The sequence below is a fragment of the Haemaphysalis longicornis genome, unplaced genomic scaffold (genome assembly GCF_048455015.1).
Source record: "Haemaphysalis longicornis isolate Haplotype H1 unplaced genomic scaffold, Haemaphysalis longicornis Haplotype H1 scaffold_1, whole genome shotgun sequence".
In the NCBI taxonomy this organism is placed as follows: domain Eukaryota; kingdom Metazoa; phylum Arthropoda; class Arachnida; order Ixodida; family Ixodidae; genus Haemaphysalis; species Haemaphysalis longicornis.
This window is the reverse complement of record NW_027526203.1, coordinates 397119486-397241381: the sequence shown is the minus strand read 5'-3', so window position 1 is coordinate 397241381 and position 121896 is coordinate 397119486. Positions and strand designations below refer to the sequence as shown.

Sequence of the window (121896 nt, the reverse complement as noted above, 5' to 3'; positions counted from 1 at the left end):
ACGTCGGAAATGCGGCTCCCACTAAATCAGCGCCTGTGAAGTCAACCTTTCGCAGGCAAGTGCACGGGGTGCCAAGCACTGCTCACCTTCCGCTAGCGGTTTCACGAGTACAGGGGGCATCGGGCTGGCGGGACCGTGGCAGTGGTGGCTGGCCCCTGTGGTTCTGAGCTCCCGGAATGGCGGCTCCTCGCGCCGCGTGCCCTGGCAGAAGTCGCGCTCCTCGCGACAGCATGCACTGGAAGCCCTGCGTACAACGTCGTCTTCCTCTCCTCACGAATTTCGTGATTTCTAGTTTTTTTGCACTTCCGCCGTAATCGTTTTTCAAGCCCCTTCAGTCTGTCTCCAGGGGTTTCACTCGATCTGACTACCGATGCAGGTAGTACAGAACGAACAGCTTAGTCCTGCTTCTGCACACTGCACCAGGACTATTTGCTTGCACTGTAACTGCCAACACGGAGGTAATGCTTCACTAACGCGGCCACAGCACTGAAGCGACGGAAATGCTCTTGCAGGTCTGCGCTGAAAGTCCTTCCATGGCTACTCGAACTTGCATCTATTAGGCGCTGTTGTTTAGCATGAACTTCTGCCCTTTCGACACTACACGAGCGATGCTGTGGCGAAGAGAATAGCACTAGAAATTAAACACGAAGGGCTATTGTTCCGAAAAATAACACATACTTTTTTTAAAAAGTGAAGCAGCTGAGTATCTGATGCGGTGCTATTGCAGAACCACCTCGTCTTACGAATCCCACAAACCTGATTTTTCAACAGCATATTCCATTGGGCTATTTCGTGCTACAAAAAGTCCGGACTCGTCTAAGATTTCTTATAACAGGGCTGAGTTTGTCATCAGCTAGGTATCTGAACGTCCGCTTTTTGTTGTGCTGGTGTCGTCTTCTGAAGAACAAAATTAAAACGTTAATGAGTAGTTGCAAGTTAATTGAGCTGGCTTTGACAGAATACAAGAACGAACTGAGTGATGTACAAAATTATATCGGCGGGATTGAGAATCTCTATGGTCTTGACATCTTCGAGCTAGTTGGGTAGACGGATAGTTTTGAACTGAGCGGGTATCGTGGTGGTGGCGCGGCCCTTAAAAGAAGGGATGGCTATAAGGCCAACAAAAGGCACAAAAATAAACACGCTGAACAAATAAATACAAAAACAAACAAAATTTAGGCAGAAAGTTGGGCTTTTTTCCGTCTTTGGCGGCTTCGGTCCCTAGCACGGTGTAGGCTTCGGGGAGCTGCTTGCCACTTAGCGCCATCTCGGCGCAATTTATGAAAATGTACCCGCTTTTTCTTTTTTTTGCTGAGAATCTTCTTTATGGTAATAAAAATTGAAATAAAAATAGTACAATGTTATTAAATGTCAATAATTTGCGTTGTAAAATATCAAACTAAAACTGGGTTTTTTATTGATTTTTTTGTCATTTTTTAGCATTTCGTCAAAAACTTCGTTGTTTAATTGCCTGGTCCTACTTCTACCTTGGCAATAACATAAGCGGTACGGCTATACATAAGCAGCACAACGTAAAGGGCGAACGAACTGTTGCAGAAGGTAAATTCAGTAAACGCTGCATTACTGCCAAACAAGGGCCAAGGCTCTACGCGCGCCAAACGTAGCGGCACCGAAGCAGTCAGTCCCAAAACGCTGAGCTATCGTCATCGGTGCGAGCTTCCTGAAACCAAACACGTTGTCGGCCGAACGTCGCTGTCCGCCGGTGTCTTTATTTGAACATGCCGCCTAAGAAAAAGGAAGATGAGTCCGAGCGACCTGTTTTGATCGGTCGCGTCGGCACAAACCTCAAAGTGGGCATTGTTGGCCTGCCGAACGTGGGTAAATCGACCTTCTTCAACGTGTTGACAGCCAACCAGGTGCCCGCCGAGAACTTTCCTTTCTGCACGATTGATCCGAATGAGAGCAGGGTGGCCGTTCCTGACGCTCGCTTCGACTACCTCTGCGAGTACTTCAAGCCGCTCAGCAAGGTCCCAGCGTGCCTCAACGTCATGGACATAGCCGGGCTCGTGAAAGGCGCTAGCGACGGCCAGGGTCTGGGCAACGCGTTCCTGTCGCACATCCGAGCCTGCGACGCGCTCTTCCACTTGTGCCGCACTTTCGAAGATGAAGATGTCACGCACGTTGAAGGCGACGTCAACCCCGTTCGAGACATCGACATAATCAACGAGGAGCTCCGGAAGAAAGACGAGGAGTACCTGCTAGGCGTCATCGACAAGATGGAACGCACCGTGCTGAGAGGTGGCGACAAGAAGATGAAGCCAGAGTACGACATCCTGGTCAAGATCCGAGGCATCCTGTGCGACGAGCAGAAGCACTTGCGCTTCTGCGACTGGAACGCGAACGAAATCGAGGTGCTGAACAAGCATCTGTTCATTACTGCCAAGCCCATGATCTACCTGGTCAACCTGGCTGAGAAGGACTTCATTCGCAAGAAGAACAAGTGGCTGCCCAAGGTCAAGGAGTGGGTAGACAAGAACGACCCCGGCGCTGCTGTCATTCCCTTCAGCGGCGCCTTCGAGCATAAGCTCATCGAAATGGATGCCGAGCAGAAGAAAGCCTACGAAGAGGAGCACAAGGTGAGCGCCCGGCACGTGCGCATGCCAATCGGCCTTTCGGTGGTCTGCAAGTCAATACGACGGGCGCACGGCTGTTGTTAGGATCGAAGCGTCTTTTAGGATACGCAGGCGCTGGATAAGCAAACCGGAAGGGCCATCCCGTCCTTCCACTGCAACTGCCCTACAAGCCGAGCCCCTTTTACCGGTGTCACTGAAATTACTATTCAGGGAACTAGTTTTGCCACCCCTTGTACTGGAACCTGCAGCAACCGAAATGCAGGTGCTCAAAGTATAAATAAAATTACAGGTAATTTGTTGCATACGCGAGAGAGAGAGAGAGAGAGAAAAAAAAAAAAGAAAACTGGTCCCAAATGTGCATAAACACAACTTCACAAAAATTGCTTTGAGTTTTCTCGGTAAAATGTGGCCGATAAATAATTTGTGTGTCAAGGTACAGTAAACAACTTAGTTTCCCAGATAACTGCATTTATGCGAATTTTGCGGGCCGCTTCTGGTTCGTAAAGAATTGTCTCGCAGTCAAGTTTTGTAGACTGTTAGTATTTAGATATTTGCCATATGGATGCTCTCCATTCCCTTGAGCACCATTTTAGTGAGAGAAGACATCTCAAAGGGCCCCTGGACGGTGAGAACAAAATGTCTCCTTTGTGTGACAAACAGGCACAGCTTTGTAGCTGCTTGTACGACTACATTAAGGTGGCTCAAAAGTACAGTGATGCCATGCGTGAATGCTGCCAGGACTGCTGGAGTGTTCAGCTTAATTTTCTCCATGCACGTGTCAGTGTGAGCAGTGTTGCACAGGCCCTTGCAGCTGACGATGTCTCGTGAATGAGCATTCAAAATGGTTGTTGACTAATGATTGTTTTTTTATCCCGCAAAGGTGACCTCAGTTCTGGAGAAGATCATAGTGACTGGCTACAAGGCACTGCAGTTGATGTACTTCTTCACCGCTGGAAAAGACGAAGTCAAGGCGTGGACCATTCAGAGGCACACCAAGGCTCCGCAGGCTGCGGGGAAGATTCACACCGATTTTGAGAAGGGCTTCATCATGGCCGAGGTGATGAAGTTTGAAGACTTCAAAGAGGAAGGCTCCGAGGCAGCTGTCAAGGCTGCAGGCAAGTACCGACAGCAGGGTCGGAATTACATTGTGGAAGATGGGGATATCATCTTCTTCAAGTACAACGCAGGAGCTGGGTTGCAGGCCAAGAAAAAGTAGTCATGTAAACTGTGCAAACTTCATAAAGACTCCTGGCTGTTCCTATATTGTGTCCTTTTTTTCTTTTTTAGTGTTGTCATCTTCCCCTTTTTCCAGTTGCTCTTGACCTTTGTGTTAGCATTGCCCATATAACTGCAGCTTGAAAATAATTTTTCAAGCCCTTGCCAGCAAGCCAGTACAGCAAGGTCAGACCTTTTCTGATGGCCTTTAACCTGAATTGTGAGGGCCAAGTTTCCGTACGTGAAAAGAGTTCAGTCATTGCTGAAATGATAGTCCTATTGGTGCCTTCTTGCTATTGGAGTCTTTTAGTGGAAAACAGGCATAGCCAAGAACTGCAGCTGTACTCGGGAACAAGCTAAGAATGGCAATAGCTCATGTACGGTATCACTCCGCCCAAGTGACTGACCCAGATGTCAACGGGTGTGCAAGTTTTGAAAGGAGACTGCTATGAATGCATGATGTCGTTTGCCTTTTCTCACGTAGTTTGTCGTCACTGCAGTAGTTTATAAGCATATTAAGTCTGAAAAATCACGAAAACGGCTTGTGCCATGTTCCAAATATTCCCAGCAACGCACTACTTGTGCCGTGTGGAGTGACATCTGGATGCGGTGACGAGGAACATAGCGGCAACTTGCGCTGCCGTTCTGAAGTTGTACCCGAGTATACAAGGCGTACGTGCACTGTTTGCTGGGCAGCTCTGGGAGCAGATTTTCTGCCCTTATTTGCTCGTTGGAGGTTATCAATAGAAAGCTCTTGCATAAAAAAAATTTGTATGTAAATGCCATAAACGTGCTAGGAAAATATAAATTGAAAGCATTAATATGTCAATCTTAGCTTTACTGTCATACTGACTTGGCTTCTGTGTTGTGCTAGTCCGTTCCAATTGTAGAGATTGCACAGCAAAATACCGTAATGTTCTGGCATAACACAGCATGAAAACAAGAATGAAAAAAAAGGCTTTTCTTCATTCTCCTTTTCGCGCTGTTTTGAGCAATGTTGCGGCAAAATCTACTAGCCCAAGTTCAAACCTTTAAACTAAGAATTTTGATGTGGGTATTAACGACACTTGCATACTTTACGCACTTATGCCCATGGTATGCAGGTAATTTCAAAGTCTGTTGAGGTTTCAAGTGTGTGAAGGGAAATATGACATCCACCTCAATGCAGCCATATGGCTGCAAAGAGAAGCTGTACAGCTTCCTCAGAAACTTTGCAGTTGAAGAAAAATTCGTCCTGGTCCAGGATTCGAATCCAGGACCACCGCCTTTAACTGCACCGCCTACAACTAGGTGGTTCTCCTTGATTCAAATCTTGGAGCAGGACGAATTTTTCTTCAACTGCAAAGTTTCTGAGGAAGCTGCACAGCTCCTCTTTGTAGGCATATGGCTGCATTGAGGTTGATTTCAAATTTTCCTTTGCAGAAACTTACTCCATTTTGGGGATTTCCCTTAAATCTGGTTGGTTAACACCTGTCTCACACTTCGAGTTATTTATTTATTTATTTAGCAATATTGCTAGCCCCAACGTGGGGCCATAGCAGAGTGGGTGCACATGGTACAACAAAATGAACAGCACAATACTGAAGTCGGAACACAGAACAATGCACTTCAAACAACATAGAAAAGGTTTCACATGCAAAAAAAAAAAAAATTGTTGATCAATTCGCTCTCGCCCTACAAATGGCTAGCCTCCTGGTTAGCTCAGTTGGTAGAGCGACTGCCCTGGTTAGGTGGTGGTCCCGGGTTCAAATCGTGAACCGGGATGAATTTTTCTTCAACTGCGAAGTTTCTAAGAAAGCTGTACAGCTTTCCTTTGTAGCTGTACGGCTGCATTGAGGTGGATGTCAAATTTCCTTCGCAGAAACTTCCTCCACTTTGGGGAATTCCTCCTAAATCTGGTCGGTTAACACAAGTTTCGTGTTTTAATCGATTCAAATGGCAAGGCGGGCTTTTTGCTAGTAGCAGCTTTTCATCAATTAAAAAAAACTACGGAAACACCTAAGCTTTCTCTTCTGATGTGAAAATGCACGAGCTTCACTTCTCATACAGTTACGTTGCCGAGTTTTTCTACCTTTTCATTATGATAATTTGCCCTCTTGCATTGCATCTTTTCCTTCCTGTCTCCGTTGCCATGACTAACAGCCTTGACCAATCACCCTTGTTAGGCCTGTATGCAGGGTGCTTAAAGTTAATGTTGAGCATAATGCCGTGCCAAGCATGTACAGTCTTTGTCAAAATTTTCTAGGCCATGCCAAAAGTGCACAGGCCGCAAAAGATTCAATGTACAAGCTTACGTCCTGAGCAAGGCTGAGACATTGCGGGAAATCTAGAGAAAACACCTTTCTTTCTTACTGTCATACAATAATTTTGTCACATTTAAAGGTTAAGCTAATTCTTTTGATTCTTCGTGGTCCAGAAGGCTTCGAATTGGCCTAGAAAATTTCAACAAAGGGTGTACATCAAGCTGCAGCTACCAGATAATAATGTTGGACCTAACAGCGTGACGCTGAGCCAAACGTCGTGGCACCACATACCAGCATCTCCCATCCCTTTGCTACACATCAGCAGTTGGGCTGGTTATATTTCGACCTTTTTGTCACCACCCCTCTTCAACATGTTGCAGCCTATCAAGTGGGTGCACACCTACATTCGCAGTTGGTTGGCATTTTGCAGACAGGTTCAGGCTTCGCTTTTTGGTTGCGCTGAACCAATAAAAATGTTGCCAATAGATTTGGTTGCATGAATCTCTTAAAACAAGCTAAGTAAGGCCATTGAAACTAGACTCGCGACAATTCAAACTTGAAGGGACCCCAGGATTTTGTTTGAATTATCAGAAGTTCCAATAAATATGACTGCGGGCAGCATACCATGTTGTAATGAAACATTCACATATATTTAATAAAATAACATTCACATACCATACTGAAGTGCTATTCACCCTTAAATCACAAAGGGATCATTCATCCGCCCTGCCTGACATCTTTTTTTTTTTTTTTTAAAGCGAAGCTTTTTACCTCTGCCCCCCAAGGGTTCTTAGCGACTGTTGGTGCCAACAGAAAACTCCCGAAAACAAATAAAAAGTTAGTGGCACCGCCATGAATCGAACCTAGAACAAATAGAGAAACAGAGCGAGAGCCTGTTGTCTTAACGATTGAGCTTCGAGCCCACGTGGAGACGGGGGAGACATATGGTGCACTCACCAAGCACACTTGCGGGTTTACTCCCTGCGTTCTCACTGAATGACAGTGATAGCGTCACGCGACCTATTGTGCCACTGTGCGCTCTGCCCACGGCACGTGTAGTGGCCATGTGCGCGCCTTGCGCATGCACTAGGAGTTATAAAAATTAAAGGAAGCTCACATCAATGCATGGCATCTCACTTCTCCTCTGCCTCTGCCGCGATCTCATCGCCTCCGTCGGCGGCAGCAGAGACGGAGGAGAAGTGAGATCGTCTAACACCGGATTTGCGCTTCCTTTAATTTTATAAAAAAAAAAAGTGTGTCCTCTCATGTGCTTCGCCAATACAACTCAACCAACCACTGTCCATGAATCATGCATTGATTTAACCTTAGCAAAGGATATCTCTTTAAAGTAATAAAGGGTGTGGTTAAGTGCACTTCACTTGTCTCTGGCTCACTCTTTGTAGAGCACGTGTGTGGATTCAAGTGACATCGTGTGGGTAATCGATGTCGGTGTCGCTTACAGCTTCCGTTTCCGACCACCTTCACAGGGTGGATTGGCGCGCATTTTTTTCTTCTTTCTTCCTCAATCCACACATCGTCACTGACACGCGCTGTTTCACTTTGACGCGAGTGTGCAGGTAATCGGCTTCATCGTGACCGCTAGTGATACAAGGATGCTTCTAGCCACATATTTTCCGGCAAGGACAAGCAAGAAGTACCAACTAATCCCATTTATGCAATGAAGCAGTTTGAATTAGGCGGCTTTAAAATACATTAGACATAACGGGGGCAACCAAAATATTTAAATTTGTTTGAAATAATCTAAAAATTGAATTTTTGTGAGTGTACTGTATGTCAGATGGGCGATCGTCACACGGAGGTTATGCAAGAGTCGCAATTTCTTAGCGTGGATGCGTAGGAATGACAGCAAATCCATCCTGCATTCAGGCATGCTTTACTGCAGCTCTCAGGCGGCTGTGTTGTGGTGTACGGTCATGAACACATGAAACACGAACACGAAATTATGAACCAGAACACGCAAAATAAAAAAAAATATCGATTGTGGAGATCAAATAACGGGCTGCTAGTGGTATATTTGGAAATACACATTTACAAACTTTGTTATCGTAATACTAAAGCCAAGCGGCAAGTTTACCTGTATGGAAAGAAATCTTGCTATTTGTGTGTTCTGGTTCATATTTTGCATATTTTCCTGTTCGCATTTCATTTGTCCATGGCTGTACATGAAGATAAATTTGAGAACACACTGCACTTGGCGAATAGCTCTTTTAATCACTTAGTATGTATGATACACAGTATACGACAAGCTCATTATTTACATGACTCTCTAATGGCCTCGCAGGCAAGGCTAGAGAATGAAAAATATTATTTAGAAGTATATTTCTTTAGCAGAAAGAAAAATAAGGTGACTAGATCCTGTACAGGTGACCCAGATGCTGCTTGGGTATGACACAGAAACACGCCCAGTGCAATGCAATTGACAAGCAGCAGCCACAGATCGAAGCACAACTTGTTTCTTGTGTCTCTTGGCAAGAGAGCAAGCATTACTCGTGACACTATTTTGGCTACCACATCCTGACCATGAAGGTTTTTCACGTTTGCTGGAGAGTAACTAGCATTCACACAAATGGTCCAGGTCTCATCAGAACAGGCAGCGAAGACCATACAAAAACAATTTAGATTAGGTAAAAGTGCTTACAAGGTGCCCTCCTAAGACACTGCTTTACACTGGCCTGGTAAGTTAAGCACAGGGTTGTCACTTCAGCTCTAATGTCCTGCGTCAGCGGTGATGACAGCCAGTGTTCACTACACTTTTCCGGCGCTCGGTACTCAAGGGAAACTTGGCAAAGCTAGCACCAAGTGACAAGTTGTACACACAAGGGACTCTCAAGTATGGTTACCACACAGGTAAAGAAAGCACTTCATAACTTGGAACTTCTTGGAGTGCTGTCACAAGATGTGTCTGTCTGTCAGCTATCATCAGAAATGCAAGCTGCCTGCCTCGAATGTTGCAACAAAGAAACTAAAAATACCGGAGTTCTACACAAAAATCAGCGTGACACTACACACTCCATGCACAGGCAAAGTTTCATTGGAAACTTCCTTTAGGGAACTGCTGGGTAAAGAAAAATGCATAGCAGGCATGTGCAATTCATGGTTGGATAAACTTTCCATTGCTCAAATTCCTACTATGGTTTGCAAGTTCATTGCAAACCATAGCAAGTTATGCAAACTTGCAAACATTTGCAAGTTATTGGCCTTGGGTGAAAGCAGGCTAAGTTTCAAGATGTACCACCACTCTTTTTCCTTTACCATTGCAGTCACAGTCTTTATACACAGGTTCAGCACCTCCTTTACAATTGAAATGTGCGTTTTATATTGGCAGGTAGAATGGTCGGAGTGCAAAAGCAACTTCGTGACACGAGTTCAGCACTTCCTTCACAACTGAAATGTGCGCTCTTGTAGGGCCAGGTAAAATGGTTGGAGTGCAGAAACAAAGCTTACATCATTGAGGGCTACGAAACTGGAGATCATGGGTGAAGAGCTGTGCATAATCACCTCGCCCCGCAGAAATAAAAATGGCAGATCAACCAGCTGTTCTTTCAGCTCTTGTGCCAACAGGGCCAAGTGGTATATACTATACCTTCGCTAATCACAACTCGACAAACAAGATTACAAAAATGTAAGAGCATAATGCCCCCAATTCCTGCTCGTGCACAAAGCTCAGCTACTTCATAAAACCCTCAACTGCTTTTCTTGGCAGCTGGTTGCATTCCTTCAGTAAATGGTACTCAAAATGCCTGCAGTCCTCGCGCCACATAATAAATGGCTAAAACACAGCTTGGCTTGGCTTGTTCCATGCAGTCACAGAGATGTGTCCCCCTCCCGTTTGCTCTGTTTTAGGCGAGGCACAGCCACGGCCCAGTTTATTCGCCATTTGGCTGTCTCTTCGGGAGGAGGCTTTGGTTCCTCATTCTATGCCTCCCATAGAGAATGCTATGCACAGCAGAAACTACTGAACTGATTTGAATAAAATGGGTTGCGGTAAAAACAAATTCATATAATAAGATTTTAGGAGTAGTTTTAAGTCTGGCTGTCGCATTGTAACTATACAAACTGACATCAGAGCTTTAAAAAATATGAAATGCTAATGTAACAGGCATTTAAGGAGAACCTGAAGCACTCTTCAACACAATTTAGTTAAGAGGCAGGTTTTATGCTAACACTCGATAGCAGAGTAGGACATAACTAGACCTAAACTGCAGTCAAGTTGAGGCACAATCGGCGTTGGTATCTTATACCCTCACTGCTTGTGCCACAGTGATAATGGAAAACACTACATACAGCCCTCAATGGGCCAACTTAGCCTGTTCACAACTGGGTGACCAGTGCTGTAGATTGCTTTTGCTCGGGGCACAACATTTCCTAGGGACAGGTTGGTACCTTATGTCCCACAACATTCAGCTGCCAACAGCCAATATAATGGAATTTTTTTTCTTTTGAATGGAATCAGTTTAACAATCACTATAGGCAGTTGTTTTGTGCACTGCAAAGTATTCACAATGGGAGGCAGAGAATCTTGAAAAAATGGTGCCAAATGAACTATTTAATTGTATTGAAATAAACACGTCACTGCTAAGGCAGTGGGTCTTAACCGGCGAACTACGTTCATATTTTTTTCCACTGCGCGTGCGCCTGGTTTGTGAAGCACGAGAATGTGGGGCTAATGCTCTTGCCAGAATGTTTGAAGCAAAGCTCCTGAACTGACCAGTGGCAGTACTTTGCCTTTAGTCAAACCTCTACCCTGCCCTCCTTACTATACGATTGATTGCTTTCCTACATTGTACGCTAAGTGTGGCCGTCGTGCTCCTCTGCAGAGCGTCTGCATTGCTTGTGATGTGTCCCTTTCAGACAAAGACATGCTGACAGTGCCATGCAACTTTCTGTTCCTTGTTTTCTTTGGAATTGAAAGGTGCAATCTCAGTTACTAGTACATGCATTCTGCCTTGTGCACGCCTTGTCCAGGTCATTTGGTTTGGGAGGGAGAGAGAGAGAGATGAGAGGAGTGGTCAGAGAAAGATAGTGAGGAGAGAGTGATCCACCACGCCTGGAGATTGCTTAACAAATCAACATTTTAGGACGAACTAGGACGATGGGTGCCAAGCATAGGCACGTAGTTACAGAGGAAAAGTGGGCACAAACGGAAGCACACCATCATGGACACAGTGTGCAAATATCACGCTCAGGAGAGAAGTCCGCCAAGCCTAAACACCAAAAGTTCAACACTCCTAAGGAGATTGGCAACAGGCTTCGGAAGGTGCACGGAAGCCGCTTGCGCAAAAAGGGCTTGGTTGCCTTTGCACAGCATGACAGGCACGTGCTGTCCTTTTGATGCGATTTAATAGGGCCCGGACATAAAAGAAATGTAGACAACAAAGAGGTGATTCTCAACTACTGCTGACGCGGCCATAACAGCAAGGAGGAGGGGCTGTTTCCATGTGGCCTCCCTTACTATTGCACACTTCTCGCGTGTTGCAGGCTCATAAGCGTGCAAGTGCGGTGTCGCCGCTCAGGACCTGAAACTGCCTCCACAGGGCTTGCATCATCAACGCTTTAGCCTCAATGTGAAAACTGGGGTCTAAAAAGTACAAGCTAAGACAGTACACTCTTGCCCACTCAACCAAGCCATTCTATGCTGGCAAAGGGGGACTTGTTTGTACCCTTCATGATGCACTGCGGAATTTCAGCTACCGGCTAGCAATACATGATGTGGTAGTGCTTTACAAATAACCCTTAGTGACGATGGACATGCCCAGCTCACAAAAGGTACTGCATACTTTCCTTTTGATTGTGTGTGTACTTTGTCGCATTGTCTGGCACCACTGCTTAGGGTTATGCAGCCAAAATAAGCTTCCTGCTTTAGACCTTCTACCACTCTCAAAACGTTAACGTTTAAACAATTGCTGTTGTCGGATCAGTGGTAATACCATTACAGTATAAAGAAAATTCTACAATTTTTTCTTTTCTTGAAGTCCTAGAGCCCCGCCCTCATAAAAAGGGAATAGTGCAGAAGCCTCACAGACAACAATGCACTGGGCAACACCCCCTAGCACATCAAATGTCTTGGTGCACAAAATATTTCCAGTTATCGCCATCTTTCCAACGGCACGGCCTTTATGCTTGCATAACGAAATTTCCCAGAAATAAAAATGTGAGTAAATGTGAAAATTTTTTGTGTAGCATGCTTCTAGTTAGAAAAAAAAATATTTGTGGCTACATTACGGCAGCCTAAAGAAGAGTGTTGATGCTTTTCATGGTATGTACTGAGGTCTGCCTGTAGATGCTTTTCAGAGCACAATGCTGACCTGGGATACCTGGTTAAGGGGGGTGGAAGGTAAAACCAACTAGAACTTGGAATTTTTTATTATAGTGCCAAAATACGCTATCATTCCTCGAAAATGTACCCACGAAGTGCCATCCTGATATGCGCAGCAGAAGACATTTAAAAATGATGCCAAACACGTTCTCATGTGACCCCGCCTTGTCACTGCAAGTTTCGTGTGGTGCAAAGTGGCATTTCCTTTGTTACTTTTTATATACAAATGAGTTATACCATTTACCTTTATCATTACTTAGAAATATAGCACTTGATTAAATTTTTCTGCAGTTCAGTATATGCGCAATGGCGCTGCATTAGTTCTAATAACATTGCACATGCATTGCAAAATGTTTGTTTACATGTGGTAGGCCAACTAGAATTCTGTTTGTGCACATGCAATTTGTTTCTTTTTTTGACAGATTAAAGTTATCTTTCATGGCTGAAGTGCACTGTGCTAGTAGCCTTGTCTCATTTTTTTTTCCGAATCCATGCAAGCAGCGACAGTTTAAAAAAAAAATGAAATGAAAACTGCACTGGGATTTCTCATAACATCATTTTAGCTGACAAAAGGAACATTTTTTTTTCAACCATTCAAGTTTCCAAAGACATATTTTTTAGAGTTGTTTCTCAATGCTAGTTACACACTCTGAACCAAAATAAATTTGTTGTCACAACAATTTGTTTTTTCTATTCAGACTTTGTTCTGCTGATAATTAGTAAAATTTGAGCTTGAGCTATGTAACTATCTTTTACAGCTTTTGCATTATTTGTTAATATGAACAGAAACTGAGACCCCAACAAAGTAGTATTATGAGCTACCACGCATGTCTTTGAGGTAGCAAAATACCTTTTTGTTAAGCGTCATTCTGCAGCAAAAGCTACTTTGTTGCGGATACTTTTCATGTGATTCAGCAGTGCTATGTGAGAAGAGATGTTGCTTTAGGTTGACTGGAGGTCTTACTTGGGTGTATGCTCTACATGACAGATGCTGGCTGCAACCATTATTTAGAGTAAGTAAGAGCTTTGGCCCCTGCAGAACAGCTAAAAATTGGTTTGTGACCAATCTTCAAATGGAAATGCTAGATTGAAAGCTAAGTTGAATTCGAAAACTGTAAAACTAAATTGGAGTCAGTGAAGTGTAACAATTGAATTTTACTTGCTCTGCCTTTTTAAACAATCTAAACCTACCCAAGTTATAAAAAATATTTAAGTTTGTGCTAATGCTACATTTCTGCTATGATTATGGCCAGAGTGGCTGGATGTCCTGCGCCAGACAACATTTTTGACTTGCACCTGGCTATTTAATTAAGTAGGCAGGCAATTTCTTCCTCCATTGCTGCACATGCTGTAAAAAGTACTGCTTGAAATGTTCTTTGATAAACAGTTGTACTAAAAACTACCACTGCTGTTAGAAAGTGACAATGCGTTCAGGTAAATAATGATTCTACACAGGAACAAACAAGCAGTGTTTTACTTCGCTACATTACCATGCTGCCGGCTGAATAAGAATTAAGCAAGGGGAACTGGAACACGTTTAAAAAATGGTCAATAAACTCGTGCAACCACAATGTTACAGCTCAACGACAGAGCCAAATATCACTTTTTCACAAACAGCAGAAAGGTCACAATTATGATGCGAAGTTTGCCACCGCTTTCTGGAGCATATTTCAAATGCCCACTATTTTTTGTGCCACTTTTACGTGTTGCTGCTACCTTTTTCATTTACATACCTCCAGTAACACACAAGTATCATCTTCAAACATCTGCTCTCTGTAGTTGCCAACATTCTTCATCGATTAGTGTTTCCTGCTGAATGTGCTGAATGATTACACCCTATCGTGTTCACCAACGTTTCACTCTATTTACTTTTTAACCTGCTCATCATACACCTTATGGGGAAGAATTGTGTAGGCTGTTTGAAGTAAGGTGCTTAGCGAAACCGCCTTTCCACCAGCTTTTAATTGTGCTTCCCTTTGAGTGCGGAAGGACTGAATTGTGCACAGATTTACAAAAGCTGAACTGCTACTGGCAGCCGCCTTCCATTTCCCTATGTGCGCCCACAACACATTTCACAAGCGTTCTCTCTGCTGATGGATGCTTCAACTGGTGCAGCCACACCGAACGGCACTGAAGCGAAGCACACGATCACTAAAACTGAACCCTAATGCTCAGCACAGCATGCACTGGGTTTGATCACAATAAAAAGTTCTGCCGAAATTGCTAAAGACTGCACAATCGTCACTCACAAGCACCCAGCCCCAATAATTCTTCATTTGCTACACAAAAAGGAAAGTTTATGTCTGGGGGAAAAATAAAAAAGGGGACACTATTCACACCACAAAAATGTAGCTCCTCTTTCTCTGCAGCTAGAACAAGCTGGCTGCTAATTGCAGTTAACAGAAGCAAAAGGTCATTTCGACAGACAAGAAAGTGGCAGCAGGTTTTCTGAACATTTCGAGACTGTTTTGGAACACATGGGATCCCCCCCCCCCCCCCCCCCCCAAAAGGAGAAACTGTAATCAATTGATACGTAATTTAAGCTGTGCGTATAAAGTTGATCATACATCCACCTCAACAAATTATTTACAAAAGTATCACTAACGAGAGCCTTAAGAAACCCAAATTGTTAAAAACCTATAAAGTAACACAAAATTTTACACAGGTGCCTCTGTGGCTTTCAGTAACCGCTAGTCCTGGCCACTTTATTGCTTTCAACCAATGTCACAAATAAATAAAATGGTCCGACACCAACAGACCGTATTTTCATCAGCAATTTTGCCACATCAAAGTGTTGCCCCACTGTTCTCCAACAAAGCTAAGAAAATTTGTCTTTTTTTTTTTTTGATACAGTGGTGGTTACAATGCATGCACGACCATCTTCAGCGCTGATCACGAGGCAAGGGTGCCGTCAATCGTGCACGTAAGGTAACTAAGGTAAAGGCGAAGGAGGGGGGGAAAGATAAGGGCTTCCCCAGCATCCGCAGCCCGCGTTCAATTTTTGCCCCACTAGCACCAACTCCCAATGGAATGCCAGACGGTTGTGCGCAGTGGCCGGCCGCCCGTGTAGACATCTCTGGTTACAGCGACGCCTCTATCCGCTCCCGGATCTCGCTTCGGCACATGGGGCACACCTCCAGCTGCAGGGCACACTCGCTGCAGAATCCCCTGCGACAGACAAGTCAATGCACTGACGAACAGCGACACTCCTCCATCGGCCGCAGTGCATTAGCCTGCTGGACACCAAAGAGGCCAGCACCTTTGTTATGGGCAGAGCATGTACTATTGCGCTTATTGCTGCACATAAGCACTAGAAAGCTACTGAACACCATCCCTAGATATAAATAATTACTTGAAGAATCAGCACATTGCCACAAAATATTGTGCACCTGCTACTGCACTTGTGCTTCAGAGGATCGTTTATAAAGCCACCTTCAGCTTAAATAACAAACTCAGTGCATCTTTTAAATGATACACGCATGCTTCGATCATGGGATTTCGTACACTCTGGCCACAGAATTAACGATGGTTTCCTTTCACAGGTCTGTAATGTTGCTGGACAAGAGGTTAATGTCCCTTTCAAATTCGTGCTATCAGCAGTAATTGATGGTGTTTGAATCAGGAGAGCTAGGAAGCCAAATGTTAAGAGCTTGCGGAATTACGGAGACACTTAGCCAGCCACTGTTCAGTCGCATAATACCTCTGTCACACAGGCACTTTCAATCCGGATTGAAGCGAAGCGCGATTACATTTCGAGCGCGTTCGACGCACCGCCGCTGCTACACGGCACGTTTCGATCCTGATTGAGAAGTTGCACCGGTTGCAGTCACATACGCCAGATGGCGCTAAAAATGTACTTCGCGGACGGCGTTTGGTAACTGTACGGTCGTAGTTATACGGAACTATATAAATGTTACAGCACGCTTATTTGGGTAAACTTATTTGATACAATTTGTGGCATTAGTTGAAGTTGTCACCTTCTGTGCCACTACTCAGCGGGGACGACAGTATCACCGTTTTCATCCGATCGCACTTGGAAACCTCAGTCGCGCTTGAGAAACCAGGATTGAGTTCGAGCTCGTTTGAGCTCAATCGCGATTGACACTGCCATGTATCAGCGCCTGATCTAGAATGAGCTCGATCCGGATCGACTCAATCGTGACTGAAAGTGCCCATGTGACAGGGGTATAACGTTGCTTTGACAAGCTCAGCTATTCTAGCCGCCTTTGAGCAGGCTTCTTTCTTTTGACCCGAAATGGTGATGATGATGATAGTTTTTTTTTTGCGCAAGGGCATCAAGGCCAAAGAGCGCCAGTACAATGATGAGGATTAGTTCAGGAGAAAAATGAAGTAGAGACTATATAATAGTAGGTTATAAAATTTATGTACAAATAAAAACTACATAGTTAAAATTGGTGTAAAGGACCAAATAAAAACAAATGTCACTATGACATGAATTTGCTACACCTTATGCCACCGTCCTTGCATAAGCAAGGACGGTGGCTGAAGGGTGAGATGGTGACTAGGCTCATGGTTGATATGACAATGGATGTTGAGGTATCATGAGTTTATACAATTCAGGAAAGTGGCGTTCTCTTTGTGGTTTAAGTATTTTGCATTCCACTAGTACATGAATGACGGATAACAACCCTCCACATATCGAGCAGCATGGCTGTTCTGCACCTCTCAGTAGGTATGCATACGTAGTATGGGTATGGCCTATCCGCAGTCTACAGAGAGTTACCTCAATACCCTTTCTCCTTTATCAGTGACTGATTTACCTATTTTTGGTTTTATCATATACAACTTATTTGTTTTCTGCCTGTTCCATTCTTCCTACCAATGGTCATGCAGACTCTTCCAAACACGATTTAAGATTCTCATAAGGCCCGTATCGAACATCTAAGTTACTTCAAAGAGCAGCTGCTACTGCATTCCTGTCTGCTTCTTCATTTCCAGCTATGCCGCAGTGGCTTGGAACCCAACAGACTGTGACTTCTAGGTTTTGCTTGTGTGGTAAGCAGAGCTGTTTTAGAAGCCTATTAAAAGCTGGATTCTCTGTAATTTGCCTGAGGACAAGGCCCGTACTGCACTTTGAGAGTCAGTGAATATCACTGACATCTGAACTTTGCCATGAATTATATGCTCTACAGCCAAAAGAAGACCATACGTTTCAGCAGTGAATATGGATGTGGTTTTAGGCATATTCTTTATCATTAAAAGGGCAGGACAATGTGCAGCACATGCAACAGCGTCTATGGACTTGGATGCATCTGTGTAGAGCTCAGATGCTCTGTATTTATTTTGTAGGTACAAAAAGGGCTGCATTATTAAAGGGGTCCTGAAATACCTTCCGCCGATGCATGGATGTACATGTAACCAAATAAAGCAATGTATTAGCAATCTCCTCCCGCAAGAATTTTGTTAAAGCGATGAGTATTAGCTGAGAAATCGTAAATTGAAAACCGCGCATTATCGTCGCGCCGCGTTTCCTCCTCCTTTCAACTTACTCTCCGCTGTTGACGACGCGTGAGCCTTCCCTCCCATGATGCTGTGCTCCTCACCGGTGACGTACTTCCACTACTGCGCTGCTCAGACTGAACGTCTGCTACGGGCAAGCTTTGTTGACGCCATGAATCCCGCACTCCGCTTAAGGCTGGAAAAGTGAACGAAAAATCTGGCCGCATGTGTGCGGCGGCCTGGCTTTGCCCTTTCGCGGTGTACGTTGCTGCTGTTGAATCGGCGGCGAACTCGCAGTCGCGCGGGGAGGATCGTGTGCTCGTTCTCTTTGATGCACCGCGCACGGTTTATCCAAAAAGCGCCGTATCAGATGTGGCCCCGCTGGTGCCGGGTCTTATTTTGCGGCGGTGGTAATTCCTGCCGGCGGCATGTGAAAAAGGCATTTTAAACCGATACAGAACCCGTGCACAAAACGCTTCAATCATGTGACCAGTTCAGCTTGGGGCGACGCGTGGTGGAGAGCGGCAACGTTGGCAAAATATTCTCCGCCGCGGCTCTGAGCTTTCTAGCGCTGGAGCGAGCGCCATTTCTTTGACAATCTCAAACATCGGTTGCCTTGGCAACAAGGCACAAACCGCTCTAAAAGTCAGTTACGGTTCCGTGATCCCGGTTCAGCTCGGGGCTCCACCTAGCGACATGTGGGAGATGCATTTGGCATTACAGGAGGCGATGGTGTGTGTGTTGTGGACGCCTTTGTTTCACGATGAAATGCAACGCTGTGCTTCTGCGGGTGCATAGTGCTTCCCATGGTCTGGATTATCTGTCTCGAGCGACGTACGACTCAACCTCGCATGGGGTATGTGCATGTGCGTGGCTAAAAGCCATCTCGGCTTGTGCGCCAGAGTTGACTTGCTGTTCGTCCCCGCAAACCGCGCGCGAGGTGAGTGCCGGATTTACGACGGGCAGGAGGAGGAAACCCATCGTCTGTTAATCGCTGTTCAGACTTGCAACGCATGTTGTCACGTTGTGTTCATTCGAAATGCATCTCTGGATTGTTTTGAAGTTGAATAAAAAGGTGTGCGTCAAATCCGGGCATTCGACTGAGGGCGTTCTCTGCGATTGCACGAAAGAAGTGCCACGGGGCTTCAACGCTTTCTTTATGGAACGTACTCAGGTAAGAGAATATCCATATCGTGTTATGGCCGTGTTGCATTCAATACAAACGGTTAAGCGTTTGCTTACACTTGTTTCGTTTGTCGTAAAATGTCCAAGCACTCTGGCACTACGCTTGGCAGATCAGCCGGCGAGCCGACGCTGAGCAGACGACTCATCTCTTTGCCGGAAGTGCGTGAAAAAGTCGCCCAATTGCAGGATGTTTAGCTCATGACGAACTTCTGGGAATCGATGACGTAGACATGTGAAGATGGCGGCGTCCAAAAACACGAAGGGAAGGGCGACAGAAAAGCGACAAACTTTGCAACAAAAGTGTGAGCTTTCCGCTGCGCGTAAAAGAGTAATACTTGGCACAGATAACGTTGACGACCCAATCTAACGATTGCGCTAGTTCATTTAGTGTGCTCAAAACGCCTTTCAGGGCCCCTTTAATTCCCTTGGAGCTGCTTTCTTGTCGATCTCCATAAAAGACAAATCGACAGACACGGTACATAGGTCCAAAGGAGGCATCAAGTCAGCAATGCTAGTTTTCTCAACATCAGCCAAAGATATTCCGAGATGTGTGGCTAGTGAGCGAACTGACAGAAGAAGTGGTTTGGCCATTGCAGGTCGCTTTTCAAAAAGCCTTATTGCCTGGTCGCTTGTGGTGCTGTTGGGATGTTCAGTCAAGGATGTCACTTTGAGAGCAGAAGTTTAGCCCAGTGTATATGCGCTGTTTCTCTAAAGACCACTGGTTGGCCTCCACATGAAGGCTTAAAGTAGGACTAGCCTTGAACGCTCCAGTAGCCAGTCGTACGCCTCGGCGGTACACTGGGTCTAGCAGACTGATACACGATGCATCCGTAATCCATTTGTGATCTCACAAGACTCATAAATAAGGCCAGTAAACACTTAGTGTCAGTAACCCATGACTGGTGTGAGAGGACATTCAGAATGTTGACAGCGTCGAGGCGTTTCATTCGGAGGCGCTTGATGTGCGGGATGAACGAGAGTTTGTCGTCAAGTACAACACCTAGGAACTTGTGCTCCTTTTATACAGTTTTGGGTGTCTCAAGTGTAATCACGGGGTCTAGGCAAATCCCACGCTGTCTATAGTCCATTCCAGAAGCTAGGTGCAGCACTGTGGAGGCTACATTGTTGTCAACAGCCCGCCCCCTCAGGGCACCTAACTCATCACCATGGAGGAAGAAAAAGTTAGGAGACGGCGCCACCGGAGAAACGTGAAGCCTATACATAAAAAGTAAAATCGAAGTCGGCCCAGGCGTCACTGCACCACGTGACCCCACCGCACCACCGCTGTATGGGCCGCCGCGCAGTCTTCAATTTCGTCTGCTCGAAACTACTCTGCGGCCCGTTGTCACGAAGCCTGCTATATGTTGTTTTTTTTCCCACAGCTTTTGTCTTCCGCACGTACGCGGCACTCCTGCCCGCACGCGGGCATGAGATCGCCAAGCAGACAAATGCAGGAAGGACGGGGAAAAGCTACCGCCAACGAAACACGAGAGATGCGCCGGAGTCGGAGACCGCCGCCGCCGCCGGCCCACCTGACCATGGAGGTCACGTGCTGGGCCGACTGCGGCGGCTTGAGAAAGGGAAACGGCGGAGGCAGCGGCTTCAACGGAGCTGGGCTTGCGAAGGCTAGCTGTGTGACGTCATGCTGTCTCCTAACTTTTTCTTCCTCCATGCTCATCGCGAAGGAAGCGACAAAAGGTGCCGGGGCCTTGTGGTTCCACTTGCCGAGAGGGGAGAAGGGAATGTCCTTACAGGACCCCCTTCACGGCGAGTTAGGCGCCCTCAGTGGATGCTCTATTGACAACAATGTAGGCTCCACAGTGCTGCACCTAGCGTGTGGTATGAACTATAGAGAAAACCACGCACGTTCTTTTGTCCGGAGTTAAACAGAAACCATTTTCATCTGCCCATTTTGTAAGTTTGTTTGTAGCTAGCTGGATCTGCCTCTCACAGATGGGCATATTACATGAGTGTAGTTTCTTAAGAGTTCATCTTCACAATAAACAGAGTGCAGCTCAGCACCCCACCCTGTGGCACTCCGTTTTCTTGAATAAACTTCTTGGATAGGACATTTCCAACTTTAACCTGAAAGGTCCGCTCCGAGGGGTAGTCTTTCAGACTGTTAAGCATGTTACCACAAACCCCAAGACGTTGCAGATCACACAGAATACCGTAACACCAGGCTGTGTGTCATAACCTTTTTGGAGGTCAAAGAAATGCCTGCCTGATGTAGGACTCGAGAGCCACTAGGTGGTCTGTTGTGGATCTTCTAGAGCGAAAATCTTTTTGGCACATGTCTATAACACCATGGTATTCAAGAAAATACATTTGGTGAAGGTGATCATTTTTTCCAGCAATTTACATAAGCAACTGGCCAAACAAAAAACCGGCGTGAAGCTTGCTGCAAGTGCTGGGTCTTTCCCCTCCTTTAGAATCAGCCCCACAATAGCTTCTTTCCACACTTTTGGAAACTGTCTTGTATTCCAAATTTTGTTAAACAGCTGTAAAAGTGCTTCAAGCGTGTCGTCATGTAGGTGCTTAATCATGCTGTCTGCACCTGGTGCTGATTTTCCGCAAGTAGTAAGGGCGACTTTCAGCTACTGCATGGTAAAGGGGCAATCATACCCTATTTGACACTGCCCTTTGTCACATATACCATTTTTTCTTCCGACTCCTTGCGCTTCATAAAATTGCTTGAGTAATGAGCGGAACTTGACACATACTCAAAATGCTCGCCTAGCGCATCCATTCGGTCTTCTAAGCTGTCTCCAACTGTGCTAACAAGAGGATGTGTAACATTGTTACTTCCACGAAGGGATTTAATCCTTCTCCATACTATCCGCATATCCGTGCATGATGTTACTGACGATACAAACCTATTCCAACTTTCTCTTTTTGCAGTATGACAAATCTGCAGGCCATTGGCCTTTGCGCACTTTAAAATTAACAGGTCTTCGGCTGTCAGGCGCCTACGCAAGATACCCCACGCCTTATTCTGTTCCTTGCGAGCAAGCCTACAATCATCATTCCACCAAGGTTTGGGCTTGGTAACCTGACCATGAGAACTTTGGGGTGACGTCTAGTGCCATGTCGATTATATGTGTGGTCAGAGTCTCTGCGGCTTCATCAATTCTGAGGTGGCTTATGACTGTATACTGAAGGAGTAGTGACATGAAATTTCAAAGCTGAGACAACTATGTAAAATGCTTCCTTTTTATTGGGAGATATCTCCCAGCAAGTTTCAACAGTAGCCGTTCAGTATAACATATTTGAAATCCATTTTAATCTCTGCCCGCACGCCGTGATCGGGACAGCGTTACATCTGCTACTTGCCCCAAACTGCTGCCGCCGGGGCTCCTGTGATGTAGCCGACGTGCTGGCTGCAGTTAGTGCGCGCTGCGACACCGTGTGTACATGTCATGGTTTTGGGACTGACGTCACGCTGCCCGGGCGCGCGGGGATGGTGAAGACCTCGGCCGGTCTGGGCAAGCGCGTGCGCTCCCTTGTGCACGCGTCCAGACTTGCAGCGGCGCGACAAGAATGGTGGTGTCACGTGCTACCTCCTGTCATGGCGGCTGCTTGGCGTTCGTTTTGTCCAAACCCAAAATGACAGAATAAATGACGCCGTAAATGATTGTTTATGCTGCGATTGACCGTCTATGATTAGTGGGCTAATAAGCACGCATAGCAGCGAAAAACGTAACACGAAAATTTCGTGTCAGTGCTCCTTTAAACTTTTCCCAGTTTGCAGCATCCGCCTTGAATTCCTGTACAAGTGGTGTGTTGTGATTTCTTTAGTATAGAAATTTAAGACTCCCTGGAAAGTGGTCACTCCCATACAAGTTGTTAATGACTTTCCATCCAATGACTGGCAAGAGGACTGGTGAAGCAATGGCCAAATTTATGCAGGAGTATGTGCTATGTTATGTTATAGTAATACGTTGGATCATCCCTGATCAGTAGGCAGGCTTCTGATGAAAGCATAAACTTTTGTAGAAGGCGCCCTTGGACATTGGTGTGTGGAGACCCCCAAAGTGGGAGTTGAGCATTAAATTCTCCAACCAACAGATAGGGTACTGGAAGCTGATCAACTAATGTTTCGAACTCTGTACTCGATAGACCGTGTTCTGGAGGTGGGTATATTGAACATATTATTGCCAATTCATTAAAGATTATGGCTCGTATGGCAACAGCTTTTAGGTTGGTCTGGAGGAGTAAGTACTGGCATGCAACTGACTTTTGGGCAATTACTATTGCAACCCCCCCAGAGGGGTGTGTGCAACTGTTTGTTTTTCTAAATACAGAAGTACCTAGTTCTTACAAAAGTTGGTTTGGTTCACATTCAGGTGTTTCCTGGAGACACATAATAGTTATTTGGTGTTGTGACAGCAATTCATAGATATTGTCCAATTTCTTCAAAAGGCCTCGGCAGTTACATTGGACAACATTATCAGTTACCATCAGCTTATGATATAACAAGAATTGGGAAAGTTTCACATTGTCAGCCTCGCAGGCTCATGACACCTTCCCAGAAGCCGTGACCCTAGGTGGCTTAACTTTTGTGCGGTCAAGAGAAGTGCCACGCCCTCTCGGCATACCACGCAACGGAGAGCTTGGCGTTGTGTCCATGGCTTCTTGCGAAGCCTCGACAGCAGGACTACGCTGGCTGGTTGAGGCAGCCTGCTTATCGGCCGAAACCGGCACTGCAGAGCCAGCAAGGGGCCCAGCATTAGCATCAAGGGCTGCTGGGGCAGCCTGTGATGCTTCTTTTGTGGCATGTGCAAGAAGGGGGCATGTGGTGTCTCTTGAGGCCTCGCTGGGAGGGTCCCAAAGGGAACTGTAACCGAGTGTAGCGCCGCCCCCCCCGTCGCGATACATCGGCAAAGCTAGTGCGTGTTAGAAACAGTCTCTGTCGTGCTTCCCGAAAAGTAATGTTTTCCTTATACTTCAGAGCAATTGTTTAGTTTTCTTTCTTCCATTGAGGGCACGACTGCGAGTACGCGGTGAGCTCTTTTTTGCAGTTTACACAGTGAAGTGGAGCTTCACAGGTGTCAGACGAGTGGTCGGGAAGGCTACACTTTGGACACGCCGCCTTACCTCGGCAGCTTAATGAACCATGGCCAAATCTTCAACAGTTAGTTATAACATCGTCGGGGGTTTAGAATATACAAAGGAACAGGAATCTTAGCATAGCCTGCCTTGACAGACTCGGGCAGTACACTGGTCGAGCATGTGAGGATTACATGCTTGGTTGGAATTTTTTTTCCCATCTCTACGTATTTTGATTCACTGAACATTCAAAACACTCTCTGCCCTCGAACTCTTCCAGGAGTTTTTTCTCAGACAAGTTCACGAAGTCTTCATCAGAGATAACACCTCTGGTAGTGTTCATAGATCAATGGGGAGTGATGCTCACAGGGTTGTCACCAACAGAGGTTATTTTGGTCAACTTGGCACACTGATCTGCGTCTTTGACTTCTAAGAGAAGGTCACTCCTTCCCAACTTGCTTACTCTATAGCCACTTCCTATCTCATTCGTAAGAACTTCGGCTACCAAGAATGGTGACAGACGTCTCATTGGTGAAGCAATGCCTTCTTTTTCACTGTGCATGACCATTGGATGTAGAAGGTCTTGCTGCCATAACAAGTGAAATCAGTTCAGCAGCTGTGCTGGCCGCCCACCACCGAGCCCAACCTGGGAACGTACTAGATGCACGTTAGCCATACACGGCTGCTATAACCCTCTTGAAGTACTCAAGGCTGATTCCTTACCCAGGGTTAACCCTTGCCACCTAGAAATGTGTGGAAATGAGGAAGAGAAAAGATGACAGCACAGGGCTAGCAAAGAAGATAGGAAGGTGTAAGAGCTGAGAGGGAGGTAGGAAACAGCGACTTGCTGATTCCCCCAGGGCGGGTCAGACCGGGGGCACCGTCTGCGAGAAGCAGGGGCAAAAGTGGCGTGTTGCCGCTACCGGGGGACCGTGAAGTTCCACAACAACCCTGGCTTGGGCTAAGCCACCAGGATGCCCTTTTCCCCGTACATGGATAAGCCACGCACAGTCAAGGCGTGGGAGGGTCCAACTCACAGGGGCTCATTGTTTGCAGTGTCGCCACTACCATCACCTTGATTACACAAGGTGCCCCTGCGGGCTGATCCGAAATGGTTACTGACACCTGCCCAAGGTCAGGACCACCTTTCTGCCCTTGAAAATGATGGGCCTGGTGAGATTCAGGAAGGTCATGGCCACCATGGAGCTGTCATCAGCACAGAAGATGATGAATATGCACTGGCTTTCGTTGAAAATGCCAGGTTTTAGGGCTAAATGTGCAGACCTAACTGAAGCGAACAGTACAGATTCAGAGAGATGCAGGTCACTTGCAGCTCATTCAAGCTATGCTCTCAAATACCTCGCGCACCCTGTATAGGCTGCATAGTCTGTCTATATTCTAGCTTGACCTAAGCTACATATGCAAAAAAGAAATCTCAGGTACCTTTTTTCTGGGTGCATAGTCATCATATTATACATTATACAGGCGACAGCCGATATAATGAAGTCATATTTAATGGCAAAAAAGAAATTGTTACATAGAGGTTTCTATAACCACAATGACCTGCCTGGGTTCTGCGTTGCTTCTTATATTTCCATCAAGTAAAACATTTTTTTCATATTTGTTTTAGCATGATGTAATGGGCATGCGTACATTCTACAAGAACATGCCTTTGACAAAAGATTTTGCTATTACATGGATCTCATAAAATAGCTTAACTGCAATGGTTTACTGCGAGCAGACAATGACAAACATTCAGAGTTGCTATAAGCCTTCAAGCTGCCACTGTATGCTTTTGGCTCCCCTGTTATGTGTGGACAGTACTTCGAGTCACAAACTTGACTCGCGCAAAACGTGACCGAGCACGCAAAGTGAGCACATGAATACGCATTCTGCACTGATATGCCAAGCACCCTCTGCCATCCATACCCTTCCCGACAATGAACGTGTGCAAACGGTGGTGTGGCTACTCACTTGTGTTGGCAGGGCTCAAGCCGAACAGCAGCACTGCGGTCGAAGCACAGGGTGCAGGAGTCCTCGCGGACAGTGCTGTGCCTCAGCTTCTCCATACGAATGTGCCTGGCAAGAAAACAGTAAGCAACAATTGACTGCTGCTGGAAGCTGAAGAACAAGGCCCCCTGTCATACGAGGCCCCAAATGTGGTGTCACGGACTTGCAGGGAATGTCACGTGCCAAAGTTCATTCAGTGCCTCCTTGCCACTTCACAAGCATTATGTGCAGTCAGCAGTGACCATACACAGTTACACTGAAAAAGAGAATGCACTGACAGATACAGACAGCTGCAAGTTTGGATGGTGTGGCTAACACTTTTATCACAGTAGTATTCGTTGCTTTAATCATAACATTGAACTGTCCTTTTCTCTGGAGGAAACTGAATTTATTGTGAACAATTTAATTTTCAATAAGTTTTCAGCACTGGCAGTAATTGATGAAAAGTAAGTTTCACGAATAATTTGGGCAACATTTCAACGTTTCAGAAACAATGATACAGTTTTGCCCATCTCGCTAATATAAAGTGCACTAATGTAGGTTTTTGGCCATCTCTTGCGCACACCAACATCCACAGAATCAGATGGTCCCTCATCACGCCATACTACTCCCCACACCTCCCCCGACAGCCACCCTAACACATGGAAAACAGCAGATGAGGAAGTGTCCTAAACATGCACATATGTATATGCGTGAACGAAAATGACAAGCAGAGTGATGGACACAAGTATTCTTCCTGGCCAGCCAAATTTGGAGGAAGAAATAAGAACTTGTCTATAGCATATCATTTCCATCAAACTTGTAACAAAGTGCTGTTTTTGTTCTTTGTAGACGAGATACCCTCAAAAGTCCTATTTCTGTTTTCTTGTGTAGAAATGGTTCCACCTATCATATAGATACTGGAATTGAGTGCTTCACAAGCTCAGTTCACAAGTCCCGAACATCCTTCCTGTGCCATTCGACCATGCCTTCAGCCTTCTGTGTGGTGTACTCAAAGGTATCTGGACCACTTCCCTTCATTAGTAGACACAAGCTAAGGACAAATAAAAGCCTTTTTTGATATATGTACCTCACCACTGATCCATTTACAAAATAGTACACAGACCAAGCAGTGTTTTTGCAGCAGGCTGCTGGTTACTCAGATCATGGTAAGTGAACATGGACCTAATTTTTAATGTATTTTCATCGCACTGCGTTCAACCAATGTAAGGCGATGTCCCTGGTTTCAAAACAACAGGTTTTGCAACTTTGTTAATATACCAAATAAAATCCTCACCTAGGTAGGATGACCTTGTCCTCTTCAGTGAGGTGGGCAAAGGAATTAAAACAAGAGAACTGGACTCCGCTGGGCGGGAACTTGAATGGAGAGCGGCCGAAGTTAAACTCGCACTGCTGAAAAGTCATGAAGCTGGCAGCAGCAAAAAAGCCAGACCTGCAGGGGAAACACAACAGATTCAAGCATATCAGGCATCAACTTCACTTTCCTTTTTAAAATAAGTTGAAAATTAAGCACCTCTCTGTACAAGAAAACAACGTAAACTAGCGAAAAAATGAAGAGCTCTACATAACACGATATCAAACACATATTAAAGAGACACTGGAAAGTAAAAATGAGTTGGCCTGCGTCAGTAGATTACAGCGCTGTGAAAACAAATATACCACTTGCAGCAGCAGCAGTTGTTTATTAGTCTAAAAAATGCCAAGAGCGGCAAAATTGGTATCAGCGCAAAGTGAAGTCAGAACTTGTGAATTATGAAACAAGATTGGCAGAGCTTCATTTCTTCAAGAAAAAAAAGTATGGCATAGACAAGTGAACGTTAAAAAAAAAAAAAAAGCATTCGAGGAATTTTTGCTGAGAACGTTTTTAAAAGTCACCAATTTCAGCTGGCAACTGTCTCAATACCACAAGCAGTAAGGTTTGCTTGTTTCGATAAAAATTGTACCAGTGCCCTCAAACGATTCATGCTCACAAACATGAGATGTATCATTACTTTTTGCTGCCAGCATCCGTATAACGCGTAAACCGGAATATACCTAAGTGCAGTTTTTTCGCCAAGGAATGCGTACGAAATTCGCTCCTCGTCTCACATAGTGGTCACTGACAGATGGTAAATTTTAGTCCAGCAACCATGAGAGTAAAAGCGTCCCATTATCGCTATCACATCAACCCCACTAGCGTGACATAACTATCTTCTAGATGCTGTTTTTTTTCATTCATTTTTTATTATTTCTTGATTCTTGCTTGTGTGTGCAATCTTGCTTTGTGTTTTCTATTGTGTCAATGATGAGTGCTGGAACTCGGTGGCAGTTTACTGACTGCCATATTCAAAATGCAAAAAATAGAAGCGATAAGTGCTTGCCAAAGCGAACCAGTGACAGTTTGCATAGAGCTTTGATGTGTGGGCCCTTGAGTCGTGCAAGCTATTCGTTGCTGCTGGTTCTTTTGTATGTGCCGATTTGCACACTATTGCCAACGAGCAAGCATGAGACTGTGTTATACCTTGCTATGGTTGAGGCTCGGATAAGTTGGTACATGGTTAACAAAGAGGGGAACAGCACAAAACAAACAATAAGTTGTAAGTCAGCGGTTATAGTTGTCCTTTTTCTTCATCTTGTGCATCGTCCATTTTGCGCTGTTCCCCTCTTTGTGCTATACCACTGCATTTGCCACCAGACTGAGGGAAAGGGGTGCAATTTTTGTTTGCACTTTAAGTTGCTTGAAAAACAAAACAAACTAAAACTCTCCCCATTCGGATGAAAGCAAACTGACAACTTACTTGGCATTCTGAAAGACTTGCGTGTTCGGTGGCAGCGGCTCACCATTAAGGTAAAATGTTATCTCAAAGGACTTCATGTCAAGCAAGGTTCCCAGTATGTCACCTGTAAAGAGGCACAATTCCTGACAGGTTAACTACCACACATCGAAATTAGGTATGGGTGTCTATGTCCTGAACACATGAAGTTGAGCAGGTAGCCCCCTATACTATGTAAAATAAAACAGTTGGCTTGTCATTAATCTTCCAGATCACTAAATGTTGAACGGCAATACTGCCAACAGTAGAAACACAGACAGAATGATGACCATAGCTCCAAGTTTGTTTTACACGCAACTATTTCACCTTTATTTTCAAACGAGTTGATGTCGTTAAGGGGATGCTGAAGTGTAAAAACAAGTTCGGTAGGTTGCGGTGTCGAGAAGACAAATACAGTGGAACCTTGGTTATACGTCTTCGGGTTTTACCACAACCTGGGCTTTACGAAGGACCAGTCGAATCCCGGCGAAGTCCCCGTAGAAACAATGCATGAAAAACCTCGGTTATCCTATGCGATTTCATGCCTGACCCATGTTGTCTGACAACCCATGCGAAGCGCGCGACCAACCGGCAGACGAAATGAAAGTTCCACGGGCCTGTTCTGCAGTCCTTGAGCCTGCTCAATCGATTCTCTCCTGCATAGCTTTCTTCTCCGTCTCATCTTTTGCATCTCTGCCCTCCAGCAGCTGCCCGCTCCTCTGGACGACCACTTTTCCCCTCTCCTTATTGGCGTCTATCATTGCGCAGCAGTCGCAGGGGCAGTGCGCCGCAGGCGTTCATTTTTACCACTCAGAAGAAAATCGCCAACAAGGTAATGCCGAATTCCACATGTTTTCCACATGTTTTAGGCTTCCACATGCTTTTGCCATGATCGTGTGTGCGACAAATCGCACTGGCTGGTAGGAATCGCGGCAGTGGACTGTGGTACAAGGTTTGTTTTAATACAGTATGATTGGCGCCTGTACTGCATTATTTTTTCCCAATTACCTTTTAGTGATTTGGATTTCCCAGCCCTGCAAAGCATTAGTTTGTGGTTTCCATAGAAGTTTTTTGCATATCTGTCGCGCGAAACTGTACTTATAGGCGTAATTGTTGTTAGGATTTTACGATGCTTTTTCACGGTCCCGAGAAAGTCGTATAACCAGGGTTCTACTGCATGTCATTTGCGGTAGCAGCGGTTGTTTAATAACACTTTTCCACACTAGGATCTGTTACATCACAGATCATGTCGGGGCGGGTTTAGGGGAGCTTGTTTTGGCATTCTCCTCAGATGAACAGTAAGGTACGACCATATGTATAGTATAATATCGATGTATCGGGCATCTTTAGCTAAAACACACGTTTTGCCTTGATGAACAAGTGCAGTCAAAAGATCTACTGAAGTGGACGCGAGAGCAACTGTCCGTTTTTATTGCTGGCATACACATTTATGGCATAGCCGCACAAACTGGGGATTATTAGCAGAAGCGGTGAGGAACCATGGATGCTGCCTTAATGTTTAAATTTTCTACGCCTTCTACTAGGTGCCAGCAGATCATGGCTTGGTTGGCCCGTGAGGCACTTGGTCTTCTCAGTTTGTGACGTGCTCTTTTACGTTTAGAAATCAAAACAAACAGGAAATGGCAGAAAAGAATGCCAGCTTTAATTACGTATTTTTTAACAAATGGAGCAACCTTTACCATAAGAGTTGCTTGAATATACCGTCGAGGGTACAATAGCTGGGATCTTTCAGTTAAAACGGCGTTTGTTCAGCCCTTAGTGTTCTTTTAAATTAACACAGCATTTTACAGCTTTTCAGTATTCTTTTCTTAACAAACGCAGGAGCCAAAATAAACTTTTAGCATAAAATGCCATAGGGGTGATCGTACAGATTTTGCGGGCTAACATGAGACATCACCTGAAATTCAAATGCACAAAAAACTGTCACCAGCAATGCAAAAACTATGAGATGATAAGTTCTAAGCTAAAAGAGCACAATACCCTCCTCTTACAAAACTTTACTGCTTCAATATTAGAAAATGCACTGAAAAAAAAAAAAAAAAGAAAATATAGAAATTTTAGCCCATGCAAAGGTTCTCATAATTAACAGTGGGAGATTTTACAGCTAATATTGGAGATATCAAGATTGTTACTTCAGCTCAAGAGACAAAGAACTAGGTAACTTACTCTTGCAGCTTCAAGTAAAAAAATCACCCAACAGCAAACTGATACAAGCTCACCTGGTTTCCAGCACGGGTGGCTATGGCTTTGGCTCAAGGCATTGTACCAAAGCAGCTGCCGGCAGCCATCATAAGCTATTGAGAACTCGTCGTCACCAATTCCATAGCCTTCCTGCACAGACCATTCAAAAGGCATGCCATCTCTGAGTGAACAAGAATTGCAGTCAAATTACACAGATGTACAATTGTTACACACCGAAATTTGCATGTCGCCTATTATCTGGCGTGTCTCTGCACAAGGGAAGGACGAAGTTACACGCCAATATCTATTTGCTCCCAATTTAAAATACCGTGATCGGTTCTCCCCACTCATTTTGTACAGTGTTTCATCAAAAAGATATCCAAATTCAAATTGGGGTTAAACCCCTGCACGAAAAGGTGGGCATGGACCACTCAAACCACCTAAATCTTCGCTGCGTGCCGAAATCTTCCCCTTCACTTACATTGAGAGAGAGGGAGAGAATGCACATTTCTGTGCATTTATATGCATGCTCTTTCTGCCAATAAAACCCCAGTTGATGAGTAGCGCTCGTCCTGTGTGAGTGTGTAAGGGCTAGAATCACAGTGATAAAATCTGTAAAACTGGTACGATCTTTGAGTACTGTGTGGTAAGTACACGTTTTTTTGTTTCCAAAACAAGGTTGTCAGCACAGTGAGCCGGCCTAGTTGTAAGCGATCCATGGTTACGGTTGCCCAAAAAAGGACAGGGACAAGGAAGAAAACACAAGGACGAGCGCGCTCATCCTTGTGTTTTCCTCCCAGTCCCCGTTCTTTTTTGCGCAATCGTAACCATACAAGGTTGTCAAGGTTTTTGAAAAGCTTGTTTCAAAGCCATTTTGACACAACAGTGGGCAGGCAATACTAGCAACAGGCAGAAACCGAGGGAAGCTTCAAATCAAGTGTCTCGGTGACAGAGCGCGACTCAAAGGTGTCATGTGCCCCGAGAAAGAAGCAAAAATTCTCCTAATTGAAACTCCCGTGATGTCTCCCTGTAATCGACATGCAACAATAACAAGCAAACAAGGTCACTACTGTCACCCGTGTCGGCAGGAGGCCGGCAATGGCTGTGGAGAGGATGCTCTTCATACCGGCCGTATGAAGTGTGTCCTCTCCGGTACCACAGCACCACCGCGACTTTCGTCCGCTTAATATAAAACTACAGCTAATTTTCCCTAATAGAAGCACAAATTCCCCGAGTTTCCCCAGACTATTCAAAATGTCTGAGAATTCCCAGCTTTCCTGGTTTGCCTGGTTGGTAGACACCCTGAATTAAATTTTTAGGTTTAGAGTGCCAGATGAGGTAAATAAATGCCAAGACAAGATAAGTACTGCAAAGTGTAGCTGCACTTACATGGTTGAGGAACTTGCTTTCTCGAGTGGCCCATCCGATTTGCATTACGCCTGAAGTGACAATTAAGGCCTCATAGTACCAGATGCCAGAGTCCACTTGAAAAGTGCAGCGCACACTTTCAAAAGATGATGCGTCACATCGTGCCTGGAGAGAAGAGAGGGGTGTTGAGAAGAGAGCTAGGATTTATTTTAAATTTTTTTCTGGCCAAGAGAGCACATGCAGAGCATAGTTGCAGACTAAACAAATTTCCCCACATCTCTGCTCGCTTTGCTGTTCGTTGAAGCATAAAAACAGCTCACTGTTTTTACGCGACGGTAATCTGTGTCTCAAGATATCACAAAAGCCTTTTTTCAACCTAGTTTGTGCTTGTCAGAAATTTGGAGCAGCCAACTGTACCGAACTGCTGTTCTACACACGACAGCAGATATCTGTCACTGCTGCGCCTGCAGTAAATTGATTCTGTACAGGTGCCGTCAGAAGTAATTGGAGCACGGGAGCTGTGGCCGAACCGCATAGGAGCGCCGTGTAGCTACACTGGTGGTAAACGAAAGGAGCAGAACACGCATGCGGGACTGCCGATGGCGATAGCCCATATATACTTCTCGACCCACTTCTTTTAACGCGGCTCCGAGCATACTGGTCCCTGCGATGGTGCTGATAGCAGAGGCGCTAACTGGCAGCGTCGCTCACCCACCTTCAGCACACGCGAGCTGCTGGAGAAACGTAACAATCACAGGGATCTGAAGTGACAATTTTTCTTTTCTAAAATTTTTAGGTGGGCCTGCTCTGCTATCAGTGCCATCACCGAGACCAGTATGCTGCGAACAACGCATTAAAATGTTTTCTCCCGATCTCAACCTTTTGTCTTCTGTACACTTCCTCACCCCTGCTGGCGCGTCCCGTTTTCTACTCCCAGGAATCAGGTCATCCTAATCACAGGTCTTGGCTGAACTCAATTGCAACTAATTCTTACTCTGTCCACAGTATGATCTTGCTTGAAAAGTGACTGAGAAGCTTGAGAAGTGCGACTGAGAATGAGGCAACTGGGAACAGATGCCCACACACCGTTAGAACAGCCTACTTACTTTGTTAACTGCTCATTCAGAGAAGCACTGTCAAGCTAGTGAAAATTTTCAAGTTTAGAAGATCATACAAATTCTGAACATACAAAACAGCGCAAAAAAATGAGGACCAAGAGTGAAGGGCACAGAAGAGCGCACAGCGCTCGTTGTGCTCTTCACTCTTAGTCCCCGTATTTAGCACTGTTTTGTATGTTCCGAATGAACCAACTGGATCCACTCGAGACGCTAATTCAGTTCATACAAATTCTGGAGGGATTGCTGGTTGTTCTGACAAAAACTGCCATGTCAATGGGAGCACTGATGCCTTACGATTAGCTATGCATGGGTTAAAAAGAAAAAGAGCTTTTATATCCCTCTGAAAACTGTTTTCCTTTACTTTGCTCACATATACATATCAGAATAAAACATTTTAATTTTTTTCTGATACCACTTAAAGGAGTACTGACACAAAATGTTCGCGTTACGTTTTTTACGCTGCTATGGGTGCCTACCAGCCCATTAATCATAGAATGGCACATTAGAAGGTCGACTGCAGCGTAAATAATTACAGCTCCATTTATTCGCGTCAGTTTCGGTTTTGATGCAACGAACAGCGAGGCGGCTGCCATGGCAGAAGGGCACTCTTGACGTCACTCTTTCCGTTGCACCACAGCATGTCTGGACATGCACACACGCTTCCAGACTGGCCGCGGTCGCACGCGCCTTGGCAGCATGACGGCAGCCCCCAAAACGGTGACATGCTGCACAAGGTGGAACAGCACACACCAACAGCACGCGCCAACAGCAGCCAGCGCCTTGGCCCCTTCACGGGAGCCCTCACGTCGGCAGTTTGGGGCGCGCAACAATGCTGATGCCGAATGGGCGTCCCCGTTCTGAGCTTTCTCGCACATGCAGAGATTAAAATTGATTTAAAATATGTTCTACTGAATGATTACAGTTGGATCTTCCAGGGGGGTATCTCCATAAACAAAGGAAGCTTTTTACATAGTTACCTCAGCTTTGAAATTTCGTGACAGTACTCCTTCAAGGGGGCAGTTGGGTCTTTGGGGCCGAAAAACGGTCAAAAAAAGCGTTTTCTCAAAAACGTCATTTTTGGCCTCCACGGCCATTTTTTATCAGTCTGTAAATTTCCTCATCAAAAGGCACCACATTTTGTTGTTATTATATTATAATAGCATTTTAAAGTGCACTCTACAGCTCAGTAAGCGCAGAATTCGATGGTGAAACGGCACTTTTCTAGCAATACAAAGCTAGCATTTCATCCTCAGATATCTTGGCACCCAGAGCAGGTACAACTTTAATTCCTTTTGCTTCTGATACCGAAATGTGTGGAGAATACAATGTTGGAAACAAATTTTTCAAATGGAGGCTTTGGAAAATTATTATTGTGTTCAATTGGCACCACCTGCGAGCGATTTCTGGCAGAGCACGGGAGAAGTGAAGTTCCCTGTGTTGTAAAACGACCAAAAATAGCTGAATCAAAAAAAGTACTTCCTATGTACTTCTGCCTAGCCACGTGGTAATTGCCATTCTGTATGGAGTGGTTATTTTGTAACTGTGACCCAAAATAATGGTAATTAATCATTAATTAACTCAAAATATAATCAACTTACAAAAGATTTAATGGCAGATTTGAAATCAGCACAAAAAACTCTATAATGTAGTGCAGTTTCATTAAAATTGGTTTCATTAAACTAGGAAAAAAAATACTGTACAATTGTTTACATGACAAGAAAATTAACTCAAATGACCTAGATCAGCACGTACAGTCAGCAGCCTGAACCGAAACACACAAATCTTGATTTTTTTTCATTACATAAAATGATGGCATGGTAATTCGGCAGGTATGGCCCACTCCACACTTAGACCTGCCTGACACATGCCATTATTTTACTTGGATTAACCAGGACCTAGTAATTTGTGCCCAGGTTCCCATTTTCTCTTTCCTGCTTTAATGCTGGCTGCACATGACAGTATGACATAAAGAAAACTGTTTATTTCTGTAAACAGGTGAAAATTAGTGGACAAACGAACATATTTCCTTGTACAAGTGCTAAAATTTCAATGTGAATATTACAAATTATTATTGAAATGTTTCAGTATAACTAAATTAGAATGTTTAGTATGAGCATGACGCCAAGGGAAAATGGCCTGCTTGCTCCTGCTTCAACAATGAACCATTGCAGAGGCTAACCTTTTGGGACTATAGTGAAAGGCAGTGGCAGCCAAGGCACAGTTGAAATTAAGCAGGTATGCTCAAGTTGCTGCCAGTGAAGTGGTCATAAATTTTTGCTCCTAGGCTTTGGTAGCAGTGACTGACAGGTGTATGACAGTGAAAACAAAATGCTTATGTGCTGTTGCAGTAAATGAATAAGCAGTCAGATACATATTCTACATGCGCCCACCAAGGTATAAGCCGAGAACCTTTTATCAGCTTCATAATGCATCAAATTTACTCTGCCTTGTGGGAATTGCGGAGCTCCGCCATCTTTGCTATCCCTCTCGGCCCGCCGCGGAGGCGAGAGGGGTGGTACCTCTCTCTCCGCGGTCGCGCGCTTCCCCTCCGGGAGGATGCCCGTGAGAGCGAGGGGGCGCGGCCGACCCCTCGCGTGACAGGTTTGCCCGGAAGCTCCGGCGGCCTGGTCCGAGGCGGGCGACGGAGGTACGGCCTCTTTGGACACGAACCATCATCGGGAGCGGCCGTAAGTACGACTCGCTCCTTTTTGGCCTTCCTTTGTCCGCCCTCGCGCCTGTCTCTCCCGCCCGGCTAAGGTGGTCGGCGGTGTAGAACGACGCGCCCGACGTCTCCTTTATTGCATTGCAATAAACGTCGGAGTGGGCGAATTCTGTGTCCTGTGTTCCTTGCTGTTCGCTGCCGATACGCCAAGTTGGTGATCCGCGGCGGTGTTCAGTGGAGCTAGCCTTGCGGCCGGATCTCGAGGATCGAGCTAGGCCGACGTCAGAACCCTGGTCCCCACATTTTTGGCGCCCGAACGTGGGACTCGTTTTCAAGTGAATTCGAGGTTCGCTAGCTCCGAGGAACATGGCACAGCATTATGAGTTGGCGGATTTGATGCTGTTGGCTGACCTTTGTGATCATGCCCGGGAGGTCCCGCGATGCTCTGCATCAACAGCGCCCACCGCAGCCGCAGGAGCGGCTCGGGTCCCCCTTCTCCACGGCCCCTACGCAACCGCGAGTGCGGCTTGCGCACCAACGGAAATTTCGGAAAGTTCTGAACTCCGCGAGCGCTATACGTCAGGTGACGCCGCGCTTTCAACCACCATGCGCCGGGCCTACGCAGATGCTGCGGCTCGCGCGGCAACGAGAATTTCGGAAGGTTCCGAATTCCGCGAGCGCTATACGTCAGGTGACGCCGCGCTTTCAACCACCATGCGCCCGGCCTACGCAGATGCTGCGGCTTGCGCACCAACGAAAATTTCGGAAAGTTCCGAATTCCACGAGCGCTCTACGTCAGGTGACGCCGCGCTTTCAAACCCCATGCGCCGGGCCTACGCAGGTGCTGCGGCTCGCGCGGCAACGAAAATTTCGGAAAGTTCCGAATTCCCCGAGCGCTCTACGTCAGGTGACGCCGCGCTTTCAACCCCCATGCGCCGGGCCTACGCAGATGCTGCGGCTCGCGCGGCAACGAGAATTTCGGGAAGTTCCGAATTCCACGAGCGCTCTACGTCAGGTGACGCCGCGCTTTCAACCACCATGCGCCGGGCCTACGCAAATGCTGAAGCCCCATGCGGCGCGCCTCTCGTGCAAGTGAGCACGCAGGCGCCCGTAAGCGAAGGAATGACTGTGGATGCAGCGTCCATCGCGAACGCTCTCGCAGGCGCCATGCAGCAAGTGCTGCAGGCGGCGCGCTCACCCGCTCCCAGGGTGCAGCTACCGATGCCGACGTATAGCGGTTATAGCGATCAAGTGAGCGCGAACGCTTTCCTGCTGGCTCTGAGCCGTTACGAGCAGGCGTCCGGCATCAGCGAGAGCGAGGTGCTGCACAGAGTTCTGCCCGCAGCCCTAGTCGACCATGCCGCCCGGTGGTATCGAGTGATAGGCCACACGGCGCGCACGATGGATGACTTCCGAACGATGTTCAGGGAGGAATTCCTGCCCGTCGACTACCTCCCGCGGATGCGTAGAGTTGGAAATGCGCACCCAAGCTCCGGACGAATCGATGATCGAGTATGTCCGTGCGATGCAGGAGCTTTACGAGTACGCCGACCCACATGCCCCGAACTCGGAGCGGGTCGATCGGGTCATCAGGCAATGCCACCCCACCTTTGCCTTGTACTTGAGGAACTGCAGGTGCAGAGATCTCAACGAGCTGGCGGCCGAATCTCGTCGTGTGCAAGCAGCAATTGCGGCTGCACGCGCGTATCGGCCACCGCCGCCTCCGGTGGAAACACTGGAACCAAGCTGTGCTTGGCGCGGCGTTACGGGCAGCGGACGAGTCGAGGTCGGCTCTACGTTGATACCCGGCCAGCGAGAAACGCTCGGTCTCGGGGACCGAGCGCTGGACCCCTACTCGTATGGGTTGCGCAACGCGGAGGCGATACGGCCGGAGGTCCTGGCAGCCCCGCGCGCTGTGCACACAACAAACCGGTCAGGTGATCGGCCGGCGAACGCACGCCCAAGTGGGCTTCCCTACACGGGATCGGCGCTGCCGCAGTTGCTGGCACCCGCTCACAACTCTCCCCCGGAGAACCGGATGCGGCCAGCTGGCCGCGGAGCGTACGAGCAGCCTCGAGCGGCGCAGCAAGCAGCACGGAATTCTGTTCGCTGTTTCAGGTGTGGCCAAGTTGGTCACATGATGCGAATCTGCCCAGGTGGACAGGGAAACGCAGCGGGCCGCCGGTGAAGTCGCCGGCGGCTGATCAACGCGCCCGAGAGGAAAACATCACCGCGCCCGCCGCATTCAGAGTCGGAGTTCCGACCAGCGCGCCTGCGCCCTTTCTCGACCTCGCAATTGCGGGACGGAGTTTTAAGGCACTGCTGGACACCGGGGCAAGCACTTCACTCGTAGGGGACGAGGTCGTTTCCCATCTCGAGCGCAAAGCTATTCGGCTGCGCGCGCGGAAGTTGCCTCTCCAGCTGGCGTGTGGTGATGTTACGTCACGCGGTGACGTACGCCTCGTCGTGCGTTGGAGTCAGCGTGTACGGCGAATGCGTTTCGTCCACTTGCCCGGACTGACGGTCCCAGTCATTCTGGGGAGAGACTTTATGTCCAAGGTTGGACTGGTCGTGGACATCGGCAACGGAGGCTATCGGGAGGGCCCGTTTACGCCGCTAAAGCCGTTCGCCGAACCGCCGCCTGCAGCGAGGTCGCTGTGTAAAGGCCGACCTCCATGCAGCGAAATGTCGGCGAAAAGGCGGCGAACGTCGCCCGGCGGCGGCCGCTCCGCCGCCGGCGTCGAAAATACGGCTGTTCGCCGGCGATCTACGCGAGCTAGATGTCGAACGCGCGGCGGCGAACGCGACCGGAAGCGGCAAACTGAATTTTGAGGCCGCAGCCAATCACAGCCTCGTACTTCGTTGTACTTCCTGTCCTGTCTTCCATCGGCGGCGTTCGCCGCGTCGCGTTGCATGGACTAGTTAAAGGAGGCGATGGTTGGGGTGGACGAAAACTGAGCGGCGCGTCAAACCACGGCGTCCGCCGCGCCAAGTTCGCCGAGAAACTTCGCTGCATGGAGGTCGGCCTTAAGGCCGCCGCCGAAACGTCCCGCGCGCCGAGGGAAGCAACAGCTTCAGGCGCAGCCGATAGCCGGCGCGCGCGGCACCCTCCGAGCTCGGGTGTTGCCGCTCCCGGCGCGGTTGATTTCTCCTGCGCCGCCAGCCTTCCAGCCCGAAATCGGAGCGAGGAGTTAGGCGCGCTCCTAGCAGGTGCTAGTGAGCTGACAGCGGCGCAGCGTAATCGCGTCGTGGACATCGGCAACGGAGGCTATCGGGAGGGCCCGTTTATGCCGCTAAAACCGTTTTCCGAGCCGCCGCCCGCAGAGAAGTCACTGCATGGGCGCGCCGCCGAAACGTCTCTCGCGCCGCGGGAAGCAGAAGCTTCAGGCGCTGCCGGTAGCCGGCGCGCTCAGCAACCTCCGGGTAGAGTGCCTCGATGCGCGCGCCCCCGCTTAGAGTGGTGCCAGCTTTTGAAAGGGCAGGTGCCGCTTCGGCGGCCTTGGCGGCAGCGTGGTCGCCATTTTGACTCCTCCGGCCGGGCCCCGGCGCTTGGTGTGCATGTTGTTGCTCGCTCGATGCTCGTCCCCGCCAGTTTTATGCGATAATTTCCATCACCATGCCCTTGTGCTGCGGGCCGCAGGGCAAAAATTATTCTAGGAATGGTTGAAAACTCTAGCACTTGCCCAGGGGATCGAAAAGAAGGCTTCTTTGGACAGCGAAAATCAAGCGTGACAAGAGGCATTCCACCAAAGCCTCATTCATTTGCATCGCAAGTAAACATTTATTTTTTTGAGCGCGAAGCTATTTCATCAGCCAGAAATATTTAGCGCACCATTATTTTTTATTTGGGTGGGTGGGCAAACGTCGGGCAGCCAAGCGTCGTGGAGCGTACGGGGAATTTGGGGAACTACTGCGCGGTAACAAAACGCCCCAGATAGGTGGGCAAACGTCGGGCAGCCAAGCGTCGTGGAGAGTACGGGGAATTTGGGGAACTACTGCGCGGTAAGAAAATGCCCCAGATAGGAGCCTGGAGTATTTATTGAATACAAAAGCACCCGTGTGGGCAATATTTGGCGCAGCTTAAAGGGCCCCGAGTATTCTGATACATTCAAAAGTACTACCGAGGGTTTCAGAGTAGTGTCGTTGCGTGGGAAAGTTTCACCCTGGGTTCAGAACTTATATTTATTCGTGCACGCTTTCCACAACTTCGTCGAAACTTGCATGCCTCTTCCGAAATGAGAACGTTTGGACACAAAATGTATGCTGTTACTGCGAAAAATGTTCAGTGTTACGATGCCGGGCCGGTTACCGCCGTCTTTGTTCTTGTGAAGCAGTGCTTGTTAAATGGCAAGTAAAAACAAGCCCAGGCCTATTGCGCAGTGTTGTGTCATTCCTACAGGATAATTAAATTCTGCCCTAGAAGGAAATCACGACTTGGCTACAAACTTTTCATATAAATAAATCTGTAACGCCTGCTATAAAGTATCGCCCCAACGACCTCATCTTTCGTCAGCTGATTGTTTTTTTATTCGCAAACATTTTCAGTGCAAATGTTTAATGCATTACCCTAACAGCAGGCAAGGAACGCAATTTATAAAATCTCGCCCCACAAACCTGATTCTTCCTCAGCTGACTGTTTTTATTCGCATAAATTTTCAGTTCAAAGGTTTAAAGCATTACCCTAACAGCAGGCAAGGTCCATCTTCGCGCTCATTGAAACACTAGCTAGCTCCACAATACTGAAATTTTTACGTTGAGGTGCATCTACGGCTGCTGGCAGCATGTATATAAGTGCTTTAAACGATGGGTAGCGTGTTTGGAACAACGTTTTTACAAAGCAAAAAGGCAAAGGTTTATTTAGACTTATCGAACGTATGTTGTTTCCCGCCTAAGGAAGATGATTCGTTTTTAATATATCGAAGTCTACGTCAATCACTGACGCCTTACACAGCACATGCCATTAGCTTACAAGGCAAACTTCGTTCTTTTAATAAGCATTTAGGCAACAACAGCACTACGTGCTGGCTAAGCTTCGCAAAATAGAAAAGCTTGCGAACGTGCGCTTGTTCCTGAACGTATCGTGCACCGCAAATGGTCGCGCGCTTCGCATGCTACCCAGCTCCGCGGGAGGCGTAATGGAGGATGCCGTAGCAGACGACGCGGCTGTCCTCACCCTCAGCGGAGCGCGCGAGCATCAAGGCACCCTACCTCCGGGCTCGGTCGTTGCTGCTGCCGCGGCTGATTTCTTCTGCGCTGCGCGCCTTCCACCCCGAGGTCAGGGCGAGGAATTGAGCGCGCTCCTAGCAAGTGCTAGCGAGCTGACAGCAGCGCAGCGTGACCGCGTCTTGTCGTTGTTAGGTGACTTCGGCGAGATATTCACTGAGCAAGCAGGTTGCACAAGGTTGGTGCAGGACTGCATAGACACCGGCGATGCTCAACCATGGAAGTGCAATCCCCGGCCCGTCAGCCCCGCCAAGAGGCAGGCAACTGATGAGGCGCTGGAGGAACTGCTGAAAGCAGGCATTATCCGCCGCTCGACGAGCCCGTGGGGGTTTCCAGTGGTGCTCGTTCGAAAGAAGGACGGTAGCTGGCGTTTGTGCGTCGACTATCGGCGGCTGAATGCGGTCACGAAAAAGGATGCGTACCCCTTCCCGAGCGTTGACGAAATCGTCGCAAATCTCGGTGGCGCAAAATACTTCTCCATTTTGGACGCCAGCAAGGGGTACCTTCAGGTCGAGATGCGCCCCGGCGATGAATGCAAGACAGCGTTCACTTGCCATCGGGGGCTGTACGAGTTCGTACGTATGCCTTTCGGTTTGTGCGGAAGTCCGAGCACATTCCAACGCCTGATCGACCGGGTGCTCGGTGAGGCAAAGTGGCAGCATGCCCTCGCCTATTTGGACGACATTGTCGTCTACTCCCGCACCTTCGAGGAGCACCTCTGCCACCTGAGAGACGTCCTGGGACGACTCAGGGCGGCGGGCATAACCATCAATCCTGCCAAGGCGCAAATATGCAGCGCTCAAGTGAGCCTGCTCGGCTATCGGATCGAACGCGGACAGGTGTCCCCCGATCCCGAGAAACTCCGGGCGATCTTGGAGTTTCCCACGCCGAAGGATGTCGCCGGAGTTCGGCGCTTCCTAGGGATGATCGGCTACTACCGCCAGTTTATCCCCGCTTGCGTGCGCCTGCAAGCACCCTTGACAAAGTTGTTGAGGAAATCCGCCCCTTGGGAGTGGGGAGAGGAGCAGGAGAGCAGCCTACGCCAACTGGCGAAAGCTGTTGCAGACACTGCATCGCTGAAACTGCCGGATCTGAACAGGCCATTCGTGATCCAAACAGACGCGAGTGACCTCGGCGTAGGGGCAGTGCTCCTCCAGGTGGATGGAGAACAACTGCGACCCGTGGCTTTTGCGAGCCGTGCGCTGACACCGGCAGAGCGAAACTACTCGGTCACCGAGAAGGAGTGTCTGGCCATAATCTACGCACTTCGAAAGTTCGAGATTCACGATCGAGACGGATCACATGGCCCTCACATGGCTTTCCCGCCTCCGTGAGCCCAGCGGGAGGCTCGCGCGATGGGCCCTGACATTGCAACGCTTCGAATTCGAAGTTCGCTACCGCAAAGGTGCCACGAATGTGGTCGCGGACGCGCTGTCACGGGCGCCGGTGGACGACACCCAACCGGCCGGAGAGGCCGAGGAGGACGCTGTAGGTCAGCGACCCTTCTCGGCGCGGGGAGAGCGCGGAACGCGGGAGGACCCAAGTTTCGGAAGCTCAGAGCACGTGCATCTCGTCGGGGGAGGAGTTCCGCTCGAGGTTGCGTTCAGTCGGGAAGAGCTAGTCGAGGCTCAGCAGGAGGACTTGTTTTGTCGGGAGGTGATCGCCAGTCTTAATGAAGAGACGGACCCTCAGGCAAATCGAACACCGGAGAATGACGGGCGCCGGGAAGCTGCTGGTATTGCGGCTGGCGCGGGCTCTAATGCAGCTGGTATTGCTGCGAGTGAGCTGGAAAGTTACCTGCTTGTCGCCGACGGAGCTCTGCTGAAATACGTGCCCGGCAAAAATGACTCAAGTGAGTGTTTTAAGGCCGTTATCCCGAGCAAGCTTAGGTGTGCTGCATTGCAGCACTACCACGACGCAGACGGCCACGGTAGCGCGCCAAAGACATGGCGGAAGCTTTGTCGGTATGCTACCTGGCCCGGCATGAAGGCACAAGTATGTAGGTACTGTTGGGAATGACTATCCCACCGCTGGCACCACTGTTGGGAATGACTATCCCAGGGCGGTCGCCAAGGTTGTGACTCGCCTTCCTGCTCGTCACCGAGGTTGGGAATCAGCCATCCCGACGCTGTCTCCGCTGTTGCGACTGGCCACCCGAGCGCAGTCACCGGTGTAGCGATGTTGCCTTGCTCCGTCCGCTATCGACGCGGCGCAGAGCCGAGCGAAGAAGTTCTCGAGCCGACGAAAACTTGAAGTAACATTTATATACAGTATGTACAGGGTAAGCAAACGTTACATAACTCGCACAGAGGCGACAGCACCCCTTTCACTCGGTGCTTCCGAAGAGACTGGTGCCGGAGAGAAGCCGCCGAGGAATGCCGACGATGAGAGCCTCCGGGCTTCTTTTATAGCCTGGGAGTTCGTTGTGGCCCCAAGAAGTTCGAAATGCTCCAATCAGGGCTCTCGCTGCCTGAAGTTTGAATTCCGACGAATGGTAGCGAAGCGGTGAGTCAGCTGCGCCGCCAATGGGGAAAGGGAGAGCGATGCCGCCGCCGTCTCCGTGACCTCGCCTCCGGGCGTAGCGACATGCCCTTGTTTGGGTCGTTCTCCGCTGAGGGATTCAGCCGCGCCGCAGCGTTTCGAGATGCAGGAGTCGGCCGCGCCGCAGCGACAAAGGGAGAGGCGTGACTCAGCCTCGCTGTCGGCGCGTCGCCTCGTGCAACGCCTTTGGGCCAGGCGCTCTGGCACAACAGCACCCCGCCGCCAGACAATGCGCCGTGAAGACGAGCTGCCTCCACGTGGCTCGGATGCCGGGCGCGCTCGTTCGCCAGGCTCATCCAGGTACACCTCCAGTGCCCCAGGAAAAGGGCGGCTCCACCAAGTTCCTCTCCTTGAACAGGTACCGCCTGCCAGGTCTGGATCACAGGTACCTCGCCGTGCTGCCCAGGTGTCTCGACCAGTTTCGTCCGGCTCCTTCGGTCTGTCCTCAGCACCGGTTGCTCATCGTTCTGAAGCTTGCAAAGAACCGACCGACAACAGGCAACACCCAGCGCAAGCAAGCACCCTCTGTCCTCCGTCAGAACACCAGACTCCAAAGCGTGACAAACTCTCCTAGCTAAGTGTCTATCCCCAATTTGGACCCTCTACACCAAGAGGCCCATGCGGGACGTAAAACTCTTAAAAGAAGAACTCACACTAAGTGTCAAACGTAACACACGACATTAAATGATAAATAAGGTTGATTACTTGAAATCACGCGGTACGGAAATAATCAACTGAGGCAGCAAATGAGGGCAATAATTTTGCTCCCATCTACCTGCTAAGATAATAGCTGCTCACGAAGAAACGAAACGAAGGACACGGGGAGGATGAACGCGGTCCTACTTAGAACGCCCGGCTTAGTGCGTCTGCGTTACCGGCTACAAAGCACGCAAACTTCTGCACTGCCCACACGACGCAGCCACATTCCTTTTCGGATGTACTGTTAGCCTCTTTCCTGCAAGTTAGCTTGCGGCTGAAGTACAAAACTGGTCGTTCGCATCCTCTTGGCATAGTAAAGCTTCCATGCCACGATCGCTCGATCACACTGAATAACGAACTTTTCGAAACGTCGGGGACCGTTAGAACTGGCTCCTCGCTCAGGCTCGTTTCAGCGCTTAAAACGCGTCCTCCTACTTTGTGCCCCATTTCACCTTAACTGGCTCAGTCGTTCTGAGAGCGTCAGTAATGGACTAGCAAGTGTGGAGTGATCTTTCACTTAAGTCTAGCCCTATCTAGTCAAACCCGAAGAAGTCCTTATCTCGGACTTAGTCGTTGGTCGGCGATAGCTTACGGCTGCGGCTACTTCGATTTCCGACGGTCTGCGTCGGCCGCGCTACCACCGCCACCTGCGCTAGATACGTCACTTCGGCGTAACTTATGTGACACTTTTAACTGTTTGACTGTAGGCTTGCTTTGAGCCTGCTCAGCACGACTCGTAAGTGCTCTACTTGCTCCTACCCAGCGCGTACTCTGACAGGCCACGAAACACCCGCTGCGCTAGTTTCGAGAAGCAATACTGCTAGTGTTTGAGTCTTAAGCTGAACATGACGGGACGGACTGTCCGAACGGGGAAACGAAGAACGCAGCGTTACAACTAGCTCTTCCCCACTGGCTAGTTTCGTTATTCGAAACGCGTTCTCTTTCCGCGGTCATATACAAGCCTCGCAAAGCTGACGCCCGTAATCGCGCGCGGAGCTGACTTCAAGGCCAACCTAGCAGCCGGCACGCATGCCTCCAAATCGCGTTTCCGCTCAAAGCAGAAAGCTCTGATCTTTCGCTTTCGCCCTGAGCGCCTTCGTTCCACTGGCTTGGAATGCGGGTGAAAGTGCCCCACCTTGCTTTCAAGCAAGCCATCGAGAACTGGGGACAACATCGACTTCGCCTCGCAACACTCGGCCACCTGGGTTTCCCCGCCGATGGGGATGGCGCAACCCGCTTCGGCCGACGGCGGCTCGATTAAGCTACTGCCAGAGCTTTCGGTCCGCTCGCCGCTCGGCCTTCGTTGCTCGCTCGTCTCTCGTGTCCTGCTCGAAGGCTTAGCCACAACATCGCCCGCGTTAGAGCTCACACCCGAAAGAACACCTTCTGTTTCCGGGGGCTCTAGCGGCTTCGTCTGGCTAGCCTCGCCGTCCAAAGTTTCCCGCGAAACCTCGCTATCTCGCGCACTGTGCGCGATCCTGTTGGGAGCCGTCTCTGAGGCCTCCTCCGATTCTGAGCGTTCTGCCGAGATCGTTGAACCCGAGACCGACACATGAACGCGATCAGCGGACCCGCACGGCCCCCTATCGGACGTCTCAGAAAGTGCGTTATCTACTTCAGGTACGCCATTGCTCTCCGAGACGGCGGTACAGTCTCTGTCAACTTCATTCGCTACGAGCTCACCGGAGTTCTCTGTCGGCCCTGTCGGCAGCGCTTCGACCTTGAGCTCGTTTTCGCGTAACGGCTGATCGGAAAACGGTGGCAACGTACTCTCCGTGTCGCCCGGCTGCGTTTCTCCACCGAAGGGTTTCACGCAACCCGCCTCAGCCGCTGGCGGTTCGACTAACCTACCGCGAGAGTTTTCGTTCGGCTCGCAGTTCGAGCTACGTTGCTCGGCGTCCTTTCGCGTCTCGCTCGCTGGGGAAGAGTCAACATTCTCCGAGAGCTTCCCCGCTTGCGAACTCGTAAGTGCCTTGCACTGGCCACTGCTCGCGGACTCTGCGCGTGTTTCGAAATCTTTATTTCGAAGCGGCGTCTCTGCCTCCGCGCCGTTCTCGCTCTCTTGGCTCGCTTCTCTGGCGAAGAATACGAGTGCGGTCGCTTCGCCTTTGCCCTGCGACGCTCCGTCTTCCAGCCCTGACCTCTCAACAACGAACGGCGGCCGTTGGTCCTGACTTCTCGGACCGCTCGCCTGTACCGTTGGACAAGTCACGCTAGGCGCCGGCGAACCCTGCCGGAACTCCGACTCTAGCCTCATCAACTCGAGCTGCCTTTCGGCTTCCCGTTTCTGCCTTTCAGCTTCCTCCCTCCGTTCCTGCCTTTCCGCTTCCTCGCGCTCGCGGCGCTCTTCTTCTTCGGCCTCCTCGCGCTCGCGGCGCTCTCTCTCTTCGGCCTCCTCGCGCTCGCGGCGCTCTTTCTCTTCGGCCTCCTCGCGCTCACGGCGCTCTTCGATATCAGCCCTGGCCTCATTGACTTCCTCAGCCGTTACGTTCTCCTTCCGCATGATCTCAAGGATCGCATGCTTCCGTTTCGCACGGCCTAAGTCAAGGCCCAGCTCCTCGCAAATTTCGATGAGTTCCTTCACTTTAAGGTCCTCCATCGTTTGCACTGACCTCTTGCTGCTTACCCGCGTTAGAATTCCCTTGCCGTTCCTGTACTATCGAGCTACTAGTAAGACACGCGCAAGCAATTCTCTACGCTCCTTTGTTTACCTCTCGGCACTAGCTTTGGTTTCAAAACACTTTCTCTAGCTTGAAACACTCAAAGCTATACACAGTGCTTCACCCAGCCCTTCTCTAAACTACCATAACCTGTGCTAGAGAAGTCTGGTGAACTGAGAGAAAACGTCGAGCGCTTACCACACTAGGTAGTAGCCGTTGCCGGTCGATCCCGCAGCTGCCATCCACTGTTGGGAATGACTATCCCACCGCTGCCACCACTGTTGGGAATGACTATCCCACCGCTGGCACCACTGTTGGGAATGACTATCCCAGGGCGGTCGCCAAGGTTGTGACTCGCCTTCCTGCTCGTCACCGAGGTTGGGAATCAGCCATCCCGACGCTGTCTCCGCTGTTGCGACTGGCCACCCGAGCGCAGTCACCGGTGTAGCGATGTTGCCTTGCTCCGTCCGCTATCGACGCGGCGCAGAGCCGAGCGAAGAAGTTCTCGAGCCGACGAAAACTTGAAGTAACATTTATATACAGTATGTACAGGGTAAGCAAACGTTACATAACTCGCACAGAGGCGACAGCACCCCTTTCACTCGGTGCTTCCGAAGAGACTGGTGCCGGAGAGAAGCCACCGAGGAATGCCGACGATGAGAGCCTCCGGGCTTCTTTTATAGCCTGGGAGTTCGTTGTGGCCCCAAGAAGTTCGAAATGCTCCAATCAGGGCTCTCGCTGCCTGAAGTTTGAATTCCGACGAATGGTAGCGAAGCGGTGAGTCAGCTGCGCCGCCAATGGGGAAAGGGAGAGCGATGCCGCCGCCGTCTCCGTGACCTCGCCTCCGGGCGTAGCGACATGCCCTTGTTTGGGTCGTTCTCCGCTGAGGCAGGGCTCGCAAGCTTGGACGTTCCCTGTCTTCCCTATAGGCGGCGTAAAAATCGACGCCCCACGTGACCAACCTTGACCAACCTAAAGCGCTGTTTTCGACCATCAAGCCCACCAGACGGCGCAGGCAAAATGTTACTTTTGGTATAGAATACAAAACATTCATTCCGTGACTCAAAGAGCCCACACAGTTCGCTTACAATGTGTTATTTAAAAATACTATTAACAAGTTCCGCATCAAACATCCGTTGAGCAAAAATGTACGCAACTTTTTACGAACAGCCGACTGGTGCACCACCTTGTTTCTGAATTCGCAACCACAAAGCCGCCAATTCAAATTGAAACCGCTGCAACGGCCGACCGTTTCAATGTGCGCGGAGCACCGGTTTCGTGACTGTTATTGCTGTTATGTGCTTTTGCGTCCATCCGTTGTTGAGAGGACTGGCAAAACACGAGAATTGAGTGCTTGTGGAATGACAAATGTGGGAAATTCCGCATCGGAAGGCAGCTGTCGAGGCCAGAATATTCGATTCTTCAAACAGAAGGTGAGTGTTATGCACTCCGCTAGAAAGACGGTGCAAAGGAAACCGTTGTCGCCGTCAATACTTCATTTGTGCCCTTCATTCGAAATCTTAGCGCAAGTGAACGAGTTGTTATGGCAAAAAAAAATGTTGTCACGAAAGCGACGTACAATTGCAGCGATCGAAATGAAATGATGTCCTGGCCTCTGTAAACTTGCGGATGTCAATAAACGATTTGTTCTCACTTGCTGCTCACTGTGGTCTGTGCCAGTCGAGGCCATCTGGTCACCTGGCGTAACATCACTTCACTAGCGCGGCGCAAGTAAACACGCGACCAGCGTGCCAGCCAGGAGCCAGCAGCAGGAGCAGCCACGGCCGGACTCGACGCCCCTTTCGCGCGCGGGAGGAGGAGAGTCGAGTCCGGCCGTGGAGCAGCGAGCCGGCGGCCGCCGTGCGAGGGCAGCCATGTTATTAAGGAGCTCAAGCGGCCTGTGCAAAAAGCATCCGCCATGTTTACAAAGCCGTGTTTACAGCGCCATCAAGCGGGCGTACTGGGTAGTTCACGACGCCGCCACTACGCTTTTTCTGGCACTACAGGCAAAGCTAGACCTTTGCTTCTCTAAAATCCTCCCTGTTCTGTGGCTGAGGGATTCAGCCGCGCCGCAGCGTTTCGAGATGCAGGAGTCGGCCGCGCCGCAGCGACAAAGGGAGAGGCGTGACTCAGCCTCGCTGTCGGCGCGTCGCCTCGTGCAACGCCTTTGGGCCAGGCGCTCTGGCACAACAGTACGTACGCACATGCCACGTCTGCCAAGAGCGCAAACCGCGAGGCGGTAAGGCGCCAGGCTTGCTTCAGCCTATCGTGAGCACAAAGCCGTGGGAGGTCCTGGCGTGCGATCTGATGGGCCCGCTGCCGCGCAGCAAGAGAGGGTACAAGTTTGTACTCGTGGTGACATGCCACTTCAGTGGGATCGCTGAACTCTATCCGCTGCGCAAAGCGACAGCACAGGAGGTCCTGCAAAAGCTGTCCGAGGTGTTTTGTCGCTACGGATTTCCGGAGCGGCTGATTACCGACAACGCCACGTATTTCACATCAAGGTTGTTTCGTGAAGCGTGCGCGGCCATGGGTGTCAGGCAGCAAACAACATCGTGCTATCACCCCCAGTCTAACGTGACGGAGCGCCGAAATCGAGACATAAAGCCACTGCTTGGGGCATATGCCCGGCGGCAACAAGACTGGGATGAGCACTTGAGCTCGATCTCCTTCGCTCTGCGCACAAGCGTGAATCGGTGCACGGGCTTCACGCCCGCATTCCTGATGTTCGGCAGGGAGCTGAACACACCGACGGACACGGTTCTGGCCAGGAGGTCGACCGCAGTCCCCGCGAAAGCAGCAGATGCGGCTTACGCGCGGCGCTTGCGCGAGCGTTTGGCAGAAGCCATCAAGGAGGCGAACCGCAGCCGCGGTAAGGCCAGGGTCGACCAAAAGGCGGCTTACGACCGAGCTCATCGAGACGTGGCGTACCAAGTGGGCGACACTGTCTTGAAACGTAACCACGCGCTGAGCGATGCCAGCGCAGGGTTCGCGGCCGGTCTCGCACCCAAGTGGGTAGGACCGTTCGTAGTCGCCGAGAAGATCTCGCGGCTGAATTACAAGCTGAAAGACCCGAGGTCTGGTCGAATCAGCGGCCCCATTCACGTGGGCGAGCTGAAGCAGTACTTTCAAAGAGGAGAAACTGCCGACGCTCCCACTTCGGACTCGCGAGGTCGCGAGCTAGAGGGAGGTGCGGAAGGAAGGTTCCCGACGCACCGCTACAACACCCGCAACCGGCGAGATCGCTGACCGGGTCACCGCCCTCCAGCGCGCAAAGTTGTGCACAGGAAAGGTTGCCAGAGGAAGCTCCTCGCGGCGCGCCAACGAAACGCGCAGCCTACGCCGTGAGGTCCGGCAATGGGTTGCACGGGGTGACTCCAGAGGGCGCCAGCCGGCAGGAAGCCACTGCTGACGCTCCCACTTCGGGCTCGCGAGGTCGCGATCTAAAGGGAGGAGGTGCGGAGGGAAGGTTCCCGACGCAACGCCCCACATCCGCGATCGGCGAGGTCGCTGACCAGGTGGGCCACCGTCTCCGGAGGGTTCAAGCCCGCACGCCCAGGGTTCGAGCGACCCTCCAACCACGACGCCACCACGCCAGGCCTGCAGCGAGCCAGCCGGGCCAGCCGCCACCCCAGGGATGAACGAGAGCCCAGCTGTATGCGAAAACGACCCCGCAGCCCGTACAGCGAGTGAGCTGCGCGGCGGGCCGGCTCTTGCGGTCAGCTGATCGCGCCCCCTTCTCCATGGTGGCGGAGGCGCTCGCCCGAGGTGCGACGAGCGGAAGCCATCGCCGAGCGCTGGGCTAACTGGCCACCTGGGAGGCAGCACTACGAACGCGGCCTCCAGCCCGGGTCCGGGCATCGAGGTGGTCACGGCTGAACCCGCAAGCAGCGGAAGCCGCCGGCGGTGCGGCAGGCAAGCGCCCCGTCGGCGCGGGGCGAACCGCTGCGGGAAGTGACCGCCTGGGAGCAGCCTACTGCCCGGGCCCTCTGCTCAACCGGCCCAGCCTACTTCTCCGGCGGGGCCTGCGGACCTCGGGCCGGCTGACGAAATCAGGCCAACCGGCAGACTGTGGCGTACTATGTGGTGATTGTGGCGAACTATGTGGTGGCAGTGCGGTGCAACGCGGACGTTGGCGCAGTTGCGCATGTTCGGGATTGGACTTTCTTGAACTTGCTCAAGGAGGTGTGCCAGGCAGCGAAACGAACGGTGAGGTCATCATTCGCCGGAGCCCTCGAGGTCGAGCGGCTTTGGTCAAAGGGGGGAGGGATGTGGGAATTGCGGAGCTCCGCCATCTTTGCTATCCCTCTCGGCCCGCCGCGGAGGCGAGAGGGGTGGTACCTCTCTCTCCGCGGTCGCGCGCTTCCCCTCCGGGAGGATGCCCGTGAGAGCGAGGGGGCGCGGCCGACCCCTCGCGTGACAGGTTTGCCCGGAAGCTCCGGCGGCCTGGTCCGAGGCGGGCGACGGAGGTACGGCCTCTTTGGACACGAACCATCATCGGGAGCGGCCGTAAGTACGACTCGCTCCTTTTTGGCCTTCCTTTGTCCGCCCTCGCGCCTGTCTCTCCCGCCCGGCTAAGGTGGTCGGCGGTGTAGAACGACGCGCCCGACGTCTCCTTTATTGCATTGCAATAAACGTCGGAGTGGGCGAATTCTGTGTCCTGTGTTCCTTGCTGTTCGCTGCCGATACGCCAAGTTGGTGATCCGCGGCGGTGTTCAGTGGAGCTAGCCTTGCGGCCGGATCTCGAGGATCGAGCTAGGCCGACGTCAGAACCCTGGTCCCCACAGCCTTTAGTCTCACATCACACATGGCACTTATAGCAAGGGCATGGACTTATGCTAGCACATTAACCAACCATACAACTCAGAAAAAAATGCTGGTAAAATCTAAACAGGCTGAAGACAAAAGATACACGCTTTTGCAGTTAGAGGCACTGATTACCGCATATTTCTGCCCCATAGACCCTTTTTACATTAAAGAAAATCCAAAATGCAGGTGTTGAGTTGTTGCTGCCTCACCACGAGACCATTTGAAGAGATCTTAAGGTACTCGCTGACATCGTTGCTGTTGAGCATGGCATTGATGTTGGTTCGGTCAGTGACCTCGTACGTGTAACGACGTCCCTGCGAAGAGACACACCACTCTGCTCAAACAAAAACCACAGCAACCACTTTCGAAACCAGCTAGAAAGCTGCCTTCACAAGTACCCAGGGGGGTCTCTCTCTGGACCGCCTAGCTCATCCCCCAGCTCAACACCCTCCACAGAAAGCTGTCCACTAGGGTGAAGGGGACAAAAGATGCACCTAAACAGGACTCTGATTCTGTGTTGTCATTCTTAGCTCATTTGTTTCACCTGCTTCGTGAAGCTGCCCGCCATGAGGGGCTTGAGGGAAAACCACTTCGTTTTATTTGCAGCAAGCTCTGATGTCACGGCCAACTGCTGCTGGGTTGACATTAGCGTGACGCTGACTTCGCACGGTCTGTGCTCCTGGAGTATTCTTAGGCCATGGCAAATTAAACCTTGAACTAATACAAACTTAGTTTTGGTCACCTTGATATCAAACAATTGTTGCATCCCCAGATATTCCCAAAGTAAACCATAGAATTTTTGGCCACTGAATTCTGGTGCAAGCGCTCCCCTTTAAACCAACTTGCACTTTGCGCCATTTTATTGCTATTCCATCAACACGACTGGGAGAAATGCAGTTGTAAAAAGCTGAAATTAATGAGTGCAAAACACCCTTTCATGCTTTCCCACTTCACTCACAAGACAGGCCCGTGGCATGTCTATTCAAAAAGTCAGGGGCACCAAGAAAGCATGTGCGAATACTGGCGTTTGCTTTCACAGCAAATTTGAAGTGCATATTTTGCAAGCAGATCCGACAATTGAAAATAGTCTTCAGAGTCTCTGGTGCCCTGATAACAAAATCGGTGCCCTGATAAAAGCTAAACGCTGATTCAGTAAGGGCGGCATACCCTTTTTTTGTAGCAGTGGTGCATGACGAGGAAGCCCACTTTCCATTCACAGGCGACACAAATTTATGTAAAAAATCAAGTTTTGTCGCATAAATGAGCTGCGACTTTATTGGAGCAATCAGGCTGCAGGAGTGCTCCACTGCGCAACAGCGAAAGCCAACACCCGATGTGTGCAAACTTTTTGCATTTCATAATTTGTTTAAAAGGTCCGACGCCTGCAAATTGTTTATACTTGACAAGTGTGACCGCAGGAGCTGCTCAGTGGCTAAGCCGTTTGCTGCTGACCACAAGAGGCCTCGATCTCTCTTCCCCACGACCGTTTTTCTGAAGTAGATGGAAATCGAGAACGTCCATGCATCGAGATTTTGATCCGCGTTTAATATCACCAGCTGGTTAAAATAAGTCTGCCGGCCTGCAACATAAACTGCGCCTCGGAGCAGAGATATAGCACGGGGCATCAATGCGCCAGTTGTTTTTTTAAATGTGTTTACACGGAAAGCAACAACAAAAAAGGCGAATCACGTTGTTTTAAAATATTACGCAAAAACTAAGTAAAACCGAATAAGTAAAAAAAAGCACCAAAACGTGGTTATTGCTCTATACTTTACTTTGCCCTGCCTTTCACAACCAAACCTGTCATCAATGCGAAGGAAGTGAGTTCCGTGGCCAGTTTTTGAGGACGGTACAGTGGACAAGTTCCGTTTTTTACAGATATAAATAACAGATATGTCAGTGAAAACTGTTAAGGTGCACACTTATACCTTTGCAAAAAACTGCAGCCCTCGACCTTGTCTTGGAAGCAGAAACAGTAATAAAGCAGATGACACGTGCAGAAAGGCAGGCCAGTACCTCACACTGTCCCATTCGCCCAGAGATCATCTTTTCTGCTTGTTCTGCAGTTTTGTCTCGTTCAGATCTGCTTTTTTTCTAAGGTGCACTTGTACTGACTGCCCAACTCGCTACATTACTTCTACTGCACTCGTTCCGGAGGGGAGTACTGCTGTGGACGAATTAAAGAGCGTCTACCCAAAAAAGCCCCATCTCATGCTCCGCGCGTCAAATTTCCCTTTCCTTTTGGTAACAGCATAATATGTTATAAGATTCTGCAATGTAGCACACAGAACGATGGCCAGGGGTCAGGCGGTGCGATGACATACTGATTGTAATGCACACATCCGGTATAGCTTTCGCAAAAGGAATTGCAGTGGTCAGAGCAATAATGCAGTGACTGAGCGTTAACTAAAGCTTACTTTTAACAAAAATGTGGCTAACAGATTCGATAAGGTGAAAGCTAACAAATTATTCAGGGTGAACAAATAATCAAATTCATTGGTAGTATTTATGTGCCTGTTGTAGGATTTCTCTATTTTGTTACAAATATAAAAAAATGTGCGCCATTGGTATTAATCGCTGGTATTTGAACGCGCCAGCACGCAGGCCTGAATTTAAGGCTTCGAGGTTAATGTGATGGGTGATTCCATAGCGACGATTGCGATTTCAACAAAAAAGGAAAGGGCAGAAACTGTCATATCTCTTGGCGGTGGCTTTATGAATAGTCGCTAGGACAACATAAAGTCTGGGCGAGAAAGTGGGTGGTAAATCGTCGCCACTTCATCTGTTTTTCTAAAATCTCGAAATTGTTTAAATTTTCTTTGCAATTGCGCCACTGCCCTTGGGGAACAGCAGCATTTTGAATTTTTGTTTGTATTTTGATTTGACTGTCGTTTCAAACTACGAAATGTTTTTTTTCCAATTTCAGTGATAATTCAATTCACCGTCACCGAAACGGTTCGCGAACCGGTTCAAGCTCCCAAACCGGTTCGCGAACTGGTTCGGTACGTGATTTTGTTGAACCAGAACTGAACCGGAATGAAATGATTTCGCCTGAACCAGAACCGTAACCGAACCGGTATTTTTTCGGTTCAACACACTGATATATATATATATATATATATATATATAAAATTGAAGTGGGACAGAAAGTACTTAACCGAAGGATGAGGATTCTAGAGACCCAAAAGAGATTGTGAGCCCATGTTTGAGAACGACCGAAAACAAGCAAGGACAAGCCCATTTAAAAAGATAACACGGATAACATGTTTGTAATACAGCAGCACTCAAGAAAGAAAAATTGTTAAAGAAAACTATTTCACGCACATATGCACCCTTACACAGCTAACAGACAAACCATGACAGTATATTTACTGCACTTAGCAGAAAACTCACCTCTAGAATGACTGGGATGACCATGGTAGTAGAAAGAGAACGACAAAAAAAAAAGCACATTATTAGGACAAAACCCAATGAAAGGGTATACAGAAATAATATACAGTATGACCCTCATATGTTTTTTTTTTTTTCAGGGACCTGCGAAATAAAACGTATAATGTGAACACGTACGGGTTGCGAGCATTAAAAATGTAACCGAATAGAAAAAGCAATTTTTTCATATTTCACAGCGTCAAAAACACACGGGACACAAGTAAGAAATAGACACCTCAGCGGTTGTGGTGTCTATTTCTTACTTGTGTCCCGTGTGTTTTTGACGCTGTGAAAGATGAACGTATTCCGACTCGCCCAAATTTCCGCCTTGATTCAAGAAAAGGCAAGAACAGAAAGAATGGTTGAATGAGATTCTGCTGTACACACCACACCCAATGTCAGGCATAATCTACTGGTAGTTACTGATGCTACAGCCACTTCCAGCTTGGGCATATCACAGCTGTGGCAGTGCTTCTGTTCTTGTTGCCAATAAATGCAGTGGCACTTGATGTGCCTATCAGTACGCCAGCCATAAACTCTGAGCCTGCTACCCAGATTAATTCAGAATGATTAAAAAGAACCAAATGTTGTCCTGTAAGCAAGCCTCGACAGAATCATAATCTTTACCCGATAATAGCCCTGCAACCTACCAGCTGATTCATTTTTTATATATAAAAAAAGCAAAACGTAAGACACTGGTTCTACTCCTAAAGCTAATATAAAACCTAGAGCAAATGCGCATAGTGAAACACAGAAGTTTACAGACCCCATCAGCCCAAAACAGCTAATCAGTAGTTGTGCGTGAAATTGTTTACTGCCCACCAAATAATCCGATGCATGCACACAAAACCTGCCGGGCTGCAATGGCTGGGAGAAATTACTGGAAACCACCATCCTTGTGGCTTGTACCCTGTTGCCCTGGGTTGCAACCCAACAGTTCTTACAGATTTCCAAAGGAGTCCAAGTTCAAAGTTAAAATAGAGGCTTAACACATCGATGCTACACCTGTCCAATTAAAGTGTGTCCAGTGGAGGGCTATGAATTAATCTGGTCCATGCGGCGTGTCGAGCTGAGAGGTGAAATCTGATTTGCTTATTAAAATAAAAAAATGCGTGATGAAGACACATGCCAGCAATTTTCTACTGCAGGGTTATTCTTTCACATGAATGCTATTGTTTTATTCTTTTGCGTGAATAAAGCAATCTGAAAAACACCATTACTTCATCTGTTATGGCAGCTTGCCGGTTCATTCTGATTGTGCCAATTACCATGCACGTTTCCCATCACGTTTCCCAAAAGTGTGCTTTACACAATACTCACAGAGGTTGTCTAAGCACCATTGGGCACAAAAGCCAACCTGACGCTCCACGAAATCCTCACTGGTGACCCAGGGCTCCATTTTCGCCAGCGGATTCTCCCGTAGGCCTGATAGGCGCCTTTCCAGTGTCACTTTGTTCTCGCCTGCATTCCATTGGTGTTACAGACAGTCAAAGGATTGTAAATTAAAATTTTAGCTTAACATAGCGCTAAAGCAACAGCTCTGACACACACACACCACAGTGGAGGCCTCCAATTCCGTTGACCGGGAGTTTTTTTCAGCACACACCTAATACCCTGCATACAAGCATATTTCGTTTCTCTGCAGTGGCCACTGCAGCCCAGTATCAAATTAGCAGACTTAGGCGCAGTGGCAAAAGGCCTTTGCCCCCATGTTACCGCAATGGGTTTATACACGACAGAATTCTTTTTTAGACGGCCTTCCACAAAGGGCTTTCGCAACCATGTCCCCTGGAGAGCGCGTAGCTCAACTAAAGTGCCTAGAATAAGCTGTGGAATGGGTACAAGGAGACAGTAGCCATCTTTAACCTAACAACCTGGCAGTTTTTCCAAATGCCGCTTAAGGCTGCACTTTCCAGAATGAAAGCAGAGGGGTCCGTCTGTACGTGAGGGTAACAAAAATTCAAGGTTTTCATGGCACCTGGTGTGGTGTCCCAGTGGCTTAACACTTTCGTGACCGCGCCTGTTCCCATCGATAGTAGGTATGCCATCGATGAATACAAATTCAAGTTTTGGCGCTTTCCCGAGCGCTTCTGGACCGCTACCACCATCCAAATGGTAAAGGAGGAAGTATTTTATCAGTTTCGCTTTTGAGTTTCGTTTTTCCGCCGTGGGGGAGATTTTTAAATGTCCTTCGCTGGCGGGGAGACAAGCTCATGTGGTTTCAGTTATGGCGTCGCCGCCGCTCGCCGATGCTTTGCGCGAACGGCGAATTTCGACGGATTCCAATGTATCTTAGCTTAAATCTGCGCATATATATCTCAGCTTGAATCTGTGCATGATGGCAGCACAGGGTTTAAACAGGGTAGATAGGTTTGGGAGCAGTCCTGGGAGCAGGCAAAAGTGCCTTTTGTAGCAGGATTGGAGCAGCCAGAAACGCCTTTGGAAGCAGGTTTGCAGCAGCCAGAAATGCCATTCTAAACAGATATAATACCATTTCGCAGCCTTATGGTGCATCCCTAACCTCCCTACAGGTCACTGTGCCAGCACCTGCTAATTATGATTTATCTATCTACTATATCAGGCTTCCACCATGCACTATAGCCTACTCTGAACCAGGAACGCAGTTCCTGAACTATATCTGGAGGTTTCCAACATGAGGCGTATCTCCCTTTGGCCCCAGCGAGCGCGCCATGCTATCACCGTTGGAAGGCCCACGCGCAGAGTCGAAAGGGATCAGATAACAGGCCTTGCTTCATGCCCGGTTTAAACGTACTACCGCAAAATTTCGAAAAACAAAGTGTTTGCTTGCATTTTTTTCTACTGAACAGCTGTTTCAGTGCATGCAGACATCAACATGGCTTTCCCATCGCTCGTCTCGGGATCGCGAGAGTCAATGAACTTACTCCGTGGACTACGCAACTAGAGCGTATTAGAAGGCATGACTAATCTTGGACCATCCTCCACTAAGCAAAGCTAACCCCTAAGTTCACAGGTGAAAATGAACAATTACCACCGAATTAACCAGCTAGGGCAAGGCGTCGAAGATCCTTTGCCCTAGTTCAATAAATGCAGCTACGGAAAGTTGCGGGCAGCAAAGCTAGGATCGCCAAATATGGGAGACTAAATTGATGTTCACCTCCAATAAATTACAACCTTTCATGTTAATATCATGCTACCTATTTGCGATGAGACACAAAAACATATTGCTTTTGGTCACTGTTCCTTGATTGTAGCGCAGTGGCCAGCCTAAGCCAAAGCGAACTTCCATTGCCACTCATAGCTTTGATGAAACCGAAACCAAAACCGCCTTGATGAAACTGAAAACACGATGTTTCAGCCATGTTTTTGGGCATGGGGCTTCATAGCTGTCATATCTCGCAGCTCAATTCTGGCGCTGAGGCGCAGGACGGCGCTGATAAATGAGTTTGGTGCCACAGGGGCGGTTCGGCGCAGGTAAACAAGTTTGGCGCTCAATATCGCAAATGGCGCAGGTGTTCCACCCCTGGCAGCAGCATAGACACGGAAGACGACTTCGATTCGTCAGACCTTTAGTACGGACAGCGAAAGTGCGTCAAGCCGCCCTGGAGAAATCGCCAGGTATGCGCCAGAGAGTTTCGCTTTCTTCTCCAGTCGCTCTCTATAGCAGGTGTGAGTTGTAAACAGATGCAGCATTGTTCGAAAGGCTAGAGCTCTAACCTGCAGGGTGCTTACTTTATTTACAGGGTGCTTACTTTACTGTGGCGCCGCGCGCACGGAGAGTCGAGTTTTCTCCCCGAAGATGGCCCAGAGTTGACCTTGGCAGAGCGCTCCGGAGAAGCACGCGGCTGTTCGTGTTTACATTTATATTTGTATGTAAATAACTTTTGTACTTGTGCTAATCATATTTGCAGCATTATTCTATAAGCCTTTTACGTTCAAAGCGCATATTTCAAATTGTTTTTATGTCTACCGTGTGCAAAGTAGCATTGAGGTTATCACAATTTTTTTCTTTTTGTTTCCTTTTTTTGTTTTCACAATTTGTTGATAAAATTCGTAATAAATCAGTTGTTTTAAATTATTACTGTTGGAAAGCCCCATTCTTCCTCTATCATTTCATAACTGCATCCATCATTTTCTGTGGCAAGTAAAAAAAAAAAAAAAGAAGAAAACTTCTTGGACTACCCAAAAACGACCGATTTTTCCGCAGTCACGAAAGCGTTAAGGCAATGTGCTGATGAGCCCATGAATGCAAGTTTGATTCTGGCCGCAACGGCCATTTTTCTGATGATGGGGAAAAAACTGTGTTGAGATAGCAGGGCATGTTAAAGATCCCCATGTGGTCGAAATTAATCTGGATCCCTACACTACAGCAAGCCTCAAAGTTCAGGTACACCTAGCTTCGTTGTGTAACTAAGCTTGCCAGCCACCACAAAAACAGTGTCCAGCTGGGCTGGCATGCTGTTGCAACTTACAATGTGGCTACCCAGCAACACCAAGTAACATAAAAAAAATGTATATTATGTGCAGAACACTAGTTTTCATTGTTTATTTTTGCACTCCCCCACCATGGCTGCAAAGCAATTAGCTGTTATCTGATCAGAAACAACCAGGGGGGTGAGAGGTACATTGCGCAGAAGCAGCTTCGCAGTTAGGACCTAAACAAGGGGGACCTGATATACAAAAAGATAACAACAACAACAGAAAAATGGACGATTCTGCATCACGCGCTTTAGGGGTTGGCCATGTTTCTACAAGCTACAGAAAGCAAGGCTTGGTGCAGGTTTGGCGCAAGTTAGGATGTAGCACATTGCGCTTTTTGGTGCAGTTTAGTGAACTGGCTTAGCATCACATCACTCGGAACCACGTTTTCAGAAAAATAAAAGCAGCGTTTTTACATTTTCAATAATCGTTAAGGCTGAAACAGTGTTTACAGAGCAAGATTAGATTTCCTTGCATTTTTTCACCACATGCTTCTACCTAAAACAAACTTTTAAGAATTAAAGTAGGGTACCAAGTTAGGCTGCTGCTGAACCAACATGGCCCATGGCTTTTTGTTACACCTAACAATGTCAAGCTAGGCTTCTTGCTCCAATAACCAGAGCTGCCACATACAAGTTCACACCATAATATATATATATATATATATATATATATATATATATATATATATATATATATATATATATATACACAGTTGAACCTCGTTATAAGAGACACTGATGTAAGAGACAAATGGGTATAAGAGACACTATTCACCCACATGGTTGGCTGCCCTATCTCTCCCATTAAATCGACCTCTTTTATAACAGACATCAGATGTAGAAGATTGGTTATAAGGGACAAGTCATCCTTGAAGTTTAATCAATAATCTCGCTTGTAACAGACATTTTAACTTCAGACGCAGTGCCACCAGTCACTAATTGCAGTTGCTTCCATCCTGGAAGCACAGGTGGACGACAGACACCTGCAGTCGCTATTTATTATAACTTCAGCAAACACAAAGTGGTTCAGTCAGCTATGAAATGACAATGAGAAGCCCTGCCAATGAAAATGCAACTTACAGAAGTGGTTGAAGCTTACTGCCGTCCATTGAATGGAGCGCGATCGCACATGCAAGCTCTCCCACTCGCGTAGCTCCCAATCAAGAAGCACTGCAGATGTTGAGTCCTGCAAGCGTAATGAATAGCCTGAGCACACAGCGGAAGAAGCTGTGCGCTCTGGCTATTGATCAGGCTTGTGAACTCAACATCTACAATTCATCTTCCACAAACAAGGAAAGGAAAAAAAGCTTGTAGAATTGGTTGTAAAAAACAGTGTAAATACAGTCATGAAGCAAACAAAGTTTCATAAATGCTTGGGCCAAACATTAATTAGAATGAATCTTTTTCAACATGCTGTAGCGTTCTTTTGAGCTTATTTTAGTCATACGGTGCCCACATTGAACTATGGGATGATCAGTTGGTAAAAACATGGCACCCTGCTTATAAGAGACATCTTATATAAGAGACAGAAACTGCTCCCCGGTACGTGTCTCTTATAAAGGGGTTCAACTGTATATATATATATATCAATTTTTTTTTTCTCTAGTGAACTGATATGTGATAGCTTCAGTTCTGTGGTGCCTATGGCATTGTGCATTGGGCAAGGCAAAGCAACAAAACATTTTGGGACAACAAGACAAATGGAGCAACCTTCTGATGGTAAAATGATTTCCTTTTTGCCCCCTGACCTCTCAAACTAAAACATGAAAATGTATGCAATTTGAGTAAGATGAACATTCTGCTAGTACAAGCAGCGACAGATTTGAATGCAGTAGGGGGGGCAGAAAGGAAAAGCACTTTTCCCTTCGGAAGATGTCCTAAACTTCCGCAGAGCACAAGTAACAACGAGGCAACCATACTTCCCTCTTGCTTCTCAATTAAAAAAACTCTAGCAAAGTGTCAGCAAAAGCAAATGAGAGAGTTAATCAGTCATGCAAAATTGGAACAACTGCAAGGAAAATAAACCTGATTGCGGGAAAAGGCCTATCCCGTAAGATAGGTTTGCAGCAAGGACGAAGCACTCTTTATATAAATAGGGCTGTTTGTATTCACTTTGAAGTCCCTCTCGGTGAAATGCACACAAAAAAACAACTGGAAGCACAGACACACATTCCTTACTTGTTTGAGCAAATTTTTCCAAGGCAATTAGTGAGAATAGAATCACCAACGTGTTGCATGTGACAGGATCCTGCATGAGCAAAAAAGAAAAAAAAAGTTAATGACGTATTTAATTTCCAAGCCAGAAACGACGTTTACTGTAGGGCAACAAAAGGCATGTGTGCAAGCAGAAAGCCCTGCACAAACATGTGGCCTGCTGAAAGGCTCTCATGCAGCCCACATGCCAGCTCTGAACAAAGAGAAGTTTCAGTGCTGTGGGGGGTCGCTACTGGAGAGAGCCATTCCTGGCTCTCCACTAGATGCACATGCCGGGGAAACTGGAGAGAAAGCACTTTCCAATCCCTTTATCAGGGGTAAAGTTTACAGTGCGCAGCCCATGCAAGGAATTTTTGTGGTTAATTTATACACATTTCTTGAGAGAAGTGCACGCAAAGGCACTGTTTCCACTGCAACATTCTCCTCTGCAATTTTGTGATGCCAATGGACCTCTCCCTGTATGTAAACACCGTGACGTCACGAAGCGCACGCGCGCGACTGGTGGCGCCTGCTGGCGGCCGCGAAATGCAGCGGTGGTTGGCAGAACGCACTTGCGCTGACAGCCCGGCCTGGCCGCGCAGCGCTCGAAAGAAACGATGTGCCATTGGTTTGGCCCTTTGCTTGCCGCATACAGTACAGGGGTAGAGGGGGGGGGAAGGGGGGTGGGGCTAGCTATACTAGGTGCGGCCGTCGCCCCTCCATGTAGTTTTCTGCACCTACAACCTCCGCAACACTTTCTTGTGTACAGTACGGTCAATTGATCAGTGCGCGACAGAACAGCCTAAACGAGCCATTCTGGAGGTTGGTGCTGTCGCGACGCATTCCAAAAATGGTTTTTTTAAGATGCTTTGTGTTCTGCTACATACCAAGGAAAGCTCATTTACTGTTTTTTTCGAGGTCCGCTTAAAGCTGAGCACAGTGCCTCAGGCAGCGTATACGCTCCGTTCTTGGCCTCTTTGCATCGCCCGACGACAGTGGCGTACGCACGATTTCATGTCGAGGGGGAAAGGATTAAAAAGTAAAATAAGCAGCAATGTAACAAAGTAACAAACGTAACAACGTAACAAGAGCAAAAGCCAAAAATTATTCCAATACAAATATCGATCATGTCTTGCTCTACGTAAGTGACCGATTGTTTTGTTAGCTGTTTCCCCAGTGAAATCGCGAAATGGTTCATTGTCATTGTGAGAGTACACATAGCAGCCATATATGGTTAGCGCATATAGCTTGCGACAGTGGCACTGAAATAATTAGCGGTAGTCATTATTTCATGATATATAAAGTTAGTGGACTTGTACGCCCGCTGCATACGTCAGCGTCGGGAGACCGCAACAAAAAATTACATTCACTGAGTCCGTTCGCTTGGGGCAAACTGATTTTTTTAGTTTTTCGAGACGCGTGAGCGGCCCATTTCACGGTGAAGGCACAATGCTACACGCGAGCATGGCAAGTATCTGTTTAGCCGCATCCTTAAGGCATAATATAATTGATCAGGGTAAAAATTTATTGCACTTACAAGCAATAAATTTCGTTCTTGAACAAATCCTTCCACACGACCAAACTTGTCGTGGTCGATCTGGCGGCAGGCATAGGGCTATCGTGGATCGCTCTTCGAAACATTTATTTCGCGTCGCCTGAGCAGATTAGCAATTCATTGTCTTTTTAATACAGTACTCGACCTCGTCAAAACAAGACAATATTTAGCAGCAAGAAAATTCCCCCCCCCCCCCCCCCCCCTTTCCCCTATTTCATTGGACCAAATTTCTGCTGGTGCTGCGTGATAGCAGATGGTTGACAAACAGCATTGTTTCTTGGCACTAATCAGCGTGGACTGCCAATGTAGACGACGGCGCTTTGAAGAACAGCAGAAGTTCGAGAATGGGAAATGTTGCTATGAGTAAGAGCAGACCATGTCTCTACTTTGGCTGCCAGCCACTTCAGCGCATTGCGCGCATCCACAATACCCGCCGAATTTACCTCTTTGGGGACGCGAAAGAGTCTGATGCCATAGATTTTGCTCGCACAATTTGCGTAGCCGAGAGCATAGCTGCCCACTGGCATCAGAAAAGCCAACACATGAACAAAAATTCCATTTTTGCCACGTCTAATGTAGCCTCACTGCATATGCGCCGCGCGCAGGTCTGCATGCTTTGCCAACCACCCTCTCGCCGTGACGTCACGGCCGCCGGGTGACGTGGGTACGGGAGAGGTCCATCGTGATCACACATTCGCAAGTCCGCACGGCTGCCTTCTGCAAACTGTGAGCACGGTTATAAATTGTGCCTGCACACATAAACACCAATTTTTACTCGAAATAGCTTCCTTTTACGTAAAAAACAGCATGGAAAAAAAAGGAAAAGAAAGATGGAAAAAGTGAAGCGCTGAATGGCTGACAATTTATCCAGTGGAATATTAAGCACATCCTGAGCAAAAAAAAAATATATATATATTTTTGAGAGCATGCAAATTAGACTGGAAGAAGTGCATTGTAAAATAAACGAGCATGTTCACAATTTCAATCAGGATACAATTCTTAATTGTATACTGACCAACGCAAAAAAAAAGAAACCTCAGAAAATTAGGCCACCCACCCACCTTCTCTTGATTCGCAAATCAAGAAAAAAGTGTGTGCGTGCACACACGCACGCACACACATACACGAGAGCATCATGCTTCAGTGGGCCATCATCATTCATCTTTCTGGACAGAGAGGTTGCATATCTTTGAGGTAAGGGACCCTGCCAGCAAGCTCAAACTGGTAACTCTGTACAGCTTGATTAAGCTTTGTTTTTTTAATGCCTTTTTGTTTTCTTTGTTTGGTATGTATTTTATGCTTTACCAGGTGTCAGTGAGTGCTGGAGCCCATTTTTGCATAGCTCTTTGCACTTTCATTTCTTGTAATTAGTGGCACCCTGCGGCAGTGATATAGTACCAGTTATGGTCAAAAGCCAACTGCACTGAAATTTTTCTTTGTCTAAATTTGATCCAAATAAGTAGTCTCATGCTCTTAAAATCACCATGGCGAAATCATAAGCTTTGTAAGCACAGAACACACTATAGTTCATACCACAAGCTGCATGCAGCACTGTGGAGGCTACATTGTTGTCAATAGAGGGCCCACTGATGGGCGCCTAATTCACCGTGAAGGGGTTTCGAAAGGACCTTTCAGTCTCCCCTCTCGGTAGGTGGAACTGCAAGGCCCCGGCGCCTATTTTCGCTTGCCTTCGCGGAGGCTACTGACAACAATGTAGCCTCCGCAGTGCTGCATGCAGTTTCTGATATGAACTATAGGTATCGTGGTTAAAAGTAGCTCCGTGCAGACGACGTTTGCACCTAACGAAGAATCACCGAAACAAGTTCTGAGTGGCCTGTGACGGAGGTTGGGGAACCTGTCCCATGAAGCTCGCGGTTCTCCAGCAACTTGCACGACGCTCCGCCGGGCGCAGGGACGCGTTCACCTGGGGTTTCTCTGCTACACCACTTGCCGTATCGCCGTTGCCATCACATGTTTAAAACTAACCACACATGTAGCAATATCCTCCTTTTTTTCAGTGCAATAAAAGAAATTAGAAGCCTACAAACTATTCATGCACTTGCGAACGTTCTGGAGCTAGTAAAACTTTTTTTACTTGAAAATAATGATTCTTCTAAAAAAAATAGTGCGACACGTACACTTAACATACATTCATCATTACTACTGCATCTATCACACACACAAAAAAAAGGATCTTTTATAACTTCTTGACCACTTGCACTTCAGCATCCAATATTTGCAATATTTGGGCAGGGACAACGCCGCCTCCATCCCTTAGACTTGTCCAAAATTTTGCCACCTAACTAATGTTGTTGTACACGCAGGTATAGGCATTTATGCGACTTTTGCCTCACTCACTAAGTGAATGAAAATCAGCCTTGCTCATGCTAACAAATACACCCACACAAATATCAGCCGTCGTCTTCACGAAGTGCGAATGCTAACGAAACTGCTCCTCTCCTAAACAAACTTGATTTTTTTTTCGGTTCCCAATTTACTCTTGTAGAGCGCTAGATTTATTTTACTTGAAAGGAAAATGTTTTCAACAGCACATGTCTATGGTGAAAGTAGAAAACAGTGGCAGATAGGTAACTTTTTTCGTGTTTTAGTGCATCATTTAGCTGTGGAATCTGGCTTATAGTTTCAGATCCCTCCTATATTTTGATTCTCGATGAGCAGCAAGGAGTAAAATAGTGGGCTGATATTCACAAAGCTGTTTGCACGTGATGTATAGTAAATATAGTGATTGATCTCTGCCCGCATGCGGTTTATTCCCTTTAAAGAGAGCGATGGGATAGGCGAGGCGCCGGCTAATCAAAGCTGTTTTTCGGTATCGTACGAGCAACTAGCTTTGTAAATCAGGACCTGCTTTTTTAATCGCAATGCCAAGGATATTGCTACAACGGCAGTTATTCTAATGGAAAAATACCTTTCGTGCGGCCTACTTCATTTCGATTGATAGCAACACAATGTTGGAATTGCGCCTAACTCCATTATCCTGGGCAAACGTTAGAGGGAGATAGTCTGATAACAGTGTGAAACGCAACGCTACCACGCGCATTTGAAGGCGGCTCAGAGCTGCCACCGGTTCTATCGCGACTGCTTCCATTCCATCACGTACGTCACGTCCGGCTGCAGGTAATGGCTGCCTTTTCTATTGTTTCGGTTCCGAAAACGCCAATGTCGTGAGCCATTTGTGTTGCGCGCGTTCATGTTTGAAACATAGTATTTTGCATTTCGCACTCTTTTTATGTGTACTATTAGGTGACACTATTTTTACGTTGTCAAAAATTACACCTGCCATGTATTTGGTACAACAAATGCCAGCTTGCCGTGTTTGCAGTTCTTTATAACAGCATCTAGTATGACAGCCCCTCTAAGTTGCTGATGAGATCACTAGTTTCCATGGGCACAGAATACAGTCGAGGCACAGCACATCGCCGTGGCGAAGGTCAAGCTAGCGTTAATCACTATTTTTGTACATGCGTATTTTCCTTAACAGCCACACTTTGCTTTGTTTTTGGACCCACCGTTTTCTTCTTTCGCGCCTTATCAAAATCATGCCATCCACACCAGAAACTCATCCCAAGTGCTGAACTTTATTGCTTACCAAGTTTGCAATGAGGTACTCGATTGTGTCCTCTGTCAGCAGTGCGACACTGCTTGGTCCTGTTTAAAAAAGAGAACACAATTGCAAAATCTCACTAACAAAGACTTCCTTAATTAATACGGATTCAAGATATACATTGAAAGGCTACACTACCATTTTTGCTTGATTTTGATTCCTAAAACTACTACAAATTCTGTACAATGACAAGTTGGCCTTGGCAACAGACCCTGCATTATCTATGCAGTACTCGCTCCGGGACGTAATAAGGCATGCACCCAAAGTGAGGATGAACTTTGGCAGGCAAACCTTCTTGTTTCAGAGCGTCAGCATAATTAATAAAACGTCAGGAATAATTATTTTCTCTTGTGCTCCCGGTGTTTTTAAGGAAGAAATAAAAAAATTCATAGTAGAAAATAACCTATGCTATACTTCGTAGAATACTACTGTATGTGAATTTGCACTGTTACCGTAACAGTAGATATGTTGTTTTTATTTCTTTCTATATTTGACTTTCGCATGTTATTGCGGATCTTGGAGGCCATCATGACTATTTAAATTATTTTATAAACCTGTATAGAAACAAATTAAGTTATGTATAAGTGTGTGTATATTGATCTTGGTAAGTGCTGATGTATGTCACAAGATGATTCCTTTTTTTCTGAGTGATTTGTGTTTCATTATGTGTGCACTTTACGACTGAGAGGGTGCAATGTGATGCACATGATATCTCGCGAGTGCTTTTTCAATTTGTTTAAAACCGCCTCAACCAGCGGCTTCTTGCGGCTGCCCCCTCCTTTGTCAAAAAGGAAAAATAAAGACTTTGATTCTTCTTTGATTCTTAATAAATCGTAAGAACCTAAGGGCTTTACATAGGGGAGGAGGGTGCATACATTGCAATGGGTTAAGCTTGATAGAAACAAAAGTAAAAAAAAAAAAGCAAACAAAAACAAAGTGGAAGGAAGCAAGTTAAGAAGTACACTTATCGAGACCTGTGTCTTGTGGCAAGCATGCAATACGGCATGGAGTATGAAACCTTGAATTGATTGATTATGGGGCTTAACGCGCCGAACCTACACAGGTTACGAGGCGCGCAGAACTGGAGGGCTCTGGATTAATTTTGACCTCCTGGGGATCATTAATATGCACCGAAATCCCGAACACACGGGTGTTATTGCTTTTCGCCTCCAACAGAAAAGTGGCCACCATGGTCGGGAATCGAACCTGCTTTCTTAGGCTCAGCAGCACACTGCCTTAACCACTGAGCCCCTGCTTGAAGCTAGCAAACAATACACACCACACACATACCACTTGTCGCAGCATAAGAGCAGTTTATATTTGTTTCATCTCTGCCTATGCTGAATAACACCCAGTGTTATAATTCTCCCCACTAAGAAGCAATAAATCTCATGGCACCACGGCAACCAAAAGTAATAACCCACAGAATTAATGTCACCACAAAAAGCTGGCACCAACGGAACAGGCCTCACCTGCAAGTTTCTCGGCTATGCATCCAAGCACGACACAAATGTTCCGATGAAACGTTGGGTTGCTCCTGCCACTAATAGACAGCTCTTTGGACAGTTGAAACATCTGCGACAACTTCCCCACGGATTCCTTCAAAAAAGAAAATGAATCCATAAGATAACAATGCCACAGACGTTCAACACATATAAACACAGATGGAAAAAAGATTGTGATAAAAAATCAGCCGTGCGAGTAAAAAATCGTACTAGTAGTTGAGAGCTTAGGCTACTATGACAGCATGAGCAGAACGCTACATTATTTCTGCAGAGCTCAAAAGGTTGGTGAAAAGGACATGTACCTTCACCCACAAGAAAAGAAGGTACTGAATTGGAGCATGTCTGAGAGTTGCAACATTATTTTCTGCATGTCATGGCAAGGAGCAGCATTGCCTCTTGCGGTGCAAAGGCATCAGTACGGGGCACACTCCAGCTTGCTACTACTGGGGGCTGAAGATAACAGCTCTCTTATTCAGAACAAGGCAGCTATGAACAATACTTTGAATTTTACATTTAAGAGGTGGTCATACATGTGTTACTGCAATCACTTTGTGACAAGTAATTGCCACCTCAGGTTTTCTTTTACAGAAACGGCGATTCAGGTCAGCCGGTACGCATAACCTCAGATGACCTGTTCCGGGGGGAGAGAGAAAAGGAGGGGGAGAGCGCTCCTAAGCCACCTTGGTTGGCAGGGGACAGTCGTCGAGGATCAGGGTGATGACGGCAGGGCCCAGGGGGTCTTCCATTGGGATGGCGTTCACCATGGAGCGAACAACCAGCAGCCAGCCAGATTCCTTGTCAGCTATCAGGTGCAGCTTGATCATGAAAGGGGGGGGCTCCTGCTCACTGCGTTCAAGAGACAGTCGAGGCTTATGGCAGCACCCTTTGTGTTATGCCAAGCTAACGGGATTCTCTAAATGCTCACTGAATGAAAGAGAACATTTACTCTGCTAGCTTTGCAACCATAAAAGGTTCCGCAATATCAATATAACATACAAAAACTAAAACGTTCAGTGACTTGTACCCGTAAGGACGAAATGCTGATTTGATTTGCCTGGCACTATTGCTCTTGGACTATCTGATACACAGGCTCTTAAATACAAAAAACAACACTTGAATGTGACAAGTGTCTCCAAACATATTGTGAACTGCAGTTAAAAAGTTAGTTGAAAAGTCGAGGTTAAAAAATAACGATTTACAGCACAGACACATGAAGGAAAAAGGAAGAACAGTACACCACAGCGCTTGTGGTGAACCGTTCTTCCTTCGTCCTTTGTGCGTCTGCACTGCAAGCTGTTGACATGAACCACCAAACCCAACAGGTATTTAAAAAGTAAGCTTAGAGAAAACAACAAGTGCTTTAAAAATTGAACCTAAATAGCAATGCAAAAGCTCCCCGGGTGTAGCAGCCTATGACTGGACTGCAATGCTTTGTAAGTGGCTTCTATACGGAGTGTACGACACCCAAAGAAGCGTGTTGCTCTTCCGTGGCAGCGACACCGTCCATCAACCTCGTCGTCATACCCGGGCAGGCAAGGGGCGCGCGCCACAGCCACCTACATGACAGGCATTTGCCATGGCGAATAATTTAATCCTGCAAGCTGAATTTTGCTCAGCTCTGGATTTTTTTATTCGCGCAAATGAGGAAAAGGGCATGGAATTTCTCAAGAGAAAGCACGTTTTTGGTGCGTTTGGGTAATGCGGCACTGCACCAAACTTCACTATCAAAGGTCGCTGAACCCGTCAAGCAAATGTAAACCAAGTAAACAAGGAGCCTTACACCATTACAATTAACCCTTTGTAATTACACTTTAGCGCTGTACACTGCAAATGATAATGCAACTGCTTCACGCACAAGCCCGCCTGACGTTAAAAAATGGAAAAAAGGAAGCATTAACGCATGCTGGTTCGTTCTTGCAACCCCCTTTCTGATGAGCTGACCCACACTTACTTCAGAAAAAAAGACTGTCCTTATATTTTGATGAAATTGGCTTAGAATTGACAGTTGAGATCTACCAGATTCAGTGAGAAAGGTGTTTACTCCGCGCAGAAGTAACCTCTATGTGGCTAGTGTATTTTTCATACTACTGTCTCTGACGGCTGTATGAGGCACTAAAAATTAAATCAGCGCTTGCCAACTAAACACGCGCTACAAACATGCAGGTCTTCCCCTCATCATGAAGTCATTAGCTGCTAAGAGTGACAGCTGTGATGGCTCAAAAAAAATCCTCGCGGGGCACGAGAAAAGGCCACATTGATGTAGGCTAATGCATCACCAACAAGCCCAACTTCACACTCTCGCCACATTGATGTTTGTTGTCATCAACAAAATGCTCCCTATTTCCGCTGCTCGGAATGGCCCAAAATGATTCCAAAACACAAAAAGGATGACGTGGTAAACAGCAAATACATGATAGACTGGCAGCTTGCAACCAGAATCCCTGTCTTCAGATACCCCATGCAAGTTTTTTGTGGTTGGTCGGTGAGAAAAGTGTTGGCGTGTATGATGTAGACCCTGAATCTGTTGACGGTTTACCACCATACCCATCTGCGCTTGCTAAGGTAAGGTGCGATGGAGTAAACAGGAGCAGTCTTGCAAGTACTGTATTTATTCGAATACAAGACGAGGTTTTTTTTCCAAAATTCGTAGTCTCAAAGTCATATCCCGCCTTATATTCAAATATCAGTATATATTCACACACACACACACACACACACACACACACACACACACACACACACACACACACACACACACACACACACATGCACAAAAAAAAAAAAAGCCGTGGTGACATTTGACTGTTTCCTCCCTTTAAAGGGGAAAAACGCACTCCTGGGGTAGTAACAATGACATGCTGTACTTCTCTTGTGCTTGCCAGTGTGCTTTTGCCCAAGTACCTGGAGAAAGAAGAGCCCTAAACACATTCTTCGAGCTGAGACCCGTGCAATGAGGCGCTCCGAGACCAGGAGGTGAAAGCAAAATACTGGGTGATTCGCTCTTACAATGTGTTGAGAGAGCATGATGGAAACAGGGGGGCTACTCGGCTAGACAGTCACAAATTCGCAGACTCACGTGCCTACTGGTGTTGGATGTCACCCAGTACAGGTGCCACGCTTAGGTCCCGGCTACAAGCTGCCAAAACCAAAACTAACCAGTGAAAACTGTGACCTATAATCCTGGGGTAAGCTTTAGCCTGGCGCGCATTATGCTGGCTCACAAAAATACATTGAAGCACAGAAGCATGTTTTTCAAGTACATTTGAATGACACTGGTTGCACTGAAAGAAGTTGAAATGTAATGATTAGTGCAAATTAAATTGTTAGTTCACCAGCATTTGTTGTTAATACCTGACGAAAATCAAAATTTTTTAAAACTTGAAGTACTATTCTTATGACTTAGTTGCACACGAGCTAGAATCACTGATTACCGCCTCTTAAATACAAAAAAAAAACTACTTTCTGTGTTGTACTGTTGTAATGCTCACAAAACATTTACAAAAGTCCTAATTACAAAATTACAAGTTACCATTAGACCCACTCCACGATTTCTATTTTAGTATTTGCTTTAAACTCTCTCACAGATGAAATCAAGCTTAATATCATCAGGTGAAACCCACACGGTACCATGAAATTTGTTCCGTTCAGTAGGTGTGTATAACAGGCAGCTGCTGCAACATTTTCAAAACAAACAAAAACCCAGAATTTATTCATTTGAGCTAATTCCATTTCATGGAAGCTGGTTAAATAAAATAAATTGATATTTGCTCACTTGTTCACATCCTCGAGATTACAATGTTGAATGTTTGCTATTAGAAGCTAACGTTACATATGAAGTTTTACGACCTCTGAACACTCAAGTTTAACTTGTACCTTCGCACGCCCAAAGTTCGAATACTGCGACTGTCAGTTGCTCATTTCAACTTGCACCTTCATCTGTACTACCAATTACTAAAGCATGGAGTCAATTTTGGCACACTTTTTAACTTATTCCCTGGAAATGTGATTCTCGGTCTTTTTCGGCTAACAATATTCATTTGCATTTAAAGGGACATTGAAGGCAAAATACAAGTTTCAACAGGTCAATAGAATAGCTCACCGAGAATACGTATATGCCACTCTTATGCGTAGCTTTTCTAAAATAAGGTTGGAATTAGTGAAAACGTGAAGACTGGTATCACTGCTACTAGCTATACCATGCAACTTACACCGGTAGTGGTTAAAATTGTGACAAATATTTTAACGATACTCCGTAAGTTTATAAAAACCTAACTGGAAGTTTTTGTAGCGTGATGTTTGAACGTCAAAAATAAAAAGAAAGCTAGAAACAATATGATTGGAGCCCAGCTGATAGATCACGTAGTGGTCCCAAACGCCAACAAACTGGTTTTGGTATTGGTGCAATACCTGGTGCAATACTCTGCCAGATACTTGTGTGACCCTTGCAAAGTACTGTGTGCATATATCCACTTCTATTATGACCCGCTGCCTTTTTGCTGCATTAATAAAGCACAGGAATGCTTATTTTGGCTAAAGCCAGTATTTTCAAGTGTGCGCAATGTGTGGCGTATGTAATGTCTTCCCTGGCTGCTCCTGGATGGAGCTACTCACCCACGCCGGCAGCGGTAACACTGGTAACACTGGTAACACTATAGGAGTTGGCGCGAGGAGGCTGCGGGCGAGCGGTTGGTTCGATCCCAACCTTGACACGGCCTAAAAAGGATGCTATGCTTTTCTTTAACAAAGCATCAACACTGATCACGGGTCCCATGAACAAACTCTTGCTTAAAGCTGCAGAGCAGCAAAGGACACGCGAGTTCAAAAAAGCACGACTGATTTGAGCGAAACTGACGAAACAGCTTGGTACTAAGTAGTGTTGTATTCAGCTGCTTCTATGCTGCTATACATCCCCGCTACCTCGATTTCTTCCGGTTTATCGTGACGTTGTTTGCGTCGTTCAACGCGAATGGAAATGAGTTGTTCAATTAGCTATTTCTCAGCAATTAGGGCATCTTTCGGCACCAAGTTAACACTAAAATGGCTATGGGAAGGTCAGACTTTTGTTTGAAACCAACTTGGTGGTTGTCTTCAGTGTCCCTTTAAGAGCACCAGTCTGCTTTCTGTCTAATGTGATACCTTCACTTAGTACAATATATATGTAGCATTAGTGTTTCGCTATTAGGTAACCACTACAAGAGACAGCGAGACAAAAAAAAAGTTCTAATCAACAACCACATTAATATGGAAATGATTGAATTTAATACCACTCTTACAAACATGCTGTTATAGGGAAGATGCAACTGCTGAGTGAGGAAAAGACACGCTTGTGATTAGGGAGAGGCCCGTTTGCAATTAAGTGACAAGATGATAAATGCGATAGAGTAAGTGCAACATATTGCTTACTTACTTACTAAGGCTACTATAAATAAGACATGAAAAATGCATGAACAAGTGCCTGCAAAGTACAGATGGCCAGATGAGAAACGTGAGCAACAAGGGTTTGAATAGGTTTGCACAGTGACAACGATAAAAACGTGCATCATTGTTCTTCCTGTCAGAAAACTAAGGAAACACAGCGTAGATTGAAGAAATCAAACTGCAAGAATAATTGTCATAGTTATCGCTTTTCACACAAATTTCACAAATTTCACAGCAGACGATGATGCGGACACCATGAGATAGTGTGGCGTGGTGGAAACCAACTTGTGTAATTTCGTGACTTTTTTCACTGAGACCGAATCAGAACACAAATCGGCCTTAAGCTTTAATAACGTAAAATACCGAACTTTCTAGGCCATTCCTGAGTTTCCTAGAATAACTTGGGAAACCCTCCTGATAACCCCCGCTTTTGCACTGCAATGTGTTTCCTAAGGTAGGACAAAACGGGACTCCGACAGCCCATGAAGACAGCATACAACTTCGCGTCATTCAAAAGGGCGTCACATAGGAATAACAACCATACCAATTTTAATGCTAGGCTACGCAATTCAAAAAACAGAAGAAAGGGTGGTGACTCACCAGCTACTTTCCCGCATATTCCCTGTGATGTCAAAGATACAAACCTGTAAGATTGGCTGACGCCGACAAAAGCAACCAAAAATTAAAGAGTGTTTTGGGGTTGCAGTTTGGACTAACTGTGGTGGAAATAAAGATAGTGTTATTTTCTAGCGGTAAGGCAATTATGAATGACTCAGGTGTGAAAGCTTAAAAGGGAAATCAGTAATGATTTGGCAGCAAAGACTCCAAGAGATTGACCACAAGGCACCATCTACAAGTGGCTGCTATCATTACAACGTATCATCTTGAGAATAAAGAGTTATCAGCAACTTGGTCCACCCATTTTCAGCTGGGCTTTAATTAAAGGGTTAAAGTGACCTGTGAAGTTCCGCTTCCCTTTCAACAACCGATGTGGTCTATCTAGTGGCGAAACCAGCGTTGTTTTTGGAAACCCAGCATTAAGTTAATACTATGCTGGCCTCAAGGGTGGCTAGGCTTGGCGGGCGACACCTGATTGATCTGCAGGTATAATGGAGCTGTCACAGAAGAGACTTTAGAAGTGTGATGAGCTGGGTTAGTTGGTAAAGATCCATGCTGATTACCATACAAAACAAGACGAAAACACAGAAGAGAAGGAAAGACCCAGATAAGCTTCTTGTGTGTTATTCATCGTGTCTTGAGCTGTAATCACCATGACACTGCAATTACACTAAATGCAAGATGATGCTGGGCAGAGAGTACAAATGACATACATACCTCAGCGTTCAAACTGAAACACTAACTTAAAGTCTAAAATGACCCATTACCGTGATGAGGAAGTGTGGAAGGATAGGATGCGACGTGACATCCTTAATGCTTTGTTGTGCTTGGGTTATAACAACCTCATCAGGTGTCGCCGCCTATCCTGCCTTCCCTGCAGCCAGGTGAATGCCAGGGCATGGAAACAATAGCTATGCTAGAATCCTTGCAGTGTTATGGTAGCCCCAATATCTTGCACACTTTAAATGGTATCTGCTAATACAGTAAAGGCCCATTAATTCAATCTCGGTTAATTCAAACTGACACCCTGGTCCCGGCACAGCCCTGTATAGGTATTTCAATGGGGGAAAACTCCCAATAATTCGAACGTGACGGTATCCAGAACGGTTAATTCAAACTGGGATCCCCTGGTTTCCATCGGTCCTCACAGAAGTCTGCCCAGAGTGATTGCAATGTGTTGCAAATCCAAACCAAACTAGCGCACGCTAGCCTGCGACAGCTTATTTCGCTTCTGCAGCGGGCACCGCGCCCCTGACGCCACTGCTCCGGCACATGCCGTTGCAGGTTTTCTTTGTGCCACGGTTGCTGGCAAGGGCCTTCCATCACGTGGTGCGCAACAAGCGTGCAGTAGCGCCTGATTCGCGATAACACGTCCAGAGGTAGCTTCTTTGTGTTCTGCCCGCGCAGTGTGGTGCAATGCCCATTTATTCTAGCGCCCACCTGCTAAATCGAACAATTTTATGGTCTCTTTTGAGTTCGAATTAACGAGCTTTTACTGTACCACCGTAAAAGTGTTGTGCTAAATCTGCCCATTTTTAGGACACTGGATTGTGTTTCCCTATGCAAACAGACAAGAACCAAAACTACAAAACTAAAGCGTCACAGCCAATATGCCACCCTAGCCATGTTTCTTTGGCATTTTAAAAAAGACCTCGAGGCCACCAAGAATTTAAGTGGTATGAAAAGAGACCACATTACTCTGTCTACAAAAAGCAGTCACTAACAGAATTTCACCAAACCCACTTACTGTAGCTCTAAAACTAGAATAATGCTGGCAAAATATACTCCCGAGTGTAAGTTTATCTTAGAAAGCAAGCACAAGTCTGCATTACTGACTGCTCGCTTATGGCTGGTCCCTTCACGCCCTTGGTACATGATATTATGATGAAGCAAACGGGTAATTTACAATTTAACCGTTTAAATGCCAATTCGTCAGTGATGGCGGTGGTTCCTGTTGAGAGACAAGCTATGAACTGCCCGATCTTTCTAACAAAGCAAAGTTCTATGTTGCCTTCATGGTCCCTTTATATGTTGCCTTCATGGCCTTCATGGTCCCTTTATAACACATTGTATATGGCTACAGTCCTTGATCTAGTGTACACATCTCAGAACAATGAAGATTTCCCTAAACAGTTGGGCATCTACTTTCCTTGAAGGAATTCATATCCTTGCATTTTTGGAAGCCCATTTTATAGACATCTAAGACTAAATGGTATATGGGATAGAGATCTTGACTAAATTGTTTATATAACTGCTTTTGTTTCTTTTGTTCCTAGGTATTATTGGTAGCAGATAAAATGTGAATGCAACTAATGCAGCTTGAAAATTTAAGTTGCTGCATTTGATGGAGACTGACATTAAGTAATTGTGCAGTTTGGGTTCAGCAAAGTATGATGATAACCTCTATTGCTGGCAGCCGGCAGGTTTCCATGACATGACATACGAGGTAGTGCCAAATATCCAAATATGAGTAGTCACGTGAGCTCTTAATGGTGTTGCAAGGCAGCAATTGTTCAGTGTCCTGCTCTAGCGTACTTCTGAAATGAGTGGCTCGTCCTTTCCCAACACGCTTTCCCAACATCAAGAGAAAACAAAATGTCCTTGAATGTTTTTTTTTCTTGTTTTTGCTTTTGGCACTCGCTTGAAGGAATTCCAGCATACTAAAAAGTCTATGACATGTTGCTTACAGCACTGATATTTCATGTCTAACTACTCTTTTAATGCATGTGTACAACCTTACACTAATTCTGCAAGAACTAGAAGCAGTAAGTGTATTTTAATGGTGCAAGGGCACCTAGGGCCAAAGAGTGCCAAAAAGAAAAACAATTGTTCGCCAGGAGCTCCACCAGAGAGGTAATACAACACCGATCCCAGAACAGACTTGTGCAGATTCCAGTGACACTTCTGGGAATCCAGTAGCCACGAGGTCAATGCCAACACCATCCGAAGATCAATTCGCTGGCCCTCAACCAAACAATGATACAAAAAATAGAAACAAACACCCTATTGCGAGATGCTCGGTGCCAATGGTGGCACACCTGTGACAAACCTGTACATTACCAGTGCTCCCTGCTCGCTTGCGTGCACAGTGCTTCCCTCCAAACAGCCTGTGCGAGTTCCGGCTCAGTGCTTACTTGTCAACGAGCGTCCGGATGATGGTCAGGGTCTCGAGGATGAGGTGCTCCACGTAGCTCGTTGCCGGGGTGCTCAGCGAGCCCCTCCCGCCGTGCCAGCTGAACGCAGAGCTTGATCGACGCCGTTCACTGGTGCCGTCACGCACCTCGACGGGAAGTGATCGCGAGCTCTGCCTCCGGTGGAAGCCATACCTTGTGCGCCCCCCGCGAGCATCATCGAGGCCAGACTTGCGCTCCCTGCAGACGCAGCACAGCAGATTCCCCATTGCGGACCCTGTCGCCTTGGCAGCTCCTCCCTCAGTGCGTGCTGCTGCTGCTGGTGCGGGGCCCCCACATGTCACAAAGGCACGACGGCTGCCCGAGGCTGATCCCTGCGCTTTCCAGGCAAGGATGTCGGGGTGAACCATCTGGCGAGGCAGTCAGGTCCCGGCATCACATGGTCAACTCGCCAGGGTCGAGCTGCACAATGCAGGAGAGTGAGATGGCGATGATGGGGCAAGCGACGGAAGAGCATGAGTGTGGTCAAAGCACAGGTCCAGTTCTACTTACACAACTGCATATAGTGCCTAGGCATGGAACACTAGGCACCATCCTGAAGGGCCAGGGATGCTCATGTGCACAGATTCTGTGACACTACAGCTATCCTCATTGTACATTACCAAATTCAAGTAACTAGAGACAAATTATGATCACTCCATCACAGTGCAAGCAAGCATGATAACCTGGAAAGTTGTGGGCAAAATGTATGAACAGCACTGAGTGTGTGTATGTGTGTGTGTGTGGGGGGGAGGGGGGGGGTGCATACACTAAAAAAAAAAAAAAAAAAGAGACATTGAATTTTGAGACAATTCTCAGAGCAGGATACATGCCATCCTAGAGACCACATGACTGTTGTGGATTAAGGGTGTTTAGAATCCTGTATGACTGGCATTTGCATTTCTACTTCCTCTTTCATTGCATTCAGTTGGTTGATGTTACGTACACGTGGTATGGGTGAAAAACGTATATGATCTGCTTCCCTCATTGCAAATTCCAGTGTGAGTCAGCACTGTCATGTGCACCTTCGATATCACTGTATCGTGCTGTTTTTCAAAATACCAAAAAGCTCGCAGTTTTGTAAAATCAGACTGAACAGTTCACACGTGTCTACTAAAATCACTGCTACAACAATGCCCGTTTATAGAAGCTGACCTCGTGAAAAATGACACCTATTACGAATGAAGGCAGAATGACTGTCCTCGCATATAATTGACCCAATTGATACAGCAATTTGGTGTTTTACACTGCAGCAAGGCTTTTTTAGAGCTTTGGCACTTCGATGAAGTATTCATAGTTTTTATGTGAGATAAACGATAATTCAGTACACAGTCAGATGCTGCATCAATGGCACAAGTGATATGAATACATAAACTCATGGTGTCACCACAATAATGCAGATGAGTAGTCCCTATCAAAATATGCCACTTTATAAAGCTTTTACGTCCCATCTATGAAAAAGTAATTTGGTAGAAATATTCACTTGTACAAGCTACCCGCCACGGTGGCTCAGTGGCTAAGGCGTTCTGCTGCTGAGCACGAGGTCGCGGGCTCGATTCCCGGCTGCGGTGGCCGCTTTTCTGATGGAGGCGAAAAGCAAAAATGCCCGTGTGTACGAGATTTTGGCGCACGTTAAAGATCCCCAAGTGGTCAAAATTAATCCGGAGCCCTCCACTACGGCCCGCCTCATCGCCTGCGTTGCGTCGGCGCCACAATCAATCAATCAATCAATCAATCAATCAATCAATCAATCAATCAATCAATCAATCAATCAATCAATCAATCAATCAATCAATCAATCAATCAATCAATCAATCACTTGTACAGGCTCCACTATTTTGCAAATTCCAAAGGACACACTATTGTAGATGGACAATGAGCTGGGCAGGTTGCCACTGGTTCAGTACAAATGTGCAGCACAAAAGCGGACAAAGGATGGAACCAAGAAGAATAAAAGAGGTGCTGCCAGAAGCGCCTCCTCGGTTCTCTATTGTTTCACCCTTCCTCTGCTTACGCATAGGTAACCTACAAGAAACACACTTGAGCATCAGAAATTGAGGCACTAAAAAAAAATTTCACAATGGGCAGGCATTTAGGTGGCTTGATTGATTGATTGTAGGGTTTAACGCGCCATGAGGCGTGTTAAAACGCGATGAGGCGCGCTGTAGTGGAGGGCTCCGGATTAATTTTGACCTCCTGGGGATCTTTACTGTGTGCCCAAATCTCGTACACAATGGCGTTTTTGTTTTTCGCCTCCATCAGAAAAGCGGCCGCCGCGGCCGGAAATCTAACCCGCGTCCTCGTGCTCAGCAGCACAATGCCTTAGCCACTGAGCTACCGTGGTGGGTGGCTTTTAGGTGGCAAAAAATGCCTCGGACAGAGAAAAAAAAAAAGCACTTTGAATAACTAAGAGGAGTTCATTTTGTACAGGTTACATCAATTTCATTACTGTGAGAATCACCAGAGTTCGAATGGTGAAAGATAAATATAGACATTAATTAGCCTTAAAAATGTTATGCTACTAAAGAAGGCGTGCTCGTTCCCCTGAAAGTGGGCAGTTCTTCTAGGAGCAATAAAACTTTCGCCAGAAAAGTGATCTGTTTCTGCTTGTCACGAGTAGAACGGCAAGTAGACTGCGTGGACTTTTTGCTGCACTGCCAAAGTGCCTCAGGCCCACTACTTCAGCTCGTCAGAGGGTGGCTGCCTTTAAGTTCACAAGTCCATGGCTTTGCCACATAAGCACTCCACAATACATCACAAATAAATCACAAACCCGTTACTGCACTGAGAAAACATTTTCCAGGAAGAGCTTCAGTCACCTGGAGGCTATTATGAAGAAAACTCGATCGAAGCTCTAACAAAGGGAGGGGAAGAGTTGATGCCGAACCACAAATCTGCTTGTTGGTTACAGCTCTAGTGGAGTCATTACACTAACTTGAAGTCTGAAAGTTGATTGCTGAATTCTTTTTCACCACTCATTAAGCCAACTTTTCGAGCTTCACGCCTGTAATCCATGCAGGTGACCTCTGGCCCTTTTTTGCTTTGGAACATTCTCAGTTTGGACTCACAGTATGAAACGGCGGCTGGCCTGCCTCTACAAGTTTCAAAGCTTCAACAAGCTTTCCAGTATTCCTCAGTCGAACACCAAGTTTGACATGAGGAATGCTGGGAGCCACTGCATTGCCATAAACGAGAGCATTCCACAGAAATTCTCAGCCAGGGAGGAGATTTTTGGAACCTCTTTGAGGGAGAACCAGCTAGTATTTTACTCGCTATGTGCCCAAAGTTTGCATGATGTTGCATTTTGTGGCCTATTTTGTTTGAGCCAGAACCTAACCCCCCCAACATCGGTGACGCGACTCACAGATTTATTAACAAATCAAACAAGACGACATCCCCCATGGGAAACCAGGCTGTCACTATGGAAACAATGACCACCACAGAATAAGAAACCGCTGCCCTGGAATAATGAACACGCAGGAAGTTCATTCAAACAGCACGTTATGGGTGATATATAGATAAATTTATGGTTCGTGGGCTATTTAGGGGCTTCGAAAAAATTTCACACAGAAACTCCTTCGGGAGTTATATAAACGATGCGAAGCACTTGATAGTAATCGCTTGGTGTTGCTAGTTGTCATATGCTTTGATGTTCAGTGGCGAAAAACCCCACTGAAGAATTGCGACAACTCAGAAATGCAGTTACAATGCCGATATCTTAATTATACCAGCAAGAGATGACAAAAAAAATTGTGATTGGTAGTAATATTAACACATCACTGAAGCTTCCAGAGGAACTAGGCGTAACTGAAATAGAGAGACATCTGTAAATTAGGCAAATATGAAATTTAGTTTATATTACGTACATGCCTTTTGTTTTGCGGTTCTTGTTTTTTTTTTTACTTAATCCTGAATCATCAGGAAAGCTTAATGCAGCATGTCAAGTGATTTGACAGCGCTTTTGTGACGCCAGACCAAAACTACAATCAGTCGCAGACATTACACGAGTTTTCAAATTCATTTTCGAGGAACTTTTCTCTAGAGTTCTAGACCCAGGGGTGCTCTCACTGCTGTTTGTGATGACTGCCATGGGCATGTTGTTGACAGTGGCATTCATGGGAACATACAGCCTGGTCTTGTTCCTTACTTTGTGCCCTCTTTAGCACTTTTTTTTTAATTTCACCACCAGCTCAGGTGACAGAGGCGTGCGCAACTGCGTCATCATGGTTGCAGTGCTGCTATGGTTGTAAAACATGACAGAAGCCAAGCAACTTTGGTGTCCCTTTTGAGAACGAACTGATAGCGCAGGGTGTTAAATGCCTGCCAGAGACCAAGGTTCAAATCTCAATGCTGGCAAACTTTTATACAACATTGTCTTGGGCGATGAAAGTTACACATATGAAGCATTGCAGATGGGAAGATAGGTTTCCTCCTTGAGTTTACATAGGAATGCTTTGCATTTAAAAAAAAAAAAACTAACTCAAGAAGTTACGACGCATCATATGCATGTTTTGGAGTGTCGGGAGACAACTTGCAGCGGCAATGAGTTTAAATTTGCATGGAATATCTGGCATGTAAGGGGTGATGTGTGGGGAAAGTTTGAGAGTTGTATGTTAATTCGCCTGGTTGTGAAGAATAAATAATGCATGTTTCGGGCATACTTCGACGCATTGTGCTGAGGCACCTATGCTCTGAGTCTTGACCTTGGATTCACTGTTAGCAGAGCCAAACAACCATAGTTTGGCACAGGATTTACCTGATTGAAATGAATTTTTTTCAGATCCGATACATTGCCCACCTTATCGGTCAGGACTACCTTTCGTCATCAAGACTGACAACGGCTGAGCACAGCGACTTTCCACATATACACAGGAGCACTAGGTAGAGTTGAGCGCAAAAATACACAAGGGACAACAAAAGTATTTCTGTGCTCAACTCCACCAAGTATGGAGTATCAACTAGGCCAATGCATTAAGTTACCCACTGACAGGTGCACATCCCCAAAGGGGGAGCAGGTGAAGCAAACAAGTTTCACATGCTTGTTATTTCTGCTCCCACACGAGACCAACTAGGGGTGAACAAATGGGATATCCCCCACATCCAGGTTCCGGACACCCATGCCCCCGTTGCGCATTCAACCGCCTTATGAGTTGAAGAAGGTATAGCACGTGTAACGTAGCACATTTGAACGGCTGCACATTGAACATCTGAGGTGGAGTACTAATCCTGCTGACTGACCCAATTAAAGGCAAACTGCACGCAAATTTTCCACAACGTAAAAATAATGCCATCTAATAGTACACATAAAACTACAGAGAAATGCAAAATGCTGCGTTTCAAAATGAACACACGCGACGCAAACGGCGCGTGAAGATTGGAGTTTTCAAAATCAAAACAAAAAAAAAAAGAGAAAAGAAAAAGAAAAATGGCCTCTACCGGCGGCCGGACGTGACAGGTGATGGAACGGAAGTGGGCGCACCAGTACCGGCAACCACCAACAGAACATAATTATTTTGTGTTCATTATTCAACATTCGTTAACACATTCTGCATGTGTTAAGCAGAACAGAAAATAAAATTCAACCTTTGCACTAAGTTTAACAGCAGTTCACTTACAAAAGAAAGGCCGCTTTAACTTAAAGGCGCTCATTTATTGTTTTAACACCCTGCATAGTCAAACTTGCGAACATTGAAAGGAGATTAGAAAATAGTTCCATGTACTGGCAACTATGTAACAACTTACAATTTGTTACACAGTTGCAGAAAGTACAAAGGCAGAAGAAACAAACAGGAAAAGCAAACATTGAAAAGAATCAGGCATAGCCATTGAATTTGTATGCTTTTACATATAGTTCAATGCTACCCCATTTGAACCCTTGAACAGCGGGGCTATGGAAATGCTGTGCAAGCACCTGATCTGCATTTTATTTACGTTTAAACCATTCTATGGCAAAAAAAAAAAAACAAGTAGTGAATTACTCTTGGCTTTCAGTATTTCATCACTTCACATTTGTATGTATTTTTTCTTTATACACGTGCTCGTTTTCATGCAACTTTTGCATACATAACATGATAGTGACATTCTTGCTTGACACGTTTCCCACGACGTGCACCGGGAAGTGGAAGTTGTTTCTGGAAGGTCATGGGCCAACATCCTACTCACTAGCAACATTTTGTAAATAATTCCGGCCACGTCAAAGCACTTCGGCACCTAGACAGCTTAGCTGTCAGCCAGACATGCTGAGATAAGATGATGGAGCCCTAAATATCAAATGTGTAAACAAGTCAATGTCCTAGGCTGACGCACCTAATCAAGATACAGTTTGGAATGTGAACTGCAGTTCTGCTATGGTTTAATTAGCGTGAAAAACGACATTAATGATGAGAAATTTCATCAAAAACATATCTAGTCAACCATGTAGTGTACAAATTATATTAAAAAAAGCAACTACAGTAATACCAAAGCAAACCAAAACAATTTCGCAAATACAGTGATGAATAACATCGCTGCACTTGCGAAATTGTTTTGGGTGCCACAGCCAATTCACTTTGGACATTTCGCCAGAAACGCGGGAGGGAATTAGTAAATCGCGCAGTCCTTCTACACAGTTATCTACGTCCGTTACAAGATCCGGTTTGCTTTTCTTGTTTTCACCTAGTCTTTTTTTTTCAATAACCATGTAAAAAAATAACGTTAATGAGTGGAAAATTAACAAAGCATGAATAAACACTTCGAAGTAGACAGAAGGACGAAGGAGCAGGGAAAAGTTTACGCAGTTATTGCGAAGCTTTATGGCTGTTCACCCCCGACAACGCTTCGCCTATGTAAGAAAGCAGTGCATAGGATGTTATACCAACAGCATAGAGGAAATGTTTCCAGCATCAAAATCCACGTTCGTGCGGCACATCATGATTCTGGCAGACAGGCAGCAGAAGCAACATTCGCGAGTGGTTGCGTTCCGCGTTCGAAAGCGTCTAAGGTCATTGAAGTCGACATTATCATGCAATAACAAGTGACGGACGAGGAAACTCCGCTTCACGTCAGAGAAAAAAAGCTAGCGTATTTTAAAATAGTGCTGCTCTAACACAAAAATTACAAAATCCGTTGCGAATCTTTTTCCTTGAGTCATCCAAACGGGCACAGACTGGAATAATACGCAACGTTACCTAGGATATAAGAAGCGTGGGCTTAAAAGGAAGTTCTAATAAGGCGTACGTTTCTCCTCGGGATGATCTTTTATGCATTAACAAATGTGTTTAAACGCATATTTACCTGAAACATTCATGTAAACATTCAGAAGCGATGTCAATGCCTCCTCACACCGCCATCGAACGTCTCGCAACAACTTGTGAAATGTATTAGTCGCAGTTTCGTACAAACCTATTTCATGCAAAAAGGTTCCTCGTCCAAACTAGTAGCTCCAAATAAAAAAAAAAAGACTTGTTTGAGGGCGTTATCTACAGTATTAGGCAATAGATATAAGTTAGTGCTTCTCCTTTATTTATTGTCACATTTTATTTCTGCTCTAGTTCTTTAGCTGAAGAGGAAAACAGCAAACGAAGAAGAGAGGAAGACTGAGAGAAGCATGAAAGATGGAGAGAAGGGTTGGAGCTCTCCTGGCTCTCCGACGCATAGCCACAGGAGGAAGGACAGGGAAGGAAGCACTAGAGGAAGGGAGAGGTGGCAAGAGAGTTACATGCGCGTAGCCGTTGGCGGTGCCCCCAGTGCCCCTCGGAGGGAGTGAGTCGAGCCAGCCGAGCCGCCGAGCGAGCTGGGAAGGAAGTGGCCCAAACCTGATTGATGACGATCACGGAAAAAGAAGGCGGATGCCGAGTGGGCTTGACGCGGACCGTGATCGAAGATCTAAGCGTAACCCGAGCAGCACGCTTACTGGTAACAGAACAAGCATGGGTCGAGGCATTGTGCTACATATCCGTGTGTCTTCGCGCTTGAATACGGACCTTCGGACCTAGGCAGCGAAGAAAACAAGGTGGCAAACATTTCGCGGTCTCAGGTGAGCAGACAGACCCACTAAGCCTAACCTCTTTTCCTTTTTTTTTTTAATTCTGTCATAAACGACTTGAAACTGCTACGATCGCACTCGTTCAGTGTAAAATCCCAGAAACAACTGCTCGTTTCACCGTGCTGTGCGAAAAGTAGTTTGACTTCTAGCGTGCCGGCGCTGGAAATGAGCACCTAGATGTTGCAGACCTACGAGACAGCGTTTATGGAGCACCCCTGTAAAAGCAAGTTCGCGGGTCTGGATCAACAAGTGATGCTAGTTAGCAGATAGCTGTTGCTGCCGAAGGCTGCCGCGTGTGTGTGTATTTGTGTAGACGTTATGTAAATATCAGGTGTTTTTAGCTCATTCACTTTTCGGTTGCGGTAGATCACATGCCCGTGTATGCCGCTGTCGTCCAGCATTGTGTACAAACTTCGCAGGGCTCCTAGAGGTGCAGCCATGGCAACAGACACGAGTGACATCGCCAAGCAAGGCTATGTTCGAGTCCGCAGTCGTAACATAGGCGTAAGTGAACCCTAGCTTGTTTGTATTTTTATTTTGTATGCCCATCAGCGTATGTGTGCATGTGTTTTGAGTTAGCTAGGGATACTTGCTGTGTGTTGACTGGGTGGTATGTTGACTAGGTTCACTAACTTTGTTGCCAGGAAAAGTACTTTTGTTATAATAAGAGGAAGAGGGTAGTGGTGGTCTACTAAGGTTTAGTTTTTTTTTTATTGATAGAGTGTTCGTGTTTATATCGTTGGATTTGTAGTGCATGTATAAGACATTTAGCTGTGAAACACTTCCGTAGGCTACCGTTAATTCGTTTCCCACTGCCAATTTCGGCTGCTAGCCCAACATTAGCAGTAATTAACGATGTACCCATAATAACTAATCAGTGTTAAAAGGTGACGCTAGGGTGGTGATAACTGAACTGTATTTAAAAAAAAGAAGCTAAATACCACAAAAATTCACATCTAGCTTGCAGCTGGTGAATATGAATTGATCAGAAAAAACCAACCATGCTTTGGCAGAGAGTTTGGAAGAAAATGCTGTGCTCGAATAGTTCCCGGAGCTGTTATTGATTATTCCCCACACATTCATTGTATGTTCATGATCACATCTGTTGTGTGTCCACGGCCGCGGCAGCCGCTTTTCTGATGGAGGCGAAAAGCAAAAACGCCTGTGTGTACTAGATTTCAGTGTACGTTAAAGATCCCCAGGTGGTCAGAATTAATCCGGAGCCCTCCACTACGGCACGCCTCATCGCCTGCGTTGCATCGGCGCGTTGAACCCTACAGTCAGTCAATCTATTGTGTGTCCATAGGATGTCTGCAAAGATGTGGTGGATGTATAAACACGACCCTACTTATCCTGTCAGTCGTACAAAAGAGAAAATGGATATTCAGACAAAAAGCAAAATGCTTTTTCAGGCATAATAAACATCAAACACATGGTATCTAAGCAGCTACTTTATTATGTGTTAAAGCACATCAGCAAAAAAGAAACATGTGCACAGAAAGTAATAGACTCACTTAGCTTAATATGCTACTGAGGTTGCTTGCCTTTATTTTACACCAAGTGTGCACGTGATATGCAAATTTTGGGGGCACAGTTTGATGGTAAAGGGATGAATTTCGCTGTACTGTGCGTTGAAGTGTAGTGCACATGTGCAAAGTGCTAACTGTGCACAGTGCTAAGCACAAGGACCCACTTCTTAACTTTTCATTTGGTTGTAGAATAGACTGCAGTAACATACATGAACTGTCAGTAGTAAAAGTATTAAAATTTTCTGCTGATTGCTTCTATCAAACACGACTGGAGCAATGCATTTCTGGTTAACCAGTGAAGTGATATCTATCAAAGTGCACTGAAAAACTATTAAAATATCATTTCATGGGCACGCATTCTAGACAGGTCATGCATATAGGATGGCAGAAAGAGCAATTATAGTGTTAGAATGAAGGGTAAGAAAATTGGAAGTGGTAAAAGGAAACATTTAGATCTTGTGCCGTTAACATGCAGAGGCAGCAGCGCTGCACACCAAAAGCTAACTAAAGTTTAAAATTTTGTTTTGTTTGCATTGCGTAGACTGGCTCAAACACACTTTTCAGCGTTTATCCGGTCGATAAAGCAGTATTTAATTCATAAAGCCTGAAAGAAGAAAAATACCATGCGACATTTGTGGTGGTCGCAACAACAACAAAGATGCGCTGTGATTGGACAATGTCCAAGATTGGAATTCAAACCAGTTTCGGTTTCAGTTCCGTGCACATCATGCTTGGCATCCGACGTTATCGCTGGTTGGGCATTCTCGGTATCTCGGGAATCGCAATACCCCGCTTCTGCCGTGTTTTGTGGGCTAACGAACGGGATAACAGAGCACCCCGGCTAGCTCAGTCGGTAGATTCCCCAAATTCCCATGAATATCTTATCTCTACCTATCACATTCCTTAGGGGAAAAGTGATCGCAAATGTGTGGTCGTACTGCTGGCCGCTGTGCTAGTTCACCCAGCACAAAAGGTGTTTGGGTACCTTGTTTTTAGGCTTTACAATAAACGGTTCAGTTGATTTTAATTCCGTAGTACTTTTCTGACTCTCCACCCGCCTTTAATTAGCTTTCAATTTTCTACTAGCGTACTAGTCAGCGAAGCGTCACATGTATGCTTGTGTGGAACTAGTTAATAGACTTTACTAAGCTTGGTACAGTCTACAAACTAACAAACTAAAGTCGCATTCTTCCAGGCGCGAATCGTGTCATGGCTTAGTTTCAACTGAGCGAACAAACTGCGACTACCTGCCGGCCGACTTGGCCGACTGACTGTTCGAGGGTCGGTGAGCAACACACTAGTGCAGTCAAGCCAAGGCCATCTTGAGTGAGCATCACGCAAAACATCATAGGAAATCGGCAAGGAGGTAGCAGAGAGAAAGAAGCACTTTGGAATTGATTTTTCTACTAAATAAAGTTGGGTAAATGCAGTGTTGTCAAAACATGGCCTAGGGACTCCAGACTACAATTTGCACAAGTAATCTCAACGTTAACAAATGACTGCAGTGTCCCTTTAAAGCTTTCAATTTATAATTTGTGCAAAAAAAGAAATGCAATTTGAAATTTAAAATTATGCTTTTTACTTGTTAACTGATTGGTTGCTTCCTCTCAGAAAAAGGCTGTGCATAGTATGGCCAGGTGGTTTTCAACCATCTCGAAGGTGTTTCACAAACTGTGGAATTCAGTTGCTTTTTTACAATTGGGAAGTGGTTTTATGGAAGTGGCTTTGTGGCAGCACTGGGTCACCATTGAGTTCTGCGGCTATCGGTTTCAGTGACATTTAATGCACCACATGACCAGGATATAAAGCTTCCTATCCACCTTATTTGTTATAACTGCATCAGCAGTGTTTCTTAAGAACAAACAGTGCAAAACAACGGAACACAAGGAAGAGAATATGAACAGAGACACAGTCCTGTGTCATTCGTATGGTCTTTCTCGTGTTCCATTGTTTTGCACTGTTCATTCTTTCGAAGTGTCCCAGCTTGCCAAATATTTTGTTTTAGAACTGCGATTCGTTCACTGAAACTGATTTCTGGTGAAATTTAACAACACCTAGTGCTACATTAACTTATTTGTTTGTTGTGAAATGGTAATGACCCCTGATCAAGAGTAAAGATCAGTGTGAGACTTTGGTGTGGCATATACAGTTGCCACGGAGCTTTCACTTTTTATGGTAGATGAGTAAATCGCAAAGAAATCGCACAAAGGACGAGGGAGGTTGGTCTCCCTCGTCCTTTGTGTAATTTTTTTGCGCTTTACTCGTCTACCATGCAATACCGACTTGCCCATAAGTCTGCCTTAATCAGTTCATTTTGTAGTGCTGCAGTCACTTAGACTTTGTGTTCAGTCTTTTCGGTCTTTAAAAATGGGTTTTATTATGTATGCCTAAAGGGGCAAAAGTGAAACAGTATGTTGGCTGAATTGTATTCAGCAGATATGGTAGGTGTAAAGGGTGTGATAAGCACTTGCTTGTCTAATTGTGGTTGCGTGTTGCTTCATTACCCACACAGTAAAAAAAAGCTAAAAAATTCTGTCGCCTGTAAACAGTGTCCTGTAGGACTACTGCAGTTTGAATTCTGTGCGACCCCACACATCACCAGCATCGTGTTATTTTCGGTATGCTATCGCAGCCTGTGGTGTTCCTCCTTGATTCACCAGCTGTTAGTAAGCTGCACGAGTATTCCCTTCGGCAGAAAATTGTGTAGACAGAAGAGGGCTGGAAGCCCCAGTGTGCTGAACCAGATTCGCTCAGGACGCCAAAACAAACAGGATCATATGCTCCAAAGGGTCAAACTTTAATGGCTACCCTGGGAGATGGGGCTGTAGTTATGACTTTTTTTTTAGCACTGCAGAGTTATCACTGTCATTCCTTGTATCACTGTCATTCCTTGTTTGCTAAGCACATTTTTTAAAGGCATCTTCCCAGCAGAGTTCTGTTAATGAAACCTGCAGTGGGCTCGTATGCATACATTTTCTGGGGTATGTGTGTATGTTCCTCATCTTGGTGTCCTGCCTTCACCGTGCCTAAAAATGCAAACAGTGCTCTTTGCCTTTCCCAAGGGTGAGATGCTGCTTTGCCAGCGACTGTGTTTGTACGGGCCGCAGCCATCCTTTTTTACGTCTTCCCCGAGGGGGTGCGTGAAACTAGTACACTGCCCCTGCAGGTGTGGCAGCGGCGTTGGCTTGTGCTGCGTAAGGGGACCAGTACGACAGCGTGCCGCCTGGAGAAGTATCTTGAGGAGAAGCATGCCCGTGCCCATGCGGGCCAGAAGGTGGTCCTCCTTGGAGCGGCCACCAGCATCACCCGCCTCCCATCCAGCGTCCGGAAGCACGCCTTCTCCATTTGCTTCCAGGATGGATCAGTCAAATCGGTAGCATGTGACTCAGGTAAGAATGGGTGGAGGACTGATTGCACACTGTGATGTTCGTCTGTGCATATTCTATATTTTTTTTTAATGGTACCTTATCGTACGTCTTGTCAGAAGACCATGCGCACACCTTGTGGAGAGGAGTCGTGGGTTTGCTGCTGGGGTCCACAGCTCGTTTGTGGGTTGTTAAACAGTGCGTATCATGAAGCGTTTGGTGCAACTTATTTTCCTCCGCTTTGTGAATGGGCTTTCCCATAAGGGCACACGTACTGAATTACACAGACAAATTACAAAAACACAAACTGCTTGCTGGGGGGGGGGGATTTACTCAGCATGCCTACAACTAATTTCAGAAACGTGAAGCATTGGCTGCGCTGAGGGATGCATTAATTGGTGCGGCCATATTAGATGGCACTAGAGCGAAGCACAGGACCACTGAAATTCAACGTGTGGGTGTTAGAGGGGGTCTAGCTACACCCGCTGGATGCCAATGCGGACAGCGCTGAAACCCTGGCCATCCATCTACGGCATCTACGTGAACACTGCATCACGTGGGGACACCACGACAGGTTTGATGCATTGACAAAGCCGTGGCAGGCTCCAAAGGGCCAGGAGGAATCAGGGGCTTTATTAGCTGAGCAGTACGAGTAATTAATTACATAGGCAACGTAGTTGCTATATACTAACGTGCGCTTCAGCGACTGGCTGCAGAAGTGCCGGGAAGGTCGAGGCTATGTGTGGGCTGCAAGTGAGGTTGGCCTAATGGGCCTAACCTCGGTGTCCGATTATGAGCAAATAGCCCCATCCCGAGTGAGCTGGTGACAACATAGAGGACGAGCAGCGCCTCTCCCCCTGTGAAGCGTCCCTGCTGTCGTAATAAAAAAGGGTGTGGGGAAAGGTTCCCGGGTAAGGAGGGGCGGGGCGTTGGCGGCGTAGGAGCAGTTATCGCCTGCTGGTGCGTCGGCCCGCTGGCCTGCGTGATGACTAGCGACGTGACATAGCTCGCAAGGTAAACGCGGGAGGAGGTAAAGGGGTGGTCTAAAGGGTCTTCACAAACAAGTGCTCAGCACAGCATGCATTGGTACTTGTTTGCGTTAAACAGGGCTGCTGGTGTGCTTCCGTCTCGCTGGCACTGACCCTAGCTCGGCACCAAACAAATGGCACCATCATCCTGAGGAGCTTTTGTGAAACACAAAGGCAAAAAAGGCACAAAATGGAGGTTGTATGAAAATGTGTACAAGATCAGGCCAGTCATTTCCCTTAGCCAGTGTGCTGAAACTTCTACAGCATTACAAACAACACAAGAGACAGAAAAGGAGCAGGCACTTTTTTGGCATGCAATAACTCCGTTAAAACTGATCACATATACAGAATTCTTATGGGGGAGGTTATACGAGCTAAGATTATAGCATATGCTTCATAACACCAGCCAAGGCTGCTTCAGGTCTCTCTAAGATTCAGTGATCAAGTATTTAAATAATCATTTGACCGCTGATCCTGCTCCCAAGTCTTGGCCAATGTCTCAACACTTTTTTGCTTTAACCACGGGGTACACAAGAGGTGGGATGCAGTTGTGATGGAGGGATTTCGCAATTTATCCTAATCACAGTTGGTGGGAACACGGGATCACATTGCTTTTCGTACTGTCAGTGCAGCGTGCACTTAGACACAGGGCACTGTAATGATATTAGTTGCAGTATCAGGACATTGATTCTCTGCTGGGCTAGTAGGCTGCTCTAATAGTTACAGAAGTCCTTCACTCCTGTGTTCCTATGAACTGTAATTATTGAGATGGTATGCAGAGTTGTATAGACCGATTTCTCACTGGAGGCCAGAGGGCATCACATTCTGTGATAAAATCACTATGTGCTATACTATTATACTATGTGTAGCACCGAAAGTGAGGTTTGCTGCTGTGACACCTGACTGCGCTAGCAGACAGTTGAGTGTATTAAAGGTGAACCCATAAGAAAAATAAAATAACCCATAAGAAAGAATAAAGAAATCCAAATCTGTCAACGCAGTGAAATCTAGCTTGCTGAAATATATTGTTCATCATGGCAAATGCTTATCCTTTTCTCTTGCCATGGGAAGACAGCTCAGCTGGTAGTGCCAGAGCGATGCAGTGTGCTCTCTTTAGGTGTCACGTGCTCCTTATACGAAAATGGGGTTTTCAAGAGTGATTTTTCAGTGCAGTTGTTAAAGAATGCCCCATCGTCTCAATCCTACCATAAGGTCAGCCTGAATCTACCCTTGACTAAACCGTTCCATAAAAGTGCACGCCTGTGTCATGATTGTAAGTGGTCCCAGCTTTGTAAGTTGTCATGGTATTGTATTGTTGAAATGCGGTTGATTTTTGTCGCAGACCTGGAAGCAGACACGTGGGTGAAGCTCATGCTCCAGGAGTGCCTTGAACCACAGTCTGGGCTTTCTGCCGGGGAGCCCGACATTTTAAGCCCTGGGATCCAAAAAGAACTCCAAGGTGCACCTTCATGGTTTTCCCTTTTCTTTTCTGAAGGCAGAGTGACAAACACGCACAGCAGTTTGCTAGCGGGGGTTCTCCGTTCTTTTTTTTTTTTACATGAAAGCACGCAAAGCTTTTCTTTAATAATTGCAAGCCTAAGGTACATGTTGTAGAAAAAAAAACCTAGATAAGGTGGCAAAAAGAAGCCACCTTTGTGTTAGTCCACTTATAACAATGTCCAAGTGCCAAGGAAATCCCATCGTTATAACTAGTAATTGTTATAAGCATTTTGTGAAAAAAAAAAAAAAAAGATGAAACAGCACTCAAAACAGTTTATTTGCATGCAAGCAATGTCGTACTACTGCTTATTTGAGGAAAAGAAGCCATACTCGGTTAGCTTTGTCTGCCGTACGCAAAGCTGGCGCACATCTTTTTCAAGAGCATCTATAGGTGCTTCACCTAGCTGAGCTAAAGGTCCTTGGTGGAAACGAAGGCCCCGAGGGACTGTGTCATGCGTCGGGCCTCCTGCGATGACACTACCCGAGCAGGCTCCACAACCGTGTCGTCACAGTCGTCGCTCACCGCTGTCCGCAGCACGTATCCGCACAACGGATACGTGCGCTCGGAAGTTTCCAAAACGTGGGCCCCGGCCCCTTCTGCAAAAAAATGGAGGCAGTTGAAGAGGCACCCAGTCAATTTCAAAAAGCAGTGCGCACGTGACACAACAAGCGAATGCACGTCTCGTAAGTGAGCGGCGCCGCGATCGCGCGAGTGGGTGCGGGGATGAGGCCAAAGTGCGAGCGCCGGGAGGGGGTTCGGAAGGAAAACTGCTCCCCCCCTCCCCTCACTTCTTTATAAGCGGCGTAGTCTACTCGTTTTCTGAGGGGTGAAAGAGATGCGAACGCATCGCGGCGCATGCCGGTGGCGCGATGAGCTGGTGGCAGCTTGCATTTTCAGCGCACGCTGGAACCAGATTCAATCGTTATATCCGATATCGCGGCACTGGAGCATTGTATAAAGGGTTTATTTTAGTTTATTTTACCATAGAAAGCATACTGAAGTGGATGGTGCCATAGTTGTTCATCGTTATGTCCGCTATATTGGTATACACGGTATTGTTATAAGTGGACTCGACTGTTTCTTGTTTTTGATTTCTGTGTGTGGTAGTGGGGATGCAGGAGGCAATTCTCACCTGAAGGTGCTTCTCTGCTGGCATCCCATGACATTGCTGTCGTTTGTTGTAGTGAAGAATATGAAGGGATTCTAGAATCATCAGGCAGTCACAGCTCTGCATTATGACAGATGCAGAGCTGTTATATTACAAATTTCCAGCCCGCTGCCTGCATTGTGGCCTTGCCCACCTGTTTGGAGTACTGTGAACAGTTGCAGAACAGAAATGTCCTGCCTTGCTTGGTTCAGGCGACTATCCTGTACTCAATATAGTATGGTCGCCTAATCATGCATGCTTGGCAAGAAGCTACGCTCCGCACATATAACTTGCACTTTGGTGTCTACCCTGACACCACTCTTTCATTTTCACTCGTCCGTTCTCAAAAAGGAACTAAGCGGTCTACCTGTGCTTGTGGTGCAAGGGATTCTGTTTCCTGTTCCTGCAGAACAATTCCACGTGTATCTGGTTCCAAGCCCAAAGCTGGACGTGTTTGGTGAGTGCCTGCTGCAGGTGACCCACGAGCACATCTACCTCTGGGATCTACTCAGCCCTCGCACCAAGCTAGCTGCGTGGCCCCTCACTGCACTCCGCCGTTACGGTAGTGACCCCGCCAAGTTCACCTTCGAAGCTGGCAGGTTGGTTGCTCTCTTGGCCATTAGCAAGTGCAGGAGGCCTCGAAATGGAACAGGGGCTGCTCTTTGTGCTGTTGTTGACATTGCTTGACCATATTTGTTCTCTGAAACCTCTTTGAACGTAGCGGCAAAGTTTAACTGTGTATGTTGCAGTTGAGGAGTCACCTACGTAAGCCTAGCCTGTGAAGTGTGCTTCACCTGCTAGCAGTTATGCAATCGTCTTGCTGTCATAACTGGTGGCTCTCGCACAGCTCTCATTCTACTGTGCATAATGTTGCTCAGTGTGGATGAGGGTTTGGCTGAGAAATGGTGTCTCACTCGCAACAAATGAAGACAGAACATGCGAAATTAATGTTTGGTTACAAGACTATTGCAGATGTCTTTTGTGGCATTGGGCCCATAGTTCAGATGGTGTAGTTGCCGGTGCTTCAAGCCCTGAAACAGGGTTTGTCAAAAAATGGCAAACAAGATGTGCAGTTTAGGTAGTGTGGTGATTAAAGGGACACTGAAGTCAAAATACAGGTTGCTCTAGAATGATAATTACCTTACCGGGAATATGAATATACCCCTCTTATGTGTAGCTTTTTTTAAAGGAGTACTGACACGAAATTTCTCGCTTTCAGTTTTTATGCTGTAAAGAATACCTATTGGCCCAGTAATTACGAACATCGAACCGAAAGCCGTCAGCCGCCAACACAGAATTAATTATAGCACGTTTATTGCAACCAATTTCAAATTTGGTCGCCGTGCGGAAAAATGGCCGTTCGAAGGCCAGCCTGCAAGCGGGCCAGCCTTACATCACGGTCTCACCCGTGACGTCAGGGACGTTTTTCTTTCCTCCATGCGTTCGCCGCATCGTCTGCTACGATTGCACATGGTCCGCACTCGCCCGCGCAGTCGACATGTCATCTGAATCGTCAGACTCGGATGAGTCGCTGCCACACGACAGACAGAACAACTTTATTTGGCCAGGCGATTAGGCCGGCGATGTCTTCACCGTCGTCCGTTTTTTAATATCACTGCGGCTCGAACCGGCGCAGACCGTGATAGCAACAGCTTGTCGCCACTCTTCTAATCAATCTGATCGAGAAAAAAAAGTTCCACATGCGAGAAAGTAGATGTTAGTGTGTTGAAAAATTGTGCTAGGGGTTGTTATCAGCGCTGAATTTAAAAGTGGCGTTCAGATATTTGCCGCGATGGTAAGCCTACGCTAACCGGCAGCAAAGGTTCGGCGCTCCGACCCAGCACTGCCGGCACCGCGGTGCGGCGAGCGGCCGAAAGATGGCGCCACCTGCGCGCTAGAATCAAAACAGGCCGCGGCAGATGTCTTGGTCACCGATCGCTGAAACGGAAATTATTGCCAAAATAAACCTCCATATGCGAAAAAGGGGATGATTGTGTGGTGAAAAGTTGTGTAAGGGATGGTCATTCGCAGTTGTACAGATACCAGCGATCAAATAGTCGCCACGATACTAAGCCTGAAGTTCCCAACACCCAAGGTGACCCGTGCAACCCCGAGCCCGCTGGCTTGGGCGACGGTTCTTGCGGCCGCCGCCGCGCACGAACTCAGTCCACGTTTAGCGCTGCATGTCGTCGCGTGGAAAATAATGCATCTTGGCGTCGTCGTCGATTTGCTCAAACAGGCTTCCGCGAGCAGTACTTCGCATACCGCGAGCTTGCCATAGCACAACTTGGGCAAGCTCGGCGACGCGCACCGCCGCGTTGTCGCAGTGCCCGCCGACATCGCGCACCGCGCGGTGCCGGCACCGCGCAATTTTCGGCACCAGTGCAAGGGAACACCATGCGCCGGCCACGAAGTGAAGAGCAAAGACGTCAAACACGCAACGTTTACAAGCATTGCTCACACAGCTACGCCCTTGTCTCCTGCCCAAACGAATACAGTTAAACCTCGATATAACGAAGTCGTACTTGCGGGCGAAAATTTCATTAAATCGAGAATTTCGTAAAATCGAGGTTTCAATTTTACAGTTAATTTAACCAGTTATTGAGGTTTCAAAACCTTGCCCATCGCTCAGAAACAACGCCTATGTAGTTACCTCTCCACTTAAAGCGAAATTTGTACTAAAACTGGCTGCGAAAATTGTGTGAATTAAGAGCTTCAACACTTAAGCAATGGAATTCGGATATCCGACAGTAGTTCGTGTCGTCGTAAAACCGGTGCTTTTTCCGCAACGCCTCATTAAATATGATAACAGACTAGGTTCCCACTTTTTCTTTTTTTCATTTCGGTCACTACTAAACGCCGCTGTTAGTCAATTGAACCCGCGTCCATGCCCCGTGAACTTCACCCCGGCGAGGTGCTGGTTCGAAGTTCGTCCGTTCGGTGGTAGGCTTAGGCGCGGTGTTGAGGGGTGTGGCGGGCCAACAGCAGAAGGGTGCTATAAAGCTTTCGAAAGACTTTTTTCATGCACAAAGGCTCTGCAGTATGGGCGCGTGATGCAACCACGACACTCGAGATAAAGCCATGATTGAGGGTTAGCGGAGTACACACAGACCGCTTTACTTTGTGGAGCAGCGCTTACAAGCTTCCGCTAAAGCGGAAAGCTTACATTAAATATCTTCTGGCCAAATTTGATTAAGCAATTACTTTTATGCCGCTGAGCAATAAAGAAACGGATTTCTCCGCATCGCAGCTGTCTACTGAACACGTTTTGACCACGTTCGGAGAGCAATTTATTGCCACCAGCACTCAATGTTCAAGCCGTAGTGAAGAAGTCCGTAAGCAGTGCTTGGCGTTTATTGACCAGGGTGGGCTTTACGTGACGCTCGTATGCTGACAGCGCTAACAAGGCTTGCTCTTAAACATTCGCGTGCTCCTGCGTGCCTCCGCAGAACGTCGATGGCATCCATCACTTCGGTGGCCTTCGGTTTCACCGACACTTCCTCAAGCTCTTGTTCGGAACACTTTTCTTTCCCTTGGAGTGCTCATGCTGCTTATAAGACTCATCTAATGATGGACGAACAAAATATTAATGTGGTTATCAGCGAGCACAATCTAGAGCAGCAGTACCGTGAGCAAGGACGCGTAGAAAACAACACATGAAGTAGGCTTCGGCAGCCTAAGCATAGAGGGCGCTGGCGTAGGCAACGATGGAGACGTCAAAATGGTGGCCGCACTATTAAACCGTCCATGACCGCTAACGGTTTTTGAGCAGCTTCTTTCATCGCTTTTACTTGTTGTCAACTGCATTTTATGCCGCTGAGCAATAAAGAAACCGCTTTTCTTTCATTTTAGCCTTTTAATAGTTAATGTGATTATTGAATGTTTTCAATGTAGGCTCTGAGAGGCAAAATAAAACGTGCCTCGACCGGAATTTCGTTCTTCCTCTCTCGCCATGACTTCGTTAAATCGAAAGCGCCACACGAAATTACTTCGTAAAATCGAGGTAAAAATTCATGGATTTAGCAAAATTTCGATACAAAACTTGAAAAAATTCGTTATATCGCGAATTTCGTTAAATCGAGGTTCGTTATATCGAGGTTCAACTGTACCACCGACAACAGCAGCGCAGGATATCGTTTCCGGTTCCGAAAACGACTATATGACGTCACCCTGAACCGGCCAGACACGCAGGCCGATGTTTCGTCACGCCGAAAGCGATTTCGCTAGTGCTGCCGATTTGTGGAAGCTCGCGGCCTGGACAATCAAAATCGATTTTAGATGTGATTCCGGCCTTGGATCGCTGCAAAAATTTCTGTGAGGCATCTGTACAAACTACTGAAGCCAATTATATAATTTTTTAGGCGTCAAAATTTGGTGTCAGTACTCCTTTAAAATGGGGTAGAAAATAGTGAAAACTTGAAGGTGCTGCCACCATTGGCGATACCGTGCAACTTGCTCCGGGAGTGGTTGTGCGCAACATCTTACCTGGCTGCCACTGGATGGCACTACTTGTCCGTACTTGGGCGCCGGTACCACTTTTCGAGGAAGCATGTGAGCTACGCACGAGCGGGTGGATCTATGCCAACATTCACGGGGCCTGAAAAGGACAATATGTTTTTCTGCAAAAAAGCGTCAATACTGATCATGGGGCCCATGAACGAACATTTTGCTCAGTGTTCTGGAGCTGCAAAGGATGTGGGAGTTTGGGAAAGCACGACTGATTTGATTGAAACTGACGAAACCATTCGGTGCGTGGTAGCATATTCGGTTGCTTCTATACCGCTCTACATCACCACTGCCTCACTTGCTTCCGGTTTATTATGACGCAAACAGTGGCTGCCGTCGCTGTTTGTGTAATGTTTGATTGGCGATTTCTCAGCAATTGAGGCATCTTTTGGCACTGAATCAACTCTAAAGTGGCTACAGGGAGGTCTGACTTTCGTTTGAAACCAACTTGCTGGTTGCCTTCAGTGTCCCTTCAACATTTGAGCCAAGAATTCTATGTCTACATGCATTTGAAACTCACCACTTCTTTTCTTCTTTTCTTTTAAGCACCGGTTGTGCTAACTGGGTTCACGTGCGGCAAAGCTGCCAATGATTAAACCTGAAGTCTGCCAGGTACTGAGGGTAGGTGGCCCTTGCGCTCAGGGAAAAGAAAAAAAAAAACTTGCAGCATTGCGGAGTATTAGTGGGCAGAGGTATCACGACCCCATTCCCCTTGACGAGAAGAAAGGGCCTGAAGTGATTTTCGATGTTTCACTACCGTAAATAATTTACCATTTCTCAGAGGGCTCAGAAAACATTTTTTTCCCCCTGTAAATGACTGTTTTGCATATATTCAAGTCAGGGTTCACCCCAGGAATTTTTGAGAAGTGGACATTTTGAGAACGGAAAGGAGGCAAGATGTTGAAGAATTTCAAATTTTTATCACAGCAATTGAGCTTTGGTCACATACCGGATATTTTGTGGTGCCACAACATGAAGAACAAGGGAAGCCCCTAAGCAAAATAAGAAAGCTACAAGCGCAAGCATTGACTCCAAGATTTGCTTGCTGCTGGCAATCTGAGACTTGTTCAGACTCCTTTTGACGCAGCCGGATGGTGGTAGAAGGTCCGGCCCGCTGCTGCTGGCATTGCTATCGCACAGTGGTCTTTTTCAGTTCCTCAGACGCGCATTTCAAACGGGTCAGTCAGAGCTGTGGGTGGCCTACTGAAGGCAGTGGGTGGGGAATCAGAGCAGTGGAAGGCATTTCAACCACCGCCCACCGTGGGGAGAACCCTGGTTCAAGTATACCGAGGTTTTTACGATTGAATGTATTTCCAAAAGTTGTGTCACCTGAAAAGCAAGAGGCAAAAATAATGCAGTGTAGGTGCATTGTAGATTCACTTCTTAAGAACACTTCCTAGACATAGAAACGCTTCCAGTATAACAGTTTTTCAGATACAAAAAAAAATGTTACCACTCACTGAGAACTTGCCAGGCCTTGGGTTCTGGCCTCCTCTTCTCTGGATCAGATTTGACACACTCTACTCTTGTGGAATCTTGCAGGCACTGTGCTACAGGGGAAGGCATGTTTGTGTTTCACACCCTGGAAGGAGAGAAGATCTACTGCAAAGTTCACCAGGCCACCCTGGCCATTGCCGAGGCACATCATCGGTCCAGGCGGCTGCAGGCTCTGCCATCAGCTCCACCTCAGGTGGCTTTCTCACTCTGTTCGAAACACTTTTTGCGTGGGCTGTATGCAACACTTGAGATAACAACTTTATTGGGGCGGCATTTAATTGGCTAAGGTGGTAGCTGATGCACACCTTTTAGTTTTTCAACTTGGCACACGTGCTGGCTTGACGTGGTTGTGGCCTGGCATGTGGCTTTCCCTTCAATGCATGAGCTGTGGTTTTATTGTAACGACAGTGCGCTGCAGGAAAGCTAGCAATTTTTTTGTTTTTCAGGACCTGTGCAAACACTTGGGCGTGCAAGAAATTACCACATTATCGTATTTACTCGATTGTAACGAGAGTGTTTTTTTAGAAATTTTGGCTACTTGAAGTCGACCCTTGCGTCACAATCGAATACGGAAATTTTTTTCAAGATGCAGTGAAAAGTTACCCCTCGCATTACAATCATGGTCGTGTTAAAATCGAGTAAATACAGTAACTTGACTCCTTTAAGCTGATACCTTTTTCTTAAAAGGGGGGTATAAAAGTGGTAGGTCGCCTAGATTTAGGGAATATTTAACTGCGCCGAGTACTCATTCAGACTCGAAAAGTGGCACTCAGTTAGCACCACCTGGGGGCCTTATTGAAAGAACAGTATTGTAGCCACCAGTTATCCGCAGCCATAGCCAACAAAAGCACAAGTCATAGGCCACCATTTTGATTTAGCACTCAGTGTTGCTGTATCAGGTCAGCAGTACTTAAAGCCCCTTCATTGGCGGCAGACGAGAGCAATATCCAGGGGCTGTAGCAGTTCTAAATATCCTCCATCGCATCAATGGCTGTCGGCACCAGAGGAGAGCAGTATGGAGGGGCTTTAGCCAGTACAAGTTAACCAGCTTGGTGCCACTACTTTGGTAGTAGTGCTGTTGCCTTTGGCTAGCGGTTGCCTTTGAGCGGAACTTGTGCTGGCGGCCAAGAGGTTGTCGAGACTCTAGACAAGAAACGTCTGTGTTAGAGGTGTCCTGGGACAAGCCTAGTATGACCCGGAAAGCTTCACTGGCGAGTGCACTTGATAGCAGTGAATGTCCCCCACACCCTGTGAGGGAGACAGCTATAAGGACAGTAAAAACAACACCAGTGACGACAACTATGTTGAGTGAGTGAACCAGAGCAGGTTCGTGGCTAATGAATGCCGTTTTATTTTTGGGGCTGCTGTCGCCCTTGCCTATTTTGGCCGGCTTGATTTGAGGAAATCTTTGAAAACTTTCTGGCCTTCTGAATTCCAGGGGGCAGCTGAGAATGGAGGTTGGGCTAGAGGAACACTGGGCATCAGTGTAACAATTGGTGACAGAGCACTGCTGTGTGCTTTCTCAAAATACTGGGCCTTTACAACTTCACTTATCACACATTCTCCAAGTGTGCCTTTACAAGGCTTGTGTGATTTTCTGCTAGTGCCAGCCCTAGAACAAATCTTTTTGTGTTGTTAGGTTCTTGCATGAAGCTGCACTAATTAAACTCCACATGCAGCAGAAGAGTATAGTAGAGCATCCAGCAAATGAAAACATTTTATGTAGTAATCTTAAAATAATATGTGGTACTAAAATATAATGTTTTTTTAATATACTATAGGAATGTATGTATGTATGTATGTATGTATGAACATACCTGCACGCATCCCTGCCTTGCACAGAAAATTCTTTCTATGAAGCCAAAGGGCCCGGTGTACGTGGAGCCAACTGAGGGCTGCCACTGCAGCGCTAGCGGTTGCCTCTTTGAGACGTGTCCCATGCCCCAGCTAGCTGTACCTGAGCGTAGACGCCACCCCCCCCCCTCCCCCTCTGTGCAGAACCTGATTCCTCCAAGTGGGCCAGCGTCATGTGTGCCATACCGCAATTCGACCAGTCCCCTGCAGCAGTTTAGCTCCACCGAGCACCTGCCAGGGAGCCAGGAACGAATCAGTCATTCGCTGACCCCCCTGCGTGACGTCCCCACCACCTCGCACTCCTTTGACGACATCCTGAACCCCCCGCGGGTCCCCGGTGCCGTCAGAGGAACCTCGCGCTGCAGCCTGCGCTCGCATTTGCTTCAAGTGCAAGGACACTGATGGCAGCAGTGGGCGTGTGATTGTGGTCCGCGGGTACAGACACAGCCGCGGGCATGTGGATTGGCCTCCTCAAGTGACAGCCTAGAGTATGTGCCCTTTCTACCGAGGAACTTTACGACGCGTTTTGTGTGCAGAACTTCAGTGTATACGTCAAACTGTAGCATGGCTACGGGGGCCACCAACCACAGCCTAGTGGCATGGAGCTTGCTTTTGTGGCCTCTAAGGCTCCAGGGCCTGCATACCACAGGCTGTTACCAAGTCCCAGCCCTTCTTCATGTCTGGATTGTGCTTGGTAAACTGCCTCGGTCGGTGTGAAACCGCCGAACGCATTCCAGCTTGGGCCCGTGGGGCATGGGTGTGCTGATAGGAACTTGGTCTTTTTGGACAAGTTGTACGTTTGAATGTTGTGTGCTGTAGACGGTTATAGCTTCTTGTGCTTTAAGTGATGGCACACCTAATCAGATGCAATGACAGAGCATTGTCCTTTCTACCTTCACAATTTGAAGTTTTTCGTGTTGTGTTAACAATGATTAGAAGAAAGACACGGTTTGAATTCTGCCAATTCATTTGTATGTTTTCTGATGTTTGGTGTCGTATTTATTGGCAAAGCCTTCATATTGTGCCACTTTCTTTCTTGAAGCTCACAGCAAATTTGGTGAGTTTGTGTGGGCTACAGACTTTTACAATATGGCAAACTGAGGTACTTGTCACTGTTTCAACCTCTGTGTGAAGTTTTCCTGCTGTTCTGCTTCTAAAAAAGTGAGTAAACACTCCCTCATTTTGTTTGCCACTTCTAATGGCTCGCATGTGTCAAAAAATCTGACCTCTAATGACCTGTGGCAAGACCATGAAGTAGCTCTGTAGCTGGACGTGACGAGCTTTCCATTTGGGAGAAGCAGTTTAATAAAGTTTCCGGATTATTTTAATCCTACAGCGAGAACAAAAAGGTTGCTTTGTGAGCATCCCAATTATTGGGTCCTAGCCGCTGCCTGTGCTGTTAGAATTAAGGCTCTGCGCCTTCTTTTATGTCAGCTGTATGTTGTCACTCGTCCTCTGCTCAGGTCACATGCTTTGTTAATTGATATTGTATGAAACTGTGTGGCAGTGCATCTGACCAGTGTGTGTCCTGTTCCACGTCCCCCTCTTTTTTTTTTTTTTTTTTTTTCCCTCATTCTTCAGGTGCTTTACACACCTGGTGTGTGGCAGCAGAAATTTAGAAATTCTTCCTGGCAGAACTAGCATCCCTTGCAGAGGAATAGACAAGGCAGAAAGGGCGAGGTCTGAGAAATGCAGTGCATTATTTTCAAGTCTTCTCTCTAGAGGCATTTGTTTCAAGCTTTACCAAACCAGTGCTCAAGGATTCGCATAGGGTGAACTTGTAGCTCCTGTGCTGTTACAGCGGAACATCGTTAAGCCATACCTCGTAGGGAGGCAAAAATACTGTGTACAAAGTTAAGTACTAGTATGGCTTAATTAACCAGCTACAAACACGTTAGCTATGTTGACTTGGGAGGGGGGGGGGGGCTTCGATTATGACTACTTTTTAAGTGTAACTACGGCCTAAGTGGGTGCGTACTAACAAGTTTTTACTGTATTTAAATCTTGACTGTGCTTGAATTTTCTTGCTAATGCGCTGATTCACCAGTTGAGTTGCATTTATTACACTGAAGAAATTTATTTCTGGTGACAGTCCAAAGTTCTTGGTCAGGGTATGATTCGTCTGTGCTGCACGTCTCTGATGCAGTTCCTTCAAATTTGGTGAGGGGAGCTTTGCAGCACATACTGTAGTTGGAAAAAGCGTTGCTTTCATTGTGCAAGGATGGAATTAAGTCTTCTCATTTTGTTCTGATTGATGTACATCTTCCTCCCAACCGACCTTTTTCATCACAAGGGACACCCATATCATAGTCAGCTTGACAGAAATAAAAGAAAGCAAACCTGCTCGCAGCACCGGCTGCTTTGATGATGGTGTGAGCAGTCCAAGCTTTTTCCTGGGCTTGGTCTCGCATTTGCACTTTTATCACTATGAACCCACCTGCACAATATATTTTGCCGGCAATGCTGCTTAGGCATCGCATGGCATCATTTCCTAAAGGCTGTCAAAGTAGTGGTGCCGCATTTTCTTCTGGAGAATTAATATCAAGGAGGGGAGGCATGCAGGCACTGACCAGGTAATCTGTTGAGTTAGTTTAAAGCTGGTTTCTGCAGTTGCACTTGTTATGCGTCATTTCATTGCCACCAGGCCTTGTCGTACCTGTGGCAACCTTCAAATTTTAACACATGCACAATAATGTAGAGAGGACCAATGAAATGAAGGCTGCACCTGCCTCGCCTCGGATTGGTATGTGGAAAATATTCACACAGAGGATTGTTGCATGTTGAAAACAAGTGTGCCCCTGTTTGTCCATTTGTCTGGCATTTTCCTGCACTTTTTCTTTCTTTCATTTTCCTGCTCTTTTTCTTAAATGTCTGAATATTCAGATATCAACTTTCACGCCTGTGCAGTCATTTAAACATTTGTTTTCAATCACAACATTAATTCCACTTGACTTGTTAATACCTGTTGACACAAAAGAACCAAAACTTTTTCTAAATCTGTGCAGATAGGAGGCATCTGTGGGTAAGTTGTGTTCTATTGGCTCTAAAAGGGGTTAATCTGTTGTACCTAGCTGTTACAACCCAATTTACTTACAATCTGTGTATTATATAATCTTGTTCCTGTGGTTCAGCAGTAGTACAGTGGATCATCTAACCTTATTCTTGTCGATTGCATGTAATGTGTGGACAACACTGCTGTATTCTGTTAAAATTAATGTTATGCTTAAGGGTGAAAGGAAGTTTGTTGTAAGTGCATTTACAAGCCTGTATGATTTCGGAGGCGGAAAAAAAAAAGCATTTGACGAGTACATGCAAAAATTTGCGGACACAGCTGACCTCTTGGTAAAAAGAAAATATGGAATGTGAAGAGAGGAAAATGTATATTTAATTTAGACACGCTTTTTGACAGTGAAAGGAAATGTTTAACGAATCGAACACTTTTATTACTTCAAGGACGAGTGTCTTCTAACTGCCTGTTAATTGTTGACGTTATTTCACAATTTCAATTGTTTCTATCTGAAACATTTGGATGCTTTGTATAGAAAGTAACTTATGCACCAGTCTTGTTTATCAATGCCTAATGACATGTACTGCATGGGACCACACCACTTCCCTCACATAGCTATGACCATTCAACATGCCAGAGCTTTTGGATAATGGTTCGTTAACTGGTGGTGTATTTATCACAGTAGTTGATTCTTTGTACAGCTGTATGAAGATGAGCATTGCAGCCTTGTATTGCTCACCCATTAGCCTAGCTTGTCGGCAGCTATGCAACAAAACTTGTCAGCAGTTCATGAGTAATGTTATTGCATTTATTAAGTTCGTTAAGAAACGAATCTCCAGCATTGTTGTTGTAATTTCATGCCTATCTTTTCCCCCTTGACTCTCATTTTACCATCATTTTTTTACTTGGTAAAAGAGTGCAAGGTATGCCATGGAACAAATACCATTATTGCAAATCTCATATCGCATTTACATCCCTTGTTCTATTTCATGTCAGATTGGCAGCTGTGGCACACTTTTGTGTGTGTGTGTGGGGGGGGGTAGTGCTTGGAATGTCAGCAAATTGTGTTCATGGGTTAGTGTTATAGGGCTAAGTTAAAGACTGAGGAAATGTGGTGTAGCTCGGAGGCTTGACGCACCTAGCCACTTGCCTTTTTGCCAAGAGTGTGTGTTATGTATTTTAAGTAACCCTAGAACATCGTAACTACCTTGCTGGTTTCTTGTGATGAGCAATTTGTTGTTTGCTGTTGAGAATAAGAAAAAAAGAAAACAAAAGAGCAGCATCTCCGTAGAAGTTTGCCCATGGTCATGTGGCCACCTCTGGTTCTTGTCAAGGGCTGGCCAGCCCTTGTAAAGCCTGATAAAAAAAAAAAAATCGGCCTGAAGTGTGTGGCCCTGGTGCGGCTAGTTATTTTGGCACTTCATGGTGTAGTCGGGCTTTTTCCAGCTAAATGATTCGGTTGATCACTGTAGGTCAAAATGTAGCTTTGAACAAAAACATTTTGTAATCTGCAGTACTAAAATGACAATGAATGTTGGTTAGAATGTGTGTTTCACAGGTCACCTGGAATTAAAATTTGCTTGCCATGTTACTTTCAAGCTGAATTTTACAGAGCTGTGGTAAATACTGGCACAAAAGTAGGTGTGTGTCCTCAAAGCTCAGCTACTGTGTTTGTACACAGGGATGGTAGCCACGAACACCTTAATAAACAAGAACGTTGTGTATTTTTGTAAGAGCTGATTTTGAACCTGTGAAGGTATGTGTAAAATTTTCAAGGAAGTGCAAGCTGCGTTCTTTTATACATTAACCATGTGTGCCGGAACCATCAGTGTACAGGGCGAGTGAACTTGTTGCATAATAAATGTTCGACATGATAGCTCGTACGAATTGTATACTTGTGCACGTGCATGCTTTGGCATCGTATTGGCGACGTAACGAAAAGCTTAGTCTGCATGATCATTCCTTCAGTAAAACTTAGTTGCATTGCAGGCAAAGGGATATTAAATTGGTACAAATTTTTTCTTGTTCATACCAGTGCATAACTGACCAGAGCTGGAAGAACACTCACAAATCAGGGTTGTTGGTTTTGCAAAGTGCGTACAGCTTTGGTTTCCGCAGTTCAGGTACAAAAAATTTCTCAGGGGCACTTAAATCTTAAACCTGTTCTCAGATTTGAAGGCAAAAGTCTGGCAGTACTTGTAGGACTTCTTTTCTGCTTCGTTATGCTTGCATCTCTTTCTTCACTCTCGTTTCTTCATCTTTTGGTGCGAATTGCGTTGACAGACAGACTGGCGGCACTTCACCCCGTGGCTTCCCCAGAATTGGGAGTTCTGCAAGGCTGGCATGTACCTGTTCTAGTACTTGTGTGTCGTCACGTTCGGCTGTCGTGCTGCACACACGGAGGTTCTGCCGTTGGCAACATGCCAAGGTTGCGCCCTGTTAGCCCACTCTGCGCTTGCTGCGGAGGTGACGTTGTGATTCCCATACGGACTCGGACGCATTTTTTACTCTTTACAGCAACGGCCCTTTTTTGTACCGTACAACAATGCCCGTTTTTGACACAACGGACCACTTGAGGCTTTCGCTTTGATTGGCTACTTTTTTGCATGCTGCTGTCATGCATTTGCGTAACCGGAGCGAGTAAGCTTGCTCTGTGTTCTAAGCTCTGGAAAAAAGCCTGCACAGTAGTGACATCCTTGGGCATATTTAGCCTTTGTTCGGCACAGGAAAACGAGTATGCTGTTGTGACTCTGGACCGATACACGACAGTACGCCCTGGTATCCTGTCAACCAGCTTAAGTCAAATTAGTGCTGATCATGCTAACCATGCTGGACACGTGCAAGAAGAGATGCCTACCGAGAGTTGCTGCTTTGAAAACCCAAGATATTGCGTGAAACCCTCCACACGGAAGTGGGGTGAAGAAAAGACTTTTTTTTTTTTGTAGCAACTGATTTTATGCAGTGTATTTGCTGGTGTGCTTGTGCAAGCTTTGTTACAAATAGCAATCCTCCCAAATTCCTGTGGGTAGAGTGCAGGGCAAAAAAATCAAGTGGTCTGGCAGGATGTCTAGGTGCAGAGTGGAGGTCCTGTCCGGCCATCTCGCTGTTTATCTCATATTCGGTACTCTTTGCGAAGTCTCTCATGAAAAAAAAAAAAAAAAAAAAAAAAACTGCTGCAAAATGCAATGTGTACAGTTTTAAGCATACCCCACCTTTGTGCACCACACCCCTGTGGTGTTCAAAGTGGGGTGAACCAAGTGAACGAAAGTGCTGCAATTTTTGTTACAGGTTTTATTTTTGCAGGTTGTGGGGGTGCTTGTATCGGGAAATCTATGATTTTGCATAATGTCAGTGTGAAACAGCACTCAATCACTCAATCAGTTGTTACCTTTAGCCATCGTTAATAATATGCCAACGAACAATTCACACCATGGTTTGAGAAGAATCAGGGCAATAAAATTCATTTGCAGCATATTCTTTCAGCTGCTGTGAACATGCAAACCTTGTGCTTCCAGTGACTCGCAATGATTACGGTAGCTTGACCAAACATCCGAATTTGACTTGCTGTCCTGTTTTCTTATCATGTTTAATTCAATTGTTAACTTCAGTTGTAGTTCATTATTTCGAGAGCTGTAAGTGACGCACTTGCAATAGGAAATGGGGAAGTTGTAATAATGAACTCGAAGCATCGAAATGCAAGTTCTTCTAACTACACATTCTTGGGTGTTAAGGTATAGTTCGCTGCTTCACAGCGGTCTGAGTGGTAATCCACCTGTCAACGTGATGGTAGCAAGAGGCTGTGCCACCGCTTGCCAAAAACTTGGGCCATGGTTGGAAGCATTGCGATGTTTCCTCCCTACCCAACCTTGTACGCACAAGGAAGAGATTGCATATCTGGGTTCCTACAAAATGGGCTGTCGGCAGTATAAGGTTGAACTGGTCACAGATTAGGCAGGGCTCCACAATTGAAACAGCACAAGGGACAGGACGAGAAAGGCTGACTAGGACGGGTGCTGCCTTTCTCGTCCTGTCCCTTGGGCTGTTTTAATCATGGGTCCTTACCGCTTCGCACTCTTGTTCAATATGTAGGGCTGGCTCAACAAGGAGAGGCGAAGTGTGTGTTGCTGCCAGGCCAACCCAGGTTATGCTAGAGAGCGCAGCTATTGCCGTCACTGATACACTTGTAGAATATTTCGTCCCCTACTGTTTTCCCTGTTAGTCACTGTCTCTACACCCAATGAATCGCTCACTATTGAACTTGTCGGGGACTGCTCACACGGCTAGTTGCGCATAGATTGAATGCTCACAGGACCAGTGTTGTACCATAGCCATGAAAACGAGGCTTCAGTTTCTAGACCGGGCAAAAACAATAATTTTAAGTGGAGAGAAATTCAAAGGCTGCAAATGTCCTAAGCGTTGCCTCTCCCCCTCCCTTGTTTTGTATATTACCATCTTGCACGCAGGCATCTGGTTATTTTCCGACAACAATGGCCCCTCCATAAAGAGGCTCGAAACTTGTTGCGGCTGCTTCACGCTTTTGATGCCCGTATTCTCCCTGTATGCTGACCCTATTAGCGTTTCGCGTTTGGATCTTTTAATCATGACTTGTTTCTGTTCCTGTCGCTGTCAGGTGCTCGGGGCCTAGTCAGACAACTATTACAGTGGCTTTTTGCCTCAGCACCTTGGCAATTTCTGAGTGATTGTCAAAAGTTCAATAAATGATAACATATAATAGTGACTAAGGTAATACAAGCGCGCTTATGCATTCAATTTTCCGCTAGTGTTTCCGATGCCCCAGGGCAACATTGTGAGCTCGCATGGCGTTAGCATTGCCCGAGACGACCGGTAATGAAATGCAGCGGTAGCATTTGCACGGTCCGGGACTCGCCACAGGAAGCACGTGTCTTAACTGCACGAGCTCAGAAATAGTGCCAAATTAAATGATTGAACGCTTGGCAAGCGCTCCGATGTGCTCGTAAGTATGCCTGGTAGACGCCGAATAGATGGAACGGGATGACAGTGAGGATCTTCGAATTTCAGTCACGGACGCGCCAGACGCGTCGCGGATAATCCAAGGACTCTCCTAGCCATAGGAAAATATGCGTAAGTGTGTAATACCAGAGTCCTTCAATGCTTTGGTAATACGAATATCGGATTGCTGCTCGAAGAGTCCGCGTCTGCCGCGTCTGCGGAACGGAGGGAAGTTCCGGAGCGAGTCGATCAGCGTCAAGGCAGCCAAGGCAAGGCGCCAAGGGCCTAGCCGAAAGTTGAAGCGGCCCATTTTCAGCTTGGTAAATTTTTACATTTTTGGTAACATTTTAAAATAAAACAAAACAAATAAATATGTAGGGACAATTTTTGCAAAAAAGCATAGTTGCGTTATTGTTTTCTTTGCGTAATAAATTATATCTTGCAAAACTTTGTCTTTTTAAATTATTTACTAGTCAATTTTGCGTCAATAATTATTGGAATGGCATTCAGGGTGATTGCGTAATAAATTAATATACTATAAACATTTCTACGCAGTCCTACCGCTTCTTCTTCCTCGACGCGGCAACACTGTCCTAATTGTTCTGCACTCAAGATGGCGGCTTCCACCTGCACTGCTGGTAATGGATCAAATTTTTAATTCCGTTTTGCACGTATTGCCTCAAAGTTTGTTATAGAAAAACTGCAAACAAAATTATGAATGTTTTGTTTTGCGTTTTGTGATGTGTTTGTTCTGTTAGCCGGCTTTAAAATATTGTTTCCGGCTTGACACAAAACCGCGAGCACGTCGGCCATTTTTTTTTGTGCGTCTGATGTCGAACTGCGGTTTCATGACTAACCCGAGCTCTCTCGTTACTTACGATAAGCGGAAGCAGAAATGTCACATAAGTTTAGGTGAGATAAGCTAAAGCTTTTACTTTATCGGCGTTGTAAGTTGGCCTTTCGAGAATTTAGTTGGAAAAGTGAGCAAAATGTATTCGACGTATATTCGCCTGGTCTTGCTGTTCCAAAGTCCACTGTTCCATGTCCTAACGTTGTTCAGTTGTAAAGGTTCATGGTAAAATAGTTAGCTTAAAGGACCAAGTGTTGCTGCTTTGTAGACTGTTAAGTTATTATTGCATAGAATAAGTATTTGGATAGCCCTTTTGTAAACTGCCCAAACGCGTCCCTTTTTAGGATAACTTCACATGTTACCTGTACATTAGTGGTAAGGAAGCAGCGCATCTAATCCGACATTAGTGGCTTTATGCGTGGCTGTTACCCATCTACGCTTTCTCTGGTCATTTGTTGGTTTTCGAGTTGAACGCACGGTAAGTGAATCTACCCCGCTGAGCTTATGCCTCTGTTGTGTCATTGAGTGTCATGTTCTTTTTGCAGGTCCCATGTTTTGTTTTGTGAAATTTTGTAAAAATATCGCTGTGTATCTAAAGCGTTAGTTAACGCTAAACAGAACTTGTGAATTACTAGTTTATCACGAAACCAAACCTCCGCCAAAGATAAACACAAAGCCGTCATGGAGCGAGTGAATCGTCACTGATCAGCGAAACACTCATTTCCATCTGATACCAGGGTCATCAGGCGCTCCGAAGGACAACTAGTAGATCTGAGAGGTCTGGGGAAATGTGGTTAATCCGCCGCAGTATGCGAGATCGAAGAGCGGTTGGTTACCTTCGCGTCTGCGTTGGAATTCACGTTCAACTTTACCATTTTTGGTCGAACCTTTGCGCTTACATTTATAATTTCGGGACTTAATAGGTGAAATCTAAAATTTGGATTTGTGAAGTTGTAGTAAAGAAATCAACTTCATAGTTAAGAGCTAGATCCTCTTTACGGTGGTTAATTGTCAAAGCCAATCTGATGGTGAACTCCACTGGTTGATCTGAAGCAGCACCGAAACCGCCTAGGATCTTCAAACTTTGGCATAGAGAATGCATGCATTCGGCTACGGCGTATTAGGCTTCAATTTTGGGCAAAAGAGTGTGCCCCAGAGTTGAGTAAGGGGTGTGTGGAACATGGATGCGGAAGAATTCATTGCAGGTCAACCAGTGGAATTGGCAGCAGGTGCTCGTTAAATTTTAGTAGATGAGTTATTCTGGGAAAATTTTGTGCCAAATAATTATCAGGCTCTTGTGAAAATGCTGGATAAAAATACCATTTTTGTAAATAGCTGCCTCCAAAGTATTAAAATTAAAAATACATGCAGTGGCAGCCTCTGACAAGTTTGAGCTGTCAAAGTATTGTCACGCCCTGTTGACGTAGCATCCTTGCTGTGTGGGGTGTTATTCCTTCAGCTAGTTATAGCTAGATATTTTGCCTGATTGTTTTCCAGCTCTAGTAACGGCTTGTGGCACTTGTCCAGAAGAGGCTGCAGGACTGTCGTCAATTTTAGGGATTGTTGAATGGCCTCTTTGCTAGCTCAGAGGCTAGAAACGGGCAGGCATGAAATAGTTTGGAATTCAGTTTAAGCAGCCACTTGTAAACTGATAAAAACTCAGCAGTGATGAACGGCAGCCAATATTTAGCATACATTGGGTGGCCTGGTAGCTTCACTCCTGAGGGCTTTGTGTATGCTTAGCGGCATCTGAAGTAGAAATTTTAAGGCATTGCGAGGAGCACTTACTACTGCAGTTTGTAAAAGCGTATGCTGTAGGACAGGCTCACGTATTTTCTCTTCAAAGAACCATCATGTTACTGTTTGGAACCCGGGCACTTCCGTCTTTTTCAATGATGATACTTTATGTCGATTGTAAAGGGCCAAGGGAATCTGTTCATTGGGTATACAGTTGAAAGCACGCTTTTGTAAGCACTTGAAACATGTCTGCTGCTGCCTTAGTGAGCAATTTATTTACAGTTAGCTCGAACAGTTCTCAAAAACTGAATCTTTGCCGTTAATGCGGCAAGCACCACAGTGGTACTCAGGCAACTAACCCTAACGATGTATGCAAAGCAAGGCATCGGGGCACACATTTTCCCTACAATGCTTCAGTTAGGATAAACCAGAGAAGCGATAGAATCCAAAGGTGGTATACTCGGTTACAACTCAAGAACGGCACCAGCTCATGTGGTGTATCACTCCGCCAAAGCGCCGAACCCGTGACGTCAGTGCGCGCGCGTTTTGAAAGGGGTTTGCTATGAATGCGTGATATCGTCTGCCTTGTCTCACGCAGTTTGTTTGTAGTCACTGGAGTCGTTTATAAGCATATTAAGTCCAAAAAATCACGGGAACGGCTCACGCCATGTTCAAAATATTCCCAGTAACGCCCTACTTGCGCCGCGCGGAGAAACACCCGGCTACGGTGATAAGGCACAGCGGCAACTTCCGGTGCCGTTCTTAAGTTGTCACCAAGTATAGCAGAATGTGTTGTGTTTTTAGGAATGTCGGTTTTTTTTTTTAAGTATTGCTGAGAAGTTGAAGTTAAAAACAAAAACTGCCTATGGCTGTTTCGTTTAAACGGCAGCTGTATTTAATAAATATTGAACTGCTTAGTATATGTTTTCAGCAGTAAAAATGTTTGGTATTGAGCTTTTTTTTTTTTTTTTTTTTGCACACTTATCGAAAATTGCTGCTCAGGTTGGGATGGTTACTGGCCTTTTGCAGATGTCGCTGATGAGAGTTGCCCTGATCATTAGCATAACAGGGAAGGTCCCTTTTGATACTGGTAGGCAGTGTGCCGCCATGTAAAGTATTTTCGTTAATTAGAGCCAGGTGTGCTGCCTTGTTTGATCTGCAGAATGTGCATAAGGTTTTTCAGTTTGGCAGTCACGGATGTAACCGTAATTGTCCATTGGATTAGAAGAAAAGAGACAGCTGAGGTGATCTTATATGATCAACGGTTGGCAGTTTATAATGTTGTTTTGAAGCAACAGCCCCTATGTTTGCTAGCAGCAAAATGCCTGGAACCTTAATTTTACAAAATGTGGTATTTGCTGTCTGAAGTTTAGGTTTGTCTTTGTAAAGCAGTTTTGTTCTCTTTGGCACATTATTCCCTGTAAAGTCCCGGATAGATTATAAGGCGTAAGTAACTTGTTCTACCCGTAACTAAATTTTCACATTTGAAAATGGGCATCCTTGTTTTGCCTTTTCCGTATCAAGTATAAATATTTGCCACTAGTGCTGAGTTTGCATTTGTGCGGTGCTGCCTCGTGAAAGTGGGTGTTTTGCAAAGTTTACAGTAGCTATGCCTGGCGTATGATTCTCACTCCAATAAGCTTGCTTGGGGGGTTAACTCGGGCCCAGGGGGGTTCACGGGACTCGAATGGGGAACAAGTGTGGGACCAATGTTTGTTCACATCGAGAAGCAGATCTAAATGCTGGCTTTCTCTGCTGTGTGGTGACCGGGTCACCTGTGAGCACAGTAGACCAGTGTTTATCAAGTACGCCCTGCTAGTGAGCAACAGATGGCTGCGGTTGAAGGCATTTTCAAGGCTGACTCTGGCTGGCCTTTGTCTTGCAGGCGGAGCAGTTGTGGTTCCTCGTAACTTCCGTCTCCTGGAGGAACTGGAGCAGGGCCAGAAGGGTGTGGGGGATGGCACCATCAGCTGGGGCCTGGAAGATGACTGTGACATGACACTTACCCATTGGACAGGCATGATCATTGGACCTCCGAGGGTAAGGCCTTTCAACTGGCGTGCCGAGCTGCAGTGTGATGCCGCATTGCTCAAATTCAGTACCATTGTGATGTTGTGTTGCGGGCAAGCTAGCCATGGTGTGAGCAGGTTCCCCCGTCCTTGCTTATTTGGCCCCATATTGCATACAAAAACGCACTTCTTGGCCTTGCGGAACAGTGTGCAGCCGGACAAGCACGGGTGTATTCAGGTTACTACGTTCGCCTAGAGGGCGTTGTTGTACGGAATACATCGAAGAATATGTACAGTCCAAAAATGAAAGCCTCAGTCTTGCACTGAGACAAAAAATATGCAAGCATAAAAAAAAAAGAGAAATTTTGTATGACAAACGTGACCGTTTCTGTCGCAAGAAAAAGCTGAGACCATTCTTTAAAGATTACAGCCAAGAGCATTGTAAAAACAAACTTGTCGCGCATGCCACTCATTTAGAGAGCTGCATGCTCTCCGAGTGAGCGTGCAGCTAGATAATTCCACAAATTGCCGCACACATTCCCCCTCCACCTCGCCAAGTACAATATGCATGCAGAGCATGGACTTGGCTTCCACGCCAAATTGTTTTGGTGGAAGGAGCGATTCTCACACAAGCCACCCTTCTCCCCCTCTACTCACACACATGCAGATAGGCCTAATTATTCAGCGAAATTTCCTGAGCAAGACCACTGCTTCCTGGGTGCAAAAACAAACTTTGCTGTGTAGTCAGGGGCACAAGACTAGCCTTGGTGCTTTTCTTTGAAGCTTCACAGGCTGATTTTTGTTGTTTTCATGACAAGCAGGTACTTCAGCTGAAGAGATCACTTGATATGTAATGGCAGTATTGCTTTCACCTAATGTAGAGCATTGGTTGTACACAGGGGCCCTGTGCAGCAAAAATACAGAGAAAGGCAGGTCACAGCTGGCAAGAGGCCAAAACGTGTCTTGCTTAAATACGTTAGCTTTAACAGCTAAAGGAGCAAGTGATCAAGAGTGGTGCTTAGATTTTCTCATCGGCGAAAGTGCTTTGATGTCTTGGTCTTGGTTTGTGGAAAACATTTTGGTTTTCTATAAAAAAGGGGTGGGGGTGGAGGGGTGTAGATTTTGATCCCACATTTGTTAAAGTAGGATGTAGTGGGTGAGTTTGGTGAGTGACAGTTTGAATAGATGAGTTGGGTAGCTTTCCATTCGATCATTTCTAGTGCCTGAATGCTAATCCTTGCAAAGAAGTCCTAGACGATACGTGTGTATCAGGCTTAGGTGTAAGACCAGAAAAGTGAGCTAATGTTTTTTGTTTGAGAGGTGTGTGCTTTTGTTTATGTTGAAGGCAGAATTTATGAAATGAGGACTTACATGTGTTCAGAAGCTGGTCAGTTTTTTCTTTCATCTGACGTGATTCTGCCATTGGGTCTTGTGCACCGGGGTGGTACTTGTAGCATCTACCTTAGGGCAACAATTGCATGTTGAGTTCGGCAGCTCTTGTCACCCTGCCTGTATGCCAGACCATCAGGTACGATTTTTTTTGCCTCTGTTATTTGACACCTTGTATTAAAAATTTGTCCAGTCTTGCACAATTCGCTGTGGCCCTCGCAGGCTGAAAGGGGCTATGTAATAACTGCGTGCATAGCAGAAAATAAAAAAAAGTGGTGCTTGGGCTGTGCACCTAGCTTAGTGACAGCTACCAAACTCTGCCGGACATTGTTGTCCGGCTGCAGACGCCCCAGATTGTGGCTAACAAAGCAGCCTCATACCAGCAATGCTGAGTTTTATTTGGTGTTCGCGTATCCCACATACTTTTGTCCCCTACTGTATGTGGCATGCGGAGCACTTTCTTAAACGTGACCTTCTAATCCTGTTTCCATGTGCCAGCAGATTAGCAGAGCATGTCAAATTTGCAGCTAGTATTACGTGTAGATCCCATTGATTTGCTTCCCACTTCATTGCATTTGTTGGCACGTTTCCTGCCCTCATTTATTTCACTTGTTCTACCACTCAAATATTGCTTGCCACGTGCCCAGTAAAACCAAAAGAAACATAAGGTATAAAAGACTCCTTCCTAGGCAGAATGGGGGCTGCTATCTCGCCTCCTCCTGCTTTTGGGCTGCGTCTCATCTGTGGAAGCAAAGGTCCCACATAAGCAGGCTTGTGTGGCTCTAGTCGGGCCTATATGCCAGTCCTGTTTGGAGAAAGTGATTACTGTTCTGTGACGTACTGCTGTCGACAGTGACTCCTGTTTCCGAATAATTGGGACCCAATGTGGAAGTGGCAGCGTCAGTGTTAAATCAGTTGTGTTGTGGTTCACAAATATAATATTTATGCTGTTTGAAAATGACTTTTCATTAAACTGGGTGTGCAGATTATTCTGCAGTAAACATGTGATAAATTTTACAGGGGTGCCGTAGTGCTTAAATTTGATCATGTCTGTGGTGGGACTATAAATTACGCTTACCTCCTCAGAAGAAGGGGTGGCTAACAGCTAACTCCCAACAGAATAATTTGGATAGTCTGTGCTGGCAAATACCACAATGTGCTCGTAAATACAACAGTAGATGCAGAAAAGCTGTATTCGCCCAATCGCTTCTAAAAAGCAACACATACTTATGCACAGAGGGCCTGCTAACCTTTTGCACATCTGCTGCTGTTTTCAAATTGCATAGGTTATATTAAAGGGGCCATGCAGACAAAACACAAGTTTGGTTAATTCGAAAGATTGCCTTGTTAGAATCAAACTGACACCACATTTAACGCACACTTCGGTCAAATAAGCTTTGTTATTAAGGAAAAAGGAAATGGCCATGCGACCCACTAGCTCAGTTCCCGCAACAGAACCTATGATGTCATATGCCCAGCTGTGCGACTGGCTGAGGCAGGCAAAGCAAACGTAAATTACGGTAGGGCTTAGAAGCTTGCCGAACGAGCTATTTGCGCTTAAATTTAATGCATATTCATTTTGCAGCAGTAAAAATGGTGGGGTAAATAAATAAAGTTACGAAAATACACGTAAAATACATGTAAACTTTCGGATACTTTGCCGCAACCTAAAATTAGCCTCGCCAGACATTAAAAAGTTAGCTTATCAAACTTACGTGCGACCGAAACTAGAATGTGCTTCTTCAATCTGGCACCGCTCGCAAACATATCTTACTAGCGATTTAGAGGGGATTGAAAACCACGCTGCCCGTTTTATTTACTCACAATTCTCTAATGATATCAGTGTTACCGCACTAAAAGAATCATTAAACCTGCTGTCACTTGAATCCCGTCGTATCATTTCTCGATTGTGTCTTATGCATGCGTTCTATTATCACCCTCAATCACGGCACGCCCTCTTACAACCATTACACAGAACTTCATCCCGCATAAACCACAGCCACCCCATTGCACCAATAAACGGACACACTTCTGCAATGATTACCTCCTTCTTTCCCAATGGGATAACACTGTGGAACAAGCTACGTGATAATACAGTTACTTGCAATAATCGCCAAACTTTCCACAATAAACTAAATAGTCACGTGTCGCAATCTAACTGAATGTGCCGTTTCCCTGCCAATGTTTTAAATACTTTTTATGTACTGTATAAACTGTTGTCATTGTTCTCTGAAAGCTTACCGTTTGTATTTTTACTTTTTATTTGCACTTGGTAATACTTTGTTCTATGCATTTCTTACATTTTGAATTGTGATTTTTCTTTGAATGTTTAAGCCTGGTACCCTTTAAGTTTTGTACCTTTACTTTTTATTTGCACTTGGTAATACTTTGCTCTATGCATTTCTTACGTTTTGAATTGTGATTTTTCTTTGAATGTTTAAGCCTGGTACCCTTTAAGTTTTGTACCTTTACTTTTTATTTGCACTTGGTAATACTTTGTTCTATGCATTTCTTACGTTTTGAATTGTCATTTTTCTTTGAATGTTTAAGCCTGGTAACCTTTAAGTTTTGTTGCGTTGTTTACTATACCTTGTACGCTGCCCCCCCTTATGTAATGCCTTTGGGCCTTTAAGGTGGAATAAGTGAAAGTACCGATGCGCCCTGCTGTTGGTACTGGGCACACTATGCCTGTTTTAGCTGCATAGCTGTCCGCTGCTTTGGAGTTGTCTTGCATGACACTAGCCGATTGGCGTAAGCAGCGTTTTACGTGAGCCTGTTTGTCGAGCATACCACATGCTTCATGAGACGATTACTTTCTACCGTAACAAAAACAAGCCAGGTGCAAATGCGGTCAAAAACAAAGCAGCAGCGAATAACGGTCTGCGGCTCAGTATGGTAGTGCCATCTGGGGGGACTGACGGAAAGCAAGACTGCAGAGCCTAATGACGCACCGGAAGTTTGTTTGAATACTGGCCCTTGTGATTTCGGGGCAGACGTCACGAAAACACACGATTTGGTGGGAGAATAAAAATTTTAACCTAAATTGATTCATTTGTCAGTGAATACGGAATCGTTTACTGCCGGACAAGTGCGGGGGGCACTATAAAACACGAAATCTTTTGAATAAAACAAACTTGTATTTTTGTCTGCACGGCCCCTTTCAAATAACTTGTATTGGTTAGTTGCCGCTCACTGGAAGCCACTCATGTCAACTTGGTGGTTCATGACAACTATTAGACATTGATTACTAGTAGAATTATAATGTTTGATTAAAGACTTATCATATTTCGAGTGGCAATTGTTGAGCCATTGATAACCTGACCTAAATGAAGCACTTGTCCGCATAGGCCATCATTGCAATCTTTACATTTTCAGACTCCCTATGAAAATCGTATCTACAGTCTGCGCGTGGAGTGTGGATCCCAGTACCCGGATGAACCACCTTGCGTCAGATTCATCTCAAAGATCAAGATGGTTGGCATCAGTGAGAGCAATGGTGGTGTGAGTGCATTTTTACAAGTTCGCATTCGACCTTGAACTCAGTTCTTAAAAGTAAATTAGGGTAATATTTTGGAAACACTTCCATGGGCCTTGCACTAATATATGCCCATCGGTGAATTCTAGTGCTAATTAGCTGCTAAATAGCTTTTTCTGCGCTGTATTTGACTAAGATTGTGCCAGCTGTGTTCCTGTGGTATGCTGTTAGAATGCTACATTTTTGTGGTCAAATACGTGAAAGGCTGCTATTAGTCACATTCGGCAGTAGTAGAAAATGTTGACTTAAGTGCAGCTCTGTCAGGTCGAGGTTGAAACTTCGACAAGTTGTGAGGACTTATTGGATGTACAGTCTTTGTCAAAATTTTGTGGGCCACAGCGACCGTGGCAGGAGCGGGCGCGCGGCCGAGTAGGGGTGATGTGCTTGCTGTCGTCGGCTGGTTACGTGGCTAAAGAGAGTGAGGGGAACTTTCGTGCTTCCTTTCATAGCATGGCTGGCGCGATAAGTGCAGCGTGGCCGGTTTCTCAGAGCAGGCGCACGTCGTTTCAGCGCAGGCACTTTGCGCAGCACTTGTCGCGCCGGACACACTACAAAAGCAAGAGCAAAAGTTCTCCTCGCTCTCTTTAGCCGCGCAACCAGTCGACAGCGGCAAGCGCAGTGCCCCTGCTCTGCCGCGCGCCTGCTCTGGCCACGGTCGCCGTGGCCCAGAAAATTTTGACAAAGACTGTACAAAGGATAAGAAGACAAAGATTACATAAAAACATGTGCTCAGTGTCAACTCACTTCTTTCAAATGTCTGTGTAGTAGAGGTAAAACTTTTTTCAACAGTTTAAATTGCCAAATAAGAATTTTTGTGATACTTTGAGAATAAGTTATGAACCTGTCTTTATATTTCAAAAGAAAAAAAAATGCTCAAAATGTTTCCACACCGATTAGCAAACAGTTAAGCAAAAATAGATGGCCTAGCTTGAATAGTTTCTTAGCTACAAAAAAAAATTTTGAAATCTTTCTGATGGAAACGAAAAGCAAAAACGCCGGTGTGTACAAGATTTGGCGCACGTTAAGATCCCCAGGTAGTCAAAATTAATCTGCAGCCCTCCACTACGGCGCGCCTCATCGCCTGCATTGCGTCGGCGCGTTAAACCCTACAATCAATTGAAATCTGTTGGCACTAAGCCGCTGCAGAGCTCCACGTCGCAGTTGATGCCTGAATGTCTTCTCGATCAAAGCGCCAGTCTTTGCTGCTCAGGGGGCACCTAGTCATGCTGAAGTGGTGTAGACTATTTATAAATTGGACAAGTAGCTAGGTCTTTTGTTGTTGTCCACAGGCTACACAATGCCCAGAGGACACGGTAGAGGAAGGGCAGATGGTGAATAGCAAGAGAAGCGTAAATACCAAACAAAGGATTGTATCTTGTACCATTTACCATCATCTTATAAAAGTCATCATGATGTTGACCTGTCTGAAATCTGGGAAATTCAGCAGTGCCTGATGGTAAAACATGCAAATTCTTGAATGGCACGAGTTTATGTGGTGTCTGCTGTGATTATGTGGGCTTTTGGAGCAGTGAATGCTGTGAGTAGTTTGGTTACAAGTGAGGAATCCTTTCTGCCACCCGCCGCGGTGGCTTAGTGGCTATGGCGTTGTGCTGCTCGCCCAAGAACAAGAGTTCGATTCTCGGCCGCGGCGGCCGCTTTTCTAATGGAGTTGAAAAGCGAAAACTCCTGTGTGTTTGAGATTTTGGCGCATGTTAAAGATCCCCAGGTGGTCAAAAGTAATCCGGAGCCCTCCACTATGGTGCACCTCATCACCTGTGTAGCGTCGGTGCGTTAAACTCCGCGATCAA

The 121896-nt window shown here is 46.4% G+C and overlaps 4 protein-coding genes across 5 annotated transcripts in view; 3 read left to right on the top strand and 1 right to left on the bottom strand.

Moving 5' to 3' along the window:
- Nucleotides 1–1458: 1458 nt before the first annotated feature.
- Nucleotides 1459–3855, top strand: LOC144155347 (obg-like ATPase 1). The gene is made up of 2 exons (XM_077686718.1): nucleotides 1459–2597; nucleotides 3475–3855. Exons 1-2 carry the CDS (start codon nucleotides 1740–1742, stop codon nucleotides 3808–3810), a joined length of 1194 nt encoding a protein of 397 aa, XP_077542844.1. The 5' UTR covers nucleotides 1459–1739; the 3' UTR covers nucleotides 3811–3855.
- A 4409-nt stretch (nucleotides 3856–8264) lies between these two features.
- Nucleotides 8265–85571, bottom strand: LOC144155351 (RING finger and SPRY domain-containing protein 1-like). Its single transcript, XM_077686722.1, has 15 exons — nucleotides 85413–85571; nucleotides 78105–78563; nucleotides 69615–69780; nucleotides 68902–69028; nucleotides 67415–67473; nucleotides 62235–62304; nucleotides 56917–57057; nucleotides 55561–55571; nucleotides 52377–52481; nucleotides 32477–32620; nucleotides 31126–31237; nucleotides 28871–28973; nucleotides 27370–27525; nucleotides 26058–26162; nucleotides 8265–15557 (listed from the first exon to the last, which is right to left on the bottom strand). Exons 2-15 carry the CDS (start codon nucleotides 78509–78511, stop codon nucleotides 15470–15472), a joined length of 1794 nt encoding a protein of 597 aa, XP_077542848.1. The 5' UTR covers nucleotides 78512–78563; nucleotides 85413–85571; the 3' UTR covers nucleotides 8265–15469.
- Nucleotides 85572–85716: 145 nt separating this feature from the next.
- Nucleotides 85717–107480, top strand: LOC144155348 (docking protein 5-like). The gene is made up of 7 exons (XM_077686719.1): nucleotides 85717–86154; nucleotides 86583–86667; nucleotides 90859–91081; nucleotides 93428–93544; nucleotides 95143–95332; nucleotides 100782–100929; nucleotides 102735–107480. The coding sequence occupies exons 2-7, from the start codon at nucleotides 86602–86604 to the stop codon at nucleotides 102990–102992; spliced, it is 1002 nt and encodes a 333-aa protein (XP_077542845.1). The 5' UTR covers nucleotides 85717–86154; nucleotides 86583–86601; the 3' UTR covers nucleotides 102993–107480.
- Nucleotides 107481–110549: 3069 nt separating this feature from the next.
- The window catches only part of Uev1a (Ubiquitin-conjugating enzyme variant 1A), an 18903-nt gene continuing 7556 nt past the window's right edge, over nucleotides 110550–121896 (top strand). The window contains exons 1-5 of one of the 2 annotated variants that reach the window (XM_077686720.1): nucleotides 110550–110572; nucleotides 110638–110700; nucleotides 111124–111206; nucleotides 115041–115195; nucleotides 119929–120054. In XM_077686720.1, coding sequence (XP_077542846.1) covers nucleotides 110565–110572; nucleotides 110638–110700; nucleotides 111124–111206; nucleotides 115041–115195; nucleotides 119929–120054 — 435 coding nt within the window. In that variant the 5' untranslated portion in view covers nucleotides 110550–110564. Of the gene's footprint in view, nucleotides 110573–110637; nucleotides 110701–111123; nucleotides 111207–111340; nucleotides 111481–115040; nucleotides 115196–119928; nucleotides 120055–121896 lie in introns of those variants that run through there. The other variant, XM_077686721.1, reaches the window with a different exon arrangement.

Excerpts from the sequence above, each read along its gene's own strand:
- LOC144155347 (XM_077686718.1), top strand. The coding sequence starts at position 1,740 with ATGCCGCCTAAGAAAAAGGAAGATGAGTCCGAGCGACCTGTTTTGATC. Across the intron at positions 2,598-3,474 it reads CCTACGAAGAGGAGCACAAG|GTGACCTCAGTTCTGGAGAA; the intron begins GTGAGCGCCCGG and ends TATCCCGCAAAG.
- LOC144155348 (XM_077686719.1), top strand. The coding sequence starts at position 86,602 with ATGGCAACAGACACGAGTGACATCGCCAAGCAAGGCTATGTTCGAGTC. Across the intron at positions 91,082-93,427 it reads ATCGGTAGCATGTGACTCAG|ACCTGGAAGCAGACACGTGG; the intron begins GTAAGAATGGGT and ends TTTTTGTCGCAG. Across the intron at positions 100,930-102,734 it reads TGCCATCAGCTCCACCTCAG|AACCTGATTCCTCCAAGTGG; the intron begins GTGGCTTTCTCA and ends CCCTCTGTGCAG.
- LOC144155351 (XM_077686722.1), bottom strand. The coding sequence starts at position 78,511 with ATGGTTCACCCCGACATCCTTGCCTGGAAAGCGCAGGGATCAGCCTCG. Across the intron at positions 69,029-69,614 it reads ACTGTCCCCTGCCAACCAAG|GAATCCGTGGGGAAGTTGTC; the intron begins GTGGCTTAGGAG and ends TCTTTTTTGAAG. Across the intron at positions 28,974-31,125 it reads CCACCCGTGCTGGAAACCAG|GTGACATACTGGGAACCTTG; the intron begins GTGAGCTTGTAT and ends GCCTCTTTACAG.